Raw genomic sequence first — 144,179 nt, 5'->3', positions numbered from 1 at the left:
TGTGACACAGCACTGAAATCACTTATTTCCATCATGTCATCTTCAGATTGATGACCACAAAGCCCTGAGCAGTACGCAGCTAGTAAATCTTAAGATGACGAGGCTTTAAGCTACACACTCATCCATCCGTACAATCATCAATCTGCAGATGATCTTACTAAGCAGCCAACTCGCTGAAGCATAACCTGACAAGCAGCAGCATGCAGTTCCGAGTCAGCTCAGGTGACAGCCTGTACACTCATCTGGTTGTTTATGTGCAGGAGGAAAAACAAAATCTGAGCTGGCTGCATATACAGTGCACATGAATTCATAATTTATCTACATCTTCTATAGCCTTGGCAAAGCATCTCTACCTTCAGTAGCATTAATTATATGACAAACATTGTTTTACTTTTTGTTTTGCTGGCAGCTACATCTCTCTCTCTCAAGATATATATATATATATATATATATATATATATATATATATATATATATATATATATATATATATATATATATATACACACACAGTTACATTAGTTTAAGCTCCTATTTAACATGTTTAAATGATGTGGTCAGTGTGTGCACAAATAATTGCTGTGAGACATGTTCGCCTGTACCACCTACGACAACTGAGGAAGTTCAGGGTCTCTCCAGTGATCCTCAGGACTTTCTATGCAGGTGCTGTGGAGAGCATCCTCACATAGAACATCACATCCTGGTTTGGGAACAGCTGTGCACTATGTGCAGCAAGTGGCATTGTAAGTGCTGAAGAGGCTGTGCTGAAGCACTTGTAAAAAGTAATCGAATTACAGTGACATATTACTTAGAACACGTTACTGCCCATCTCTGGTAGCAATATCATAAAAAAAATCACTGAGACTGAGTGAGTCAGGTTGAGAAACTCTAATTCTACATCATGTATACAAGTATTTTTTTTTTACATGCGTTTATACAATCCAGTCCACAGAACTCAGAGATGGAGAGGTGTAGTCTACGAGATCAGAGGTGACAAGTAAAAGGCGAAAGCTGAAAACTGCACATTAGGAGGAACAGTCAGCTTCTCAGCCACTACAGAAAAATACCTTTTGTGTTTGAGTTGAAGCCCACGCATCAAAAATCACTCTCTGCTGGTCTGAAGTGATAAAAGGGCTCTTAATGCAGGTTATAGACCATGAATAGAAGAAAGGACACAAATGGCAGAGGGTTTAGACAGGAAAATAAAACTACACCTATAAGGAGGCTTATTGAATCAGCGATGGAATTACTGAATCTAATCTAATCTAATACTATAGTTCTGGCCCCCAAAAATGAGCCATTTAAGTCTGTCTTTGTAAGGTGGCTGTTTATGTTTAAACCTGGGTTTATTTATTTTCCGTAAAAAGACAGTAACCACAAACCAAAATCACACCTTTCCTCTGAGTCATCCTTTCTGGGTTTTTTTTTTTTTTAATTTTGCTTTTGAAATTGATTCAGTGTTACTGAAAAATTAAGTTGCCTCTTAAATATCTCTGGGGAAATAGATCAGGGCTTTGCTTTTCCCCTACAAGGATTCATTGCCCAGGATGCAGCTAATTTCACAAACATCACATACTTTTACTGTATGTACATATACTCTTACCAGACACATGCACCTGTCGTGATGACACGGTAACTGGGGTTGTTTCTGCTTTTATGTCAGTGACAAACAGACCTTAGGGGAGCAATAGATGGAAAAATGGATGGTCGGACAGGGTGCATCAAAATAATGATATAAGGCATAGTATAAATCCTGAGGGAAAAATATACCTGGATGACAGATGTATTCCTCCAAAAGGGCTTTAATGGGTGGATAGATGGGAAAAAAATGATAAAAAATGACAGAGCTGAAGGACAAATGATAGAAGTGAGAAAATGAGCAACGATAGGAAAGTACAGGAAAAAAAATGTCAATAAGGAGGAAGTGTGGTGAGGCTCAGAGGGAAGAAAAGGTGCAAGACCTCACTAGAAGTCAAACCAGGAGGAGGATGGCGTAACAATTTTCAGGTGACATACTGGAGACACTTCAAAGACAAGCTACCATGGATAGGAGGAGATGAAACTTTAATGCTCCCGCTGGGAAATCAGCTAAATTTCACACATTCACCCCGGATGTCTTTATTATGAGTTAGCCGTTCACTGGTTCAGAGAAGGATGAAAAACCCTAATTAAGGGAATTTGTTTGTTTCCCCCATGTTCCTTAGACATGCCTAATCCACTTCTGTTTAATTGAGCAATTTACTTAATTTCCCAGAATGCCGCTTTAAAACATTTAGAGTACAAATTAAAGTACTCTGCTTGTTTTGTTGTCTTCCAATTGTGTTACTATTAAAATGCTGAAGAAAAGCTGTTTGAGTTCAATTAGTTTTTCAGACATCATTACTTGTCTGTTTCATATGAATGGTGCACAGAATCATCTCTGACGACATAAACAGCCTGGGAAAAATGATGGAATCACCACATTTGGAGGATGCTCATTCAGCTGGTATGTTTAATAGCTGAACTCTGGCTTCATTGACCTTATCTTAAAATAAATTATTTTCATTTATAGCATATATATAAAAAAACACCCAGCACGCCCCTGTGGGCGGTTTATCCTTCAAGCTCGGGTCCTCTACCAGAGGCCTGGGAGCTTGAGGGGCCTGCGCAGTATCTTAGCTGTTCCCAGGACTGCGCTCTTCTGGACAGAGATCTCCGATGTTGTTCCCGGGATCTGCTGGAGCCACTCGCCTAGCTTGGGAGTCACCGCACCTAGTGCTCCGATTACCACGGGGACCACCGTTACCTTCACCCTCCGCATCCTCTCGAGCTCTTCTCTGAGCCCTTGGTATTTCTCCAGCTTCTCATGTTCCTTCTTCCTGATATTGCTGTCATTCGGAACTGCTACATCGATCACTACGGCCGTCTTCTTCTGTTTGTCTACCACCACTATGTCCGGTTGGTTAGCCACCACCATTTTGTCCGTCTGTATCTGGAAGTCCCACAGGATCTTAGCTTGGTCATTCTCCACCACCCTTGGGGGCATCTCCCATTTTGACCTCGGGACTTCCAGATTATACTCGGCACAGATGTTCCTGTAAGGCAAGGCAAGGCAAGGCAAGGCAAATTTATTTGTATAGCACAATTCAACAACAAGGTGATTCAAAGTGCTTTACAGAGACATTAGAAACAAAAACAAATAAAAAGCATGATTTAAAATTGATTAAGACAAGCAAACAAACTAACTAACTAAACACACACATTTCACACCTGTTCGCGCGATCTGAACCCTTATCGTAAGGGGAGCTACCAGTCCTTCTGTGGACGAGCTACTTTCTATTTTAAATTCCCTGAATTTAAAATACTCTCTAGACCCAGTCTAGACCCAGTTGGGGAGCTACCCAGAGCTCTAATCCCACACCTGTTCGCGCGATCTGAACCCTTATCGCAAGGGGAGCTACCAGTCCTTCTGTGGACGAGCAACTTTCTATTTTAAATTCCCTGAATTTAAAATACTCTCTAGACCCAGTCTAGACCCAGCTGGGGAGCTACCCTGTACACTATGCCGGCCACTTGGTTATGGCGTTCCATGTATGCCTTGCCTGCTAGCATCTTGCACCCTGCTGTTATGTGCTGGATTGTCTCTGGGGCATCTTTACACAGCCTGCACCTGGGGTCTTACCTGGTGTGATAGACCCCAGCCTCTATGGATCTTGTGCTCAGAGCTTGTTCTTGTGCTGCCATGATTAGTGCCTCTGTGCTGTCTTTCAGTCCAGCTTTGTCCAGCCACTGGTAGGATTTCTGGATATCAGCCACCTTCTCTATCTGCCGGTGGTACATACCGTGCAGGGGCCTGTCCTTCCATGATGGTTCCTCGTCTCCCTCCTCTTTCTTGGGTTTCTGCTGCCTGAGGTATTCACTGAGCACTCGGTCAGTTGGGGCCATCTTCCCAATGTATTCTTGGATGTTCATTGTCTCATCCTGGACTGTGGTGCTGACACTCACCAGTCCCCGGCCCCCTTCCTTGCGCTTAGCGTACAGCCTCAGGGTGCTGGACTTGGGGTGAAACCCTCCATGCATGGTAAGGAGCTTTCTTGTCTTTATGTCAGTGGCTTCTATCTCCTCCTTTGGCCAGCCTATTACCCCAGCAGGGTACCTGATCACGGGCAGGGCGTACGTGTTGATGGCCCGGATCTTGTTCTTACCATTCAGCTGACTCCTCAGGACTTGCCTGACCCTCTGCAGGTACTTGGTGGTTGCAGCTTTTCTAGCGGCCTCTTCATGGTTCCCATTTGCCTGCGGGATCCCCAGGTACTTGTAACTGTCCTCCATGTCTGCAATGTTGCCTTCTGGTAGTTCAATCCCCTCAGTTCTGACTAACTTCCCTCTCTTTGTTACCATCCGACTACACTTCTCCAGTCCGAATGACATTCCAATGTCATTGCTGTATAGCCTGGTAGTGTGGATCAGTGAATCGATGTCTCGTTCACTCTTGGCATACAGCTTGATGTCATCCATGTACAGGAGGTGGCTGACAACTGCTCCGTTCCGTAGTCGGTATCCGTAGCCAGTCTTGTTAATGATCTCACTGAGGGGGTTCAGGCCTATGCAGAACAGCAGTGGGGACAGAGCATCTCCTTGGTAGATCCCGCACTTGATGGTGACTTGTGCTATGGGCTTGGAGTTGGCCTCTAGTGTTGTACGCCACAACCCCATTGAGTTCCTGATGAAGGCTCTTAGGGTCCCATTGATCTTGTACAATTCTAAGCATTCCAGTATCCAGCTGTGGGGCATTGAGTCATAGGCTTTCTTGTAATCAATCCAGGCAGTGCACAGGTTGGTCAGTCTGGTCTTGCAGTCTCGGCTGATTGTTCTGTCTACCAGTTGCTGGTGTTTTGCGCCTCTGGTATTCTTGCCAATCCCTTTCTGTGTCCCGCTCATGTATTGACCCATGTGCCTGTTCATCTTAGCTGATATGATGCCTGACAGGAGCTTCCATGTAGTACTGAGGCAGGTTATTGGTCGGTAATTGGAGGGGACCGGTCCCTTCTTGGGGTCCTTGGGGATCAGGACCGTCCGACCTTCGGTTAGCCATTCCGGGTGTCTCTCGTTAACTAGCAGCTGGTTCATTTGTGCTGCCAGACGCTCGTGGAGTGCAGTCAGCTTCTTTAGCCAGTAGGCGTGAACCATGTCGGGCCCTGGTGCTGTCCAACTCTTCATACTGGAGACCCTTTCTTGGATATCTGCCACTGTGATGGTTACTGGACCCTGTTCAGGGAGGTCGCTGTGGTCTGCCCTCAGATCCACTAGCCACTGAGCATTGCCGTTATGGGTTGCGTCCTTCTCCCATATGCTCTTCCAGTATTGCTCCGTCTCCAGCCTTGGTGGTGCTGTTCTCTTATTATTATTGTTCCCTTGCCACTGAGAGTACACCTTTGCTGGTTCTGTGGAGAACAGCTGGTTTATTCTCCTGCCTTCTATCTCTCTGGTGTACCTCCTCAAGCAGCTGGCCAAGGCTATGAGTCTTTGCTTGGCAGTTTCCAAGGCCTCAGGTATAGACAGCTCGCTGTATTTCTTATGCACCTTCTTTGTCGCACCTTTCTGCAACTCCGTTAGTGGGCTAACCTCCCTCCGTGCTACTTTGATCTTGCCCTCTAGTCTCCTTCTGCATGGAGGGTACTGCCCCTTGTGGCTGTTCAACTTGTAGCCAAGCATCTCACTGATCACTGCTGCCGTATTGTAGGTCAGCTTGTTAGTGTCGGTAATCGTGGTTGTAGGTATCGTCCGTAGTGCTGCATTAACATCATCTAGCAGACCTTCTGAGGGTACTTCACGTAATCTTGGTAACCGACTACGGGGGAACCAGGTTTCAAGCTTGGCCATGATCAGGTCAGTTCCTCTCGCACTCAACGATCCTTCTCCTATCGCACTTGGGGCTATGTACCCAATCTCGGGTGGGGGTGATGATATCTCCCCCTGACCTGGCGTCCTGACTCCTTCTTGCCGTAGCATTTGTGTTGTACCTCGTCAATCTCTAGCTGTGAGAGCAGTCCCGTCTTTCGAATGTTGGAACACTGAGCACTGAGTTGTTTCGCCGTCATTGTGGATGTTGGATATCGAAGAATCCATAGGTCCCGCATCCTATTCATGTAGCCCCTTCCGCCGGGGTTACTTGCGTAGTAGCATTCCAACAACGCCCTGTTTTCGTCTCTTGCCCACCCAGGGGGTCTAGCCTTAGGACCCTTACTGGATATATATATATATATATATATATAGTCTCTTGCCCACCGATGCCTTCTTGTTCCAGTAGCCCACTTTTCGTCAGGGTGCCCTGGTTCCTCAACACCTGACGCGGACCTTGTTGATCCGGGCGACGTCCGAGCCGGCATGCCTTCATATTTATCTGTCTCGCTCATGTCTGCGGTAGGCTCGCTTAGCATAGGGGGTCTAGCCTTAGGACCCTTACTGGATACAGACGCCCAAGGCAGGAATGTAACTTGCGATCCTGGGTTCCAAAGGCGTGTAGTCTAACTACTACGCTATCCAACAACAACAGGGCGTTGTTGGAATGCTACTACACAAGTAACCCCGGCGGCAGGGGCTACATGAATAGGAGGCTCGGAGCACTAGGTGCGGTGACTCCCAAGCTAGGCGAGTGGCTCCAGCAGATCCCGGGAACAACATCGGAGATCTCTGTCCAGAAGAGCGCAGTCCTGGGAACAGCTAAGATACTGCGCAGGACCCTCAAGCTCCCAGGCCTCTGGTAGAGGACCCGAGCTTGAAGGATAAACCGCCCGCAGGGGCGTGCTGGGTGTGGGTGTTTGTTAGGAATCACCTTGTGCTCTGATCTAAAACAAATACCTACACAAGAATGCCAAATAGTCTGCAGTTAAGGGGAGAGTTTTGGGGCCTGCTTGAAAGGAAACAATCAAGGCAGCTTTCGGATAGAGGGACAAAGAGAAGGATTAAACAACTCCTTCAAAAAGCCAATCCAACACAGGGTATGGCAAAGGGTGCTGGTTGATCCCAGAGAGCAAGTACAAACAAAGTGGAAGGTTAAAAAAAAAAAAATCCCCCAAAACATATGGGTTGACAGAATCAACGCTTGAAAATAGAAAAATGACAACAAAACAAATGGGCAGAAACAGTTGTGTTGTTAACAGAATGGTTAGGGATAGTCTGGTTAGTGTAATGGGTCGTCAGGTTCGCCCAGTTGCCTGAGATCAGCAGCTGTTAGTTATTTTCTTTTTATTGCAATCACATTAAAAAACCTTTAAAAGTGTTATACTCACATCTTGACCATTCTCAAAACAAAAAAATTGTTTTGTGTCAAAAATGAACTGAACCTTGACTAACGTCACATAACTGCCTGATCTTTTTGTAGAGGTCAGGCTACATTATACCAGAGCACCCAGGGAGGAGAGTTGGGTCGATTGATGGGTCAACAAAACATCACAAGTACTTGGTTTTACTCAAACATTGACCTTTCTCAAAACCTACCCACATGGAAAAGAAATAGGAAAAACTTATAAAAGACTTCATCAGCTTTAGCTTGCTTCATATAGTGAATCATATAAGGCTTATATGAGTTACTCATGAAAGTGGCCACTTTCTCATTACTTTCATATATTGTTTTAGGAAGTATCCAAAACATACAAGTTTCATTTATATAATTTTTCAAGAGATCTTATATCTGTTTTCACTCTTGTATGCTTTTCATATAAGTTTCACACAAGACAGATACAAACTTTATAAGATTTATATATATCTTTTCCATATGGGTAAACAAGTTGACCTTGTGCCTAAAATCAGACAAACCTTGAACACAATCACATGTAATGGTTAGTTACTGTTTTATTCAACATGTTATCAATAAAAAATTAATTCATGCAAGTGTCAGTGCTTCTACTGAGATTGTTTTATTATTATTATTATTATTTTTTTTTTTTTTTAAATCCCTACATGGTGATGGTCTGTTAGTCTCTGCTCTTTGTGAACAGGAAGACAAGTTAAACGGAGAGCATCATTCAGCTTTGATGTAGTTTGTGGAGTTGTACCAATTTTAAAAGTAAACTGACTTCCAACTTTTTAACGTGTACTAATTTTTCAATTTTGTTGTGGTGCTTTTACTCATTTTATTGAAATGATGGCAGTTACGTCGGGGCAATGAGTTCTTGTCACAAACAGATGCCGTGACAATCTGACTTGTAAACAAGTCAGATTTTGTTTTCTCAACCCTCCTGCTGTCTTAGAACATAACAAACCTCTTAGGAAAGTCAGTGGAGATTTTCGTAATGCATGTAAATCTATTTAAACCACAGTCAACCATACGAATGTTTAATTTGCGTGGCGCTTTTGTGGACGTGATGTGTTTTTCTTCCAGTCACCAAGCGGCTCAACATGAGTATGCTCCATTATCACTGTCAGATTCAGACACTGATTAAATATAAACACTTGTTGGATAATTAATAGCCGCAGTGGTAACAAAAAGTGTTCGTAGTGTTATTTTTTTGGTGGGGGTGAGTGGGTGGGTCAATAATTAGAAAGAAATCTCGATTTTTAAGGCACTTGACAGCACTATTGAACCACTTTGCAAATTAATTGGTGATTTCAGCGTGCACTCATTAAAAGTTTGGTGTATTTGTTTGCAAATTAAGTTTCTGTGGAAGTTTTGTTCTGCAGCCGAACATTTGGAGTTTGTCATCTTCATTTACTGTTTCCTAATGTGGCCATTACCCAGCTGTTTAATATCGCTGCTGTGATGAATAACATTGCAAATAAAATTTGACACCCGGAAATGTAACGGGGGAAAAAAAAAAACAAACAACAACCACAAGGACGGGACAGAAACACTGAGCTCTAATGTCTTTTTTTTTTTTTCCCACACAAACAAACTGTGGCATGCTCTAACTGCTGGGTCATTAGTACTCTGCTGCAGTCTGGACAGATTTGTGAGTTTAGCTTAACTGTCCTTGAAGTGTGTATTTGGTCTACTAAGTATTATGATGCAAAATGACTGCAAATAGTTGGGCTATTGATCTTGTTTGACGTTTACAGCAGGAGTCCTCGTAAAGGCAGCAATACGTTTCTTCTTTTATTCCTCCTAAGAGCTTTTCTTGAAGCTGCTGAAAGAACATTTATAAAGGAACTCAGAGAAATCTTGAAAAAATACTTTGTATCAGTTTTGCTTTCTGCTGTTTGTGCCTCTTTTGAAATGTTTTCCTGCTTTTGATGACAGTTGATTAGCATAACACCAGGATAGAAACACAAATTGTTCATCTCTATATGTTGTTCATTTATATTTTTTGAATGATTTTTTTTTCACTCATTTTATTTTCTTTTTTAAAATATATTATACTTTTTATTATTATTATTTTTACCCATTTACCTCTTTTAGATTTAATTAATTGCTTTTTTCATTGTTATTTTTATTAAATTATTCATTTTAGTTTTTTAAATTTGTATTTATTTTTATATAGTTTTGTATTTGTTTGTTCTTCTTCTTCACTATGTGTTAATAGGCCTCTCTGCTTTGAATCACACTTGCTATTAATCTCAGTCTCTCTTCCACAGCATGTCTTTCATCCTTTCTTCTCTCACCCCAACCGGTCGCAGCAGATGGCCGCCCCTTCCTGAGCCTGGTTCTGCTGGAGGTTTCTTCCAGTTAAAAGGGAGTTTTTCCTTCACACTGTTGCCAAAGTGTTTGTTCATAGGGGGTCATATGATTGTTGGATTTTTCTCTGTATGTATCATTGTATGGTCTACCTTACAATATAAAACGCCTTGAGGCGACTGTTGTTGTGATTTGGTGCTGTATAAATAAAATTGCATTGAACTGAATTCTTATTTTTTTTCTTTTTCTTCTTTTAATTCCTGATGAGGTCAGAACAGGTAGCTGATCAGTGTAAGGCTGATGTATTTGGTCCAGGTGAACCCTATATTGATGTTATTGGACCATATAATATAAGATAGCTGATGAAATTCAGGTGTGCTCGAAAGGCCAGTTTCTGTGGTGCAATAACGAGGTAAAGCTAGAGTCCTGTGGTATGTAAACTACTAAAAAACATTCTAAAAAAAGAAGACTTAATCTGAACCTGACCAGTGAGTGCAAAACACAAAGGTTTTCAAAAGGCACATCAACCATGGTGACCACTTCTAGCCCTCCAGCAACCTGATGTAGACTATAACGCTCTTTTAAATGAGGACTGTAATCTCCCCCCAAATATGCCGAACGTTTAAAAGACAGAAGTTTATTGTATAACCTCTTACCCTTTGTTGTGTTGTGCTTTCGATTTTTCTCTCCTAGGTCTCCTAATGTGAGGTACAAGGCTGTTAGATACAGAACTACTCCTTACAACACAAACACAAACCCTAAATGTCAACCACAATATGGTTTCCATTTTGAAGAACTGTTGGCTCTGCTGATACACTCCTACTCATTTTTGTTTCTCAGCAGGTTGGCAGAGCTGACATTTTACAGATGAACTTGACTCCCTGCTGCTTCTGCCAACCAAGGTTAGGTTTGTTTGGCAATCGTGGCTCAAGAGTTGGCAGTTTGTCTTGTAATCAAAAGGTTGCCGGTTCGAGCCGCTGCTCAGACAGTCTCGGTTGCTGTGTCCTTGTGCAATACACTTCACCCGTTGCCTACCGGTGGTGGTCAGAGCGCCAGTGTCCGGCAGCCTCGCTTTGGGGTCCTAAGGGACTAAGTAAAGCGCTATACAAATATAGGCCATTTGTTTTGGTATTCGTTTTCCACAGACCTCCGGGGATCTGATGAAAACTCATCAGTGACACTTCTAAAATAATACTCGTGTCCAAGATGGCTTGTTTCACAACTTCACAGTTTTCAGTTACCAAAAGGCGAAGGTATTACAGAGAAGAAAAAAAAAACCAGTGAGAACAAAAGAATAGCTTCCCACAAAGCTTTGTTGGTTGAAACACACCAGAAAAACAGCCATATGTCACATTTATAGGCAGGTCTCCTTTATTTTCTCATTTTGTTTTATTTCCTAATCTACACAAAAACGTTTGTTCTGCCTCTTGTAAGACGATGTGAAAAGTTGAGAAGGTTGAATTTTAACTGAATGGTCAAAATTCTTCTTTTAAGCAAACAGTTTTATGGACTTAACCAGTGAGTGAAAGTACGTTCAAAAACACACAAACAGAAAATGTACACTAATTAGAAGTTTCTACAATCCTTTCAATATGGACTTCATCATGTTTTGTAGCCCCGTAACATTCTCTTGGTCACTGGAGAGCTATCCAGGATTAGCTTGGGGTTTGGGCTTGGTCAACACCCACCGCTTTTCTATAGAAATTTAACCCATTAAACTCATTTTAATATCTGAACCTATGTACTTATTATTACCTAAACCTAACTGGTCAGTTTTTCTTCCTACAACATAACCAAGTAGCTATAAATGCCTCAAACATACTGGAGCAGGATCATTACTTAATGTTTCTGAAATCAGTCTCCTGGAGAGGATACCACCTACTGGGACTATTAGACGCTCACATAGGCAACAACAGTGAGATGTGACAGGGAGGATCATCCTGTCTGATATGAACCCGAGTGTCATTCTGTTATTGCACTTCTGTGCCAACCACAGTTTGTCTATTACGAACACCATGTTCAGTCATACAGAGTATTTGTAACTGCATTATCATCTTATGTTTAGATTTGTCCAAGAAAATATGTTTCTTGGACATTCAGGTGAAGAAAGGAGTTGAAGTCTCAACTGATTGTCACCTGGCAGGAGTTGGATCAGGTGGTAGGGAAGGATGCTGGACAGGCCTGGTGCACCAATATGTAAAGTGAGGGTGCACTGGGAGTGTCTGGTGAATGCCTCGGTCTGTGAAATCCTTTCAATTTATTACTTGATCTCCAGACTGTTTTCTTTTCGTCATCCAGTGTAATTTACCTTTACACGTATCACACCATATTCCTTCACAGCTCCATTACAAACCAAGTCACATCTCCTCACTGCCGTCTTCTGTTGTTATTATCAGCTCTGGTCATGCACAACCTTCAGCATTCACTTGTCTGGATGCGTCAGACATGACGCACACTCATTCATTGCATTCCTCCACCTTCTCTCTGTGCATTTATCCTGACTGCTCTTCTGTCGGATTCAAAACGTGAAAACATATTAGTCACGTCAGTGACATAGTTTCTCTTTGAATATATTGTGTAATGAGAAAAACACCAAAAAGTATTTTCTGCTGTAGCAAACAGTGTCGGTACTCTGCATTTATATTGGTTCTCTGTATTTACATTAGCTTCTCTTTCCTTTTGCATCATAACCAGTATCAGTCTGTTGTCAGTTCTGAAAATTGGAAAACACATGATGGATGGATCCGTGTGAAAATTGTAATTGAAATTCCTTATTATGAATGTGGTCATGGATCATATTGAGCATGGCGTTAATGTGTTTACATGCTCTGAGATTTTGGTAATCCCGTCATTCTATTAGAAGTGCAACATGTGTCTAATAAACCTGGCAAGGACATCAAGTCACACAGAGTCATGGTTGCTATTATTTCCCTTTCTTTACATGCTTAACCATCCTCAATGCAATTACCATAACAGCTGAAGGATGCATCATTTAAACAAGCTATCCTAGCTGTCACAGGGCAAGAGGGAGGTTATGGCCTGAGCAGGCCACCAGTCTGTTGTATATATAAGTTGTATATATAGGCATAGAATGGGTTAACATTATCTTCATGAGCAAGAAGGATAAAACTAAAGCAACTTACCTTAAACAGAATACTGCCTTGAAGTTTATCTGCTTTTCAAATGTGGTTAGAAATGGGTCATGCTGTTCTTGAATCCAATCACTTTGTGAATAAGATTCAGAATTTCAAAAGGCCAAAGGGCCCAAAATTTGGAATCTTCTGCTGTAAAGCAATCAATAAATGTAAAAATATGATCACTATTCATGTGGAGGCCTGAGGCCAAGAACACTGAGCTGATCCCTCCTGGCTGAGGAAACATTAACCCTCACTTAGCGGTACTGCTGGAGGAAGGCAGTAATGTTACTGGCAGCTGGCTGTTGCACTTGCATATATAAAAAACATATATTGGTCCCAAAAGGTTTGCTGAAATAAATTACACAGCCAAAGCAGCTCTATTAAGGTATTTATCTTGATTTAACTAACTTTTAATCACAGAAGCGACATTTACAAAGCCACAAGATTCACTTATTTTAAAAGGTAGGTCTGTGGTTTGGGGGTTGTGGTCCACAAAGGACTGCCCACTCACTCAAGTGAGGCAGGTAATCCATGTAGCTGGCCTTGCCACACCTTCCTCTGGTTTGGGAAGGACATACAGTATTTTGGTAAAGTATCAAGAAGGTATGTACCAGACTATGGTGGACTCCGGTTGCACGCATACCCTTGTCCTCTTGAACCAGGCCTGTGGGGCCTTTTGAGGAGACACAATGCTTTTCCAAGCAAAAAAAAAAAAAAAGAAGATGGTCAAATGGTGTGCCCAGACACTGCACAGTGATACCCCCATTTTGTGATGAATAGGCACAGATTGTATAAAGCTGTGACAATCACACTAAAACACCCAGTTGTTGATGCCAAAAAGCTGTTGGGAATTAATCTTCCAGATGGCTCATTATAACCCAATGGTTCTGCACATGGGATATGATAAAACTGTATCAAATTATGACCAAGAGGTTACGATCAGGTTTGTGTCACTGAGGCCCAGTGTTGGTCAAGTTACTTGAAAAAAAGTAATCACTAACTAATTACTGATTACTTCCTCCAAAAAGAAATCACATTACTTTACTGATTACTTATTTTCAAACGTAATTAATTACTTAGTTACTTTTTTTAAAAACGATTTACAGCCTGAATAGGTGATAAAGCGATAGATCTTTCAGCCCAATTCTACTTTTTCTGCATAATCCATCATAGAAAATGTAATCAAATGAAAAAGTTTCTTTTTAAAACTTGTTTTATTAGTTTTAATCTTTTAACTTTATGCATCAAGCAAAAATTTAATTATATGCAACATTCTCTGACTTGAATAAATTAGTTTAACATTTAAACCTATTTTCTGCACATTCCAGCACATAAAATAAAATTTTTTTGTGTTTACACTCACTCTTTCAAATAGATGCAAGTAAAACACAGCAGAAAATAAATAAAGTCAAAGACTCAGCGGTCCTGTTGCTCTATTTTCACCTGTGAAGCAGGAGTGGGGTAGCTTAACACTGCTGTGTTAAGTTCGTTTTTGAATGGTGGGAGTCACCACTTGGACCCATATTTCTATCCTTCATGCTAAGCTAATCTGAATTCACTCTAACTACTGTTTAACACACATAGATTAACTGTATGTCAGTTTTTATGTCAAAAGGAATAATTAAATGGCACCTTCATGCTTAAAACTCAAAGTTAGACAAACCTTGTGAGGACTTTGTCCTCAGAATGCACCATGTGATCAGAGGCCTGCTTGTAAAATTCTTTCGGACTTGAAATTTTATTAGGCTTGCCATATTTAGTAAAATGTGCCAAATCAGTTTGGGAAGTCTTGATTGACAAAGCTGCTAGGAAGGCAACTCTGTTTGCAGTGACTGTCATCAGGACAATGATTTACTGTCAGTACACATGACACGCAGTGTGAAACACACCCCAAAGAGCTTTGTCATGGGAGAAGGCTTCACCAACATCAAGCTAATCTTTGGCGTTTGGTGTCAACAGATGAAGAGCGCCATTCTAGCTGCGATGGAAACACTTCACTATGAATTTAGCTTGCAGATATCAGTTTCAGAGCATATTGATTGTAGATGGGTAGGTTTGACTGATGCACAGCTATCTGCACCTACACAATGTAAAGCAATATGAACAAAAATCCTTATTTTAATGTAATAGAAGAGGAATGCATGTGAAGACATGTCTGCCTCTGAAATCAATGCAAGCAAGCGGAAGAGCTGCCTGTCTTGAAATGATGTTCAATCACGTCTCATAAAAGAGTTAAATCTTATTTCCCAAAAGGAAAGATTCTCCTCGAAGGCTCGGGGCTACGGTAGAGCTTTTAAGGTAAATGATAGCAGGGGGCATTTGTTAGTTTACAAGGACCACCACACAGTTATAATATTATTTAAAGTCCTACTTTGAAATGAAAGTTCTCTGATGAGTTTTTGACAGCACTGCTTTATTACAGAAGTTCTTCAAATGAAAAAAACAAAAAAACAAGCTGGTGTCCTTTAAAATAGCTCATGCATTAGATGCTTGACTCATTTATTACGTCACTTATGTTTCTTGGGTCAAATCACAAATTCAGTCACATTTATTTCTCATTAAATGTACTGTTATCACTACGTGTTGGATACACTGTGTATGTTAACGCAGGTCAACAGCAAGCCAAGCTCAATTTTCATCAGCCAGAAAACTAAACTGATGGTGTATATAAAGATTCAGGACTCAGGAGGGGAAGTTTAAACACGGATAGGCAGGTTTTCTGTACAATGTTTTTTCCCAACTGACTGCGGCTTCTGCTTCCCACAATCCATTGCGAACACAGATTACTCCTTCAATATAAGATACAACAAAAAAAAACTAATGCTGACTGTATAGAAAATATTTTTAACTAAATGATTCTTTTTTTAACATAAATTACCACAGATGAAATATGACATTTTTATCACTAAATTATTATGAACCATTTTTAATCTTTTACTTGCGACAGAACATTAAATCATTTTTATTAAAAACTGTTTTGTGTAATCTAGTGGGGATAACAAAACTGTCAAAGTCTTCTGAAATCTACAAAAACTAATAGTTCCAATATTTCAGTCCGAACTGCAGTATCAGATTGGCTAACCAACACTGTCAGTGCTAGTGTTTGAAATATTTCTCCTATAAAGATATATTATATGAAAAGTCAAGGAAATTTCCAAGGAGCTGAATGGTTCCTTCGCTGCTTCTGCACCATGGTCTAAAGTTCTGGAAAATAAAGGCAAAGTTCTAAATTTCTCATTTCTATAAAAAGTAACAAGACCAAAACATATATGTTTACAATTGTAGATTTGTCACGGACGAGAATGCGGTGGACTCAAGAGCAGACTCAATTTGCTTAGAACTGTGTATAATTTATTGAAAAGAACAAAACGTGAACGGAACTGGGTTTAACAAAAACCATACGCAGAAAACTAAAGGAAATCCGTGGGCGGAGAAACCGGCGTAGAGCACGGGGAGACTTCTAACGGGAACTTCTGTAAACACAGGGGAGAAATGTTACTGAATGGGAAACAAACGAGTAAGGGACAAAGGTACGGAGTGCCAGTGAATAGTCTTGGGCTTACTTGGCGACCCTAGTCATTTAACGGGGAAAAGGCTGCCAGGGGTATATTCCAAAGAGGGTCAAGAGTGGAGAGTCCGGTCCAGATTTCGAAGAGATGGAGAATACAGACTGAAGGGCAGGCTGAGGAGAAGTGGAGTATATAATCCTCGGGCTCCGAGCAGATGGGAGGACAGGATGGAGACCAAAAACAGCACTACTGGTGAGTGCGATGGGTGGAGAATCTGAAGAATACAGGAAACAAAAACATATTAACCCAAGGTCCAGATATACAGAGTCAGAGCTCAGAGGAGGCCGAGTTTACCACAGATGGTAGCAGGACAAACTGGCGAGGAGTGGCAGGCCGTGCTGGCTTAAAAACCCTCTAGGTGGAGCCCCGGAGATTGACAACAGGTGATGAGCTGGCCAACTCCACTCCCAGGGACAAATGACAGGAACCTGGACCACACCCAACCAGACACTCCCACAGCATATGACAAGATTGTTTGTGAAATGCTAGAGCACTCAACAAATTATAGCCAAACATACTTAAAAAGTTCCTATAATTCCATAAAGAACTACAAAGTGTTTAGGTACATTTAACCCTAGAACACTATCGCTAAAAATAGTAACACCATCACTAACGCCGGGTGATTTTTACCCAATATAACAAAAAGTACTTGTCATCAAAATATATAAAATATATAACAACACATGACAAATTAGAGTGGTTTTCTTTTATTTTCAGCTGTGCCATATCTAACAAAATGGGGAAAAAAAAGTTTCATGGGGGGACCTTAAAAAATGCTCCAAAATTTCTGGAAAATTAGCAGTTGGAGAACAAAACAAACCCTAAAGAATCAGAATCAGAATACTTTATTGATCCCTGGGGGAAATTATTTATTGTTACAGTGCTCCATTTTAAACCAACATTAAGACAAGACAGACAATACACTAACTAAGAATAGTATAATATATACATATATATACATACATACATACATAAGTCACTCATAAATAAATAGTTGGAAAAGAAACATGTGTAGCTGTAGTAGCAAACAGTGTGTTAAGTGGATGCGTTGTACAGGGAGATGGCCACAGGCAGGAACGATTTCTGTGTCGTTCAGTGGTGCTTTTCGGTAATCTCAGTCTCTCACTGAACGAGCTCCTGTGACTGACCAGCATGTCATGGAGTGGGTGGGAGGTGTTATCCAACATTGTCTTTATCTTGGACAGCATCTGCCTCTCCGACACCACCTTGAGGGAGTCCAGCTCCATCCCCACAACATTGCTGGCCTTATGGATTAGTTTATTAAGTCTGTTGGCATCTGCGACTCTCAGCCTGCTCCCCCAGCATGCAACAGCATAGAGGATCGCCACAACAGACTCATAGAAAATCCTGAGCATTTTCTGGCAGATGTTGAAGGACCTCAGTCGCCTCAAAAAATAGAGACGACTCTGGCCCTTCCTGTAAAGTGCTGTGGTGTTTTTAGCCCAGTCCAGTTTATTGTCAATGTGTACTCCAAGGTATTTATAGTCCTCTACAATGTCAACACTGACCCCCTGAATTGAAACAGGGGTCAAGTGTTTCCTGGTCTTCCTGAAGTCCACGATCAGTTCCTTGGTCTTTGCCACGTTGAGCTGCAGATGATTCTGCTCACACCACGTGATAAAGGAGTCGACCACAGCCCGGTACTCTGTCTCATCATCCCTGCTGATGCATCCAACCACCGCAGAGTCATCAGAAAACTTCTGAAGATGGCAGGTCTCTGTGCAGTGGCTGAAGTCTGTGGTGTAGAGGGTGAAGAGGAAGGGGGAGAGGACAGTCCCCTGTGGTGCCCCTGTGTTGCTGATCACCTTGTCAGACACACACTGTGGGAGACGTACATATTGTGGTCTTCCTGTCAGGTAATCAACAATCCAGGACACCAGAGAAGCATCCACCTGCATCGCTGCTAACTTATCACCCAGGAGGGTCGGCCTGATGGTGTTGAAAGCACTGGAAAAGTCAAAAAACATGACCCTCACAGTGCTCGCCGGCTGGTCCAGATGGGTGTAGACACGATTGAGCAGGTAGATGATGGCGTCCTCAGTTCCGAGACGAGGCTGATAAGTGAACTGAAGGGGATCCAGGTGTGGTCTTACTATGGGTCGCAGCTGGTCCAGGATGAGCCTTTCCAGGGTCTTCATGATGTGGGAGGTCAGTGCCACGGGCCTGTAATCCTGGGGGCCACTGGGACGTGGCGTCTTTGGTACAGGGACGAGGCATGATGTCTTCCACATCACCGGGACCCTCTGCAGACTCAGACTCAGCATAAACAGTTTATGAAAGACTCCACACAGCTGGGGGGCACAGGTCTTGAGGACGAGGGGACTCACTCCGTCTGGTCCAGCAGACTTGCCTGAGTGAAGTCTCCTCATTTGCATCTCAACCTGGTATTGAGTGAAGGTGATGGGTGGGGGAGGGATTCCAGGCTGACTACAGGTGAGGTTGTGGGGGTGTGAGCAGACACTGTGGTGTCGAATCTATTGAAAAACAGATTCAACTCGTTGGCTCTATTCTCACCTCCCTCAGTTCCCCTGCTGTTGGTTGGCCTGAATCCAGTGATGGTCTTCATGCCCCTCCACACCTCTCTCATGCTGTTCTGCTGGAGTTTCCACTCCAGCTTCCTCCTGTAATTGTCCTTAGCCTCTCTGATCTTGTCCTTTAGTAACACCTGGATCTTCCTCACCTCCTCTTTGTTGCCCCCTCTGAAAGCCCTCTTCTTGTTGTTGAGGAGGGCTTTTGATGTCCTTAGTCACCCACGGCTTGTTATTTGGGTAACAATGAACAGTCTGAGCTGGAACAATGGAGTCGGTGCAGAAAGTTATGTAGTCTGTGATACACTCAGTAAGCCCCATTGATGTCCTCGGCGTGAGGCTCACAGAGTGTTTCCCAGTCGGTCACCTCGAAACAGCCCTGTAGTTCTGCTAAGGCCTCCTCTGACCACCTCCTGACAGTCCTGGTGGTCACAGGTTCCCTCCTCACAATTGGCACATAGCAGGGGTGAGGTGAATCAGGTTATGATCTGACCTACCAAGTGGGGGGAGGAGGAGGAGCTGTATGCATCCTTGACGTTAGCATACAGTAAGTCTAAAGTTTTCTCTCCCCTGGTGGGACAGTCCACATATTGTTTGAATGTTGGTAGTGTATTGTCCAGTGATACATGGTTGAAGTCACCCGAGATCACAATAAAGGCACTCGGGTGTTGAGTCTGTAACCGAGCTATGGCAGAGTGGATAGTGTCACATGCAGCTGTGGGGTTAGCAGAGGGGGGAACATAAACAGCCACCAAGATGACGTGAATATAATGATGCTGGAAACTTGGTCTTTGGTCCACCCATTCCTGGGATATTTGAGTCTTCCCTGGTGAAGGCACAGTCTCCTTGACACGCGAACAGCTGCAGGAGAGAGAAACAAAAAAATGGCATTTTTTGAGTGGGTAAAAATGACCAGTTGACTAAAATATTTTTTTTAACCATATGAATTCACTTGGAAATCACCACTTGTTGATATTTATTCATAACCACTGCACTAAATAAGGATAACATGCAAATTCCAGGACCACTCTTACTTACCTATTCCTTACATGCAGTCAGTACACACAGGGTAGTAATGGCGTGGACACACCGGTCGACGGCAGACATGGCACCTGTATCCCGTCTTCCTGTCCAAGCCTGTGGGGCAGTCAGCACACCTCACTAAGGGACCACTGCTTTCTGCTGCCACTGGTCCTGCCTCGCCTTCAAGAGTGCCAGGGGTAGGGATGTCGAGCACGCTACAGATCAGGACTCTGAGTTGACGTGACAGATTTGAAGAGGGGAGCCTCTGCTCTGCCCATGGTTTGATGAGTGCCAATGCCAAAGCCTGCATATAAGGCCTCTTCTGCATTTGGTTTTCATCTCTCTTCATTGCATTCTCATTGTGAATGATCCATGAGTTTATCACACCAGCATTGATCATGCCATAGAACACGCAAAGGGGCCATCTCTTGGTTTTTCTTCCACAACCATAGTGAGCGCACATTTGGCCAAAAGTATCGACACCTCCCTTTGTTTTGTTGTAAAATTCAATCACTTCGGGCTTACGAGTGGGTCCTATGCTTGGTTGTGTATGCATGGATGACAGGAGCAGTACAACCTTCTTTTTTGAAGCTTTGTCAGGGAGGAAGGACACCAAGGTTAGTTCTTTCGTAAAGAGAAATGCACTGGAGCCTGGCGCGTGATTTTCTTTAACTTTCATCCCTTGTGGGATCTCCCTTTTGTTTGCTTTTATTGTTCCCACTAAGGTCATGCCACAGCTAGCTACATAACATAGCTTTTAGATAAAAAAAAGAAAAGAAAAAGAAATCTAATCAGCTAACAATTGCCAAGTTAAACAAACCTTACCTATGTGTTACTCACTAGCTGGGATGCCAAAGACACTAAACCTGCAACAGGGTGACGGCTGTAGTTGAAGACAGGTTGGGTGTCAGGCGCCACCTCTCTGGGGACATCTCAGGCCCTCCAAGGTTTGGAGGCCTATCTCCCCGTACCACCACTTCCCCTGCCAGTGGCGGACCCCCTCAGACATCGGTGCGTTGGTGGTTCTTTGTGTCCGGGGATGGGCGTCCAGGTACACACCGGCTCACTCCTTGGCGGCCGCTTATCGGGGCCTGGAGCCTGGGGCTCGCTCGGGCCACTTCGGAGGTGGGGTGCCCCCGGCCTCTCGGCCTGGGGCTCGGTCACTCAGGCGCAGCTGGCTACCGGCGGAGCTCAAGGGGGGACCCACGGCAACTCCCCCTGGCTTCTGCTCCGCGGCTGCTGAGTGAGCCCTCATCTGGGACTCTCCTCAGCTCTTTCTGGGACAGTGGCGCAGCTGCCCCTCTGTTGGTCTTCCTTGGTCTCTTGTGTTCTGGGGGCCTCTGGATGTCTGGAGTTTTGATCTCCTCCATACCTGCTTCACGCCCTGGAGGACGGGGCTGTGGCCCCCCCCCACACCCTCTAGCAGATTATTACATGAAGGAACCTTTAAAAAAAAAAAAAAAAACAAGCGCGTCCATGCTCACAGGTGTACACACGGGTGATCACACCCACAAACTACACCCTTTTTGGCTCCTACCTCAAAGCACACTGTGTTCTGTTGATCTTATGTGCTGCACAATAATGTTTAACATTTAGTATTTACTGTCATATTCCCATATATCATTGTGATGTTGTTTATTCTATTACTCTTGTTCTCTTCTGCTTGTTTTCTTTTTTCTTTCTCAGCAGGTGATCCAGGTGATTGATATATGCATTTTTTTTTCTCTGCCCGTTCTGTTGGTTTTTGTCTTTTGCCCTTCTCCCCCGTCCCTCTTCTCAGCTGTTTCTCTTTCCCTCTTTCTTTCTCCCCTTCTTTCCCCCAGTCAAGTCTGTCCCGTATTCAGTAAGTGAAAATAAAATAAACAATAAAAGGTGAATCAAATGGACCATTACGGCAAGGCTGGGATGGTCAGTTTGGTAAAGTAAATCCGTTGGGCATCTTTCTTTGCCTTTAGACAACAATTCTGATGGCAAAAGAGCCAAACGGGACAGGCAAAAAAAAAAAAAAAAAAAAAAAAAAAAAGAAGAGGTACAGTAAATATGGTGAGCCTGAATGTTGTCACCCTTGAAATGCGGCAAGATCGCCTGATTTTATACACTAACACTATCACCAGGTGAAATCCACCCAAAACCTACTTTACCCTCTATCACTATTGCCGGGTGAAATTCACCCGAACACATGCCTGTAGGAAAAAGCGGGATTTGGGGTAGGGAAACACCCACGCCTTCAAAGACGTCAAAGACAATGCTGAAGCTACCCAGGGATCCACCACACTCAGACAAACGCAACATATTGAAAATTATGTAAATACATTTGCTCGGGTGAAAATCACCCGGCGATAGTGTTCTAGGGTTAAAAGAATATCACAATCTCAAATGTTGTCTTTGGGGGGCAACATTAACTATAATAACCTCTTGTAGTTGAGATTAAATATTCATAGTAACTAGAATTATGACTTTCTTTAATGCAATTGAAATGAGAAATTAGCCATTATTTGTGTTGTACTCATGGTTCTTTCTCCCTGTCACCCAAATTGAGCAAAAGTGGTTAAAATTCTTCAACAGAGATTTTTTTTGTATTGGAAAGTCTAACAAGGACATCCAAGTTCACCGAGTAGACGACACAACTTTCATTCTGAACAACAACCTTTTATGATATCTACCTGCTTTCACATGAAAAAAAAACTGTTAGGAAGCCTCGCTGATGTAAGCAACCAGGGTAATCTTCTTATGCATCTCACAAATATAAACCTCTTAACTTATGTTCAGTTTTGTCATATTAAACTCTAAGCTAAACACATTTAAATTGTTTGTCTGCTGCTGACAAACACAAGCAGATTGTTGGATATCACTCAGCTCTCTCACATGCTGATTCTCATTGAAAAAAGGGAAACTGCACATGTTCATTCATTGGTTGGATGAATAAAAGTCAGACCGCAATGCACAGGTTTCATTTGCGAAATAACATCCATCTGTCTCAAATAGCAAGTAGGTGCTGCAATTGAACTGACTGCAACTTATTATTTTCTGTATAAAAAATACAATTTCTGATGAGACACCTCATGGGGAAATAGATTCACAACAATGAACACCATGGGAACAGTGTTATATGACAACAGCAATAAACAGTGAAAGCAAGAAATAGCACACATCTGTACCACAGAAAGTAATGGGAATGCCCATGTGCATGTTTCAGCACATTCCCTGTAAATTGCTGGTTGGTTCAGAGTGCTGTCATCCACACTCTGAATCGGTTTAAATTGGTGCCTTTCAAGCTGTCCATAATTATGAACATAATAATTATCCATAATTTCTCGCTACACCTGCATTCATATCTGTACCTCTAACATCATCGGTTCAGGGCATTTACAGGATCCAGTTTGAACACAAATGTCACCACTCCAGCAACATTTAACCTGCCTTCTTTTGGAAATAATTTATTCATTAATTATTTTATCTATTTATCTGTTTTTCCTTACCCACTAGAGACAAAATTTCAGGAGTGGGACCACACCTCCATACACGCCCCTTCCTGTTCTTTGTTCTTGTTTCCATGCCCCACCCTCCCACTTTTTTGAATTCATTCACTTCTCACAATTCATTCACACTGGGATCTGCCCGGCCTGGGAGCCACTGCCAGTCCGATCTGACACCTTTCCCACACCACACCGTCAATTTGTGCTCAAGCTATTTGCCATTATCTGCTGAAATTGACCTAAATGAGAATATGAATTACCCGTTATTGTTACTTTTGCTCGTTTTTCTAATGTGTGTATGGAAGTTTGTATGGTGTAATAAATGGATGATTGTATGTTAGTATCTGTTTACATTTGTATAACAAGTGTTCTACAAATAAAATATTATTATATTTATATTTTGTAACAGGCATTGACATCCCAGCAGTATCGCTACAATTGGTTTAAATCTGGTGCTTTTAGTTTCTCTCTGAAAGGATGTTTGTTTCTAAGTGTTTTTTTTTTTTTTTAACTTATGGCCACATGTTACCATTGGCAAACTTCTCCAAACAAGTGATGGCAGCTCCCAATTTTCTAGCTGGATGCTGAATATAAACACTGGGGCAACACTTATATCTGCATGCATGAATAAATGACAGGAATGAAAATGGGACCAGCTATGAGGAACGCCTGGATGCGAGTCATTAAAATAACTTATTTACCATTATTATGCATAAAACTAGCTTATAGAGTAACTTCACCATAATGCCATAACAGGTCTGTCTTAGTTCATTTTGTCTTACGTCTCAGCTCCCCTGATTCTAACTTGGACTTGGCCTGCATGAGAATCTTTGTTCCCTTACTGATTTATACTGAAGCTTAGTTTGCTCAAGTGTCCTGTTTTTACTTCCTGCCTTTCTTTTTGTTGCCTTATTTCTGCTCCACCATCATTGGTCCCACCAATTTAATTTAGTTCTAGTTTTACTGATAAACTCTGCCTTTATCCCCCATCATGCAGACCCTGGAAACCTCCAGCGGGAGGGAAAATAGATAAATAGATGAAAAAACAGATATTGCCTATCTCCAGAGTGAGTGGTTCCTGGAAGTTGCAAGGTGAAATTAGTCACAAGTCATATACAGTGTTGTACCAAAAACCTCTGTGCAATTGCTCTGGTTGCTAGCAAATTGCTGCAGCTGATTGTAGTTTGCATGAACGGTGCTGCTAATGCTCACTGAGTCGTGTGAAACTGTGTGAAAAGTGAGACACAAAATGTGTTGGTTGCCACAAGAAGCCATACATTTGAAGCTAATAGGTCTCCTGTTCCTGGTGTGTCACATCTTTCATAGTGCACATAGTGTTTCTTCCAAAGTATGATCAATTTTGGCAATCCACAAGCAATCATAATGATCACAAGAGGGATTTTACATTAATCCTCCAGTTTTTCCATGTGTAGTTCAAGCATGTGTTCCTTGAGATCTTCATTTTTTTCCATGTTTTCTCAGTTTAGGTACAGTTTTTGTGCTTCTGGTTTTTAGTTTTTATCTACCTCTGACCTGCATGTGATCTGCAGTACATGTTGTTCAATTTCATTGTCAGAATTCTTAACTTCCCCCTACAATCTAGATTAATCACACTTTAGAATAGTTTTCATCTGTAGCATTTTTCAATCTACTTTTAATCAAGCTGTACTTTAGACTGCAGTGTAAACATTTAATAGGAACTGGAATATGTGTGCATTTTGAAAGACTTGGTTCTTTTGTCAGTTTTTCCATCTCAGTCTTTGCGATGGCAAACATTTCACGACAGCTCTGATTTTGCTTTCTTTTTGCTTTCATCTTTTAACAGTGGGTTGTCACTGAAGGCTTTTAGGTCTTGTTCTTGTTAAAGAAACAAACACTAGTTCTACTTAACATGCAGTTATTTGATTAAGGCATGACGGAGTAAAGCTGAGCCCAGAAAGCTGAATCTCAGAAGAAAATGAACATATTAAAGTATCGTGGCAAAACTGTCAAAAGAGATATTTTATTTTGGATCTCTGGATTGTGTCTGACGAAATGCATCCAGTCTATACAGCAGAACAGGGGAAGGACTCTGCTTACAAAACACCTCCTTTCCTGCAGGCGGAAAGTTGCATATTGTGGCACTTGAAAAGAAAGTGTCTTCTCTTTTCTCTTGGTCTCTCTCGCTCTTCCTTTTCACCGTCTCCAGCTGTCATCATCGTCATCTGTGGAGCTTTTCTGTGTTTTAATCCCAGACACTGTGACTGGCACGCTCATTACAGCGAGGCTTCAAACGCTGACGAGGAAAAGAATCGACTGTGCTGGAGTGGTGACAAATATAGCTCTCTGCAGCCAGACGCATTACAAAGTTTTCAACAGAGGTACTAGGAGAGGTTTTCTATGTGTTCCCATTAAAAATGTGTCAGAGAGTTATTCTCAGCATTTGTGACAACCGTGGGAAATGAAATTCCCTTGGACTGAGTGGTGAATATTAGAGCGTCCAAAAGACTGTCTGATGGAAAGTAAGACTGTGTGCGACCTGTGTTATATAACTGTGTATGAGTGAGTGTGCTGGGTAGATGAAACCTTAAGTCTGATATTCACACTCGGCTGGTGGTCCTGACAAGAGTAATCTGTCTTCTGACAGGACACGAAGCACCACAACGTATTCAGGCCACTGGAAAGTCCTGCAAATTTCTGAGAAAAACAAGGAATGGCAGACCAAATATTAAAGTTCACTTCAGTTCAGTTTCATATTTGTGCAATTTTTTTTAACTTGATGTTGATCTTCTAATGAAATTTTGCAGTATTTTAAAATCTGTGCCATCTAGGACTTGTTAGAGCTAAAGAAAAAAACTATTGCTTACTATGTAAATCACCTTTTATCTTAAGACACTTAACATCTGATGTTTCATGTGTAGTGATGATGCTCATGATGATAGCAAAATAACCAAACTCGTCTTTTCTGCAACTTTACAAAACAAGGTAAATACAATGTATTTTACTAAAGCAGCTATTACATTACTAGAGCTAACATTTGAGAATGTAAATAATAGTTTGACTTGTAACATTGTGTTAATGGGGCCTTGGCTTTATGGTTTTTTCCTTGATATTACCTGATGTGAGTTGAAAAAAAAATAGAGGATGTCACAAAGTGTCAAACTTACAAGGAATCAATTCATTGCAATAGTCATTGCGTGTAGGATCAACATTAATTCTAGTAAAAGCTTCTTTGACATGGCTTCATTAATGGTTCAGTCTATCGCCTCTGCTCATCCCATCAGAGTCCTGAAAAACCACATAACCCATAAAGAGTACAGTTTCCTACATCTTTATTTTGCTTTCTAGTGGAATTATGCCTTTTCCATTTCGACTTTTTAACCAGTATATCCTACCACAACAATTAACATCTGTCCTTTATTTTTTATTAAAATGTTAAAGTAGGTATAGCTAGGTATAGTTTTTTTTTCCTTTAAGCAGATTAAGACTTTTATTCATTACTTTGATAATGCTTCTGTTATTCTTCTGATGAGAAAAAGAAATAGAAATATTTCAAATGGGATTACAAAAATAAAAAATGCTGGACGTTTGTAAAGTCATGCTGCTATTTTGAAGAGCTAATAGCTAGTAACATACGCGCGCGCGCACACACACACACACACACACACACACACACACACAACAAGGCACTGTAACTGGAAATGTACCATAGACTGTATAAATGGACTGTATATGGATGTAGCCACCATCAAGCCATACAAAGGTCCTATTACAAAGCCTAGACTGAGTATTTTATCTGTTTATCTGATTCACTGGTAACAAGCCAATAAATATATCCACAGTAATCCTCTTTTCTGACTCTCAGGATGACTATTTAGAGAATGGACTTCATGGTTTATGGAATATGATCTGAAATGAGTAACTGAGAGCATGCAATCATCTGAAATTATTTAGACAGCTCAGGGTTGAGGGCCATTTCCCATAGATTTCTAAATGACGTCAACTTTTGCATACAGGCTTGTTTTGAGCTTCTAGAACAATAATTGTTTTGTCTAGATTTTATGTTGTACAAGTGTATGGCTTTGGTGAACTGGATAAAGAAATATATAATAAGTTGACTTAATTTAAAAAGAAAATGCAGGCTTTGTGTGCCCACGTAAAAAATGAAAATGGGAAATGAAATGGAAATTTCAAATGAAAGAGAACCGTACTCATGTGTGCGTGTATGTGCAAGACTGTTGTAATTAATTAAATACAGCTCGTTTGACTAAAAGCAGAGGGGCCAATGTACCTAATAAGCCTTTTAATGAGGTTAACCCACAAGCTCTTAAATAATCAATTACACTGCAATGACTACAACAAAGGGCCTGTACCACCATATTGGATGGAGACAGAGCGAGTACAATTATAAACCCAGTGGAGATCCGCTGATGAGTTGGCTGTTCACTGTAGATGTGTAAGCTGTGGTAAGAGAGTCAATATTGGTGTTTTAAGTAGCTGTCTTTACTTCAAATACCTTAAAACTGGTGAGAATCAAATGATTCCACTTTCCATTTCCCATTGGTCTCAAATGATTTAACCTTGATCAGCACTGGGGCAGCAGCTCAGAACAGCTGCAGAATTTTCTTTAAATAAAGCAAAAGAGAATCAATCAGTCAGAAAATGGTTCACAATGTCAGGAAAGTTTTGAATTTTTAACCTACTGTTGGTTTTTGAATTTGATGTGTTGACTTTATGAACAAAACACATGACCTTAAAAAAAAGTTGAATTAAAGTCTGTATTCTAATCTATCAAGATACACATGGCCACTGATTTTGAGAAGAGTAACCAATGCTTAACTGCCTTAGACTTCATTCCTTGTTCTGGCCAATAGGGGGCAACTTGTCTGGTTGCAAATGGCAAGACAGACTGAGAACATTATCCTTGTAACCTTTAGACAGTGTTGGGAAGGTTACTTTTAAAATGTATTCCACTACAGATTACAGAATACATGCCCCAAAATGTATTTTGTAACGTATTCCGTTACATTACTCAATGAGAGTGACGTATTCTGAATACTTTGGATTACATATTATCATGCTTTTTTTTTTTTTTTTTTTTTTTACAACTACATGAATGTACTATTGCTGTGATTTATTACTATTACTGAAGGTCTTGCTTCTTATTTTGTGTTTCAAGACAACAACAGAAAAAATTACAAGCTTAAGGCTTCAGAACCTGACTACACTAACCAATGGAAACATCACAGTAGCTATTAGCTTACAGTCTAAAGTGTTTTCCACAGTATAGATTTAATTTGTGTTAGTCACAGTAGCACGCACCTAAGCTTTCTTAAATACATAAATGAAATATACAACTGAAGGCCATAATTGGTCTTCACTGACTTATTCGTCATGTAGATTCTTGGACTACAAATAGCAGTAGACGAAGTGCCAGGCACTGCACGCTCTGCTTGGAGTGGCCCTCCAGCTCACAGAGCATGTGTCTGGATAAACAAAAAGTCTGAAATACATAGTCCATAAAATGTAACATTGGAGTGCATGAAGGTAAACAGATGCTAAAACAAAGACTGGGGTGAAGGACAGGACTATTTATACACAAGGTGATCAGGGAACTCAAAAGAGGACGATAATGGGACATAGCTGAAACAAATCTAGACAGCGACGGAGAACTGAACGGAAAAAGGAAAAACTAACTGCACAAAACATGATAATTATCAAAATAAAACAGGAAATTAATGAGAACCACATTTGAAATTAGGAAACCCAGAAACACAAAGGAATTTAATGGTGGGAAAACACAAGAGGATGACAGAAAAAGAAAAAAAAAAAAATCAGCAGACTAACTAAACTTCCAAAAAATGGACAGCAACTAGAATGAGTTAATAGCTGACTAACCTCCCAGCATACATTTTGCCTTCCAAAAACAGTTGACTGATCATATTTTCTTAAAACAGATATTTCTATCACAACTTCAGCTAATTCCAAGGTGAATGCGCCAATGAAGTGCATTGGTCAAGTAATAAAGCTGTTCTTTATAGCACAATAGATCATATTTTCTCCATTTTGTTAAAAAATGAAAGTTTTTTAAAATTACTCAGAGATCGTTGTTTCACTTTCTAACCAAGTAAATGTAGGCTCAAGAATTGATTCTCTTATACGTTTATCAATTAGAAACATTTTCACAACACATTCTCTTAAAGCAACAAATGTGAAACTCCTGACCTGCTGTTGTGAGGACCACTTCTTATCCTGCTGAGTTATTGGGTAGTTAAGCAGTCACATGACAGGATTTATGGGTTCAGAATTTACATATAGATGAACATAAATGACTTACAAGCGCTGTTAAACAATCACGCTCTGTTTATAAAACTCATCTGTCTACATGGAGAAGATCTAGTGTGACTATCTCTTAACAATTTAGTGACCAAATTAGCGGTGAATCAAATCTCATTGAATAAAAAAGAAAAACACAAGCAAATAACTTCTGTTATACAAGTTAACAACATCAACACCCGCATACAGACAAGCTTTGATCCAGAACACAATGCTGCTGATCTACTATGGGTTTCTTTTTTTTTTTGTGTGGGACTAGCAGTGAGGAGATTAAGGTGTTCTTGTCCAGCTGATGAGCTAAGAGTGAATTTTCAAAATGACAGTGATAGTGCACCAACACACCCATAAAACTGTTTTTGCAGGTGAGTTAAAAATTCAAATATATAAATCACAAACTGAAGACCAAGTGAGCTCTGTGTGCAGTCTGTCATCTCCTCCTGTGGCATGATGGGGATCTGAAGTCCATAAATGCTGGTCTGTGATAATTTTGCACGTTCAGCTGACTCCATTTTCAAATTTGCTTCTTCAAACTGATAGTGTCACACACACACACACACACGCTGACATGCTGGCACCAAACTTCACACTTCATTTTGCTTTAGATTTGCACTCTGCCAACACACATCAGAGCCTCACAACACACACACACACACACACACACACACACACGCTTCTTCAGCATCAATGAATAGCACACTAAAAGCCAACACGTGATATCCTCCTCACAACACATTTGCAGCACAAGCTCTGACACACACACACACACACACACACACACACACACACACTTTGCTACACACACCTACACACACACACACACACACACACACACGACAGCAGCAGATATGAAGCGGGCTTTGTTGCAACACTCACACATGGCTGGTTGATGTAAACTGTCGCCCTCAGCAGCTGGTGGACACCAGATTCCCCAAATTTGTGTCGCTTTGACTTGAATCAGCAGGCTGTTGTGACAGTGAGCGAGCTGCACTGAGAACCTCAATCTGACTCATTAATTTACATGAGTGTCCTGTACAGAGGCTTTTCCTCCTTTTATGGATTATGTATTTAGGCATGTATTATGCATTTGAAGAGTGTTGCTGCATGTTACATTCCACAGGAGGTCCAGGGGAAAAGAAAGACGGTGAAGAAATACATTTCACCCATTTTCCTGTAAGTAAAACTGTACTTTCATTCTCGTTTACGTTCCCCACCCTCCCTCCTCTTTTCAATTCTTTAACTTCTTCACTTCTATTTAGTACAAGGGGATCTGCCAGGCCTGGGAGCTGCCGCCAGTCTCCTTTGAGGCCTTCTCCAAACTGCAGCTCAATTCATGTCCAAGCCTTTTACCTTTATCAACTAAAATGCTGCCAAACCTCAAATGAGGACGTGGGCCCAGTGAGTGATCTAGAATATAACTAGAGTAAAGACTGAGTCTTTGATATCAGATGAAAAACAGTCAAATTAAAAACTCTTTGTCTCCCAGTCCCAAACTTTTGTTCTCATACGTCAGTGAAAAATCCATAAGTGGTTCCACCACATATGTGAAGGTTTCTCATTTATACCATAAAAAATAAGTAATTTTGCCCAGTGGCAGGTTTCATAGCATGTTGCTTTGTGTAATGCTTGATATTTTTCTTTTCCTCTATAACAGTTCTATAGCTCTAGTTTCATTTAGTAGCCTCTTTCCCGTGGAAGACTTTCCTTCTCCCCAACTGATTATCTTTTCTTTACTCCAGAGTTCCTTTCACTTCATTACAATTCATTCAAACATCTGGAAGATCTGAGCATTTTTTAGTTTTTTCTGGTGTTACATACTGTCAACGGCCACTTTATTAGGTACATCTGTTCAACTGGCTTTGAATGCAATGATCTAAACAGCCAATCACATGGCACCAACTCAGTGCATTCAAGACTGTGTGTGTGCTCCTGGTGACTTTTTGAGCTTTTTAATGTAACTATTTAAGGAAAATGTGGCTTGCTGTGTGGTTAATTGTCTGATTAGAGTATCCAAGAAGTCTGCACTTCAGTTTTGCTGATTGAAACTCTAGGAATTTGTTTTTATTTAGCACTAATTAATAGGAATCTGTAACTATGCTATGCAGGTATATACTTTATGAATGACATCATAGAGCCCACAATTATTTGCCATAAAGTGTATCTGTGTAGCTGAAATGTTAATTAAGGTCTACTTTAAAACATATGCAGACTATACATGGATATTAGACACACACAAGTAACATAAACATACACTTACTACTGCCTTGGACAGATGCTAATTTATGGGTATTTATAGATTTGGACTGGAGCTGCAGACATATAATGCAGATAAAAACAGCTGCAGAGTTATATAACCTGAACAATAATCAGTTTTTGGTGGACACTGATTATTTTTACCTATTTAAGTTATTATGCTCTGGACCTGGGCCCAGGCTTCTGGATTAAATCTCGTAGAAACCCTGAGATGACAGCCATGATGCCTCTCTCATTCTGTATAAAACAAATTGTTTAACCTCCACTTGGACTCCGTGTCGTTTGTCTTCGACAGATACAGATTCTGAATATAAGATCAATTTGAAATAAGGTCTGGGTTGCAAACAGCACAAGTGGCCTGCAGTCTTTTAGAATAACATGTGGAGAAAAACATTTCCAGCACGATTATTAAACATGACTGACAGCTTGTTCATGAGGTCGATTCAGTCTGTCTGTTTGTAAAACGACTTTGTCAGCGAGATGGCTTCATCCATTGTTTTCTGTGGGATTAATTAAGATGTATTACCTCACTGGATGGTCAGCAGTTATTTTACCACTCAGAGGAACCAGTCAGGCTGAAAAATCATTTGTTTCAGTGAGCTGAATTAACCGGGTTGCACTGTAATATGATTCTACTGCTGAAGTACACACAGGTACAAGGATTAATGAGGACATCAAGGTTTGTGTGTGTTGTGTGTATGTTGTGTGCGCAAATATGCAGCTCCATATTCGTATTCTTGGACTCTGCTAGAATAGCTTTGTATGATTCCCAGTTATCAACTGAAACAAGTTCCTCACCTTTTTAGCAGCGGCATCCTGTCAGGGCAAGTAAGGCAAGCAGTGTTTGCCAAGCAAAATCTAAAATCAGACATCATTAAAATCTACCAAAGTGGAAGCGATCTCTCTCTTTTCATCTTAACTAGCTTTCTGTCATAACATTTTTAAATTCATCCTTAAGTTACTGTAATTTTGGAAGCAAGGTTAAAGAAACAATAATATTGTTAACTTCTTTATGATCCAAACAACCTAAAAGTAGAAATACTTTCTCTTTTCACATACTGTAATTTACCGGCAGTGCTGGGATCCGGACAGCAGGAATTTTAGTGCATTTTAATGATAAAAGTGGATTAATTACATATTCAACAACCTTGCAGCCTTTGACTCACAGGGATTACTTCTACAAATACTGACCTCATAATTGTAAACTTTGGCATGTTAAATGTGAACATCTGTCATTGAAATGAGATATATCTATCTATCTATCTATCTATATATATATATATTTTTTGCAAGAAACAAGGTTCCTCATTGTTTTGTATTATATTAAACACAACCCACAATTTGTTAGTGGCAACTATGAGTTTGAGCAGCTCAGCTGTGTTAATGTTAGAGCTATCACCTCACAACTCACTAAAAGGTCCCTGGTTGAGTCTCTTCATCACATGTGGTCTTCTTGTGTGGCCTTTGCATGTTCTCAGGGACTGGTCGAGTCTAAGCTAAAAAAATCAAACCATACATTTAAGGGTAAAAGCAGAAATCTGGCCTCAAAAAGATAGAAACCTTCCCACCGTGACGCCACAAACACACACATATAGTTTTCATCTTTCAACACGTTCGTCACTCACCGATATAATAAATGAGGAGTGAAGAGCAGCCTGAATGCTGATGGTTTAAAATCTGAAATTGGTTCTGGCTCCTGTTTCTGTACTCTCCTCCCTCCTCCTCCTTGTCTTCTACCCACTTTTCCTCCTCTGCAGCCTTTATCAAAACACATTTCTCCTCCTCTTCCTCTTCTCATTCTCTAATTTTCCTTCCCTGGTGTCCCTCCTTTCTTCTTTCCCCTATCTCCTCCGTCTACCCCTCTTGCCTTTGTCTTCCTTATCCTTTAAATTCCCTTTAAATCTCATTCCCTCCTCTCATCATTCTTAATCCCGTTTCTTTGGTCTTCTTTTGTTTCTGCCTCTCTCACCCCTCTGTCTTCATCAGAGAAACACAATTAAATCGAAAATAAAAAATAAGATCATTACAACAAATTATAAAGTAAAATAAAAGAATATGAAAAATAAAGATAAGAAAATGAATTAATGAAGAAGTCTATTAACCTAACCCTTTTAAATGATTAACTAAAATGCGAATAATTAAAAAAAATACAGAATTCCATTATTTAGTTTAAATGATTTAAAATTGCTATAAAAAATTGGCAAAATAGAATTTGTAAAGTATTTCTTCTTAAATCTGGCAGCAGTCTGAACCCTTTGTGGTCTGATTGTGGAACTGAAACTGAAATGTTATCTCTCTAGTGGGGAGGGAGCGTGAGCTCGTGTGTGAGGTCAACAGTTATGTGGTGGAGATATCACTCAAAAAAACGCTAATTGTATTACACATTACTCTTACTTTTCTTTATAGTAATGCAGATGAAGTTGATCTACATTCCTACACTCACCTGTCATCACAGTTGTGATGATACAAGTGGCAGACATGTGCTTGCCCTGAAGGGGGCTCAGCCTTTGCAGTTACAGTAAGGAGCTCAGTTATTCTCAGTCATAAGAGCCTCAGAGTGACCACAGCTCCTCATTAGTAAAAGAAGATAAGGCAGTTCAGAATGCCACCTGGATACGTTTTTTGCATATGCCGCAGTGAGAAAACCCTTGAGCCCAGGCCACAGTGGAGCAGCTATGATCTGGGATCACCTTTTTCTGTGCCCACGTTTGAAGAACTGGAAGTGGAGGGTGAGGAAAGGGAGATCTAAGCATCTAAGCCGCAGAAATTCAATGGATGGATGAATAAAATGAAAATTAACTCCCTCACATAGCTTCCAGCACCTCCATAGCCCCCCCCCCCCACACACGCCCCGTTGTCTCTTCCCCCCCTCCCCCAGTCTTCACCACCTTGTCTATCCTCCCTCCCCACGTTCTTCTCTCGCCCCCCCTCTTAAAAACGAGAAGCCCTCCTCCTATGACCCTCCACTCCTTTTTACGCGCCGTGCGTAAAGCTTTTCAGTCCGTGTCCAGAGCGCACAGTCCAGCAGAAGAGAGAGCAGGAGAAGAACATATGTGCATGTTTTAAACACCGATGTAGAGTGTGTACGTTTACATTTGGCTCTCCGTGCAGGAGGTGACTCCGTCTTTAAAAGTGTCCTCGGCTCCTTGGAGGCTCGTTTGGGGGCCGAACTTACCGGCGGGTTCCGCTGATCCAAAGTGACAGAGGCGCGGATGTCAGCGCTGCCTCAGACAGCAGCCGAGCGATTGTTTCCTAAAATAGGGCAAAGGACAACCGAGACCTCGCTTCCCGCTCCAGGTTGGGTAAATTCAAAAAGACATTGGAGAGAGAAAGAGGCGGGCAGAGGAGAGAGACTTGTAAGCGGGACTTACACACGAGGATCCAGAGGATGGGGATTTAAACTCTCAACCAACGTCAGACACCCGCCCCTTTCTTCCTTTCTTTTTGTTAATTTTTTCCCCTTTTAAATTAGATTTCAAGTTTTTGTTTTATTTATTTATGTTGATGGCAGCCGGGAGCCGCGTGACTCTTCCCGGGGTTTTCCGCTCGGGCTGCCAGGGAAAGAGAGAGGAGAGATCCGAGATACGAGAGCGGTGCCGGGACCCGAGCTAAGCGCTGAGCGCCTGAGAGGAGAGACTCGGAGCAGGTCAGTGTGTCAGGAACGCACGCACACCACGCGCTCACACATGCACCTGCTGTGTCAGTACAGGAAGCATGCTTGTACTGTAAGCGAGCACACGTGTACTTATGGACGCACGCGCACGCTGATTTACAATGAATACAAAATGCGCGCGAGAAAAAAGAGCGAGCCTTCAGATGTGGGGCTAATTTACTTTTCGCACTTTTATTTTTTATTAATAGGACGGCCTTATTTTCTTTTCACGGTTCATTTCCGTTAATCCAATTTCACATTGTTATTTAATTTATTTGATTTTCACGTAAAAAAAAATACAAGTAATTTAATACTTATTTTTAATATTTTAGTTCATCCTATTTCATTTCATGAATTAAATTTTTATATTTTCTAATATTTTCCTTTTTTTGATTTTTATAAATTTATTTTATAAATTTACATTTTATGTACTTTTTCACTTCATTACACACACACACACACACACACACACACACACACACACACACACACACACACACACACACACACACACACAAAATATATATTAATTTCATTTAAAATTATTTTGGAGTTGTTATGTATGCAGTATTGTGTGTGCCTCACTGGTCTCACTTAGACTCTGGTGATTATAAAGAAGACACCCAAGAGTATGTCTTCTTTATATTGTGACTGTGAATGTACACACCAGAAGTAGGTACTGTGTTCAGAAAGTTTTGGCTCTAAAAGTTCTAGTTCAAGCTTTAGTTTTAGTGTTATTTTGGTTTCAATGGTCTCCACGTTGAAAATGTGTCCTTTAAAAGCAAATGTTGGTTTCGCACGCAGCGCTGATATGCTGTTAAATGAGAGAGAAACAACAGCGCCGTGATTGCACATGTTCACTGCTTGTCTTATCCTCCCTGCGATAAGGAGCGCAGCTGTTTAAATATTAAACCATCATTTCCAGCAGAAATCTGTCCTGCACACTTCTCCTCCAACGATTCGCCCACAAACACTCACTTTAATGTGTGCGTCTGAGTGTCAGTGTGGCTTCTGAGACGACAGAAAGGTGCAGGCTTAAGAAAAGTCCTAATGTTGGTTGTTTCTGTCGGAGGTCTTAAAAAGAATCAGAGGCTTAGTGAGGTTTCCTCTCTGAGCTGATAGCTGGTGACTTGGGATGGGTACCGCACCGGTTCTGACATAAATGGTAGTAACCAGATCGAAAAGCAGCGCACATTTCGGTGTTTTATTTCCTGAGATGTCATACACTTTGGATTCTAGCCAATCATTTTACCTTTGCAAGCATAGTAGGCGGGCCCAGGTACGTACATTCTTTTAGAGCAGAGCTACAGATTAAAAATGTCCAAGGCGAAGTGGTCAAAAGTCTGGCTGTACTTCATAGCAAAAGATGTAAACTCAGCAGCCTGCAACAAGTGCTTTAAGCTGATACTGTGCAAAGGAGGTAACTCCTCAAATCTGATGAAACACCTGGCAATGTATAGCATTTTTTAAAAGCTGAGAAATGCACCGTATTTGATAGCTTGCTGCGAGACCTCACATCGAGCACATCTACTGCGGGTGTGGTGCCTGTTATCGGATCCGGAGTTAGCAACATCCCCCAAGAACCCGAAGACGAGAGTCCTGGCCCCTAGCCCTGCCAGTGTAGCAGAAATGATGAGGATGATGATGGCAGCAGCAGCCGTTCTTCTCTGCGTGAGTAGCTTAATGTTGTTCGTTTGTAACTTACGCTGAGCACAAGTGTAATTTACGTTGAGTAGGCTAACCACGTTATTAAATTAATGCATGTAAGGTGAACTAGCAAACACCGTCGTAGTTACATGCGGCTGTCTTCTTGTTTGATGGCAGATACTCCCTTCACCCTGGCCAAAAAGGCTAAAATGACCAAAGAAAAAGTGGAAAACAGTTAAACATGAGAGGTTTAGGACAAAGTTTGTGTTTTTTTCCATTGTTTAAGCACTGCTTCCAGCTAAGAGTGATACCATAAATCCCCTATAGCTGCAGAAAAGGCTAATATTGTTATCTTTTTACAAAAAAAACCAGCTAAACATAAGAGGTTTTTGGAGTTTTGAAGTTTTGTTCTTCATTCTTTAAGCACCGGTTCGAGAACTGTTTAAGCACCGGCACCGTTTCAAAAGTACCGGTTTGGTACTGGTATCGGATAAAACCTAAACGATCCCATCCCTACTGGTGACCTGCTTCCAATAATTCATCCGTCTGACCACATTTTAATGTGGCCACCTTTTAAATGGTACACACTGTTCCTGGATGTTGAAGTTCTAACATAGATGTTGTTCATTAGATGAACGGATAGTAAATCCAGCTTGAGGAAAACAAGCTTTTCATTTCTGTGTACCATCTGATTCAGAAGTCAGCAAATTACTTAATGGACCTTTGAAGTCCTATGTGACAACATTTAGTCCCATTGACATAAAACCTGAGACCAGCTCACAATATCAGCTATGGGAAATTAATTATTAGCTATCGATGACCAAATTGGTGCTCTGCTCGGCATGTGTGTCCAGCGGCCTTAATCAAACACGCCTACGCTGCCGCCTGGTCCAGAGATGCACATTGGATCCTGAATCATGTGCAGCTCCTTCCTGTTTGCCATTTGTGAGTCTGTAGAGCAGCAACAGCTCTCTGAAAGCTCTCAGTGGAATGGAAGCTGAGTGATCAGGGAGAGTTTGTGCTGCACAGGTGAGTTCACGAGCACCTTCCTGCTCCTGGAGGAGCTCCCGTTTAGCTTTACAGTATTCATGCTACAGGTGCTTGTTGACTCCAATATATCTGGTTAATGTTTACTGTGAGAACGCCTGGGTGTCAAGTATATTCAGGTGCGTATTAATGTTTGGAATGACCGCTGAGTCAATTTTACTTTTGTGTTTGGTCAGTTTTGTCCTGTTTTCTGATACTAGGAAGGCAACAGTATGACAGTTTGAATTGAGGCATTAGTGCTTTGAGCGCATTGTTTGGAAGCATTGCCAGCAGAGACGCAGCTCTTCTGTTCTGTTCATAGAGTTCTTTAGATAAGTGTACTTTTTCAACCCAGTCTCGTGCCAAACAGGAAGGTATCATTTCCCAAACTTAACCAAGTAGCTTTTTGTGCATAGTGCGACAGTCACGTTAGGGAAAACAGTGGCTGGAACAGCAAAGGTTATGGTGAATATATGTAATGAACTTGCAATCTAGATGCATTTAGAATGGCTTTGATGATGGAGATCTGGTCTATAATTGATCTATATGAGTTGCTGTTTCAGAGCAACTTTGCTGCATCAAGTTGGCAATAAAACAGCAATAGGATAATAATTTTGCAATTGAATGAGGTCAAGTTGCCAATTACATTCAATCTCTATCCATTTTTTTCTCTTGCTTTTCAGGGTTACAGAGCTGGAGTCTATCTCAGCTCATGCAGGGTGAGATGCAGGGTAAACCCCTGGACAAGTAGCCTATTTATTGCAGAAAGAGTTATAACTATTCCTAGTCAATTTAAAATCACCAATTAACCTAGCATACATGCTTTTAGGATGTGGGAGGAGTCCGGTGTACCTGAGAGAACACACATAGACATGGGGGGGAAATTAGCAAAGTCCACCTAGAAGGGTGCTAGCCGAACAGTAGATTCAAACTGAGGACTTTCTTCCTGTGAGGGGATGGCGCTAACCACCACATTACCATGCCACTCCTACATGATTATCTGTTTGTGATAATACAGCAATTAAGTTAGACGTCTAAGTTAGACTGCATAACAGTGATAGCAGCCAGTCCAAGTTGGGTTTGGAGACAAACTGCCGCCCACAAGAAGACCTATGCAATGACCTTGTGAAGTTGAATGTGCAACACCTTCAACATCTGGGGGACTATTTGGTCTCCACAAATTTGCAAAAAACAAAAAAAAAAAAAACCCTAACCTAAAATCAAAATTATATTAGTACAGGTTTAGTCTAGTTTTTACTCTCGACTGAGCAATGGACATAAATCAGTAGCTTTCACTACCTTAAGGTTCTTTTCAAGAAGAAAATTCACAAAAAGCTTTGCAATACAGAATAAGATGCATCAATTGAAACAGTATAAAGATATAAAACCGAATACAGGGAAGTCTGTACAAGTGAGTCTTGAGTTAGTTTTTAAAAGTATCAATAGTATTCACAGTCCTTAGGTCCAGTGGAAAGGAGTTTCTATCCAGTCTTAAAGACTAGTTTTCAGTGGCTAAACCTAACCAAGTAGCTTTTGAGAAAATGTCCAGAATCACAAATTAATAGATTAAATGATGCAAGTGTTTTAGTGTTTGATGAACTGACAAGAAAATGTGTTCCTTTTGCAACCAGAGTCGCCCCCTGCTGGTCATTTGAGAGAATGCAGGTATAAAGCACATCTGTATCAGCTTCAACTTTTAGACCCATGTTCTTCATACATATATGGTCTATAGTTGCAGTTCTACACTTTCATGGATATTTTCATGTGCACTGAATTTTATGTTTGGCAGCTTTACAGTGAACTTTGAGCTTTCTGAGTCCAACACAGAGTCATAACGGGTGCATTCAGAATTTGTTTTGAATGTGTTTTTTTTTTTTTTTTTTTTTTTTTTTTTTTAAACTGTGCAGGTATATTAACAAGGAGAGGAAGACTTACTTCACATACACTCACTCCATCTTGACTGCAGTAGCAGATTGTGACTGACAGAGCTGGTTTACAGTCACTCGATGTTCCAGGCTCTTTAATCTCCTCCTCTGTTGGATATGCCACTTTTGATTGATTACAGTGGATCAGACTTTGATGTGTCAGTCTGACCGGTCAATCGATCAGTCACTGTCACTCACCGAGCTTGTTCTGACAGTGGCATCACTCATACTGCTAGTTTCCTCCAGCTGCTTGCACTTTCTCAGGCTCATTTAATCTCATTGAGTCTTGTCAAGAAGTAACGGCGTCTGCTTGGATTGACCGTTATAAACTGAGACTGATATGTGTTTTGAAAGAGTGCTAATGGACATATCAGAAAAATCAAAACATGAATACTGAATAGAAATTGATTCACGCATGAATGATATAGCGCTTTAAATCTGTCAAACTGCAGCTCTGAGTTGAAGTTTTGTCTGCTTTTGCTTGCAGGGTCTAAATCGCTTTCTGTGAAATACAGTTGTTGGGCTTTCAGATCTCTTGTTCAGGTTATTTAGCTTCGGTGTTCTTGTTTTCAAGGGAGATGAATGTTGAGATGTCCTTTGAATGGGAGAATATATTGTTCTAAAACCTGCATATATGTTTAAGCATTGACGAGCAAGCTGCTGATTCCATATAAGACATTGAAGCACTTCCATACCATCAGTGATGCAGGTCTTTGAACTGAACACTGATAAAAAGCCTGGGTGGTCCCTCGCCTCTTTACTCCAGGGACACAGCATCTGTGGTTTCCATTTTAGTTCATTCCACTTTAAATGAGCTCTGGTTTAGAGGCGACAGCAGTGTTTCTGGATCATGGCCATTCAGGTTGTGTCTTTTTTGCATGATAGAGCTTTGACTTGCATTCGTGAATGGCATATTCCTGAGCCAGCGCTGTAAATTCCATATCAGAGTCATTCCTGTTTTTAATGTAGAGCCACCTGAGTGCCTGAAGACCACCAGATGAGCATCCAGTACTGATTTTTGTCCTTGTCCCATGTGCTGAGATATTTCTCTTTCTTGATTTTATTATGTGCAGGAGATGATATTAAAAGTCTGTAGAATTTGACCCTGAGGAACATTATTTTGAATATGCTTCACTTTTTTTTTGTGAACCACTGCCTGTCTTTACTTCTGAGAAACTGCCTCTGTAAGATCCCCTTTTTGTACCCAGTCCAGCTGTTTCTTTTTAGCACCAGTTATTTTTCTAGCTTTTTGTTTTGTTGTGTTTCCTCACAACATTTCTGAGATGCATTCATTCCATCAAACTCAAACTAATAATAGTTTTCTCATGTATTTAATATCTGATATGTTTTCTATTTGCTGTTGTGAATAAAAAAGGTGTTTATGATATTTTCAGTTACTGCATTCTATTTTTATTTGCATTTTGCACAACATCCGAACTTTTTTTGTCATTGTTGTTGTACTTAATAATAATAATAATAAAAAAAAAAAGCAGTAGCTAATTCACCTTCGACACAGTTTCCATCGTGTCAGCACCATCATTTGAGCTGCATATGTGCCACCACAATGCTTAACCTGAATGAAAGGGCATAATATTGTGGTATCTCTCTTTTCTGCAGGGGACTGCATCCATACCATTCAACCAAATATTGGTCCTAATTGACTCTCCTTTATCAGTGTTACCATGGCACTGGCATCTAATAGGAACCCACAATGTGCCACCACAGTGCACTCACAAATGTGACCAACAGAAAATGGGAATGATCCCGGCATGTACAACCAGCGCTTCTCTCAGTGTGTCTGTTCACATGGTTACATAATCACAAAAAGCCCCACACTCGCGCACTCAGGCCTCACCGCCAATCACCCCGCTGCTCGTGTGTGTTGTCTGATTTCAGGGCACACACATAACACACACCAGGACTGAGGATGTCGAGGTGTGATTCCCTCAGTGTGTTTTCCCCATTGTTTCACTGTTTCTCCTGTCTAATGAGCACACCATGGCTACAGATGTTGGGCAATTAAAGTTACAGGAAGCCGTGTGAGAGATTATCAACAGCCACACACACACACACACACACACACACACACACACACGGAGGGTGATCTAATGGCTGCTGGCAGCTGAGCTTCAACACGCAGCTTTGCAGCTTTTCCCCCTGAGGCAGCAAATGTTCTGTTTTAGCCCCGCCCTCCATCTCGCTATATCACCTTTCAATCATTCTGATGGTCAGCCTCCTATCCTGAAGGTTGTAACCCGCCATCATCTCCTGAAATATATTTTCTCTCTTGTCTACCAGAGATGGAAGTGACTTCTGTCTTACAAATCAAGGTCAAACATCCAAAAAGTTGATTGATGGAAAACTGTAACAGAGACCAGTAAGTCTCAAGCTGTGGTTCCTAGTGTGAGTGGTATAATAATTTACTCCACCACCAACCCCTCCAGCCTCTAGCTTTGGACTTTGAAGAGGAAAAGTCATGATGTTGTGATTTAAAAACAAGAAAATAATGGTGGGAAATTCAACAGCCACTTTATTTGGTATGTCTTGCTAGTACCAGGTCAAGACACCCATTGACCTTCACTACTGCTTTAATTCTTCATGGCATCGATTCAACAACGTGCTGGAAACATTTCTTTGAGATTTTTGTCCTTATCTACACAAACAAATCTGCAGCAAATTTGTCAGCTGCATATCCATGATGAGAATCTGCTGTTCCACCACATCCCAGAGGTGCTCTACTGGATTGAGACCTGCTGACTACTGAGGCCATTGGGATACAGTGAACTCTTTTTCATATTCAACAAACAAGTTTGTGATGAAGTTTTGTGAAATGGTGCGTTATTCTGCTGGAAGCAGCCATCAGAAGATGAATACAGATTGGTCACAAAGGGATGCACGTAGTCAGCAACAACACTCAGGTACACCGAGGGCTGTAAATTTGAAAGTGCTCCATCCAAGCAGGATGAATCTGTGCGTTCATGCCACGTTCTGACGCTACCATCCAAATGTAGCAGCAGAGATTGAGACTCATCAGACCGGCCAACCTTTATCTAAGCGTCTGTTGTGCAGTTTTGGTGAGGCAGTGTGAATTGTAGTTTTGGTTTTCTGTTTTTCCTTGCACCTGGTGTGATCTTCTGCTGGTTTTACTTTAGCCCATCTGCTTTAAGGTTTGACGTGTCATGCCTTCAGAGATGCTCTTCTGTATTCCTTGGTTGAGTTGTTATTCGAGTTACTGTTGCCTTTCTATAAGCATGAATCAGTCTGGCCGTTCTCCTGTGTCCTCTAGGATCAACAAGGCATTTTCACTGGATGTTTTCTCTTTATTTGAAACATTCTCAGTAAACCCAAGAGATGGCTGTGTGGGAAGATCCCAGTAAATACTTAGATCACCCTGTCTGGCATCAACAACCATGCTGTGTTCAAAGTCAGTTAAATCACCTTTCTCCCCATTCTGATTCTTAGTTTTAAAATGCAGCATGATGTTGACCACATCTACATGGATGCATGTACAGTGTTAATGCCATGCAATGTGACCATATATACCAGGTGTACCTAATAAAGTGTCTGGTGAGTGTCTATAAGTGATCCATTTGTTTTTAAACGGTTAGCAATTGTTGAATTTGCTGCTGTAACATGAACTTTTGGGTTGAATCAAATCCATCTTTTTAATCTGAAAGATAGCTGTGACATGAATTTAAGCCTCTTTTCTAATTTTGCCTTTTGCAAAGTGTTAACCATGAATCTTATCATATCTGTGCACGTAAATCTGTTGTGGGATGAGTTTTTCATCATTCCGTGTCTTAAATATGATGCTTGATGTGCAGCTCTGATCATTTGCATCTCATTTGCATTATTACAGAACGTTCAATATGATTTGTGCTCTCAGACATTATTTGCTGATGATGTGCTCGTGCCCGTCGGAGCATCTTGTTAGTCTGAATGAGCAGAGAAAACAAAATGAGCTAGGCGGGTTAATTAAGAGGTCTCATTTAAAACTGTACATGTCAGCAATCAGATAATCGAAGAGCATGGTTGCACATGGCTTCATTTGTTCATTTCTCTAATATTCTTTCTTCCTCATCACTTCCTGTCTGTTTTTTTTCTCCATTCTTCTGTATGCAACACATAACTCAAAGTATGTGAACGATATAAGATAAGATAACTCTTTATTGTCATTGCACAGTCATACATAGTACAGTAGTACAATGAAATATCTAAAAAGAATAAAAAGAGCAGCAAGCCATTTACATTGGAGAATTTCCAACTCGATGTTGGAAGTTGGAGTTGATTAAATTATTGTTTTTATCACACCAGATTGCTTCATTCATTGTTCAGAGTTGTAAAAATGTTTGTGTAGCTGAACAACTTCTCCGAACCACCAGCTTGTTTGCCTGCAGTGGCCACCCTTAACTTGTCCCGTTTCTGATTGATGTTAATCCTCTACCGTGTGCCCGTCTTCATCTTTCTCAGATGAGTTAATTAAACCTGACATTATTACTGAGCTTACAGCTGACTTTGTTTCAGCATTCAACCATAAAACCACGTGTTTATCTCCTTATCAACAGACGATTACCACCCACACTCGCAGGGGCTGTTAGTGTTCCATTAGTCGTGCAACCACCAACTTCACTCTTTTAAGAAGTCCACATATATTGATTCGGTTTATGTGTGTTTGTTTTGTGTGCTTATATCTTTATGGCTTGAAAACATGTTGTAAACATGGCTTTGAACTTTACATCTCATTTTTACTACCTTTAAAATCACTCACTGATGCCATAAGGTTTATGACTTCGGCTGACCCATTTCTTTCAGTCTGTCCTTGCATGTTTTCTTTTTCCTGACTGTCTTTTTATGTAAATTGGATTTTGTGCATTTTTATTGCATCTGTGTAGTTCTTGTTTACTGCTTAGCTCCTACCTTAGCAATACAAGCAAAAGGTCAAATGCAAATTATATTATACGAATCATAACAACAAATTTTTGTAGCTTTTTTTTTTATTTTTATTTTTTTTTACACATTCCAAAACTATCTTACGAAGTGGTTTTTAAAGAATACACAGAAGGAAAACAAATACAAAATAAAAGTATAATAGAAATGAGAGAAAACACCCCAAATTTGAATGTGTTACTTAAATAAGAAAGAAAACCCTCACAAATGGCTGCTATAGTAGGGTCTACCTTACAATATAAAAAGGGCCTTCAGGCAGCTGTTGTTGTGATTTAGTGCTTTACAAATAAAACTGAAATGAATTGAAAGGTTAATGCTAAAATGACCAAAATGGTGAAAAGAAGACTGAAAATACTAACCAATATCAAAATATCAATCATAAAATGTGTGCAATACTGCATGATATTAGTCAAATATAACACAAATTAGAAAAGATACAAACCCCCACATTTTACAAATTACAAAACCGAGGCATACAAAATAGCCAAAATAACATAAAACAATGTTACTGTGAATATTATGCAAAAAAAAAAAAAAAAAAAAAAGAAAAAAAAAAAATCACAAAATATTGCTGTAAACTTAGCAAAATGCGTAAAGTCATACAATATGGCAAAATTAGAGAATTAAAGAAAATTATAAATGGGCAAAATGACAACAAAATCAGACATAAACTTAACAAATTATGAATAACAGGTACATAATTTGTACCTGTGCTTTCTACATAGCACTTTAATTCTTATTGTTTGCACTGAAGCACCGCAGCAAATTCCTAATGTTGTAAACCTCAACATCTGGCAATAAACCCATTCTGATTCTGATTCTGATTCAGAAGGACATAATTTCCATGAAATAAGAAGAAAATGAGACAAAATTAGATGTTAAGGAAGCACAAATCACCAAAATTAGACATGAAACCACCTAAACATAATTTGAAATCCCATATGGCCATAAAGACAAGAAAAAAAAAAGAGATATCAAACAAGCAGAAAGATGGAAAACAAGACAAAGAAAATTAGATGAGAAATGATATATAAAATGATATTTTAGCTATCTAGAACTTTGGAGGACTTACTTTGACCAAATGCCAGCAAAATGTGCATGTTTTAACTGAGAATCCAGAAGGAATTATCATAGAAGGCAATATATAGAGAAAGACAGGGAACCAAAGGTAGAGCCTTGAGGAACACCATGAATAAATCTAATATGGGTCGGAGATGTCACCATTCTGGTCTATGCATCAACTTTGTTTTGCATTTCCATTTTCACTAAATAGGAGAAGAGTCTATTGAAAGAGGTGGATGTTAACCTAACTAAAACCCTAACATAGGGTGATTGATGGTGACCTGGATCATGTTAATAGATGAACCATTATTTGAGTTTGTGTCCACTTCCTAAGTTGTCATTGTTTCTAAAATTGAAAGATCTGTATTTATATCCACTTTATACCTCAATAAACTTTTTGAATTAAACTGTAAGTTTTTAAAATGCAATTTACCTAATGTAATAATTCCTCATACCTTCAATAGGAAAAAATCACCCCCACAGTACTGTTTGAGGGTTGTGAATCACTTTTTATTAGACCAACAGATAAGGTCCCACTGGGTACAGAGGAGGATTAAGAACTCCCCAGCAGAAATTGACTTTTCTGTGTAAACAGCAGCTGCGCAGATGTTATAAAATCATAAATCTTAAACACTTTAATTTAGCAGAAAAATACACAAAGCACCAAAATGGTTTTTAAGTGTAAAAGTAAATAGACGTCTTTTCCTTTTTATCTCCTGTCTCAGCTGAGTTCGAAAGATTTTTCCCGGTGGATAGAGTTGACATTTACATCCTGCAGCTAGACTTTTCCCTCCCCTCCCTCCTTCCGTCGTTTAATTTCACTTCAGTCCATCTCGGCTTTATTGCTTTGATAAATCCTAGACTGTCAGACAGGTGGCCTGCAGGTGAGGAGCATGTGAGCAGCTGCACAAATCCAGCAGTGTAGCTTCAAATCTGCTCATACACGCCATCTCCAGTCACTTTGTATTATTCACACTTCAGTCCTTTTTTTTTGTTTCTCATACTCCTCTCTCGTGTTTTGTCTTTACCTTCTTTGTTTGTCTCTTTGTTCTTTGATTCCCTCCCATCATTCCTCCTCTCTTTCTTGTCATCTTCTGTTAATGTTTGTCTCATTCTTTTCCTTCATTTCTTTCTCCCTGACTTCGTCTGCTTCTCTTCCCACATGTATCTCCTGTTTCAAAACCTCTTACCTGATAAGAGGTTTGTGTGGGTGTATGCAGACCTTCTGACTGCTACATCTGATATGTCGCAGTTCTGAACCCTCTCCAGATAAATAAATTAAAATTAAAACCAGAAGTAGAAGTAGAATAAGTAGAATGCATTTGTCCTATACACCTGTGTAGGTGACATTCACAGCAGAATAACAACACAGAGGCACCTGTTAGAACTAGTATTAATAAAATACATAAAAAATTTTTTTATAAACAAATAAATCAATACAGTTAAATTGAGACTGGTATTGTCTTGAATTCCTCAAAATTCATAAATCAGGAAAAAAATATGGGACTGACACATTAAATTAAAATCCCAACAATCAGATAACCCCATATGTTGCTATGCTGCTTTCTTTGAGCCAGAAGTGACCATATTTGTAGAATAACGTGACCACACCACTAAGTTTAAGCCTCAATATGATCCAAATGGTTGAATTATACCCACATTTTAAACTTGCTTTCCTTTGGTCTTTCATTGGTAAATATGCGTTTTGGGACGTGTAGCTGGAGTCAGGATAATCTTTAACCTCACCAATTAGCCCGTCCTCATCTATTGTTCCCCACCCATGAGCAGCAGGATAGCAAATAAGGAACAGGAGTTGAACAAGAAGCAGAGGCAGCCAGACTGGAAACAGGGCAGTGTCCCGAAGTGCTGGTGTGCCTAACTATTGCCTGTATGGCCTGAAAATAATAGGGACAGCATTTTTTGTTCCTCAGACCTTCAGTTTGACTCCAATTATTTTTGTCTGCTGTTTATCTGAAGTGTCAAAGAGTCTCCGAGAAAGGCTGTGAAAGTTATACTATACTGTACATAACTACAACTTTGTCCCAGAGGGTTCGGTCTCTCACTCTGTTTGGATAACAATATACAGTAAATACTGAACAGATAACTGATTCAGACTGAGGAGATGGTTGCACTTTAAAAGGTTGAGTATTTGTGCTGCTTACATTTAGCCAACCCCCCCCCCCAAAAAAAAAACCCAAAAAACCTAAGAGTTGTTCTGTCAGTTCTGCTCAGTGTTGACAAAATCCCCCAAATGTTAAACATGCTTTTGTATTTTCTGGTCTCCACTCGTACATAGATACTCATCCTCTCAGTCTGACGCTCTCTCTGATGCTTTCTCTCTCTCTGTCTCCATTTAGCTGCACATCACCAGTCCGCTGATTTATTCATCTCTCATTTTTTTAAATTCTCTGTCACATGCAGCACCTCTATTTTTGTCCTTGTCCCAGAGAGCATGAGCAGAAAAAGCATCAAGTATAAATGTGCATCACTGTACTGAGTGTTTGGCAGTAACAAGCCTTCACATATGTTCAGATGCTTCACCTAATTCACAATTGATCACTGGAAGTCTTTAGTTTCCTGATGAAATTAAGTGTTTTCCCTCAAATTATACATGATTATCATATTCAGCTACAGTTTGAATTAGACTTAATCAATTTCAGAGAAAATCAATGCTGAACTTTAACAGTCCATCTGTCTCCAACACTGCACTGGCGTGGCCTGGAGTCAACTTGGTGACCACCCGTCACTAGGTACATACATGCATATTCCCAGACTGGTTGGTGAGTGGTTGTTGAATGTTGCCAACTGTGGGTAGATGTATTTGCAGGAGTCCACTCTGCAGGTGGGGGAGAGTCATAGGAGAGGTAGAGAATAAACTTCTGTCTTGTGAAGTCTGGGAGATGATTGAATGTTAGGGTGGGTACAGTTTCCTCTGGGGTGGGGTCGGGTGGGCTGCCCCGGGTCCTGTATGGCTGGGCGGTCCTGCTGCCGTAGGCCCTGATCTGGATGGGCCTGGGCTCCCTTGCCTTGGTGGATGCCGAAGGACGGGGGTGCCTACTGGGGTCAGTGGGGGAGCTGGCCCCAGGGAGGAGCATCTTGCTCCTCCCTTCTTTTCCTCCCCATCCCCGGCTGCCTCCCTCTTCCCGCTCCAACACACCCACCCACACAAGTAGGGCCTTGGGGTGCGGGTGTGTCACCAGGGTGCAGGGGAGTTTGTTTGGGGAGTGTGTTTGTGTGTACAGTGTCCATGTATGTCTATCCCTACGTTGGGTGAGTGCTGAGTATTTGTATATGTGTGCATGAGGGTGGGAATGCATGTTTGTGTCTGTGTGTACCTGTTTGTGACTATATGTCAGGTCGGGTCTTACACTCCACCTCTCTGGGAACTCCCAGGCCCATCTCCCCTCACCACACTCCCTGCCAGTAACTGATGCCCTCTGGGGTCGGTGCGTTGGTGGTTCTTGGTGTCCGGGGCTGGGCGCTCAGGTATGTACCAGCTCACTCACGATGACTACTTGGCGGGGCCTGGTGCCCGGTGAGGCCTCTTCTGGGGCAAAAGGGGCCCTCGGGCCTGCGGCTCAGTTCACTCTGGCACAGCTGGCTGCCGGCAGAGCCGGCGGGCATGTGACTGCAGCCCCCTCTGGCTTCTGCTCCGTGGCTACTGGGTGACCCCTCATCTGGGGCTCTCCTCAGCTCTTCCCAGGAGGGTGGCACGGATGCACCTCTGGTGGTCCTCCTTGGGCTCTCACACTCTGGGGCCTCTGGATGTCTGGAGCCTGGATCTCCTCCATACCTGCTTCATGCCCTGGGAGACAAGGCTATGGCTCTCTACATCCTCTAGCAGACCATTACATGGGGAAACCTTTTGAATACAAGTGCGCTGATCCACACAGGTGTGCACACAGGTGTTCACTGTTCATTGGCATAAACTACACCTTTATTGGTGCTATTTCCAAGCACATTGTGCGCTGTCGGTCCTGTTTGCTACACAACAACATATGCAACAACACACAGATGGTGTGTTGGTGTTGTGTTTAGTATGTTGCTCTGTTTTTTTTTTTTTGCTTGTTTTCTCTTTTTCTCTCAACAGGTGATCCAGGAGATTTCTTTTTTCCTTCTTTCTCTTCCCTTCTGTTTTTCTTTTCCTTCATCTTTCTTTCTCCCTTTCCTATCGCTCAGTCATGTCTGTCCCGTCTGTAACAACTGAAAATAAAATAAAATAAATAATAACGAAAGGTCGATCAAAAAAAAAAAAAAGTATTTAGTTTCAAACAGCTATGCAGTGCTGCACTTAAAACCTCCCTGTTACTGCTTTGATCCCAGTAACCCACATTTTTCATGGAAGATGTCACTAGTCAGCAAATGCTCAGCAAAACTTAAAAAGTGTGATACAAACTACAAATGTTAGTGTTTTGCACCATTTGAAATGTGTTGGAATAGCAGGGCATAACTTTTAGTCTGAAGGCAAAAGTTATTTTCTTCTGGAGCAATTACAAAGAGGGTTTTGGTGCATTACCCTCTCCAAATCCTCCAGAATCCTGGACAAAATCAAATCAAACCAAGACCCCATTTGTGCAATATGCAGTCTTTGTATTTTCATTGTAAATTCTTTCAGAGGAAACATTTGAAACACTTGATGTGTTATATGTGATGGGTATAATTTTGTAGTTTTTGGGTTGTTCTTGGACATATATTTTGGAAAAACACTGTGGGAGTCTGATACCATTTTCCTACTAGCATTAATCAGGAGAAATAGGCTTGAAAAGATTTTGGCTTCAACTTCACATAACAACAGAAGCAGGAGGTGCTAATGATAAACAGCTGCTTGAATCTCACTAACCACACAGGGAAGGTATATTTTTAACAGTCAGGCTCATTTTCAACAGTTGATTTTTGCTGAAATGGGTTTTCGTGCTTGGGTGAGAAAGATAGAAGAGGCTTGTGTGTGCCAGAGAGCAGCTTGTCAGCTTGTCTCTCCATCTGTAATCAACAGTGTGACACTAATCCTCAGACTGTGTGTCGAGTAGGGAATCTCAGTCCCAAAAACTGAAGAGTACGAGCCACAGGCTCTCATTCGGCCCATCCAATCAGGCAGTGATTTATACCTGAATAGGATGGGACAACGGCTGAACTGAAGATGTTGTTCAGGCAGTGACTTCTCAGGGTATTAAGCAACATATTGCTTATTTCATTTCCATTTTGTGTTTTTGTAGCTCAGCTCTCATTTTTGGATTGTCAGTCACATATCTTATTTATACATTATTCATTGTTTTGTTTCTGTCATATAAGCTGTCACCAATAACAAACAAATTATGGTACAAAACAGGAAGAAAAATACCCAACTAAAAGTTTCACTATTGATTTTCATGACTTGATAAATTGTTGGTTTGTTTCCCCTCGCAGCTTGTGATTTACCATCCTTGCTACTCTAGAATTACTAGTGGATTTGTTTGGGTGTTTGTATGTTTGACACTTGTGCAAACTACCTTTGTGTAAATGTGTAGCTGTCTGTAAAGGAACAGCAACAGAACACTGATGCTTTGACTGTCACAATCAGTAGGGCTGACTGTGTGTAGAGTGAAGGGTGGACCCAAATGCAGACGGAAACAAAATGTGAAACATGACTTAAATAACAAAAAACGAGCCGTTTGAGGCTGGCAAAATAACTGTAAACAAAAGGCAAAATGCAAGGCTAACAATGAACTAAACTGGGTGAGCTAAATTAACTAAAAACCTACAACAGGAACATGGACCTGACATAAGGAAACTTGACACAACTTCTTGGCTTGCAAACAAAGCAGACAATCTGACAATGACACACTGAAAACAGAGGACTTAAATGCACAGGAGGTGATTAGGGGAAGTGCGAACACATGGAGGAACAGCTGACTGACATGAACCTAATGACAGGACAGGGGAAGTGAAACTAAATACAATGAACAAAGAACACACGACTCCTTCAAAATAAAACAGGAAACACTGAAACTAGACATGACAACACGAGCTTAACAGACCTAACACGTGATGAACGATACAAGAACTCAAACATAGAAACCAAGGAAACAATAAATAATAACTGCCTTTCCTTAGCTAAAGCTAAATAGGAATGACACAAACTAATCACAAATCTAAAATGAGACAAATACAAAATGAACTCAGAGCGCTGGGTCAGAGACCCAGCCTGTGACACTGACTTCATCTAATGCCATCAGCAGGTTGTATTTTTTTTTAGTTCAGTCTTTTGTGGGAAAATACTAAAAAAAAATATAACAAGAAGATTAAAATTGGATTTCACATCTGCAAATATTTCTTCTCTCTGTAGACACCAAAACCATTCACAAATGCTCAGATGTCATCATCTTGCTAAGCCAAGACAATTTGTATGTTTTTTTGCCTTTAAAAAAAGTAAATCAATAAAGGCCATGGGCTGGGTTAAAATGACTTGGTTTTGTCAGATTTAAGTTGCAGTTATAGTTTGGGTGAAGAAAGATAGTAGATGAAGCGTGAATGGTGGAGACTAAATCAGATCTTCAAAAATTAGGAAAAAAGAAAAAGAAAAAAAATGTATGCAATGATACACTGAATACCCTCACTTGAATTAAAACCTTTACAATTAAAAAATAAATTAAAATAAATATATAAGGTCTTATTAAAATTAATCATGACCTCTTCAAATACAAATGTATAATTTTTCACTTCCTAATTCCTTTTGTTCTGGAAGACTGCATGCCAAAAACTCTATAATTAAAAACAGGATAAGTTTTACAACATTTGCTAAAATATATCATGCTTATAGTTTTTCTTCTGTGATCTAACATTTAATACATGTTCATAAATGCAAAACGTTGGACACAAGGAAGCTATTTTTAACCATAACCATTCAGGTTTACTAAGAGTCTGTTTTCTGTTAACCCACCAAACAACTGGTCTAATAGTTTAAACAGCATATCATAATCTCTAATAATACAAACAGAAAAGTAAATTATGAATAACTTAATAAAAAATCAATAAAATTCCAACTATAACTACGGCGACTCCTTTAGTCCTTGATATATAATTCATACCTCCCATGTTTTATTGCAGTTTCCTTTCCTTAATTCATTCCAAACAAATGACTGTTAAAAAAATAAAAATAAAAATAAAAGCTGACATTCAGTGAACATTACAAATACCAAAAGGGAAAACTGTAAGATCTGTGAAAGAAGGCTATTTATTCATTGACATGTAAATGTCACGGATAATTTCTTTAATTTCACCTGCAGCTTTATTCTGGCATTTAGACAATGGTGGCATTTGGAATCACTGATACTGAGTGGGTGACTGAAATGTTAATTATATTCAAGCTAAGCTGCTTTTCAGTTTGTGAGGAAAACATTTCAGTTACAAATCAAAATTAGAAGAAACAGTAATTGGTTATTAGCTGCGTAGTCTTTTCCACATCCAAACATTATGTTACTGAGAGACTTTTACCGCTTCTTACTCCACTTCTTAATGTTAGACATCAAAGTTTAATGAAGTGTTGGGATTTTGTGCAAAAGCTGCCAGCTGCTGTTTCACTTCTCACCAGTTTGGGAATATATTTCTTTGTCTTGTTGGTTTAATTCCCCTACTTGGCTTTTTATTTTTGTGTTGCCCATTTCCCCCTATTTTAAATCATTTTTTCAGGTTTCAGGGTCTTTTTAACATAGAAATGACTCAGCAGTTTTAGTAATTATACTCACTTCAGGAATTTTTGATTAGCACACACACATCACATTACAGTCATGACTTTCTTTGCCCAACTTCAGTTTCTATCAACCATTGAAAGCCTTTCTCTAAAATTCTACTCCATGTTACATGATCAGTCACAACATTGCTGCAGTTAGCAGCACATTCATCCTGCCCGTCTCCAAATCTGCCACACCACAGAGATGCTCTGATGAATTCAGGTGCTAACTGGGTGAAGGCCCCTGAAGTACACTAAATGAACGGCCATATTCAGTTTGGCTTCGTGCCATAGTCTATTTTCTTGCTGGAAAAAGCCAAGAAATCTGAGGCCATATATGGATGTACATCTGAGCAGCAGGAGCAAGACCCAGCTAGATTGTGGCATTCAAAGTGATTACTGATTGCAATTACAAAGTGGCCCACAAAACCATCCCCCACACCATTACAGCAGAGGCGGCAAGTCTGCATTATTGATACCAATCAGGTTGGGACCAGATATTGGTTGCTGATTCTGGCTAATAATCTACACCCTCCAAAGATGTGCAGGATTATCAGACCTGGCATATTTTTCTTTTAATCTTTAACTTTTTTGGGTGTTTCTCTTTTATGGACTTTGCAACCTACATCTCTGTTCTCAGCTGACATCAGAGGAACTAAAGTATTTGTGTTGTTGTTAGCCAATCAACTCAACGCACTTGTGGTGTGTTGTGAAGAGTGAAAAATGAGGTGCCACATTGCATTGCTGATTGATTGGATGATGCTTATCAGGTGAATGTCTGTGTCAGGACTCTCCTTCCTCACATTTGACCTCCTGGAATCATATTTAATTGAGACCACCATATTTTCCTTAACCTAACAAACGAAAATAAATTTCTGAGTACATTTTCTGAGCAAAACCCAAGTAAATCAAAGTGCAAAACACAGAGATTTCAACTGGATTCCAACCACAGTTTCCTAACAAATATCTAACACTGCCATTCCTGGAGCCTTCTGATGAACACTTAGCAGCTCTTTGAAATGGGAGCATTACCTCACAGCTCAGTAAGTGTAAAGATGAACGCTTGAAAAAGCTGCCAATTGCTAAATTCCCAAGGATTTCCAAGCCATATTCCAAAGGAAAAATATGCATTTGCATTTGATTTCAAAAGACTTAACAGTCAAATCTAATGAAGAAAGTGGACAATTGTTAAATCTGATGTGGGTAAACAGTCGATTATCACATTCTGTTTTTTGCTCTTGTTTTTTAAGGTCTATTCTTTATGTGTTAAGGCAAAGAACATTTGTGATTGTTTCTGTTATTTCTGTGCACCTATGTCACTTTTTAAGCAGTGCCAGTTGGAATATTATATCATAAGGACATATAATTCCTAGCATTTTGACTGACAGCTGGTTGATTTGATTAGGTGGCTTCATCGTGGCTCATCAGCTCATCAGAGAATGAAGTCTGAGCAGTGTTTTAAATATTTTATCTCGTGCATTGTCTTTATTCTCTGATTTGTTTTAATAATTTAAATGCTGAAGGTGTGGGAGCAGCTTTGGAAAGGCTCCCCAGTGGAATGTTTTTAGGTTATGTTCTCCAGTTTTGTTGTTGTGTACCAGTAACATAAAAAAAAAATCACATTAATTTCTCACAGTTTAGTTCATAAGTTTGTTCACAGTTTGGGTTTTTTCTTTTGTTTTTGGTTTGATTCCCCGTCATCAGCACTTCCTGCTCCTGTTATTACAGCTTAAATGTAATTCATGGTTCTCCTGGCATGCTGTCTTCTGGGTCTCCTTTCTGATTAAATTTATAGGACCTTGTGCTGCTCAGCTCTTTCCCTGATGCACTTCTTATGTAGGTCAGGAAAGATCAATGCGAATTAGAATTTACTAACTTTTAGTACAGAGCGTACGTCATGTTTAATATTCTACTTTTTGATTTTTGCCATTCTTGAGGGTCAAAGAGATCACCTTCTTCCTCAGGATGACAGTGATGTGATCACATTTTCCTACATGTCACTGCTGATTTGCACAGGATTTACCATTTGTCAGTGCACACTGTAAAACATTTTTATCATCTATAGGGAGTGCAGAATTATTAGGCAAGTTGTATTTTTGAGGAATAATTTTATTATTGAACAACAACCATGTTCTCAGTGAACCCAAAAAACTCATTAATATCAAAGCTGAATGTTTTTGGAAGTAGTTTTTAGTTTGTTTTTAGTTTTAGCTATTTTAGGGGGATATCTGTGTGTGCAGGTGACTATTACTGTGCAGAATTATTAGGCAACTCAACAAAAAACAAACATATACCCATTTCAATTATTTATTTTTACCAGTGAAACCAATATAACATCTCCACATTCACAAATATACATTTCTGACATTCAAAAACAAAACAAAAATAAATCAGCGACCAATATAGCCACCTTTCTTTGCAAGGACACTCAAAAGCCTGCCATCCATGGATTCTGTCAGTGTTTTGATCTGTTCACCATCAACATTGCGTGCAGCAGCAACCACAGCCTCCCAGACACTGTTCAGAGAGGTGTACTGTTTTCCCTCCTTGTAAATCTCACATTTGATGATGGACCACAGGTTCTCAATGGGGTTCAGATCAGGTGAACAAGGAGGCCATGTCATTAGTTTTTCTTCTTTTATAGCCTTTCTTGCCAGCCACGCTGTGGAGTACTTGGACGCATGTGATGGAGCATTGTCCTGCATGAAAATCATGTTTTTCTTGAAGGATGCAGACTTCTTCCTGTACCACTGCTTGAAGAAGGTGTCTTCCAGAAACTGGCAGTAGGACTGGGAGTTCAGCTTGACTCCATCCTCAACCCGAAAAGGCCCCACAAGCTCATCTTTGATGATACCAGCCCAAACCAGTACTCCACCTCCACCTTGCTGGCGTCTGAGTCGGACTGGAGCTCTCTGCCCTTTACCAATCCAGCCACGGGCCCATCCATCTGGCCCATCAAGACTCACTCTCATTTCATCAGTCCATAAAACCTTAGAAAAACCAGTCTTGAGATATTTCTTGGCCCAGTCTTGACGTTTCAGCTTGTGTGTCTTGTTCAGTGGTGGTCGTCTTTCAGCCTTTCTTACCTTGGCCATGTCTCTGAGTATTGCACACCTTGTGCTTTTGGGCACTCCAGTGATGTTGCAGCTCTGAAATATGGCCAAACTGGTGGCAAGTGGCATCTTGGCAGCTGCACGCTTGACTTTTCTCAGTTCATGGGCAGTTATTTTGCGCCTTGGTTTTTCCACACGCTTCTTGCGACCCTGTTGACTATTTTGAATGAAACGCTTGATTGTTCGATGATCACGCTTCAGAAGCTTTGCAATTTTGAGACTGCTGCATCCCTCTGCAAGATATCTCACTATTTTTGACTTTTCTGAGCTTGTCAAGTCCTTCTTTTGACCCATTTTGCCAAAGGAAAGTACGTTGCCTAATAATTATGCACACCTGATATAGGGTGTTGATGTCATTAGACCACACCCCTTCTCATTACAGAGATGCACATCACCTAATATGCTTAATTGGTAGTAGGCTTTCGAGCCTATACAGCTTGGAGTAAGACAACATGCATGAAGAGGATGATGTGGACAAAATACTCATTTGCCTAATAATTCTGCACTCCCTGTATAGAAATCTACAGATTTTAGCCAGATATTTGTCTTTAAAACATTTAAATTTACAGATTCGTCAAAAGGTACGACAATGATGATTTTTGCTTTTTGCTCAGGCATAACTACTAAAAGATTGGGGTTTCTGAAAGTTTTTCTGGTAATAGGAATATTTCATTTACATTAATATGTTGATAAAACAGCATTTAGCTGAAATGTGTTCCTGATAACTGATTGTTCTCTGAGGATTGATCGTGTTTTTTAGAGGGGTTCACGGTTTCTTAAAGATTCCTGCTTTGATCAAATAGTAGGACCACATTTTTGAACTGTTGACTTGGTCGACTGACACATACATACACACATAATAATGGATTGTATTTATACAGCGCTTTTAAAGGCACCCAAAGCGCTTTACAATTGCACTATTCATTCACTCTCACATTCACACACTGGTGGAGGCAAACTACAGTTGTAGCCACAGCTGCCCTGGGGCAGACTGACAGAAGCGAGGCTGCTATATCTCGCCATCGGCCCCTCTGGCCAACACCAGTAGGCGGTAGGTGAAGTGTCTTGCCCAAAGACACAACGACCGTGACTGGCCAAGCTGGGGCTCGAACCGGCAACCTTCCGGTTACAAGACGAACTGCCAACTCTTAAGCCACGATCGCCCCAGCATTCATGGTTTTGCAGAAGAAGCACACTAATGACTGTGGTGCTCCAATATGTTTGCATGTATGAAGTAACGGTAAAACAACTGTTGGACTTCCTGTGATGAAATTTGGTTTTGATATTGTTTCCAGAGGATTAAAACCTTAGTGCTGGTAATGATAGTTGTCATGATAAATTTTACTGAATTTCGTGCTTTGGTTCCATTCCTCAATGGTTTGGCTCACAGGTGAGTCCAGATATATAATTTCAGGAAGATTGACCATTCTCCATTAGGTTTCCTGTTGTGGCCATCATTTTTGTTTTTTATTGAAAGAAAACTTCTACTGAATGGGATCAGACAGTCATTGTACCCAGAGGTATCACAAGTTTTGTAATTCTTTGACTGCTACAGCTAGATCAAAATTCTGACTGGTCACTCAAAACCACTGGAACAAGTTCATGGTGTCCAGAGAACGCATCCTAATGATATGGGTACTCTGTATGTTTCACCACTCTGAGGCTGGCATGTTGTGCTTAGCCTTACAGTTAAATTTTGTTTCAGTACTCTTTGTCTCCCGTGGTTCTTTTTAACCGACTTCTCAACTGAAACAATACAAATGTAAAGTACAGATTCTTGTTTTTTTTTTTTCTGAAACATCTACTAGATGGGTGGTAAAATAATGTTTAGATCAGAAATTCATTGCTACCATGAATTCTGATAACCTCTATAACTCTTAGAGTCTCTCTATAGTGCTGCCGTGTGGTCAAAGTTTTGACTCATGTACTTGGGCTCAAAATGTAATCCTCATTCCCCAATGCAGTAAGCAGTGTTTATTTTGGGGTCCTACTTTGGGTTTGCTTTTGGTGAGACTCAAACACTGATGTTAGTGGACGCATTTATGGAAGGCATTCCTCAAATCATTACAAAAGAGATACAAAAGGTGTACTGGTAACCTGTCCACATATCTTTGGTGATTTTTGTATCCGAGTGGTTAACATTTTGTTTAAATAGGATTTCTTACTTAAAAGTACTTCACACTTTTTTATGTTTTAGTCCAACATTAAAGAAAAGAGTCTGTGTTTCTAGGCTTAGATCTTTAATCTCTTTCATCTCTGTCGTCAGACTGCTTTGCTGGACTGATGTGGATTGAAGTGGACATCTGGCCTTATGTCCAGCGGCACGATTGTGATTTCACAGTGATGCGATCCCATCAAATCCTCCCTAATGAGCAGCACTCTAAAGGCTCAGTGATTGATTCTCATTTGAAACTGGGGTCGGGGGAAAAAGGGAATTAGAAACACTCCCTTGTGCTCTGTTTCTGCTTTCTGACCACATAACCAGGACGCTCCTTGCTGTCTTTTTCTCTGACCTTAGCTGTGACTCAGACCGTGTCATTTCCTGCTCGGCAGCAAAAAGAAATGGTGTGACTTCCTGTGTTAAAGTGTCACAGCCCGCCGGGTGACTGTTGTTTCCTTTGTCTAAATCTTTTCTCTTTGCATTTGATGGGAGTTGTGAGCTTGTTGTGACTCTTGTAACTTTAGTTTTTATTGCATTTTGAAAGCTATGTCACGTTAGAAAGGGATCCTTTTGAAGAAAAAAATGAAAAGCAGAAACACCCACAAGCAACATTCTTGACTTTTAACGAGTGTTTGAACTTAGTATGTTAGTCCCAAAAAACCTGGCACTTATTGGAGTTCTTGAAAGGTGGTGACGACTTCTGCCTCTGTATGGACTATTTTGCATTTAAAACCTTTTTTGGTGGAGGAGTATCTATGCTGGCCCCTGAGGACAAATCACACAAGCATTTTTCAACTTCAACAAATTGTTTTCAAATATGTACAAGTTTGCTAAGTAATGCTCCCCATGAATTTTCAAATTTTGGAAGATGCACATATTTTACATCAGAAAGGTCAGAGGGCCCGGTGGCGCCAGTGTCTGGCAGCCTCATCTCTGTCAGTGCGCCCCAGGGCAGCTGTGGCTACAATGTAGCTTGCCATCAGCAGTGTGAGTAATGCGTGTGTGGATGACTGAATGTAGTGTAAAGCACTTTGGGGTCCTTAGGGACTAAGTAAAATGCTATACAAATACAGGCCATTTACCGTCATATAAGCACTTAACCCTTTAACTTATTTACAGTCCTTTTTTTGCAGGTAGACTTGATTAGACAGTGGTCTAGGCTATGAACTGGATTCAGGAGAGTCCAACATTTAGCCATATTTTCAACATGTTTTGCCCTGTCTGCTGTTGAGGCTACTTGCAATACCCTCAAGGTGTTTTTTACGGTAAGGAAAGGAGGATATAATATCAAGTTAGACGAAAGTAGGGGTGCTGAGAGTACCGCAGCACCCCATCACAACAAATAGATAACACAGCACTTCCTGCCAAATGGAAAACATAGATAAAGGTGTTAAAACATTTTATATGCTATTCACGTTATCAGTTATCACAGAAGTGTGTAAAGTTTAAATTTTTCTTCAAATCAAGCCTAGCGTCATGGTCAAATGACACAGGCTATCATAATAGTAAGGAAATTAAATATAGTTCAAACATCTGGTTAAGTCTCTTTCCTCTGCAATGAGAAATTAATGAAGCCACTGAATCAGAAGCGCTTCCATTTCATATGAACAGGATTTTAATATTTTTGTTGCTCTGCTGGTGTGCAGTGGTGCATGTTTTATTTCTTAATAACTAGTCCTTATGAGGTATCTGGCAAGTCTCCTGCCCACTGTTATAAATTGGCTTATTATTAACTCCCCTGGTTGAACAGTGCTTAAACGACTGAGTCATAACCAGCTCAAATGCAGTAAATTAAAACGATCTTGCTCTAGATATCAATAGAAACTTTTTTTTTCTTTTGCTTTAACACATTTAGTCATCAGCATTTAAATCACTGATGTGATCTGTGCTTGTTTGATCTGAATATGTTGAGGCCTAAAGCTTAGTCATTTGGCTTTATACCTCATTTTTTACCACTGACACGAGGGCTGTGTGTAGGCTTAATGAGCCAGTCATTTAGGGGATTGATTAATGACTGAATGTGAAGTTCAGTCACCCAACTAATTTGTCATTACACCAAAGAGTTGTCAAGTTTATCTGGAACTGTCCTGCTATTTAGGCCCAGCGGTTTACTAATGGTGAAATATATTTCCCTGGAGGGAACTGTAGGCTAGTTAAACAGAGAGGCATCAGGTAAAAGTGACAGAAAGTTAGTTACTAAAGTTTGGCTTATTGATTTGTCCCCATTACCAAAAGGCCAGAAGTTCAGACAACAGCAGCAAAGACAAGGTTAAAAAAAAGTATTTTGCATTAAAAAAGAAAAAGAAAACAAAATAAAACGTCAGTTCTCAAATTTACAGCTTATTCACAGGTAACAATACAGATAAATGTTATTTTATATTCACTGTTACCTCTGGGAGATATCACATCGCAGAAAACCCTCCCCAAATTTGGAGCGATATTCCACCCTTTTCTGACTGACAACCATGGCCTCATATGTGGCAGTGGTAGTTCCCATACTAGTTATAACCATGTATAACTGTCGGACAATCTGAAGCCTGCAAATAATAACAGAGCACACAGTCTGATGCCAAAAACAGAGCTAACGCCACACACCTTTGAGATTGTGAGACCAAATCTTGGTCTTACTTGTCCAGATATAAATCCAGGAACACATTTTTTCAAAAGCTCAATTTTCTGTGACCTAAAATGCCATTTGCATGTAGACGATAGAGATGGACTGATCCGATATTATGTATCGGTATCGGTCCGATACTGACCCAAATTACTGGATCGGATATCGGCGAGAAATAAAAAATGTAATCCGATCCATTAAATATCAAAAAAGCACCTTACAAAACTTGCTACACGGCGTAACTCGGCTCATAACCGTAGCACGGTGCAGCAGTGTGCATCACGTGATAGAGCGGCTGTGTGTATTTGTAGCCTTGCTAGCAATCCGGCATTTCATCTCCGAGGAAGTTTTCCCAGAGAGAAGTAAAGCAAGTGTGTAAGTTCATTTCTGAATGTTTGTAAAGCATTCCCACGTTAAGCTTAACAACCGATATATGGAGCGACTGCCCCTCTCTCTCTCCTCTCCTGCTGCTACTTCAATCGCGAAACTGCTTAATGATCTTCTTTGTTTTTGGCCCACTTTGTGCCAGAAAGAGGAAACCAGCGGCTGAACAACAGCAGCACTATTAAGCTTGATAAGCTGTTGTTAGAATTTATTTAATATTACTTTCTACACCAGGATCTTTTTCTACGTAGCTGACAGCTGGTAACTGTGCAGGGGCGGATCTAGCAAAGTTTAGCCAGGGGGGCTGATAGGGCATGAACAGGGAAAAGGGGGCACAAAGACATACTTTTCTTTCTTATTCTCATTTAAAACGTCTAGCTTCTAATAAATAATTATCCGAATCTTACACCCAAAGTTCTTATCTGATGTAAAGTGTATAGAAGTCCATTACTGTATATAGTAACAGTTAAGACTAATATATCCTAATAAGATATAGTACTTTTTCCTTTGGGAAAGTACCATCTGTGAATTCTGCAATTCTGTTGAAGAAAGATGTTGAATCTATTTAATTATTCTTGAAAAATAATTTATTTCTGTGCATTTCCCCACACTGCATCAAATTAAATTTCATTACATCGATTAAGCATCATGAGGTGGAGGGTGGTTCCCTATTTTTTTTTTTTTGCTGGGAGTTTGCAACCCTATTAGTTAGCTTGCTTTTTTTTTTTTTTTTTTTTTTTTTTTGCCTGTCCCGTTTGGCTCTTTTGCCATCAGAATTGTTGTCTAAAGGCAAAGAAAGATGCCCAACGGATTTACTTTACCAAATTGACCATCCCAGCCTTGCCGTAATGGTCCATTTGATTCACCTTTTATTGTTTATTTTATTTTCACTTACTGAATACGGGACAGACTTGACTGGGGAAAAGAAGGGGAGAAAGAAAGAGGGAAAGAGAAACAGCTGAGAAGAGGGACGGGGGAGAAGGGCAAAAGACAAAAACCAACAGAACGGGCAGAAAAAAAAAAGAAAAGGAAAAAAAAGCATATATCAATCACCTGGATCACCTGCTGAGAAAGAAAAAAGAAAACAAGCAGAAGAGAACAAGAGTAATAGAATAAACAACATCACATTAGTTAGGTTGCTTAATATTTCCACTAAGTACTTTTTAAAATACCAGAATAGGGAGGATGGAGTAGGTTTAAGTTTATTAGATTGATCAGTGTTGCTGAACTATGAAATATTTTGGGCGCAGTGTATTTTTTACATACAGGTATAACAGAATAGCTTTAGTGTTGTTGTTTATTTAAACTTGAGTATGAACTTATACAAAATGCAGCAAGATATTTAAAAAAACGTTTTATTGATTAAAAAACACTATATCGGATTCATATCGGTATCGGCAGATATCCAAATTTATGATATTGGTATCGGACATAAAAATATGGTATCGTGCCATCTCTAATAGACGAGAGGGCAAAATGCACAAAAACCCCCGGAGAATAGAGGCATCCTAATCCCATGACATGATAAAGACTTACAACACCAAGCCTCAAGCTCCAAAATATAGTTATATCCTTCATCTATCCAGAGGTCTGTATTAGGCCAGGTTGCATCCTTTGGCCAGCTGGGTCTGGCTCCTGAACTTTAAATTTGACATCTCTGATATGTAAGAACTTTAGAAGGTACTTGCAGGGATGAATGGATAATCATGCAGTTTTTAAATAATGCCAACGTTACTCAGAGTACAAAAGGATTTACTCTTATCACCTTCTCGCTCAGGTCCACTCGGCTGTTTTGCCCTGTAAAACCTTCAACCAACAGTACTGCCTGATCTTAGGAAGCCAGTTTGTGTGTAGGTGCTCAGACAGACAGAAAAGTCAGCAGAGCTTTATTAACCCTCGTTTCTCTTTGGGTCACTGAGTTTTATGTAGACTCCCCCAAGAACCCCTGTATGATTAAACTGGTTGGTTTACAGCACTGTGTTGGCTTCTGGAACAGATGCATCCTCTTGATGTTTTCCTTCTCTTTGATTTGACCCAGCTTGTACAAATAAATGAGGGGCAGTCATCCGCAGAGAGATGCACCAAGATCTGAGGCATCTGTTGAATGTCAATGAAGCAGTTTGACAAAAATGAAATAAAATCAAAGTGTTTGACTCCGTGCAGCCAATATGTAATGATAGAGACAGACAGCGTGTTAAATTGAGAGTTTAGTCAGGAGTGATAGATTTACAATGTAAACAGTTGTTTAAGGTGTAATGAGAAGATTAGCAGGAGAAACACATGAAGGGGATTTGCTCTGTTTCTGTCAGAGCTGGCAAGAAAACAAAGGACAAATAACAGCGAGAAGAGGCGTGCAGCCGTCACACTATTTAGATTATATTAAAGGCACCTGCTTAGTGAAAACATGGACACTGGCAATCAAGTGTTTGAAGGAGTGCATTTTCAGCCCATCATTTAAAATAAAAGGAGCCTGTTCTTAAGCCATAAACACTCTTTGAGACATTTCTTTCCAAGATGCTGTGTTTTCAACTCAAATGGCAACAGAAGCTCAGACACCATTGTTTTGTTCGGGATTTGAAATACAGTTCATTTCGTTTTACAAACCAGTTTTTCCTGTTGGCCTACATTCTAACAGAGTTAAGCTTAATTGCAATTTGTAGCCAGAGTGGGTGTTAATAGTTCTAAAGTTAGACATTTTGTTTTTATTGGAAATGTATTTGCTAAATATATTTAGAACAAAAACTTTAGTTTTTGAAAATGTGGCAGTGTCAAGAGGTTGGATACTTTTTATGAAAGTTAATACATTATGAAATGCAATTATTTTAATCAAGCTTATGAGAAAATCGTAATGGCAGCATTATCGTAGGGCTATTTCACACAGGCCTTAGAGATCAGTCAGCTTCAGGTCATAAGGGAAATGTGTATATACGGATGTGGCTGGCTCACTTAGTGAAATCAGTTGCAAAGAGGCTGCTACACCAAAAAAAAACAAAACCCTGCTTTTAATTGCTTTAGTTGTGAGCACATTGCCTCCACTGCCCATAGTTTGCCCTGACTTAAATAGTGGATGAACGTCAGTGAAACTCATTAACTATGAGTCAGACCAACAATGGAGAAAGTTGGCCTGGTAAAAGTTGTGCCTTACTGCTGCACCCATTACTCTTCAAAAGGTGTTGAATTCTCATGATTTAAAACCATATTAGCATTAAAACATCCCGCTTTTACAGGAGTAGAGGATGAGGAGTAAATGTATCCACACCACCTCCTCTTGTACTGATTCACTGAGGCCCTTCACATTCTTATAGCCTTACAGGAAAGTTGAGGTCTGGTTGTATGAAGCAGTGCCTCTGGAGCATGGAGCTCTTTTGAAATAGCTTGTGGTGAACTTTGAATGACCAAAAAGATTTTTTTTTATATATCAGTCGAGAATAGGGGCAACTTCTTCTGCATATTATGCCAGCTGCTTATCTGTCTGTGGTCTTGTTTGAAATTCTTTGCACATTATTGGTTCTGCAATGTTTTAGCTGTCTAATGTAACATCAGCATTGTTGTTGCAGCATGCTGGAACTGTTCTGGAAATCCCAGGCTGCTAATTTGAGCTTGTTCTTCACTTTAATATGTGCAGCAGGGGTGGTTTAAAAGAGTTTGAGTCCAGCCTACTCCACATTAATTTCTGTAACACCATTCTGATAAAAGAGAAATGGATAAGTAAAACATCGGCCAAAATTGTTCGCCTTTGCTGTCATGCATTCATCCATGCACGGTCTCTGTTAGTTACTAGCCTATTTAATGACCAGCCTTAGAGCACTGATCATTGATCTTAGATGATTGAAAATGATTATTCATAACTAATTAATGTGATTTTTAGGTGTGTGATATACAAAAATAGTACAAGGAAAGTTAGTATTTGTAACATCACTATCAAGTCTGTGATGTCCCCAAAGCATACAAACAATGTCATTAGAAAATGAAAAATAAAGATACTTCCCAAATCTGGGAAATTATTTTGTTATAGCAGCTGAAATGATTATAAAATAATAACAATGATGGTAATAATATCTGCCAGATGCTTCTCTGCCAGACAGATGTATTACAGAGCATGTGGGTAGCTTAGCTGATTCAGACTGTTAGAGACAGTGCATCAGAAATGGATGACCCCATTTGTAGCCAACCACAAAGCACCTACCTGATCAGTTCACTCAGTGTCACCTACTCCAATGCTGCTCCCACAGCAGACGGCAGCAGAGTGATAAAAATCTCTATCATGTTGTTGCTTAGATTGCAGTTTTAAAAAATAATTTATTATTATTATTATTATTATTCAGTTCAGTTTTATTTGTAGACTGCCAAATAACAATAACAGAAGCCTCAAGAAGTAGTCTTGCCCATCACTAGTTCTCCAACCATAACCACTGCAGAACTGTTAGAAGTATTTCTGTAGGTCCTATGAACTGTATGATCTGTCTGAGAAACAGCCTTTGTGAAATCGTGTCCTATGATGATTGTACTGAAAGTCTGCACTGTGCGACATCAGCTGGTATATTCATAACATTTCTCTTACTCTTAAGCTTTCAGTGCAGCTTTTATATATAAAAGCTAATTGTAAATCAACATTAGTGGGTCCCTCAAGAATTGAAAATTATGTGGCAAAAAAGGTGATTATTAGAACCCGGATATCCGAAAACACACAAAGACATTTATTGTTTCTTTATTTTTGATGTGATATACTTAAAGTGCACAATGAAAGCCATTATTTCTTAATTTCTGCTCTTCAGGTTTCAAGTCAGCCTCAGTTCCCTGTGACTCAAGATCAGGCTCCTCGATCATGATCCTGTAGAACTAGCTAACATTATTACTTTGCTTTGGCATCCCCAAAGAATGCAAAGAGTAATTTCTAAGAAAAAAACGTCCCTCTGCTTCTTAGAAATACTATTTAAAATCACCAATATTCAAAAATATGCCACACTTTACTATTCCACTCTTGGAAAGCCTTCAAACAACCTTAAAAGACGTTTAAGGATTCTGTGAATTGGGAAAACATGGCTGGTTTATCACAACAGTAAAGAACTTTAAAGTTGACACTGAGATCCAAACGTATCATTTGTGAAATCATCCCCTGGTGCAGATGCAAGATTTATGTCTGCAGTCACAGAGAAAAGACAGAAACAGATACTGTAACGTGGCTCCAGAGGTTAAGAGTCTTAACTGAAACAATTTAGTTTCTTGCTTCTGGAGGCAAATCTCAGCAAGCATGCGATGCATAGAGAAGGCATCTCTTCTGTCTGTGTTCAGTAACAAACAAAGTATTTTAGGACTATATGTGGCTTTGAGAGAGGGATTAATTGAAGAAGTCATTTAAACTTTGGTCACCAGGCATGAGACTTTAAATATATTTTTGGAAGTGAATGCATCACATTTACAGAGAGAAGCCAGAGGTCTGGCATCAGTTTGAAGCTATACTTCACTTATTAGTTCTTCTAAGCCTGTGCTTTGATCCATTTTTTTCTACATCAGCTCTTTTTAATTTTGAACCTTACACAGGAGGTTTGGCACCAGAAAGCTTTAATTTACATTTTAAAGGCTGACCTTTATGTTGTACTGTTGAAGTTCTGTGTTACAACCGAAATTAGCTGTGATGTGACAAAATTAGAACAAAGCTATTAAATGACTAACTAACGGGTTTGGCCTCTGCTCTTCTTCTTTTACTTAGTGGACGTGATATTATTTAATCGGTGGTTGACGTCAGATATGAGTTTATTAAATTCAGTTTCATTTTAGGATATCTTTCCAACAGTTGTTCAGGGTTCATGGATAGTTTCCTTAAAGGCTTTCAGTGCTTCTTCTTGAAATTTTGACACAACACAAAAGCTGGCCAAAGAATCCCAGCTATTCCAAAATTACAAGCCAAGCAATGGTTCAGTCAAGAACAACAATTTGTATAACAGTCTAATATTATTATCTAGTGGTGGACCTCGATTTTTTTTCTACTATTCTATTATTATTCTTCTACTATATCTAGATGATATCCTGGTGGCTCTTTTGACTGGCTCCCGGAAAGCATCCGGGCATTTTCCGATGCTATGCTCTGCATTAGCTTGTGCTGCCGTACTGGCCCACCTATCGCCGTCTGCTGGAGTGCACGCCAGCAGTGCCATTTGGTGGCTATTTCTGAGTTTACGATGGACATTCAGCACGTGGTTGGTAAGTCCAACCATGTGGCTGACTGTTTGTCCCACGCACTAGTTTCTCCTATTTATGTTGGCATAGACTATTACGCCATGACTGCTGACCAGAGTGGTAACTTGGACATCCTTGCCCTTAAGCCTGCTCAGACAGGCCTCATCCTGGAGGACAGACCAGTGCAGGATGGTGGTCCTCCCCTGGTCTGTGATATTTCCACCAGTCGCCCACGCCCGGTGCTTCCCGTTTCATGGTGTCGTCGCATTTTTGACTCATGCATGCTCTGTCACATCCAGGGGTCCGGGCTTCTGTTAAACTGGTCAGCTCCAAGTTTTTTGGCCAGGCCTTCACAAAACTGTGAAGGAATGGGCCCTAGCCCTGATACCTTTGTCCCAAAGACTTTAGAAACTTATAAGTTTGTTTTGTCAGGCAATGCTCATAGTACACCACTGCGTCTGCTGTATGACAGCCCGTTTAGAGTCCTCGAATCGGGCCGGACTTTGGAGGTTGTAGGGAGACTGTGTGTGTTGATAGACTTAAACCTGCAGATGTTCTTGGGGACAATCAAGTAGGGTCGGCCCAGCCCCCCCCCCCCACCACGGCCGCCTGTCTTCCAAGGGGTTAACTAACTCTGGTTTTCCCCCTAGGAGCCCTCAACCGATGGAGTTTCAGTTTTCTTCAGTCTTTACTTTTTCTGCCCACACCCCCTAATTCTCAGGATAGAGCTTTCTCTACCAGTTTTCTCCCTCCCAAGTTCAGCCTTTCCGCCCGTTTACTTAAGCCCAGGGTCCTGGACTAAAAGGAGACACTACTACGCGTTCGAGGAAGGCGGGACCACCAGGAGGCTCCAGTCACACTGGATGCAAATGGGTTCGCTTTTGGTGCTTTGAATGCTCAGTTCTGTGAAGCGGAGATTAAAGTTGGAGTAAAATATTATATTATTATAATATTAGGATCTCTTGTGTTGTCTTTACATACTTCCACAATCTGTTAGTTATCTTATCCTCGCCGCTTGCGAAAGCTGTAAATACTAGAGTCCTTATATACCATCCAATGTAAGGTTAATACCACAGCAGCCCAAAGTAACAATATTGGCAATTACCAGAATCATTTTTGATGTTTCTGTAATGGTTAATCCACCAGTAGTCAATTTAGTTCAGTTCAATTCTTTTCAGTTTTATTTATATAGCACCAATCCCAACAGTCACCTCAATGCATTTCATATTGTAAGGTAAAGAGAAAGCCATGATTGTTGGCTAGCTGTTGTTAGCATAATAACTTTGAACTCCTCCCTCTCATCCAAGAATGGTCCCTTCTGGCTAAAAAAAACCCCCAAACCACTAACCTTGAGGCTTTGAAATGCCAAAGTTCATGGCTGACATCTACATCTACTTTTTAAAACTAGATTTGGTTATATGTACTCATTAATTATTTCCTTTATTTCAAAAAAAGTAACCATTCAGTATTTTTTTAAGCTATGAATCAAACAGGCATACCCTCAGATTCAGTGCATGACAATGACTTGGACTGCAGTCTGGATGTTTTGCTCCTAGTACAAGGAGCAGGGGGGCTTTCACATGTCTGTGCCCAGAGGCCAGTTAATACATAACAGATGAATATTAACCTTTTCAGCTAACTCTGGCAGTTCTTTGCAATTCTTTCAGTCCTCTGATGACCAATGAATGTGACTGACTAAACCAACACAAACACACAGCCCTCACCTGTCTCTTTTTTGTATACATATAAACATGAAAAAGATGCTTTGTTGAGTCCTTTTGTGAGTTTAGTTTGCTGAGCACTGTCTCGCAGTGTTGTGTTTCTTGTGGTGAGTATGATTCGGCACAGTCACTGATCTTGTCAGCCGAGAGAAAGAGCAGGAGGGAGCTGAATTCCCTCTAGCAACTTGCTCAGTGAATTAGCTCGCTGGGGTGTGTGTGTTTGTGTGTGAATGTGTTTCTTTGTATGTGCTTATTCCCACATGGATTTGTGTGAGTACATGTGCAAGTGCATTTAGATTCACATTGGTGTGTGTTTGTGTTACCATTCTTGTGTTGTTGTTGTTGTTGTGTGTGTGTCTGTCTGTCTGTCTGTTTGATGAAATGTCCTTTGAGGCTTATTTAACTGACCTACATATCAGAGCTGTGAAATGGAGAGGTCACAGTTGCATGTGCATGGTAGTGTTCAGACACTATGACACAGCTGGTGTGACATCTTCCCACCTGTGAACCACACAGTCTGACTTTGTGCACCATTATACAGAAACTAGAAACTTTCTTCCAAGATGGCACCTATCCATTTCAATTTAGGTTCTTGCAGTAGGTGGACATCTGGAACTAAAAATACAACAAAATAACAATAAAAAAAAAGGACTATATTTTATAGTGCAGAATTGTGAAGCGCTATACAAATACAGGCCATTTAATATTTACCATTCTGGTTTTTACACATTGTCAAGATTGTAACTGAACTAAGAGAAGCTGTTGCTGATTTTGCTTTCACTGTCTAACACACTAGGTCCCATCAAAACTAGACAGTATAATCAGATTAAGATGTACCAATTTTTCCACTATTACGTACTTCGTTCGACTTGACTTAAGTCAGATTTTAGGATTTTCCATTACGTGATAGTATCTGCTCGGTTGGGGTTGAAAATGTGACATCAAGGAGACTACATCCCACAAAACGGCTAATGAGAGCGACTCCTTCACAAAAATCCATCCAAGCACATTGAGGTGGTATTCAATTATAATACCACCTCAATGTGCTTGGGGTGATTAGAGCATGGAAAATGAATAAAACTGAGTAGAGTAGAATAGAGTTGAGTCGAGCCAATCCAAGTAGGTACTATAGGAAAAGAGGCTATAGTGTCTACTCAGCTTGTTCAGCTCCAGCCTTTGTTAATGGGACATAAGCATGCATGCTGATATAAACTACTGATGCTATCAATAGCATCTAGGGGCGATCGTGGTTCAAGAGTTGGGAGGTCGCCTTGTAATCGGAAAGGTTGCCGGTTCGAGCCCCGGCTTGGACAGTCTTGGTCGTTGTGTGATTTTTATGTTTAGGTTTCATTGGGCAAGCACTGCTTGGCTTGCATGCCCAGTTTTTGAATATCTACATAATAAAGATATAAAAAGTGAGACATCTGACATTGTGGAATTTCAGATGTAACTGTTTTTGATAACTTAAAATATAAGTTATCAAAAACAGCATCCTCACAGTCAATAAAATCATTACTTTGCATTTGTATGTTTAAAGTAACTGCTAAAGTTTTTGCAGTTACCTTCCTAGAGATTATGGATATTGCATTTTATACAGCATCTGAAACTTAACTACTACTTAACCTAAGTTCCTTTTTTCCTGGTCTTATCAAATCCTGGTGATAAGAAATACAAAATCCAGTACTAGTTTTTAAATGCCCAAACTTTGTAGGCTCTCAGACTTTTACTTTGTCCACATGGGCTAAATGAGCAGCGATATTAACAGCCTGAAGGTGTAACTTCACTGAGAGCTGCCCAGTATTGCGCCCATCTGCTGCTCTACCAACCAGGCCAGACGTTTCTGCCTGCTGCAGGGCACCTCGACACTTAGGATTCAGTCTTTTGATTAAATTTTTGAGGCAAAAATTTTGATACTCAAAATGAGACAAAGTAACAATATTTTTTTTTAAATCAAAACCAGATATTTAAAAGTGCACACTTTTTAAACTGCTGCTGTTTTAACTGGATATTATTGTTGGTAATGCAAGCAGCATGAGGTCAGTTACTGTTTCACTAGTTTGATTCAGTATTGTTAGTTTTATTTATCTCAAATTAAAAATAAATATTTTATCAGAGTATCACAGGAATGTTTAACACTTTTCAACTTTGTTTATTTATCGTTATTATTAACATTGTTGTTGTTGTTGGTGGAATTATTCATGAATTGTCATATATGTATGTATATGTGTGTTTGACTGTTCTGCAGATTATCTGAGGCTCTACTTTTGGGAGTAATCTGATCTCATTTATATTCTATGCTGCTTTCCAGGAACAGGGATTAAGGATAACATTGTGACACAGGTTGATTTGACAGTGACCTGATTACTTTTAGGTGTGTGTGAAAATGGGTAACGTGATTTTCATAGAAATGAAGGCATTGTAGTTGTTGAGTAAAAAAGTATTTTTCACAAACTTCAGCTTCACATTTTCAGAACAACAATGTTTAGGGTTCAGTTAAATGTAATTTTACTTATATGGCACCAAATAAAATAAAGAAACATTCCCCTCAAGGTGCTTTATGATATAAGGTAAAGACCCTACAATAACATTTCATATTGTTGCAGGATGAAGTGTTCCTGATTTAATCCTGTGTTTAGTGGGGCATTCTAGTAATCTGTCTGTGTTTACAGCAGATTGGATAGTTATTATGGGCAAACACCAATGGTTGACTTAAACTGGGGTTTTAGAGTAATCAGCGTCAAATAACATGGTTTTCCTACTTTAACCTGATTGCTTGCTGTAATCTGTTGAGTATGACGTGAATTAAAAACAAAGTTTATTGATATGGCTTGAAGATTTAATTATCTCATTACTTGCCATTGTAGTGTCAAATACAGTATATACTAAATTTTCTCTATCAAACGTTCTTTCACTTGTCAGAAGAGCTCCCCCTTCAAAAATCCTTTCATCATGTGTGAAAAATGTTGAACTTATTTTAGTCTTTTGATTCGTTTTTAAACTATTGTAACATCACTTATATTGTTAAAAAAGTTACAGTTGGAGGTGGTTGGATTCAGGACACAGAGGTTTCAGTTATGTAACTGCAGCTATACCATAGCCTTTTTTTTTAAACATTCATTCTTGAATAATCAGGCCCCATCTTATCTTACAGACATTAAATTCAAATATAAATTTTTGCTAAATTTTCATTTCTGTTTGTTAGCTACTTGTACTGTTACTTGGGTTAACTTTTAAATCATAACTTTTAGTTAAATATTCACTATGTTTTTAGCTGACCTTGTTTTTAATTAGCCAATGTTAAGGTTCACATAATTGAGGTAGGAGAGTACAAACAACCAGGTCCAGAAGATCTTGGTCAAACAATTGATTTTAATGAATACACACGTGGGAAGACCAGTCTGTACGCAGACAGCACTTGATCTTCGACTTAATCAAAGCATACACAGATTTTTATAGCATCAGGGTTTGAATTAACGACGCCCCTTCATACGTCACAGACAGAATATATACATACGTCAAATCAAAACCATAATGACTTTTAACACAGTTTAAAGGAACGTTGTCTTCTATCTTCATGGCCGGTACTTCCTGTCACTGCCGGATGCTCTCTTGTCATCTTGACACCTCAGCAGCAGTTCTGCGACAAACTGCTCTTTTGCAACCCCAAGCAAAACATGATTAAACTTCCACCTATAAATGATTCTCTCTAACTGAGTGTGTGTGTGTGTCGTCCTCAAATGCTCTCTCAATTCACCCGTTGCACTTCTGACCTTTTACCAGACCAGAGGCTCATCCTTATGTGTAATAACCTAACTGAAACTACATGTACTATGTTGAATAAATGTTTTAATCAAGAACCTCTACTAAAAGTTTAGTAAAAGAATATAAAAGTATAACAGACAATTTGGATAACCTAGTAATTCAAATAGCCTCGTCTAACCTGCTCAGAATGACTTTCGGTTTCAGTTATGCAAAGCCTTCTGCAACTTCCTGTCAACTGCAACTTAGTCTTTCTGAAAGACACACACACTGTTTAAACCTCTGAATACAATATCAATGCTGCAGATTATATTATTAATGCAATGGTAATGATGATGATTATTTAACAATAGCAGTAAAATAATTTCCCTGCTCCACACCACATATTTAGCCTTCTATGCTTTGTTCCTCCATGAAATCTGTTTGCGAATCATTAAAGGTCACAGTTACTGACTAGCTAGTTAAAGGAATAAAAGAGTCAGATCTTTATCTGAGCATTTGAGTGAAGATATAAAATAAGATTAAATATTCGATTCAGGTAGTAGAATGGTCATGCTGCTCCATAATATGACATAGCTTTATCAATCAGTCAGTGTATCTTATGTAAGATGTACTTCAGTCCAAAAAAAACCTCCATATACTCTACTCTTTCTTTAAGCATGTTAATTTAACATTTGTCCATTGGTATATTTCTTTGTTTTCCCACAGGTCCTGTGAGTATAACTGTGTGACTGTAAAATGGCGCTGCCAGCTAAGCACATATGATCTGACATGGAGGCCATCATTGCAGTCAACTCCACACAGGACGAGCTCCCACCCGACGATGACCCCCTTAACAATGCTTTCCTCGAATACGACCCTAACACTGGTGTCGCTCCCTCAGCTCTTCCTACACTGGCATTTGAAGGAGTGAATTTCTTAGAGGACCCCATCAGCCTACCAAGTGTACAGGTATTGGTCTCACTTCCATTAATTTTTCCATTATGAGGAAAAACATGAATAATTTATCCACTTCTAGTGCCTCAAATCTGCCTGGCAGGCCAACAGTGTAATAACTCACTGGAAATGATGGGCTATCACAATAAAAAAAATATAGCATGTATTCTCATATACTTTATGAATTTGCCTAAATGATTTTTCCACCTTGCTATACATAAAGCTATAGAATAGAATAGAATTCAACTTTATTGTCAGTACACATGTCACAAGTACAGGCAACGAAATGCAGTTTGCATCCATCCAGAAAGTGCTTTAGCCATGATATTACAAAATATATATTAGCAATTATATAGATATATTACAGAAATGGGTCTGTATATATATATATATATATATATATGTATGTCTACATATATATATATATATATATATATATATATATATATATATATATATATATATATATATATATATATATATAACACCCAGCACGCCCCTGCGGTCGGTTTATCCTTCAAGCTCAGGTCCTCTACCAGAGGTCTGGGAGCTTGAGGGTCCTGCGCAGTATCTTAGCTGTTCCCAGGACTGCGCTCTTCTGGACAGAGATCTCCGATGTTATTCCCGGGATCTGCTGGAGCCACTCGCCTAGCTTGGGAGTCACCGCACCTAGTGCTCCGATTACCACGGGGACCACTGTTACCTTCACCCTCCACATCCTCTCGAGCTCTTCTCTGAGCCCTTGGTATTTCTCCAGCTTCTCGTGTTCCTTCTTCCTGATATTGCTGTCATTCGGAACCGCTACATCGATCACTACGGCCGTCTTCTTCTGTTTGTCTACCACCACTATGTCCGGTTGGTTAGCCACCACCATTTTGTCCGTCTGTATCTGGAAGTCCCACAGGATCTTAGCTCGGTCATTCTCCACCACCCTTGGGGGCATCTCCCATTTTGACCTCGGGACTTCCAGGTTATACTCGGCACAGATGTTCCTGTACACTATGCCGGCCACTTGGTTATGGCGTTCCATGTATGCCTTGCCTGCTAGCATCTTGCACCCTGCTGTTATGTGCTGGATTGTCTCTGGGGCATCTTTACACAGCCTGCACCTGGGGTCTTGCCTGGTGTGATAGACCCCAGCCTCTATGGATCTTGTACTCAGAGCTTGTTCTTGTGCTGCCATGATTAGTGCCTCTGTGCTGTCTTTCAGTCCAACTTTGTCCAGCCACTGGTAGGATTTCTGGATATCAGCCACCTCCTCTATCTGCCGGTGGTACATACCGTGCAGGGGCCTGTCCTTCCATGATGGTTCCTCGTCTCCCTCCTCTTTCTTGGGTTTCTGCTGCCTGAGGTATTCACTGAGCACTCGGTCAGTTGGGGCCATCTTCCCAATGTATTCTTGGATGTTCGTTGTCTCATCCTGGACTGTGGTGCTGACACTCACCAGTCCCCGGCCCCCTTCCTTGCACTTAGCGTACAGCCTCAGGGTGCTGGACTTGGGGTGAAACCCTCCATGCATGGTAAGGAGCTTTCTTGTCTTTATGTCAGTGGCTTCTATCTCCTCCTTTGGCCAGCCTATTACCCCAGCAGGGTACCTGATCACGGGCAGGGCGTACGTGTTGATGGCCCGGATCTTGTTCTTACCATTCAGCTGACTCCTCAGGACTTGCCTGACCCTCTGCAGGTACTTGGTGGTTGCAGCTTTTCTAGCAGCCTCTTCATGGTTCCCATTCGCCTGCAGGATCCCCAGGTACTTGTAACTGTCCTCTATGTCTGCAATGTTGCCTTCTGGTAGTTCAATCCCCTCAGTTCTGACTACCTTCCCTCTCTTTGTTACCATTCAACTACACTTCTCCAGTCCGAACGACATTCCAATGTCATTGCTGTATCGCCTGGTAGTGTGGATCAGTGAATCGATGTCTCGTTCACTCTTGGCATACAGTTTGATATCATCCATGTACAGGAGGTGGCTGACAACTGCTCCGTTCCGTAGTCGGTATCCGTAGCCAGTCTTGTTAATGATCTCACTGAGGGGGATCAGGCCTATGCAGAACAGCAGTGGGGACAGAGCATCTCCTTGGTAGATCCCGCACTTGATGGTGACTTGTGCTATGGGCTTGGAGTTGGCCTCTAGTCTTGTACGCCACATCCCCATTGAGTTCCTGATGAAGGCTCTTAGGGTCCCATTGATCTTGTACAATTCTAGGCATTTCAGTATCCAGCTGTGGGGCATTGAGTCATAGGCCTTCCTGTAATCAATCCAGGCAGTGCACAGGTTGGTCAGTCTGGTCTTGCAGTCTCGGCTGACTGTTCTGTCTACCAGTAGCTGGTGTTTTGCGCCTCTGGTATTCTTGCCAATTCCTTTCTGTGTCCTGCTCATGTATTGACCCATGTGCCTGTTCATCTTAGCTGATATGATGCCTGACAGGAGCTTCCATGTGGTACTGAGGCAGGTTATTGGTCGGTAGTTGGAGGGGACCGGTCCCTTCTTGGGGTCCTTGGGGATCAGGACCGTCCGACCTTCGGTTAGCCATTCCGGGTGTCTCTCGTTAACTAGCAGCTGGTTCATTTGTGCTGCCAGACGCTCGTGGAGTGCAGTCAGCTTCTTTAGCCAGTAGGCGTGAACCATGTCGGGCTCTGGTGCTGTCCAACTCTTCATACTGGAGACCCTTTCTTGGATATCTGCCACTGTGATGGTTACTGGACCCTGTTCAGGGAGGTCGCTATGGTCTGCCCTCAGATCCACTAGCCACTGAGCATTGCCGTTATGGGTTGCGTCCTTCTCCCATATGCTCTTTCAGTATTGCTCCGTCTCCAGCCTTGGTGGTGCTGTTCTCTTATTATTATTGTTCCCTTGCCACTGAGAGTACACCTTTGATATATATGTATATATATATATATATATATATATATATATCAGAATCAGAATACTTTATTGATCCCTGGGGGAAATTATTTTTTGTTACAGTGCTCCATTTTAAACCAACATTAAGACAAGACAGACAATACGCTAACTAAGAATAGTACAATATATACATATATATACATACATACATACATAAGTCACTTATAAATAAATAGTTGGAAAAGAAACATGTGTAGCTGTAGCAGCAAACAGTGTGTTAAGTGGATGCGTTGTACAGGGAGATGGCCACAGGCAGGAATGATTTCCTGTGTCGTTCAGTGGTGCTTTTCGGTAATCTCAGTCTCTCACTGAACGAGCCCCTGTGACTGACCAACATGTCATGGAGTGGGTGGGAGGTGTTATCCAATATTGTCTTTATCTTGGACAGTATCCGCCTCTCCGACACCAACTTGAGGGAGTCCAGCTCCATCCCCACAACATTGCTGGCCTTACGGATCAGTTTATTAAGTCTGTTGGCATCTGCGACCCTCAGCCTGCTCCCCCCAGCATGCAACAGCATAGAGGATCGCACTGGCCACAACAGACTCATAGAAAATCCTCAGCATTTTCTGGCAGATGTTGAAGGACCTCAGTCGCCTCAAAAAAAAAAAATAAAAAAAAATAAATAATATATATATATATATATATATATATATATATATATATATATATATATATATATATATATGAAAACTATACAGAAATATGAACTATGCAAGTCATAAACAGTTGTAGAATTAAAATTATCGTATTGTACAGAATGTTAGTTTTTACAGAATTATACAGTAGCGCAGTTAAGTGAAATATGTGGATAATTTCTATAGAGGCTATATAAAGTGCTAGTGGTTGTGAGTGGTGGTTCAGCCATGTTATTATTGTGTGTATGAGGGTCTTGTCCATTATGTGTGTGTAGGTGGTTGTGGATGTGTGTATGTTCAGTCCATGAGTTTAATGTTGGACAGCTGTAGGGAAGAAGCTGTTCCGGTACCTGGTGGTCTTAGTCCGGAGGCTCCTGTAGCGCCTCCCAGAGGGCAGGAGGGTGAAGAGTCCATGTGATGGGTGACTGGGGTCTTTGATGATTTTCCCAGCCCTTTTCAGACACCGCTTCCTGTAGATGTCATTTATGGCAGGAAGTGGTGCTCTGGCGATGCATTGGGCAGTTTTCACGACCCTCTACAACGCCTTCCGGTCCGAGGCAGAGCAGTTCCTGTACCAGACTGTTATACAGTATTGTGGCGAGCTCAGAGATGGAGGAGACGGAGGTATCGTTCGGTCTTGCTTCCCATGAGCTAGCCAGGGAGCACAGCCATTTATTAACATTTGGAGAAACACACACTGCTGCTAGCTGGCTGCTCAGCGCGGCAACAACAACAACAACAACACACAGGGCGCCCTCTGACCCCGGAAGGACACACCGTTGCAGCGAGAGGGCGTCACCCGTCACCATGGCAACATACACAAAACATAACTGTACAAACAGAACCCCGAACAGCCCTGACCCGCTACAGTATGTTTGTCAGTATGCTCTTAATGGTGCAGCGATAGAAGTTCACCAGGATGTCTGAGGACAGGTGGTTCTTCCTCAGAGTCCTCAAGAAGAAGAGGGGCTGGTGAGCCTTCTTGACCAGCTTGGAGCAGTTGGTCGTCCAGATGACTATAGTACTTCATCAACCAGTAGCGATTTTTGATACGGGTGACACGGGCGGTTGCCCAAGGCGGCATCTTGGTGGGGGCATCACGGGCATCGGCAAAAAAAAAAAAATTTTAAAAAAAAATTGCTCGTACTCATGCTGCCCTGACATCAGCCAGCGCATATTGGGAATGGCATAGGCACCGATCGGTTTTCTGTCGCCCATTTGTTGGGAGTAAGGGTGCCTTCCGTTTGCGAGGTGCGCCTGCTGCTTGTGGTACAGGGAGGAGAGGGCGGGGCGGCGGGGGATTCACTGGCTGGCTGGAGCGGCATCTAATACCCAACTCGCAAAATAAAACCAACTAAAAACAAAACAACAAACACGAAAACACCATGATTATAATTTGCACCGATGTTTTTTTGAAATTCTATACGCGAAAAGTGAGCGTGAGAGCCCTCGGTGCGCCTGCTCGCTGCTGAAGTCAAAGTAAACTTTATTGTTATCTCTGATACATACAGTCCAGTACATAGAGAGACGAGACGACAAGCCTCCAGTTACAGCAGTGCAAGTAACCCGCTGAAAGGGGAGGGGGACATGCTGCTTCCAAATAGAGCAGATTTCATTCATAATGATGTAAATCCAACACCATTATGTATTCATGATTTGAACCCTGGGTTGTGTGAAATCCCAGAAATAAACCTTAGCCAAAGTGAATCTGTGAACTAAAGTGTAGGTCTATTAGGTCAAGTTGTGGTGATCCTCGAGTTGGGGGATTTGTGTTCACACTATAGTGCAAAATTAAAGATTTTTCTTTTTTTCTGACAGTACTTTTCTGTGTTCATAATTCCATCTACCTCAGGCCTCCAACATGTTTTACCGATGGCTGCAGACACTCACTGTTGTACCTCTTTGCTGACCACCGCCATACAACCTAACCATTCTTTTTTCTTAGTTTATTCATTAATATAAAATGATCAATTGTATCAAACGCCTTCTTTAAGTCTATAAAAACACCAACAGTATATTCCTTATTATCTATTGCATTAGATATCCCTTCTACAAGTTCCATCACTGCCATCGAAGTGGACCTTTTCGCTCTAAAGCCATATTGGTTATCACTTAGATTATGCTTCTCAATATATTTATCAAGTCTATTAACAAATAACCTTCCTAAAATTTTTGAGAACTGTGGGAGTAGTGATATTGGCCTGTAATTGGTAAACTGACATCTCTCTCCGTTTTTATGGATTGGAATAACTTTTGCTATTTTCACTTGTGAGGGAAACACACCAGTTCGAAAGGACAGATTACAAATGTATGCGAAAGGTTGCACTATATATTCTATAATACTTTTAACTAACATCATGTCAATACCAAAACAGTCAGTGGACTTTTTAGTTTTAAATGTCTTCACAATGTTAATTATTTCTCTATGAGTTACAGCACCAATAAACATGGAGGACACATTCTGAGTAATATGTTTATTTAGGTCGTTATTATTTCTTGACTCTGAAATTTCTTTTGCTAAATTAAAGCCAACATTTACAAAGAAATCATTAAATTCATTTGCAATGTCTTTAGTTTTATCAAGCACAATATCTTTATCTTTTTTGAAATAGTCTGGATAATTCTTATTTTTTGAGCCCTTTTTGATTATACTATTTAATATCCTCCATGTTTCTTGTGTGTTACTTCTACTTTGTGTGTTACTTCTACTACCTGAGTATGGAACGCCAGGACTGCCATAATGAATTAATTAAATACACCATTAAATAATTAATTAAATGTGGCAATAATTAATTAAAATTGGAATTAATTAATTAAATAAATAGTTATGATATATGTAATTAATTAATTGACACATTTAATTAATTATTTATGTATTTCACGTTTTAATTAATTATTGACACATTTAATTAATTAATTATTGACACATTTAATTAATTATTTATGTATTTCACATTTTAATTAATTATTGACACATTTAATTAATTATTGACACATTTAATTAATTATTTAATGATATATTTATTTATTTCATTTTGGCAGTCCTGACGCCTGGCTCTCGTCATGAAATAATTTTATCTGTCAGCCTCACCCATCAAACTCAGGGGGCGGGGTTAACGCTGCCCATGCAGCTTCTCTAACATTTGATTGGTTGCCGTGCAAAGTAAGTCAAAACAGGTCGATCCTAGATAATCGATTGCTTGTGTAGACTTGGGGCAGCCAGTTATCCCAGAATGCAGATCAAATCACAGGCAGCAATGGTGGTGGTGTAGTTTTAAAATACCCCGTTTTTCTGTCACCAGCTACACTTTTAACAGTGTTTTAGCCGCGAATGTCGCGCCGTATGTCTGGTCAGGTTGTCAACATAGAACATGCTTGCAAAAGTGCTCAGATATTTTCAGAGATTTCACTAGCTCTGCTAACAGTTAGCATGCAGAGCGCACCGAGGGCGTACATTAACCGGTTTGTTTACATATTCGCAGATTCTCATTTTCACCGAACGATCGTCTCTTTCCGCCTGGTCTTGTGTCTCTGTGCTTCTGTAACATAAAGAACGAGCTGACATTTTTCTCACGAAACCAGCGATCAGCTCAACAGACCCTCAGTTTACCTGCATGCATCCTCCTCCTCATCTGTCAGCTGTTTAACACCTGCTGCTAATTCAAGAAACACGCCTAGTTACCTGGTGATAGTCACAGTTTAACTGGGCAGCCGGTGCTCAATATAAAGCAATGTCAGCGCATTTTTCTGCACAAGATAAGTAAATATAGTGTTTTCCCCGAGCGCAGAGCTGCTGGAGCTTGTTTCCTTACAGAGCACTTTATAGGCGAGCCAGCTTTATCAGCGGCTGATGTCCAATCACCGGCACACAGCTTTCAAACCTCAGCTGAGTTTTAGCTCTCAGTGGTTAAACGCTGGACTTCATTCACTCAGGTTCTGTCAGTCGGGTCACGTTTACTTCGCTGTTTTATTTACAACTGAGCAAATCGGTTTGGCTGAGGTTAAAGTTACGTTTCATAACTGCATAGTTTCACAGACGTTTAATGGTTCACTGGCACATGTGTTAGACTGAACTATCATCTAAATATCATCTGTTTTTTAATAGTTATTCAACTGTATTCTAAGCACCAGCTGTCTGTTAGAATGTGATTTTTTCTCTCTCTGTTGGCAGAGGTATAAAAATGCGCAGGAAAATCTGACGGGCAAACTTCACCGACGATATTTAGGGAGGAATAAACACACATCAAACATAAATGAACCATTTGCCTGTCTCCATAATTGAGAGAATTTTCTCTTCTTATGTCAACACTCTCTCTCTTTTTTTTTTCTTTTTTTTTTTTCTTTTTCGGTCATGTTATGTTTACCTGTCAAAGGCTTGTTACAAACTATGAAACACATTGTGCAGACTTCTGGATGTTAGAAGAAAACTAATACTGCTCATGAATGAGACTAAAGGCAGGAAGGTGTCCTTTAAAACTAAACATGTTAATAGGACCTCCCTATTTATATCATAGTTTATGATATAGCACGTGTATTTCAGTAATAGCCTGCTGAGGCCACTATACGTGCTGGCCTCATATCAAATGTGAAGGCAGACTGAGTCTATGTTTGACGTTTTTTATATCTAATCTTCCTTTTCAAACATTTAAACAGCAGCGAGTCTGCAGCTGAGGGAATACAAATTCAAATTGTCGGAACAGGTTTGCTCGTTTCTTGGATTCATTTGGTGATTTATTAAATGTATAACTGTTATTCTAATCTGCTGCTGGGTCTCTTACACTTTTCTTTATGCTGTATATTTTCACGTCTCTGGAATAGTTGGCAGTTAGATAGTCAGCTGGGAAACTTTGTGTTAACTCATGGAGCTGAGGATATCGTGGATATGCTGACCTCGCTGCGTGGTGTACAGAGCGAGGTCAGCATGATTAATATTCACAATAAAAATATTAGCCGAACATCATGAAGTCTGTATGTGTTTCATAGTGTCGAACAACCTTTGTACAGTTAAAGCCAGCAGTTACTACATGACAGAAACACCAACGTTATCTCTTTTATGCGTTTATACACAGGTCACGCTGATTACTGAACAAAAACCCAAAGATCAGATGTTAAACAGATTTATTTGCTCTCTCGCCTCCTTAAACATGTTTTTAATGTTAGTTATAATTCAGAATTGGCGACTGAAACACGTAGGACACATAAGAACATCAGGAAATAAAACACCGATAAATATAACCTCAGTAAAAGAAGTCAGCGGGGGTTACTACAGCTGTGTACCGGGGCCTGCGCTTTGTCGGTGGGATTGCTTGCGAGGCGAGCGGGTCTATCCCACGCTTTGCCGTGAGACTGGAACGACATCTCCGAAATCATCGAAACACTTTTGCAAAGAGGCTGTATCTTGACAAACCGACCAGACACATGAAGATTAAACCACTACATTCTCGGCTAAAAAAATATTAAAACGGTATTTGGTAACACACAAACAGGGTTTTTCAAAGCTCAGTTCTGTTAGCTTCCACATGCCGGTTGTTGTGTGCTAGAAACAATGGCCACCAGGCCAAAGCAATGGTTTTGACTCGATCAGCGTTAACCCCGCCCCCTGAGTTTGATGGGTGAGGCTGACAGATAAAATTATTTCATGATGAGAGCCAGGCGCCAAGACTGCCAAAATGAAATAAATAAATATATCATTAAATAATTAATTAAATGTGTCAATAATTAATTAAATGTGTCAATAATTAATTAAATGTGTCAATAATTAATTAAAATGTGAAATACATAAATAATTAATTAAATATGTCAATAATTAATTAATTAAATGTGTCAATAATTAATTAAAACGTGAAATACATAAATAATTAATTAAATGTGTCAATAATTAATTAATTACATATATCATAACTATTTATTTAATTAATTAATTCCAATTTTAATTAATTATTGCCACATTTAATTAATTATTTAATGGTGTATTTAATTAATTCATTATGGCAGTCCTGGCGTTCCATACATTTCAGCATCTTTTGTCCTCTGTTTTATGAATCTCCTATATAGATTTTTTTTTTTTTTTTTTTACATGCATCTTCTATCCCCTTTGTGATCCATGGCTTATTTGATCTGTGATGCTTTCTAGTGATTTTCATTAAAGGACAATGTTTTTCATATAGTGAAACTACAGTTGATAGGAATGCATCATATGCACTATTTAATCTTCATTTGCAAAAACCTCATTCCAATTGCGTTCTTTTAAGTCCACCTGGAGGGCAGCAATGGCTCTTGTTGTTCTATGTCGTATCATATCAAATGTTTGATTGTTTTGTTTGTAGTTTTAATCCCAAAATAATTTTGAAAAATTGCAAAAACAGGAAGATGATCGCTTATATCAGTTATAAGAAGTCCACCTACTATTTCATAGTCAATTTTATTTGTGAATATATTATCTATCAATGTAGCTGTATCAATTGCTATTCTACTTGGTTTTATAATTACAGGGAAAAGGGAATTACTCTACATTGTATTAATGAAATCTGTTGTTTTCTGATGTCCATTTGGGTTTAGCAAATCTATATTAAAATCACCACAAATTATTTGCACTTTATCATTTAGGTTGCTAAACATGGCAGCAAGTTTTTCATTGAATGTCTCGAGGCATGATCCTGGTGTCCTATAGATGCAACTTATAATTATATTGTTAGCTTTTTCAACATGGATTTCAATAGTAACACATTCCAATACGTCATCTATGGTGCTTGACATACATTCAATCAGACTACATTTCAAAACTTTATCTACATATAAAGCAACACCGCCTCCTTTTTTATTCACTCTGTTCATTGTAAATAATTCATATCCTCCCAGTCCCATTTCACTAACTTTCTCATTATCGAGCCATGTTTCTGATATTGCAATTATATTAAAATTTTTTAACTTACTTAAACATTCTGTAATTTTAGAAAATATTTTATACAGGCTTCTACTATTGAAATGTATGACCAACAATGCATTTGCCATTTTAATATTCCTATTGAATTGGTCGTCTGTATAGTACTCACAAGTATTATTGGTGTTATTGTAGAAGTGGTTATCTGGGTCAATGTTACTTTCAGGGTCATGCATGTTGTGCTCTGCATAGTTGAAACGTTTTGAAGTTTTTTTTCTCAGTGTGTGTCACAAAATAACCTCCTTGACAGTCCTTTTTATAATCAAAGTCTTCCTCTTCAATATCTTTGAATGGAAACCTATAATCTGTGTCCAAACTTGACATTTATGTGTTTTTTGTTTTTGTTGTTGTTTTTTCTATTGTTTTTTGAGCCGTAAGGCCAGAAACACTTTCCATTCCTGATTATGTATATTGCTCTAAGTCTTTGAGTTCTCTTATCATCACAACTTTCGCTTCTTTGGGATTGCCATTTAGTCTTATCATTACTTTGCAGTTCCTCGTCCATGTCGCTTATATCTTATTTTGTTTTTTCAGGCTGCATGCCTGTCTTGCAATTTCAGCAGTCTTTTTCGTTAAATGTGCATTTAAATACACACCGGTCCGTTTCAGCTTCTTTCCCTGTTTCAGTAACTCAATCTTTGTTTTGCGACTCGCAAACCGAAGAATAATTGCTGGCTTTGTTTTACTGTCTTTTCTGGGGAGTGTGTGGCATGCTGCGATATGATGGCTCTGAATACTTACATTCTTCGTTTGAAGGAATTTTATCACTTGCTTTTCAAGTATTTGCAGCTCCTCTACCGGGGCATCTTCACCGTCTTTACCTCCGCCAGCTGTTACTCTGCTGTTCGGTGTTGCGTCTCCAGTCCACTTATGACTAAATCATCCATTCTTGTGTATTGTTCAAGGTCCTCGATTCGCCATTCCAAGTCGTCTATTTTCTTGTCCTTCTCCTTTATCATGTTTTTTAGTTGTTTTATTTCATCCATTAGGTCATGTAGCATACCTTGTTGTTTAGCCACTTTGCTCAGTTCATCAGACATGAAATTAAGTGATTTCTTAATCTCCTCCAACTCCTCTTCAACTCCTGGGTTTGCTTTTTTAGGCGGCATTCTGAAAATGGTGAGATTGGTATTACCTTGTGATGGCCCGTTGAAGTCACTGTCGATTTACTTGTTGGTGCCTTGCTAGAGGAGCCTGGGCCCAGTGGCTTCTGGAGGATCCTGGGCCTGGTGGCTGCTGGAAGAGCCTGGGCCTAGTGGCTGCTGCAGGATCCTGGGACTACTGGCTGCTGGAAGAGCCTGGGCCTAGTGGTTGTTGGAGGATCCTGGGCCTAGTGGCTGTTGGAGGATCTTGGGCCTGGTGGCAGCAGGAGGGTCCCGGGCCTGGTGGCTGCTGGAGGATCCTGGGCCTAGTGGCTGCTGGAGGATCCTGGGCCTAGTGGCTGCTGGAGGATCTCTGTCAATCTCACCTGGGCCCACAACACCAACGTGCTGGTAAAGAAGGCCTAGCAGCAACTGCATTTCCTCCTTGTCCTTTTAGGAGACATTTTAGAGCTTCTAGTGGTCCTCAAGTATCGCGTGTCTTTCCAGGAATCATTGACAGCACAGTTTTTGAGTGGAGGCAGGTTGTCGCGGTACAAACGATGGTCCTATTTGCTGCTATGCTCCTTCCTGGTTGAACTGAATGTTCTTAGCAGCGTTTTCCTTCGTTTTTGGCTTTTACGTGTGGACGGGATTTTTAAAAAAAATGAAAACAGAAAATCTCAGTTTTCAAAAATACCCGTGTACGTGTGGACGTAGCCTAAAGTGATTGCAATTTTTCCCATTATTCCCATTTACCCTTACATCAGTCTGCAATACAGCCAGTTGACAAGTGACTGTAGGTTCAGACGCCCCAAATGTGTCTTATGTTTCAGTTTGTTTTTTATATTATAACACACTGTTTTGCTCTCTGTGTAAACAAAACATATTATAATTAAATAAATTTGGTAAAAGTAGGAAATAAAACATAAAACTATCTAAAAGAAGAGTATCATATAATCTCGATTCATTCTTCAGTTGAGGGATACAGAAGTTCCACTTCACATCACCTCTGTTTTTTCTAAATTAGTTTATTCTGCTGCAACAATTTACCTCTGAGAGATGTTTACAGCTGTTTGTTTGTTTTGTTTTACAGGTGGTGTTGATCCTGGCCTACAGCACCATTATTGTGCTGGGAGTTCTGGGTAATTCTCTTGTCATCTATGTCATCTATCGCTTCAAGACGCTCCGCACTGTCACCAACTTCTTCATTGCTAATTTGGCTGTTGGTAAGTTTATACATACAGACGCACGCCAGCAGCTTTTTGTTGCTTCTAATATAATACTGTCACTGTGCTCAGAGCAATAAAACACTTTCTGACATGTGTAGGTGGTGGTGTTTGTGTGTTTTTGTCTCCAAGTGCATGTCTTCTTAATATTGCTGGGAACTTAATCTGTTTGGGAACATGAGCCCATGACAGAAATCATTCAAATTTAAGATTTAAAGATAAGAGTAAGGTTAAAAGTTTGGATTTGGTTGAGTTTATGGTAAAGTTAGGTTTGTGCTATTGTTAAAACAAGGACAGTGTGCCGTTATGGGTGCATGTCTGATGCAGGGGCGTTAACACCTTTCTTATATCACCACTCTGAAGACCGATGAGCGTTGTCAACAGGTTTACTGACATTCAAAAGGGTAAAGGCAAGGCAAGGCAAGGCAAATTTATTTGTATAGCACAATTCAACAACAAGGTGATTCAAAGTGCTTTACAGAGACATTAGAAACAAAGACAAATAAAAAGCATGATTTAAAATTGATTAGAACAAGCAAACAAACTAACTAACAACAAACAAAACAGTATATAGAATCAAAACAGATAAAATCAGAACAGTAGATAAAATCAGTAGTTAAATGTAAGTTTTGAAATTTAAGCTTAAAAGTGTGGATTTGGTGCTTTATTCAAATGCAGCTGAGAACAGGTGAGTCTTCATCCTGGATTTAAATAAACTGAGTGTTTCAGCTGATCTGAGGCTTTCTGGGAGTTTGTTCCAGATATAAGGAGCATAAAAGCTGAATGCAGCTTCTCTGTGTCTGGTTCTGACTCTGGGAACTGATAAAAGACCGGATCCAGATGACCTGAGGGATCTGGATGGTTCATACTGGGTCAGGAGGTCATTGATGTATTTTGGTCCTAAACCATTCAGAGCTTTATAGACCAGCATCAGAACTTTAAAGTCTATCCTCTGACGGACAGGCAGCCAGTGTAAAGACCTCAGAGCTGGACTGATGTGGTCCACTTTTTTGGTCTTAGTGAGGACTCGAGCAGCAGAGTTCTGAATGAGCTGTAGTTGTCTGACTGATTTTTTAGGTAGACCTGTAAAGATGCTGTTACAGTAATCAAGCCTACTAAAGATGAATGCATGGACTAGTGTTTCCAGGTCCTGTTGAGACATCAGATCTTTGATCCTTGAAATATTCTTGAGGTGACAGTAAGCTGATTTTGTTATTGTCTTAATGTGTTTTTCTAAGTTTAGGTCTGCATCCATCACTACACCCAAATTTCTCGCCTGGTTTGTGGTTTTTAGGTGTATAGATTGAAGTTCTCTGGTGACCTGTAATTGTTTTTCTTTGGCGCCAAAGACTATTACCTCAGTTTTGTTTTTGTTTAGCTGGAGAAAACTGTGGCACAACCAGTCATTAATTTCCTCAATGCATTTACCAAGAGCCTGTACAGGGCCTCGGTCTTCTGGTGACATTGTGATATAAAACTAAAAGCAAGACAAAAAATACAGTCATGACATACATATGTGCAGCATAATATGCATTTATATACCACCCTGCTACTACATAGCATATGTCTAATTATGTAAACTTTTTAAACTACTACTGATGCTATCCCAGACGAACTCCAAAATCACAGGTAACTAGCTTAACAAAAGGACTAGCTTTACAGCCAAATACTGCATTAGCGGGCAACATATTGTACAAAAAACAAAGTTGCAACTTATACTTTAAGTACATACCGGCGATACAACCATAAACAGAAGATGTGGACAGTATTTCTTCCAACAGGACACCATAAACTGTGTGCCGATATGTTTCCCTTCTTCTTTCTCACTTGCTTTGCTTGACTGAGCAGATTACTTGGAGCAGCCACAGAGGGCGCTGTAAACACATAATAAATAACAACTGACTGAGAATGATATTTTAGTGATACAACATTTTACAACTTTTAGTGATACAGAACAGACAGCTTCATGTTAAGGATTCCTCAGGATGACAAGTCTTCAAGAATTGTGCATTTATACAATTTATGCAATTGCAATTTATATAAGCACAGAGATAAGTCCATTTTTAGAGCCCTAAGAAGATGATTACCCTTTCCTAACCTTCATTAGTGCTGTTTTGGTGCTTATTTACAATATTATTAGGAAGCACTGAAATCATTTTCATTGCTATGCAGATAATACCCAGTTTGATTTATTAATGAATGTAGATGATACAAATTATGTTCTTAAAATATAGGCATGTCTTCAAGACATCAAGACCTGGATGACCTCAAAGTTCCTACTTCTAAATTTAGACAAAACTGAGGTTATGGCACTCAGTTCTAAAAGTGTGAGAAACATGGTGTCTAAGCAGATAGTTACTTACTGGGTAATATCAACTTGGAGTCATTTTTAACAGGATTTGTCCTTCAGTGTTCACATTAAGCAAATATGTAGGACTGCGTTCATTCATTTGCTTAATATTGCTAAAGTCTCAGAACAGCCTTCAGCTGATCCAGAATATTTCAGCAAGAGAGCAAAATGAGATTGCAAAAGGAGACTTTTCTCTAAAATTGGCTTCTCTTCATTGGTTATTGTGTTAAATTCAGAATTGAATTTAAAATCCTTCTCCTCACATATAAGGTATTGAATAATCAGGCTCTGCCATATCTTAAAGACCTTATATCAGCCCATTATACTAACAGAGCACTTTACTCTCAGACTGCATGTTGTGGTTTTGAATAGTGGAGAACTGGAGATCAAGCATTCAGCCATTTCTAATAAATAACCTCCCAGTTTGAATTTGAGAGACTGTCACTCTCTCTACTCTTGACACTAGGTTTAAAACTTTCTTTTTCTTGAAGGTTGCAGTTGGCAAACTTTATCCTTGCTAAATCATTAGCAGTTATTATACTCTGGTTCTTGCTCCCATAGTGACTCTTTTGTCCTGTGTCTCTCTGCTTTCTTCTCTTTCCAGTCAGTACCAAGGAGTTGAGGCAGATGGCTGCCCCTCCCTGAGCCTGGTCCTGCTGGAGGTTTGAAAGTAAATTTAGAGAGTATAATAGAACCAGGTTTGGCCCCTTGTAGAAAAAATAGAAAGCCAATACATATCCTGAAGTGGAGATGTGTGGTATCAAGGCTTTCCAATCTTAATGCTTCCCACAGGAGGGATTTATTTGATTTGGATTTTTGAAACTATTTCCGAATGTTTTCTGCCATTTTCATTGCTTGTTCTGTTCTTTCTCCATTGTAAGTTTTACACATCCAGATGCTCGTTCCAGTGTTAAAAGGTTGTGCCACAGACATTATGAGCCATTTTGCCTGAAAACCCCTCTTTGGATTGTTTCATCACGTTAATAATGTTAGCGTTACCCATCTGGTGATCTGAATGATAAAAGTTAACTTAATGGAGACTGCCCTTGGTAATATTCCTTTTAATCCCTGGTGGTTTTGTGGATTTTCATCTTTAGATAGTGATCAATGTTTACATGCCACAAGCTCACATATTTGAAGCCTGCTAGCAAGAGAAATGGCAGATTGAGAGTGTGGTAGAAAGAGGAAAAGTTCCCAAGATGTTTCCCTGGAGAGGTTTATTCACTTCTGTTGCACTATCTAGTCATTCTACACTAGTGCCAACACTGAGTTCATCATTATTAGATCAATGAAATTGCATTATGAGGGCTAGATTCATGGGAATTGGTTAAATGAGTCCCAAAATGAAATTCAACCACTGAGAATGGTATGTCAACTTGATGTCAAGCGTAACAGGTAAACAGAGGTGGTCTTCTAATGTCAAAGTTGTAATCTTGCAATGAGTTTGATAGACTTCTTTGCATGTAAATGGAAAATGCAACTTAACCTTTTAAAGCCAAGTGTATCATATTTGATATGTGAGTTATGGTGGGTTTTTGAGACTTCTACATGATCAGTAAAGACTACCGCCCTCTTGTTTGTTTGTTTTTTTAATTTCATTGTGAGGTTCACTATACACTCCAACTTTTCCAAATGTTTGAATTTTCTGGTAATTATTTCAGGCTTCATGCTTTAAAGGCATAAAGAGCCAAAGCATCTGTTGCAAATCAGTACAAATAAGATAATTTTCCCCCAGAAAGCTCCAGAGAGACTAGACTTTTTAAATCTCCAAATAATAAGAATCACCAATTACAGGGGTTAACCAAAAAAAAAAAATCCAAAACATCACGACAGTCAACACAACTTGTACAACAAATACCAGAAAGGTACCGAAAATCTAATTCCTGGCTTGTTCTATGCACATATCTTTTTATAAAAAGTACCCCAGCCTAGATGTGATTCATATCATCATAGTCACTCATGCCCTGTTGATGGTGGTAGCGTCATCCTGGTAGAGACCACTCCCATTACCATAGAAATCTTTCATCATAAGATTAAGGTGTTCTCCCTGAACAGATTTCTGGGGCGAGTGAACCCAAACAACAGCAGCAAAATGCTGCCTGCAGCATAACACAGTCACCGTTTCTTCAACGTAGGGGTCAAAAGTTCAGCTTATTCCTTTAATTTCTAACCCGTCTGTATATGTGTATGTGTAAGCTGTCAGTAAGGATGACTCAAACATCTGCCGCTGTGTGCTAGATCTTAGTGATGTCTCAAATTTGTTGGGTGGTTCGAGTGGGAGAGGCCAGCGGATGCAGAGATGAACTCAGACATTTGTTGTTTTTGTGACACGCAGACATTTTAAATGGAGGAATCAGAGTTTTCTTAACCAATATGTGAAGAGTGTCTGTGTGAGCACATAAATAAGGATTTTATACAGAGGACAGAAAAGTGACATCTAAAGAGTTCAAAAGAATTTCAAGAGATGCACAAATCCTATTTTGCCATTTTCCTTTTTATTTCATGTATGATGACCCAATTCATAATAATAATTCTTTATTTAAAAGGGACAGTACAGATTAACATCGTCCAAGTAAATAACATAAAATTGATGTACTGCACATAAGTTTATAGGTATTGCTAGTTTCCAACCATTGTCCCTTGTTGGGCTTACATTCACAATACACGGAGTTAAAACATACATTTTCATGAACCCAAAATAAACCATGAATACAGCTACAATTTTAGACAATGTAAAAAGAAAAAAAAGATTACTTAAAATGACTACAGCTCTGATTTCCCTTTAACCAACCTTTAACCTTCAATATAAATGATCTAATACCTGTAAGGCGAAAGCGCATCAAATCCGATTTTTTTGACCCTATGCGACTCATATCCGATCCTGGTATGACAGTGTGAACGGCACAAATCCGATATTTTCAAATCCGATCTGGGTCACTTTCGTATGTGGTACTGAATCCGATACATATCCGATGTTTCAGAAAGCGACTGCTGTGTGTACGGTCAAGTCGCATTAAATCCGTCTTTTACGTCACTGACACAAAACAGATGCCAATTATCAGCACTGGAGAAGCGCCCGATAAGACATCGCGAACACCTCCTGGCCATCCGGTGAAACTGTTGGGAAGACAACGTTGGAGAAACGTTAACATTTTATTTGTACTGCATAACCTGCAGATTCTGACAGAAATCTGCAACTATCCTTTGAAGCACCGCTCCTCTAAAACAGCAATAAGGATCATTATTAGGTTATCTACATTATTATGCAAATAACAAAATAACTTAAAGCAAAAATTGGGAAACGTGAAGTCCGAAGTCTTTATATTAAGGGCCATCAGTCAAACAATATTGTTTGCTCTGGGTCTAAACAGAGCGCGTTGTGTGACATCTTCTTTTGCGCATGCGGGACACTTTGAGCATTCACACTAGAGTGCGTTTGTTGTCGCATTTTATTTGTAGTGTGAACGAGCAGACAAAAAAATCGGATTTGATCAAAAAATCGGAATTGAGCATTAAGACCTGCAGTGTGAACGTAGCCTAAACAGCAATGGGCCAAGGACAGTTCCTTGGGGGATACCCGTTCTATTTTCCAACATGGATGACTTTTTTTGGTCAACCCTCACACACTGCTCTCTTGTGTAAAGATAAGACTAAACTGATTGTTTTGAAAAATCTAAATTAAAATGATCTATGATCTATTTTTTATGAGCACAATATATTTTTAATGTTAGAGAAGGAGACTTTGGGTATACAAAAGGCAAAGCTCAAAAGGAAGTTAAACGTGATGTGCTTTAGAATGACAATAATCAGACGTTTCTAAAAAATAAAGTCGAAACTTTAATGTTTCATTACAAGATCCCTTTTTTTATTGGTCATAATGACTGTATTATCATGCATTATCATTTTGGTTTTCTTAATTGTTAATTGTATTTAGATGTATTATGTGATTCAGAGGTGAATGTAGGCAGTTTGGCTAGGATCACTCAAATCTGATTATAAAGATTATAAAGAATAATTAGTTGACCCCACTAAGCACAGTGGGAATAAACATTTACCACTGAGATATTTCTTATTAAAAAGATATTCAAATATTTGCATTACAGTGGTCCCTCGCTATAACACGGTTCACCTTTCGTATTTTTTTTGTGCAATTTGCCTCTTCTTCTTTCTTCTTTTTTTTTTGTACAGCGCATCGTGTTCTGCTTCCTGATCAGCTGTAGACCATTATCAATCAATCTCGTGCCGCATCTCCTGTACAGTACAGAATGTGTTCAGCTTGTCAAATTTATATAAATCTTCACTAGCAGTGTGAATCAGAAGTGCTGTACTGTAAGTTTTCTCCCCTACAATACCGGAAAAAAGTTTGGTACCATCAAAGGCACCTGCGTTTTTTTTAAAACTATAAAAAATGGACAGGTGACCAACTTTGGGGAAATTTCTCGGCCCACCTAATTTTTAAAAAAGACAGGAAAGGAGTACATTGATATTTATTTCAAAAATAAGCATCTTAGATTACACTGTGCACAAAACAGGAGATGCATTTTTTAATGGAAATAATAATGAATCCATCACACAGTGGGGCATTCAGTGTCACCGGTTATTAGTTCCATTTCAAATGTGCAGATGTTTCCATATTAAAATTACCTGCAAAAGCTCAAGAATGTATTCCCCAATATCTAACTTGCACAGACCCAAATTCTCCATAGTCCTTCAGCACCAAACTACTGTTAACAAAATCACTAACATGGGCTTAGTTATTACGACAGTAACTTATGTATGTTTTTCTTTCCCAAATTGTATGACTTAACTGTAAAACTATGTCAGTAGAATTCAGCTGAGAAAGCGCACTTCGAGGGTCTGTCCATAATTACGATGCTACATTACATGTATAAATATTCCTAAGTAAGTCTTTAACGCCATCTCTGTACCTGAATATTTGAAAAAGAGCCAAAGCAGAAGTAAAATTATTGCACAGTTTCAGCACTAATAATAGGTCAAAAATGACTAATTCAGGAATGATTCTGCAGATAAAGCATGAGGAATTCTGGCTTTTGATCTATTAAATTAATGAAATTAAAATATTTTAATTGACCACCCTCCAGGTAGTGATTTCTCGCGCAGTTCTTCTTAAGTGAGAATTCAAGATTTTTCCCATTGTTGTCAGTAAAATAATTTGATGTGCACAAAATAAATATTTTAAATTACTTCCCCAGAAAAATGTATACAATAATTTAGACATTAGGGAAGAATATTTCATCTATGAACGTCTAAAGGAAATGTTGTCAGTCATCTGCATTTGTTAATGAGATGTAAATCTAGAATATTTATTTAAATTTTAGAAATATGAAGATGCATTTTCTTAGAACATTTGATGGTGCTGATTGCACATGATGAATCAAATGCAGTCTTTCAGTATTCATAGAGTGAGAGTCAAAAGAAAGACTGAGCAGTAATGAGTGTAGCAACAGAAGACTGGTATCACGTGACTGAAATTTTGTTTTCTGGCTGTAAAGGACTAAACTGCCTTTGTGCCAGTTTTACCTTTTTAATGAGTTGGAGACTATGTTGGTGTCAACATGAAGCATGAAACAGGACTGAACAGCAAGAGAAGCCAAGACCAATTCTTAATCACCTGCTTTGATACGTGGTAGGCAGTTTCACCTCAGTTTTATTTCTGTCTAATGAGACAAGTGTAAACAGTTTCACATGTCCCTCGGCTGTGATGCTTAGTTGTGAAACTTCACTCGGCTGCATGATTCACCGTACTTTGTTTTAGCGCAACTATTCATGTTCAAACTGAAAGATGGGTTGAAAATCTGTGTTTTTAGGTTATTCTCAGAAATGCCAACACAACTGAGAGAGTTTTGCCATAAATTAGTGTGAACAAGACATAAATGATAGCAATTAATTAAAACATACAAAACATCCTGATAAATCTTAGAGAATTTAGTCTTCTAAATGCATGACTTAACATGAAACGACTAACTAAACAGGTGAATTTATAAGCACCACATCAGCACACATGCTAATGAATTTTAACAAACTGTGAGAGGTAATGGAGTGTGACGTGGGAGGGAAATTGCCTTAGCTGTCAGAGCTCGTCAGGCCTGAAGAAGCACAATAATATATTTTATTCAGAGCATACACTTCAGGGAGCATTGATGTAGCAGTAAACAAGACAACAAACATTGATGGACAGGTAAAATGTTTCTGCATAGAGAGAGAAGTATCAGTACTACAAGGCGTGTTAAGATGAGAGTGCACAGACAAAGAATCTCTGCAAAGAGACTGTTTGTTATTGTCAATAAATCTAATAAAGACACACAAATGCCTCCTCCTATTTTTGCTGTTGCTTAAAAAGCTGAACTATCATAGATCTCTGTTTTACAGACTTCTACTATTGTCTAAAAAATTCCACGCTGTGTGAGTCGATCCTCCTTTAGTAGTACATTGTGTTTGGGAAAGGTTAAGATTTAACTTCGAGGGTATAATAATGTGTACTTCATTAATACCCATGGAGAAGTTCTCTGCAAAAACAACCAAAATCAATAATCATCACACAAAGAGTAACCCCTCGAAACTCACCACAATAATCAACAGTAAACACAAAGACTGCAATCCAAAAACTAAAAAAGAGCAAAATCCACAACAGAAACTTTTACCAACCAAAAACACAACAGAGAGCCCAGCAACCAACAACGTAGAAAAAAACACATTATCTCCTAACAAAAACCAATAATTGAATAATATTTAAATTAACAACCAAAACTAACACCAGAATCTACCAAAACAAAAATGATCACAACACATAATAAACAACCAGCAGAATTCAAAAACGAAAAACCCAACCACAACAGCAGCTATTCACAATCAACAACAGCAAAAGGTCCCAAGGACTGACAATCCACAAAAATAGCATTTATCATCCAACATAAACCAAAAACAAAACCAAACAAAACAGAAAAACCTTACCACCGCTACTGGACGTATTTAAAAAAATTACCAATCAAGAATAGAAACCCAACCATCACTATAACAGCCAATAAAAAAGCCCCACAAGCCAACAAAATAAGTCAAAAAAAAGTACTAGAAATGACAAACATCGCAATACCAACAATCACACATAGAAAGGCTGAACTCCATCCTGACTTGATTTTAATGTTTGAAGTAAACACAAATTATATAGCAGAAAGAAAAGTAGCTTACTTCTAAAAGATAATGTGATGTGATTAATTTTACGGTTAATATTGCGATGCATCTTTAAAATATCCATTCATATCAGGATGATTCACAACAATTTTATGCCCATAACTCTCTCACATGTTGTCTTTGGAGCAATCATTTGCAAATCTGTTCAGTTGTGTCGAGGCATGTAATAGAAAGGGATGCGATTGTGACAAGTGATGCTAAGTCAAAAGCAGTTTAATCTATTTTAGGACTATACCGGATTTTCCTTGGTCCCAAAAACCTGAGAACCCCTTGGCCTAGTTCAGTAACATCTCGCTATCGTGCAGTTATGAGTGTGGAACTTCCTTACACCCGTCTAATGCTGACAAAATAAGGTGGTAAATAGTTAATTGCAGTTTTATTATTTATAATAAATGATAAACAACTTTACATGCAGTCACAGCTCATTGTAGAACTGCTGTACATTTAAGCTAAAATCCTTTAAATTCACAACCACTTCACTGTTTTTAAATGAAGCATATGACTATTTTATAAAGCAGCAAGATGAAGACAGAAACAACCGCGTGTTGTATTGTTAAAATCTCTTTAACCGTGACTCGATGACCTACATGCCTTCTGGTTTAAGCTTTTTGAGGCGCTGCAATCAGCTTTGTGAGGTCCCTGGCATCCCCTCTCCATCTGTCACAAAGTACAAAATGAGCTAATGAAGAAAAAGAAAAAAATAATTAGATCAAACGCCATTTGCTTACTCGTGTGTGTGTGTGCCTAACTCTACGTGTGTTCGTGTGCAGAAGCATCTTTATATAGCCCCGAGACTCGCTTGTTCTGAGAGGAGTAGAGAAAATTGGATGCAAAATAAAATCCACCATTGGCCATCATTAATAAATGCTCACACATACTTACTGTTCATGTCCTGGAAAAACACTATTAACTTATTGTTGCCTTTTGCAAGTTTTGCAAATTAAATCCTCAGTTAAATCTCAGTGTAAAGTTTTTCAGTACTACTTCCTTGCACTCCTTCTCCTTCACTCCTTCACAATGCACTGTGGTCACTGCACATCTAGCTAGGCTTACATATAATATCAGTGGCATTATATATATGTTGGCTCAGTTTTATTAATTTAGATCCAGTTCACAATAAGGTGTTTTATATTGTAGGATAAATGCCATACAGTACTAGACTGAACATCACAGTAGTCAGATAATCCCTTATGATTAGCACTGGGTAAAAGCTGAAAGGCTACCTCAAAGCTTACCTGGTTCGATGTAACATGGATATATGTGTAGGATATTGGCAGTGATTTGATAAACGCGGGTTGTAGCGGATATTCTATCAATATTATATATGTGCATGCTCTAGTTTGCTGAGGCTGTCCCAAGCCAGCTAAGAGACATTTTCCCAGACCCTGGGGTCTGGCCAGGCTCTCCTTTTGGTAAGAGATGCATAAAACACCTCTCCAAGGAAGGGTCCCGAGGTTGTATCCTGATCTAATGCCCAAACTACCTCCGCTTGCTCCTTTCAGTGTAGAGGAGTAGCAGCTCTACTCTGAGCTAGTCACTGTAGTCACTAGGGATGGGTATCATTTAGGTTTTATCCTATACCAGTACCAAACCGGTACTTTTGAAACGGTGCCGGTGCTTAAAGAATCAAGAACACAAACTTTGTCCAAAAACCTCTCATGTTTAGCTGTTTCCCACTTTTTCTTTGGTCATTTTAGCCTTTTTGGCCAGGGTGAAGGGAGTATCTGCCATCAAACAAGAAGACAGCTGCATGTAACTACGATGGTGTTTGCTAGTTCACCTTACATTTGTTAATGTAATAACATGGTTAGCCTACTCAACGGAAATTACACACGAACAACATTAAGCTACTCATGCAGAGAAGAACGGCTGCTGCTGCCATCATCATCCGTCCCCATTTCTGCTACACTGGCAGGGCTAGGGGCCAGGACTCTCCTCTTCGGGTTTTTGGGGGATGTTGCTAACTCCGGGTCCGATAAGAGGCACCACACCTGCAGTAGATGTGCACGGTGTGAGGTTTCGCAGCAAGCTATCAAATACGGTGCATTTCTCGGCTTTTAAAAAAAACGCCATGCGTCGCCAGGTGTTTCATCGGATTTGAGGTGTTACCTCCTTTGACAGTATCACCTTAAAGCACTTGTTGCAGGCTGCTGAATTTGCATCTTTTGCTGTGAAGTACAGCCAGACTTTGACCGCTTTGCTTTGGGCATTTTTAATCTGTAGCTCTGCTTTAAAAGGACGTACGTACCTGGGCCCGCCTACTACGGTTGCAAAGGTAAAATGATTGGCTGGAATCCAAAGTGTGTGACATCTCAGGAAAAAAAAGCACTGAAATAAAACACCGAAATGTGCGCTGCCTTTCAGTCTGGTTACTACCGTTTATGTCAGAACCAGTGCCATAATGGCACCGGATACCGGTACCCATCCCTAGTAGTTACTACAGAGGCAGCTCATTTCTACTACATGTATCTGAGCTCTTAGCCATAGGTGAGGGGGTACTGCAGATAGACTAGTAACATGACAGCATTTCCTGTACTCTTAGCTCTCTCTCACCACAATAGACCCGTATTGCATGCTACAGATGGTTCACCAGTCTCCCTTGAGCTGATGTAATAACTTTAGAGATAAATTGCTCATATAGTGTAAAATGCATATGGTGAGCTTTTGTTTTCTTTTGTGGCATGCTGAGACTGAGAGCAGTATATTCTGCTCTGATCCAGGCAAATAGTCCAGAGTTTCAGGGATGCGTGTACTACAGTGAACGCATAAAGACGTTACATAAAACTGAGACATGACACAAGCAGATATGACAGTCTGCATAAACAGTCATGCTCAGTTTATCTCTCAGTACCCCATCCGTCTGGCAGGACACAAGCACAGCTTTCATGCCTTTGAAATCTTTTCTGGCATCTTCACCGTTTGCTTATAACATCTGAAGAAGTTAGATGCTTGTGTTTTCCAGCTGAACACACCTTCACTGATGGAGAGGAGAAGTGATAGATGTCAGTTTCTTTCTTTTTCAGCACATTATATCATAATGAATGAAATTGAGTATGAGAAATGATAATCCGAATGAAAGTGCTGCTGAGAGTCTTTCATGGTGCCAGAGGCTGCTTTTTGTAAAAACGCTCTAAAACTGTGCACCCAAACTGAGCAACCTTGGACTCAGTAGATAAAATTTTTAAAATATAGTATAGCATGTTAAAATATAGCATGTTGCTGTCTCCGGCAGGTCAGGGTGAGATTTGAAAACAAAAAAGTAATGAAACAGTCACAGTAGTCCTAAACAGCCTTTCCATTTTAGCCTTTTCACTGGGTAACATTTTAAAAACTGAGCTGTTAATTAGAATTGGGCCTGCTCATGAGGAGAGGTTTAAAGGTTACAAACACTGCTGCAGTGTCTTAGAAAAGACCTGAGGCTGAAAATGAAAAGCATTTGAGACCAAGCATTTACTTGGATGATCTGATATCGTCGTGTTGGTGTTGTTCCCACATCATCATGAAAATGTTGTTCCAGGTTCAACATTGCAAGTGACCAATCACATTCTTGTGACGTTATTCTTTTGCGCGCCAAGCCATCCGTGCATTTATGAAATTCCAATGTTGCAAGGACAATATCAGTTCTGCTTAGCGTTTATTAAAGGGTTAGGGTTAGGGTCAGGGTCCGTTGATCGGCGGACAGAGTACAGGTTTTTGTTTTACGGCGGTTTTTCCCAAAGTCGCAAAAGTATGACGTCACACATTCTGATTGGTCACTTGCAATGTTGAACCTGGAAGAACATTTTCATGATGATGTGGGAACAACACCAACATGACGATATCAGATCGTTCCATTTACTTTCATTTAGTCATGAGAGAAGTATTTTACCGAGAGAGAATATGGAAGAGGAAAAAATTATGAGGCTGCCAGAGGGCCAACATTTAAAAGAAAGTTGAAACAAAGCACAGAAAAGAGAAGCTGAACTAAAAGTGACTGATGGTAAAATGTACTGACTTTAAATAAAACATAAACTGTTGCACTGCTTTATTATAAAATAGAATTTTAATAAGTAAGGTTACTATTATACAGGACATCGAAATACATTAAAAATGTTTTTCCATAGTGTATAACAATGGAGAGTAAATATATTATGGGATAGGAACTACTTTTTCCACCTATCATAGTGATAGACGTAATAAATGCGTTACAGCTCACTCAGTTGATGACAGTAAGCGGAGTCTCATGTGGTTTTAGTTCAGCTCCAGAAACAGACGGTTTGTGACACATGGGGCAAGGCCACAAACCTTGTCAAACATAAACAAAAGCAAATGATATAAATTATTAAATCATAGTAATTTAAATGATAAATTATGTATCTCTGCTGTGGCATAACCAACCATTACTTAAATCTATGGTACTTCCCCAGTAAAATCTACAAATTCACTGGTTGGCTATAGTTGGTTATTATCTCTGGGACCTACTTTGACCATGAGCCAATGGAATCTAAATTCCTGTCATTTTCATGGTCATCTCTTGTTGACGGGGGCTAGAACTGGAACAAAGAACCAATCTTGGATGTAAAACTACAACTGTTAGAGACACCACTATATAAACCATCCATCCATTCACTTCCGCTTATCCTTTTCAGGGTCGCGGGGGGCGCTGGAGCCAGCTGTCATAGGGCGATAGGCGGGGTACACCCTGGACAGGTTGCCAGTCTGTCGCAGGGCCAACACACAGGGACAGACAACCATTCGCACTCACATTCATTCACACATTGTGGCAATTTGGATTATCCAATTAACCTATCCCCACAAGCTGCATGTCTTTGGGCAGTGGGAGGAAGCCGGAGTACCCGGAGGGAATCCACGCAAACACGGGGAGAACATGCAAACTCCACACAGAAAGACCCCGGCCTGATGGTGGAATTGAACTCAGGACCTTCTTGCTGTGCGGCAACAGTGCTAATCACCGTGCCACCGTGCTGCCTCACTATATAAACCATTAAACTTTTTTTTTTTTTTTTTTTAGCATTTTACTTATTTTGAAACTGCAGTTCTTATCAAAACATGGACAACCATAATGGCCAGTGCTCTTATAGAATATGGCTTTAGATTAAGAGCAACTTTAGATTAATGCACCGACTTGAATTCTTGAATCCATGAACCTTTACTGAAAGGATCTGAGGCTTTAAGAGGATTGTAGGGTAAAAACCATGGTATTAGAGTAATGGAAGAAAGGGTTCCTAAATTCTGACCTATGATGCTTGCTGGTTTCCTATAATAATGGTTGAATTTGTGGCATCATTTTAAACCTTCTTTGGTATTGGTCAATGTTTTAGTCAGATAACTTATAATCTACTTTTTATCAGTTCTTTTTTTGTTAGATTGTTTTCTAATCTTCACTAATGCTTATTGAACCCCCTGACATTTGGTTCTGTTGAGGATTAATGTTATTCCTCCTCCAAGCTGAAGATCAGGTGGTGTTATGTAATAAACAAATATATGCATATGAATCTGCAGGCAGGGGACAAGTTTGTTGGTACTGAACGCTTGCTGTTTTATGTTTGTTTCTTGAGGTTAAATGATCAATCACATTTGACCAGTTTGGTTCCATGGAAATAGATGGTCCATGTAGAGGCAAAAGGGGGAAGATATCCTTAAATTCACTGGTTATTAAAATCTTGGTCCAGATATTGGCTGCATCACAAGACACTAAGTCAACAGACAGTCCAGTGGTTTCGCAAAGTGGGAGATTTGTCTTTCAAGAAATTTACACAAAAATTAGCCCACCAAATTTTATTAGCTTGCCAGAGAGGTGGAACCTCTGCAAAGAACAGACCGACTAAAATGTGGATGAGGGTTCAGTCCACTCTTTAAACTGCAAAACAGAACATTACCACTGATGGAAGATGTGGTCTTTAAGTGCTTCTCTGTTACAGTGCACTCAGAAGCATGTTTTCACATCAGGATTTGTCATGATTTATAGTCGCTTAGAGATCTATTCTATGATGTTCAGCTTCATATTTTTCTACTTGGACTCTACATTTCCTTTGCCCAATTCACAGTTCAAAATAGTCCTTATTCACTTATACACTGCAGTGGTGCAGCCCCTAAATTTGTCCTTTGACTGTAACAAGATGCTGTCTGTCTGTCTAGGAATGTATGGAGAAATTAATAGTTATGTCGTCCTGTTGCAATTTAATTAGATTTAAAGGTTTTGCTTATACAGAGAAGTTTGCTTATACAAATGTAGGGTGCGCTGGAACATTTAATGGGCACATTCCTTTCATATTTGAGCCTCTTTCAGTTTGTCGACATCTGAAAAAGCCCCCTTTGAATTAAAAGACAGGGCTGCTGTGAAAGAAAAATCAAACGCAGAAGGAAACAGAGAGCGAGCGATGTGACCGATGTACTGTGAAATGTGCAGGAAGGTAGAAAGATAGCAGCTAGAAAGTTGTCGGTTCAATTCCCCTGCATGAAAACAGGAGCAGTCAGGCAGTGTGTGATAAACAAAGCAAGCACTGCACTTCCTCGCCCACAGGCTCATCTGCTGCCTCTCGTTCATTAATTCTCTCAGGCTCTCTGCTGAGAGTTTTGTCTGGTTGTCTTGATGGGAGCAGTGGCTGTTGTCTCATTATTGGACATTGGATGACTTTGAGCGGACTAACTAGCTTCTGAAGTGCGATTGTTACCCCGACACATCAGAACAGAAAAGTACAAACTGTGTCTGATTTTGGTGCAGCTACGCCTCCAGCATTAACACAATGAGGAAAACATTTACTGACCCTTCCAGCTAATATGAATGACATTTGAATTTTCATCTACTATTACTTTAGTTCTTTAGCTGTGATGGAGCAGACAAGTTTTGTGGCTGGCACAAAGAGATGATCTAGTGTGGCTGCCTCATTCATATACTTTAATATGCTTAATCACCAGGCCGCTCTCATTCCAGGGCATTGAAAAAGTAGTTTTGACATCCCAACTCGATCAGTTTGTCCATTTTCTAATCCACTTATGCAATTCAGGGTCACAAGGGTTTGGCACATATCGAAAGATGTCACTGGGTGGCAAGCATTTGACACCCTAAAAGGATGCTAGTCTAAATATATGCTGGTTGTACTTAATTGGCCATACGTGTAAAACCTACCTGAGTATTCCTTCATACTGAAAACTAACCAAGTAATTCTTAGTACGTAAAACTGGGCTGTCTTTAGTACCTGAACCCAACCAAGTAGCTCTTATTGCCTAAAAATAACTATTTATTGAGTAGTTCTTACTGCCTAAACCAAATGAACAAGTTAAAGTAAAAGCAAATGCAAATTAAACAAATCAGTTACTGCAATAAAAAATAAAACAAAGCACAAAACAGGACATAAACTAAGGTCTTATCACCCTTTCATCTTTGTAACGTGCCGATTGTAGGTACACAAATAAACAATTTCATTCTATTTTCCAAGGTTATTATGAATATTGATGGTATTCTGTCTTCCTTGTATGACTGCTCCTTTTCATTCAAAATTCTCTTAAAATTATTTGAAGTCTTACTTATTTCATGTAGCTGATTCATGTTTCACTGTGTGTCTGGCTGTCTTTTTTCTTTCTGTCTCCCTTCATTCCTTTCTGTCTTTGCCCTGAAGCATCACAGGAAGCAGCAGGCCAAAATTTACAAAACCGAAGGAAAGCATTGGGCAAACATCAGAATCAGCTCAACCCCAAATGGCTTTTTTGTCCTAACATAATCTGGCACAATGCCCTTATCACAAATTTAATCATCAAAAACTGACATGGTTCAGAGATTTGCAGAATAGCCTTGGCCTCCTTCCGGGGACAGTCCCTGTGGGGGCTTCATGTACCAGAAAAAACAGTCACATCTAATTAGATGTCGAATACAGGGTTCGATTGAAACAGCTGCAGCTGTTGTTTATGCTATCTCTAACACCGGTAGAGAATCAGTCAGGAGAGCAGGTGGTCCAGTCGGAACAAGAATAACAGTGCAGAGTCGATTATCTGTTAGTCCTTCAGGTGAGGAATTAAAAAACATACAGACTTTTGCAGAATTTAGCCTTTAGTCAGATGGAAGCATTCAGTCAGGATTTGATTGTTTGGATTGCAGCAGGATTTATTGAATTCAAAGAAACCTTATTTCTGGAGGGGATCACAAACCTTTTGGAGTCTGATTTACTCTAGTGTAATGCACATTGGCAGCAGTACTGCAGTATCAAACACAAGCACCAACCCATGGCTGTAACATAAAAGCCAATGTGGATGTGCTGAAAGCTGCACTTTCTCAAATGTTAACTTGAGACAGGCTGAAAAAATGAGTTAATCCCCATAGGCTCCCATTTTTAAATGTCCAGTTTTATTGCAGAAATAAGCAAATTTACAGCTAGTAAAAGTAATTACTGTAGCTAATTTCCTCCTTCATAAAAACTCTCTATATTTTTTCTGGATACTGGAGTTATGGGGAAATCTGATTTGATTGAGCAATATCCTGATGCAGGTGTCTGTATCTGCTAGCTGTCTATTAGGCTTCACCTTTGGGTGGCTGTAGCTCAGGTTGTAGAGCAGGTCAACTACAAATCGGAAGGTTGGTGGTTCTGCTGGAGTCTGCATGCCAAATATCCTTGGGCAAGATACTATCTCCAAGTTGCTCTCTAGTGTATCCATTGGAGTATGAATGTGTGTGGATGTTAGATGGAGTACTTACATAGGAGTGTAGAAAATAGTGCTTGTGTTAATGGGTGCATGAGGCAAGTTGTGAAAAGTGCCTTGAGTGCTCAGAGTAGAAAAGCGCTATATAAGAACCAATCCATTTACAATTTACCTAAACTGGACCTGTGGACCATATTTGTGTTGTTTTCTCTATGTGTCTTTCCATTGCACACATATAGTTTTTGCATGTAATTTGCCAGCATCACCATCTGGTCAAAGTGTGGTAAGTAATATGTAGACGTGTAGTCAAGACCACCTAAACCAAGACCAAGACAATACCAAGACCAGAGGGTATCGAGACCAAGACAAAGTCGAGACAAGACAAAAACGTCTTTAAACTGCTGCCAAATGCCGCTTCGTTTACGGGTGTCAGGCATATGTATGTGTTTTGGTTTTGCACAGCCCTCCTCACCGCTGTCTACTGTCTACCTCACTTACTGAGAGGACAGAAGCACGCTCCACTCTAGCTGAGCCACTGTGTGAGAGCTGAGCAGTGAAAGGAAATTAAGTGAGAAGGGGTTATTTTACACATGGATTAGTAAAGTAATCTTTCAGTTTTTTGCTTTTTTTAAATTCTTTGCATGGTTTCATTTGTATTGCCATTAAAATTGAGGCATGTGCAGAACATCAGTGTCTGATAGACATGAATCTACAGATGTTGACTGCCCCTCGGCACCAGCTGCTGCCCCCGCTGATGCTCACACATAGAGAACTGAATCTGATTGTACTGATCATGTGTACAATCTGTCCGTCTGCAGCTCTCCGGGCAGATGGCGTCTCTCCGTGTCTGATGTTTCAGGGACAGCGGCTCAGATGCTCACAAGTCGCTTTGTCTCTGCGTGTATCCTCACATGACTCAACGAATCCTGAGAAGCTCAGTGCTCCCACGGCCTTCTCTGCTCTCATTGATGACATGTAAAAATTCAATTATAAAGGAACATTGAGGATAAAGGAGGAAAAAGACGATTATATGGTTATATAACAACAGTAGGCAAGAAAAACACAAGATCGGACAGGAATTAGCAGCAGAGTTTTTACTGCGGTTGCCATTTTTCCTTTAATTAGTCTGAAAAAACTTGAACGTTGTTTAATAGATATGACCTGCTTTTGGTGCCATCAGTGCAGTAAAAATGTGGTAGATTCGAACCGTAAAGAGAGACCCAGAGGGAGAAATAAGAGGCAAAGATACATCAGGTAAAACACATGAAAATGTTTTTAAAAATAACCTTTAGCATCAAATTAAAACACACAGGCATCATACATATATCATACTTCTACAGTTTAATTAGCTGCAGAATAAATATTCACAAACCTGTTTAGAAACCAAAGGAAATAATCAAACCAGTTTTTGGAGACTTTATTGTTGACAAAATCGGGAGAGATGTCAGGGTATGTTTGGAGCATAGGACCTCTACACATGGGGTTTGGACAAGCAGAGTAAATATAGGGACCGATTTTCCATATTTGCAGGTGAATTTACCAGGAGAAACTCTTTTCAAAGATTTTCATTTTGACATTTGAATCCACACACCAGCACTGATATGGAGTCACAGGCAGGGAGCAGGTGTCAGAAAGTTGCTGAGCTGAAAAGAGACTACAGCTACAGCACAATATGATTTTTTTGAGTCAAAACTCAAAGTGATGGAGGTGTAAAGTAAACTACACAATCAAAGTTCCTTACTTTTTTCTTTTTCTTTCTTTCTTTCTTGACACTTTGGACCCAGTTATGTAGTTGTTCCACCTGCTAGTCATTTTTAAGCTTGTGGAGCCATTTGTCTGAGTTGGTTATAGTCTGAAGTCAATATTTTGGCTAAATGTTACATCAAGAGGGCTTTATGTGTAACAAACTGGATGTTATGAGAGTCATACATTTACAATTAAAACAAAGCATCTTAAGCAACAGTTGGGCTCACATCAACCGTAACACTGAAAAATTGTGGCATCTTTAATGGAATGAGCCGATTGTGTTTGAGTGAAAAAAGAAAAAGAAAAGAAAGCTGATCTCAGTGTTACAAAAGTATTGTGTATAGTCAGGATCACAAATAAAACCACTGCATTAAACAACAACCCTTCCATTTTTTTTCTGTATTTGGGATAATGACTACATTTTGAGAACTTGGACAATAACAGGACAGATGAAACACTTGGAAAAAGCTGAAGCCATAAACCAACGTGAAAGCCAACATATCCCAGGTGTTCATGTGGGGTTTATGATGATGATGTTGTTGTTGTTGTTGTTGTTGTTGTTGTTGTTTTGTAAAACAGTAAATTTAAAAAATCTTTTGAAAACAATAATGATTAATATGCATTTTTTGTTTCCTAGTAAATTGCTAATGAGAAGAAAGCAGGCATGAAATGCAAAACCTTGGCCTGAACCTTTTTCGAAGTGTGGTAGGTCAAAGACTGCACACTTTCGGAGCGGGAGTCGCAATTCGATTCGATTACTGCCTGGGGCATCTGTCTCCAGTAAGGGTCCTAAAGGCTAGATCCCCCATGCTAAGCAAGCCTACCGCAGACATGAGCGAGAGAGATAAATATGAAGCCTTGATCAACAAGGTCCGGGCCAGGTGTTGAGGAACCAGGTCAACCCGATGAGAAATGGATTACTGGAACAAGAAGGCATCAGTGCATGGGCAAGAGACGAAAACAGGGCGTTGTTGGAATACTACTACGCAAATAACGGAAGGTGTTACATGAATAGGATGAGGGACCTATGGAATCTTCAAGAGCCAACATCCACATTGATGGTGAATCAATTATTAGCTCATTGTTCAAACATTCAGAAGAAGGGACTGCTCTCACAGCTAAAGATTGACAAGGTACAACACACATGCTATGGCAAGGGCGAGTCAGGACAACAACTCATAGAAGAAAACACCTGTAGTGATCGATGTAGCGGTTCCAAATGACAGCAACATCAGGAAGAAGGAACATGAAAAGTTTGAGAAATACCAAGGGCTCAGAAAAGAGCTTGAGAAGATGTAGAGGTTGATGGTAACAGTGGTCCCAGTGTTAGTCAGAGCACTAGGTGCGGTGACTCCCAAGCTAGGTGAGTTGCTCCAGCAGATCCCAGGAACAACATTGGAGATCTCTGTCCAGAAGAGCGCAGTCCTAGGAACAGCTAAGATACTGCGCAGGACCCTCAAGCTCCCAGGCCTCTGGTAGAGGACCCGAGCTTGAAGGATAGACCATCCGCAGGGGCGAGAGGGGAATTTTCTTTTATATATCATCATGGGTGCATGCTCTAGCTCATGTATTTTTTCCCTTTTCTTTTCATCTATCCTTTGCCCTCTTGTTGCAGGGGAAGTGTGTCTTTTTTAAACAACACAAAAAAACTCAAAAAAAACCAAACAGCTGAGACAGTTAAGGCTGGATGCCCGGTTAATTATCTATGATGGTGGAGACGATACAAAAGGAGAGAGTTTAGTGGGTGGTGTAGAATTTCTGCAGCAATTTCAGAGAAAATTAACCTCAGAAATAGAACGAGTTTAATGTGTTTGTGATGAGAAGCAGACAAAAGAAGAAAGCAATGTTCTTCTTCATATACATAAAAACACAAAAATAAAATGGGAAAGATAGTAAGGGACGTAATCATACTATATTTGTGCCTTTATGAGTTAAATGGTAACACTGCATTAAATTTTTAGGGTGAGTAATCGGTGAACAGAAACATTTTTACCTGTATAGCAATGCCCTGCGATAGCGATAATGAAAAAAAAGACTCCATATGCCCAACAGACAATGCTTAATGAAATTCCACAACTTAAGACATTGAATGCTGCTGGATCCGAAAATAGCATTTGGTGCCTTAAGTTGGGAAAAAGCTAAACTATCCAACTTTATCAAGAGTAAATCCAAGGCAGGCAAAATGCACACACTTGCTTAACTTTTGCCTCCAGTGCCTCCTGGCACACAGACAGCAACATAAGTTGCATTTGTATAACTTAGTTTAGTGGAAGTTTTCTGTTATGTATTCATGAGAACTTTTACAGCCAAACATGTTTCTTCTTGTCTATCTCCAGCCGACCTGTTGGTCAACACTCTGTGCCTCCCCTTCACCCTCGTCTACACCCTGCAGGGTGAGTGGAAATTTGGTAGCACACTTTGCTTCCTGCTGCCCTACGCCCAGGGGCTCACCGTGCATGTCTCCACTGTGACGCTCAACGTCATCGCACTGGACCGCCACAGGTGGGTGACACTTCAAGAAAATGTAATCTGTATTCACGATCTTCCTGGTGAGCTACCTGTTTCACCTGCTTCATAACCAGAGACGGGCACATTGGATTCTAATTGTGTTTCTATCACTATTATCTGTGGTTTGGGTATCTGTGGACAATTGATGACAGTGCATAATGTTGGAAACAGGCAAGTCCATCAAACAAAAAGAAGAAGTCAAAGAGAGTTTTTTTTTTCTACTTTGTATGGTCTGACGTGACAGTAAACAGATTTTCAATCTATACTTATATGCTTCGTTTGACTTTATGGATACCTACTGTACTGTAGGTATCCATAAAGTCCATAGGTATTCATGGTACTGGTACTGGTTAGTCAGTAGATTCACATCCACACAAGTAGGTTTGATGGCTCATTTAAGCCATTTCTTTTTTTTTTTCATGTGTTAGAATGGCACCGTGTTCCTGTTTTCCCCATTGTCCAGATTACTTACTTATCTTGGAGATCCAGTTTTCTTCAGCTGCTTCACACGTTCAGATGAACTCCAACTCCACCGTCCTGGACTGCAGCTGCGAAGGCGGTCTTTGTTCTCTTGCAGAGTTCATCTTATGTGAACTGGAGGGCCACGCCAACGAGACCCTGAACAATGAGAACTGGTTCATGTAATCCTACGCAGAACTCACCAAGGCTGCAGCACAGAACAAAGAGTTGGAGTTCATCCACAGCTCGGCAAAAGCAGCTCTTCTGTTGCTTAGTTATGTTTGTCAAAAGGTTCTTTTCAATACTTGCAGAGGAGAAATTTGGAAACTTTTGCAAACAAATGTTTTCAAGCACAAAAAGAATTTAAATCCTTATAAAATACTGCAAACAGAAATAAAACCTGTCAAACTTAACAAAGAAGATCAATGTACTTTATGACTAAGTAATAACATTCTTTGCACTTTGCACTTTGGGTTTACTGCCAATTAGAAAATCTTGGGCTGTTGTTTTTAATCACTCTGAACTACATTTCAAATGGTTGAAACAGAGTGCAGTATCATCCCAGTGAATGAAAAGTTATATAACATCCACAGCGAGGTACACCTCATTTGGAGGTAACGTTCAGAAGGGAATGGGGTGGAAATGAGATAACCCCACCAATACTCTATATATACAGATGTATGTAGCTGGAGATTATTATTGCACGTTGACTGTCCCTTATTCTCAGGGAAAGGATACAGCTAGATTACCGTGCTCTGATGGCCATCGTAATCAATTAACTTCACATTTTCACATCTATCCTGTTTTCTACATGACGTTTCTCAGATCTTTTGTGAAAATGCAATCAGTTTGTGCTCCCCTGCAGATTTTCACCTCCTCGCTGTGAGCTGACGTCATATTAATGACAAATCTAAAATCCATTTCCACCTTAATACACCTGGCCCAGAGAAAAGAGGATTACAGTGAAGATTCTCTGACTCTGTCATACCGCCACTGCACCGCTAACGGCACAATTAGACTTTGGCTGCCTGCTGTTTTGGCAGTTGGAGTGTAGGTGTTAAGTGCAGTGATGCAGTGACTTTAGAATGAACAACAGATTATTCATTTTAACCTCTATAAGCATGCAGACTGGCTTTTAACTCTTTAAAGCCTGAACCATGAAATCATTGTCTGTAAAGGGTTAAGCACTGAAATGTTGCTTGCATGAACTGGTGGATAAACCATTACAGACATCTAAAAACTATAATATAGATTTATTTATTTTTGGTAATGGCCAACACTTGTTAATTAAGAGCAACTGTGGCACCAATCTTGCTATACGTGGTGGTGTATATGTATACACATGTTAGGATGTTCCTGTGGCTGTCATCAGTATCTACAGGCAACAGGCCATTATGCTTATTTTCTCTCCACCACCTGTCCAAAGATTGCAAACAGACGAACGAATCTCTCCTCTGCATGTAAAGCAGATTTTCATTTGCTTATTTGTTTTTTGGGCAGATGGTTCCTGACAAACAAATTTACAAAAGATCACTTTTCAAGATCCAAGCATCTGTGCTCTTTGTTTTTTTTTTCTTTTGTTTGTTTTTTTGAGAAAACATCAAGAGAGTCAAATCAACCTCATTTAGTCAGTCTACAGACTTGTTTGATGCACTTTAGTGTCCACTCTTCTGATTTGAATATGATATTGCTTTAAAACTTTGCTCTCCTTCTACAGCCCTACGGTTCTGTTAGCAAAGATTCAAGCTGCAAGAGTAGCTCTCCATGATTTATCAAACACTTGGCCTGGCAGCTCTTAGCAGCTCCTCAGTTCATCTTCTGTATGAAACAAGACTAGTTTGCGTAAAGCCAGGTTACCTGTGATTGGCTGCCCCCTTGTGCGCTTAAGATGACCATATAAGGGAGTACTTGTACATACTCTGACCTCATTATTTCAAACTTTGACTATGAGCCTCCACCCCAGTAACAATATATATACATATGACAGAAAATAGCTACCTTAACCCTTTAAAACCGGTCGGAGCGGGTACGCTCAGTTTTGTGTAACTATTTTTAAATCCCTGTAGATCCGGAACCAGTTAAGATAGCACAATAATTCTTTTGTATATGAAACTGGAGGAGTTGTACTTACATTTTATGTCATCAGCTTGTCCTAAGTCACAGTTTCCTTCCACATATAGCTTTGCAAAAACAGCATAAAAAGCATTTGCAGCAACAAAAACATAATATTCCAGAAACACGCTTTGCCGATTCGATCAGCTGTTCGTAACACTTCCTACTTTGGAATAGACGTCAGCGCGAACTATAGTGTGTCCACCATGACCTGGCCAAAACCGGAAGTGATGTCATTTTTGTGGAAAATGTAGTTGTTGTTTTTTTGTTTTTTTTACCTTCGGGACCTTATAAGCCTGCACTGGTGTTGCTTGACTTCATGCTTGTCTGAATAGTTTCTAGGATGCTTAGAACTCAAATTGCCGGAAATAGTTTATTTTGATGCAAATGCTGTTTTTTTTTCCCCGCAAATTTGCATTATAATATTTATTTTTGTTTTTCCAGCAGTATATAAAAATTGGTGTATCTCAAAAACAAAACTATGAAGACACTAAAAATACATTTCCTGTTGTTAGAAACTATTTTGTGCAACTTTTTTGTATTTACAGTTTTGCGGGACAAACCTCTTTAATTTCTTTACCTACAAATATATGTAAAAAAAAACAAAAACAAAAACGATTTTTAATTTTTTGTAGTTTATTGCAGTTTGTTGCAATTAATGTAGTTATTATAGACTTAACGCATACATATTATTAAAGTTTGGGCTATAATGGTTGTATTCATGTATACTTGGGAGCAACTTGAAATGCTCCCAAAAATGTCACTGCAGCATGTAAAAATATAAAGATAACTCTGGCGGACTTGGTTCTATGGTAGGTCTTAAAGGGTTAAAGAAAACGTTTCCTCTACATGGTGAATGATGACCAACTAGACCAACTTTATTTAAAGGCTGTATGAATAAGGGTGTTAAATTTGCTGAAAGTACAAATGTGTCTGGCGTCCTTCTTTAGTTAAAACTAACTCACCATGTAAATTAATGTAGTATTGTTCAAAGAGAAATTTCTGAGTTCATGCTCTGTGCTTCAGCAGTATTTAATTAAACTTAATTAAATGTGATGTGCCCACAGAGTTCTTTCTTCTACCCACGCTACATTAAAGCTGTAACTTTAATGTAACTTTCATTATGTTTCATGCTGGATGTGCCAAAGCACAAAGCCCAAACAAAACCTCAGTGTCAGGATGCCTCAGCTGTAAACTTCATCCATAATGATTTCATGTTACACCCTGTTTTTGTTTTCTCTATCAGCAGGGATTGTAAAAGCTAAAATACGTTTTACCAGAAGTTTTTTATAATTTAATCTGGGCAGCAATAAACAGATGGCTGCCAAAATCACCACAGAGACCCACTAGACTTGTGCTGAGTATGTGAAACCACTGTACTCACTGGAGGCTTGATCAAGAAACTTGAGAGTCAGAGTAATGAGTTTCATTCTTTTATCCTTAAGTTTTTTCTTAAGTGTTAAGAGTTTCTTATTGACTTCCATATTCAGTAGATTAGAAAAGAGCCTCAGTTGTAACCAGCAAAACAAACACATTTGGAAATATGAGTTTTTTGCAATGCGGCTTACATTAATTGGTGAGTGGCCTTCACTACTGGCTTGTTGGGTGTTTTTTATGTTCATGAGTGTTGCTGATTTGACCACAAACGGAAAGATTTGCAGCATTGATTCTGGCTGTAAAGAAGGACTTGATCTTGGCCTACAAAAAAACTGCACAAACAATGCACCCAGTTTAGGGTTGGTGTTGCATGTTTTAGCTACTTGCTAGATGAGCCTGCTGAGAATTTTTCTTTGTCATCTTTGTTTACGCAGATTGTACATTACAGTCAGCATGACTTCCAAACTCACATATATGCTTACTTTTGTGGGGTTTCATTTTAAGTTTCCTCTAATATCAGCGGTCCCCAACCTCTGTTGTGCCACGGACCGGTTTATGTCCGACAATTTTCACGGACCGGTCTTTAAGGTGTCGCGGATAAATACAACAAAATAGAACCGGTACCAAAAAATATATATATCTTTTTAACACATGGGAAAAGACCAAGGGAAACCGAGTTAACGATAAAAACGATCAAAAACATAACGATAAAAACCCTGAAAACTATAAATTTTACACCCGAGCCTCAACTCTCGTGGCCTGGTACCAAACGACTCAAGGACCTGTACCGGTCCATGTCCCGGGGGTTGGGGACCGCTACTCTAAGGTAGTGTCAACCACACAAAAAGTGTTTATTGCTATACGATGATCGTTGTTCTATCTGAGCAGTGTCGCTGCATAATTTTCTATCTTGGGTCTTGCACTTTGGCCAGCTTCAAAATGAGACTTTACTGACTAATGGGTGACATTATGGTGAGATTAAATCCATCTTTTATATTTCTAATCAATTTATTGTGGCCTCTTTTCATGGTCATTCAATCCATGAAAGGTTTGTGTAAATGCACTGATTAATTCAGAAATAGGGAAAATCCTGACAAAAGGCCTGAGAGATCCATTTGGCCTTTCAGCTGATCCATCTACTGTTCGTTTATTGTAAGGAAGGGAAAAAGGGAAAGAACAAAGCTGAGGTATGCCAAATTACATTAAAAAAATGACTGAAAATTACTGGCAACAGGTCTCATGGAGTGATGATTCTGAATTTGAAGCTTTTGGTTCAAATCATCATCTTTATAAAACAGAGGAGGTCAGGAGCAGCAGTCAGTGTCTACAGCCATCTGTAAAACACAGTGGAGACTGTCGTTTGGGGCTGCTGTGTTGGGGATATGGTGAGAATTGATCAACTTTTGAATGCAGAAGGTTACTGTCAGATTTTGAAAACTTGTAAAAATAGCTACAAATGTTCCCCCTGAAAAGTAAGATTTTCTGAATAAAGTGTGACAAAACTTCCTGGTAATAACTAATGCAATCTAAAAATCAGGAAACTGATATAATATCAGTGGTTTTCTGTGTCCTGACCTGTTGAAAAAGAAACTATAAAGTGCGCCTCGTGAACATTTCAAGTTTATATAAATATTTGGTATGCACCAATTTGCATTTCAGGTGTATCGTGTACCACCTGGAGACCAGGATGCGTAAGGACGTGTGTTTTACAGTGATAGCATTGACATGGGTGCTGAGTGCCATCCTGGCTAGCCCTCTTGCCATCTTCAGAGAGTACGGCTCTTTCACACTGGAGCCTGGACATACCATACAGGTATATGCAGTCACACACCTACAACACCATGTTTCTGAATCAAATATTTGTACAGATCGGCCCCCTCACTTCCCTCCTCATTCTTTCCCTTTGATCTTCCTGGTGCTGCTCACATCCCTCACGTTGCCTCCTCTTTTATCTCATCCTTCTTTCCTTCTTTTCTTTCCTTACATCCATTCTTCTCCAAACTCTTGTTTCCCACCTTATTCCTATTGTTCATAATCCCAGCCTCTCCAGTCACTGCAATCAAATGTAAACTATGTCAAAATTCTGATCTAGTCGCCAAAAGAATCCAATTTTTTAGTAACTTTTCTAAAGCTTTTGATCATATATCACATAATCTTGATTACCTTTGGATTGGAGCAAACATTGACTTGCCATTTTGTATGGACTTCTCATCTATTGGGAATACCCAAAGGGAAAAGAAAAAAAAAACATTGCGCAGAAAAACTGTAATGGCAAAATGTGACTTCATTTTTAATGTTACATCTTCTAGTTTCTGGAGATTTGCCTTTTTAACCATGTTGCTAAAATTAAATCCAGTGACCTGTGGGATATTAAGAGGCTAACCTAACCATGGTATTTAAAGTGTACCTTCATGTAACACAGACTAAACTCAACCAAACATCCCATTCTGTCCTCTGTCATAGGCGTGTATGGAGAAATGGCCCGGGACAAACACAGATGGCACCATCTACAGCATCTCCATGCTTATCCTGCAGTATTTCCTCCCCCTGTCCATCATTTCCTTTGCCTACGCCCGCATCTGGTCCAAATTGCGTGGTCATGTCAGTCCAGCAGAGAGTGGTGTCAACAGCAGCGTCGCCTCCGAACGCCACCGCCGACGCCGCAAAACCACCAAGATGCTGGTGACCATGGTGGTGGTGTTTGCCGTGAGCTGGCTTCCCTTCCACGCCTTCCAGCTGGCCACCGATATTGACAGCGCGGTGCTGGACATGCGGGACTTCCGCCTGCTCTACACCGTCTTCCACGTGATTGCCATGTGCTCCACCTTTGCAAACCCACTACTTTACGGCTGGATGAACCGCAACTACCGCGCTGCCTTTCTCGCTGTCTTTAAATGTCGCAGTGGCGGCGAGAGGGAAAGGGGTGGCCGACTGGACAGCATTCATCCCGCTGGGGGAGGGGCAGGAGGGGGAGGCAGAAGGGCAAAGAAGATAGTCCTTGAAACGCAGGATGTGGTGTCTACATGCCTCAACGCCACTGATGTGTGAGATGCCGAAGAGGGATGGAGGAGAGGAAGACATGGAAGAGAAAGGAAGGAAAAGAATATTCTTTTGTCTCCCAGAGGACAAAAGATTACACATGGAGACAGAAGAAAAGAAGACCTAAAGATGTGTGAGAAAATAGAAACGGCACGAGTGAGAGGGAGCCAATGGGGGGGATTAAAGAGCCCAAATATAGAGGAGAAGGCGGGGATGATTGGGGATTAGAAGAGGAAGAATGACAGGAGAAACGATGAGGAGCTGCTGAATGACTCAAAGTCTTCTTAAACAACTGAAACTGCATCTTTCTGAGGACATGACCTTGCTGTGATGGAAAATTCCCACACTGTAAAGACATGCTTTGAGGGTGAAATTGTGTTTGAAGGATCTGTGACACTTAAAAAAAGCGGGCAGGCCTGTATGGAGAACAGATTAAGTAGGCACATTTTTATGGACAAAAAAAAAATTACCAAAAGAAATGGAGTTTAAAATCTAGTCAGCACAGGGCTTTTTCTCCATCTTCAATCCACAGATGAAACATGTAACTCAAAAATATAATTCACAGTGGTTTACAAATGTGCTCTCTTACAGAAAGCGTATGAATTTTTAGGCCACTGTTAAATCGATTAAAAGAAAAGCTGGGGGGGATACAATTTGGATGCATGATGCAAGCTTGAGAAATTTCAAACACTGTTATGAAAATGTGCATTTGCTGTGGATTATCTGAAAATAAGCCAGATTGGAGGAATGCAAAACAGAAAACACAGAGGTGGGCAAGAAGTAGATGTGGTCAAATTATTCATATTAGAAGGTAGATGCTTTGTTGCTATTTTTAATTTTTTTTAATTGGCGGAGAATAGAGAGCAAGGGAATCTGAGACAAGGGCCGAAGCTGTAACTGTGATAAAAGGATCAGTAGGAGAAAAAGACAAGAGTTAAATGTGGGATAATGAGGCAACATAAAAAACAAGGTATTTCAAATGAACTGTATCCAATTTAGAAAGAAACATCAGAGAAAGGATCCCTACTTTCAAGCTAACACACGAATGTTTGAATAAAATGAAAACTTGAGTGATTTACTTCCTTTTCTTTGATCACTTTATCACCTTACTGAAGCCATAAATTTATCACATTGCAATTTTTCCAGTTATACAGACACAAAGACCAGGTCGTTATTTTACGCTTCTAATATTAATCTTATTTTATTCATCTTTGCTCAGTATACCAAGTCTTTTTTATTGAAACTCAATTACAGATGGAAGAAATATCATTAAAATATGATTGGCTACATTAAAGCAAAACTCATTAGGTAGATATGCCATTTTTCAATAACTTTAATGGATGCTTTGAATTCCAAATAACTTCCACAAGTGAATAGTTTATTCATAGACTTTTACATGGATTTAGGGCACTACGTTTGCCCTCCACCATGAATTTCTTTTTTAAAAGAAATTGTCACTTATACTGTTAAAATATGATCTTGATTCCTGAGTTCATAGCGCCACTGAATGTTTTGTGAGAAATCTTGTCAACCCTTCCAAACACAGTCTTACGGCAGTTTGTGAACTAGTCATGACTAGTAGTCTATTAATTCATATTTCTGTGCACAAATCAGCTAACTGAACCCTCCCTGTCTTTCTGTTCTCACAAAGTCCTCATTTGCAGACTGTAGCTATACCTTGCCTATGAAGTCATGCCATCTGGGATGAGTTCCAGTCCACAGACATTAAAAAAGATGGAAGCTTCTGGAAATGAAAATTGAAATCATTTACCAAATTTACCCTGTATCTACTTAGATTTTGTAGCTTTGGATTCCAACCAAACAAAACTACCAAACTTCAACCAAATGGTGGCTTAGGCTAAATGTAATGCTGTGTTCACCATAAAGTCACATGAAACCTCACCAAGAGGTACCACATCTGTACATTTAAAAAAGTTTTCAAATTAAATTCAAATTACAAATTTGAAAGCCTTACAGCTGAGATTGCCTCATAGACTCTGGATTAGCCTGATGAAGTACAAACCAGAGCTAAATGATTCAACTTCTCTTTTATATGAAGACAAAACATAAAATGGGCTTTAAGTGAGCAAAGTCATAGACCCTCCTGATATCTTACTTACTGATGTTACAGTAACTTCTTTCTAGCACTCCATTACACTCTAGCTTTTGTTTGTCAGGCCACAATTCACCTTGAGTTTGGTGTTACCACACCACTGGGAATAGGGCTACATCATTCCAAGAGGCAGAGGCTGGCCTACGCAATCCTGCATCAACTCCCTAGATAGACATTATGCCTCTACACTATCAACAAGCACCTGACCTGTCCTTGCGATTCATCATAGAGCCAAAATATCCAGAGCTGTCAGCAGACTGAGTTCACTTTAATTCTAAAGGCTCCAACAACATTAACCTTTGTTCAGGCCTTCCTAAATAGGGTTAAACCCAAGAATTCCCAAATCCTAGGAACAACTAATCCACATCTTTTTACATTGAACATTTCAAGCATTGGTTTTCAGTCTGACTGGAAGTAAACACTGATCTCAGCCATCTGGAAATTGTGGGAAAACGGCGACCCACTGCTTGGTCTGCTGGAGGTGGTCTTTAATATTCCATGCTTAAAATGAGCATCTTGAGAAGACTGTGGTTCCACTGGTGGAATATAAATAAAATTTCACTTAAGTGAACCTAGTAAAGCTGCAATAGATTATTTGAACAGATGTTTAGAAAAAGCAAACACATGGAAAATCATAACACAATTGTCATTGCTGGAGTCAAAATGAGCTAAAAAGAATCGCAGCTGATTAAAACCAAGGGCAGAAGCATACACAATAAAGTCAGAAAATGAATGTACTGCAATGATAATGCCCTTTCATCCAAATGCCAGTGAACTGCTTGCAATGCTTTGTCCCACTCGACTTCCTTTGACCCACCAAACTGCCAATCAAATTGTTTACTGCAGTCGGCCCTGTTTCCTCTCTCTGCTCCTTATGTACTGGGATTCATTCAGGTCACACAGCTAAGTTCCCTAAAACTCAACTGTTGTTGTTCAAAAGTTCCACAGAATCTGGTAACCATCCATCCATTTCTAACATATTCGTCTTCTATCCAGGTAGAAAGTAGCAGGGTGTTTATAATTAAACATGATTAAAATAATATACTTTAACGGTTAAAAATCTTCTCTTCATTCAATCAACGGCTTCAGTGCCTTCCTTCGAAGACCTATGCCATAGGAATAGACAGGAAGTTCCTCCAGCAAGATGAAACAGTTGGGAAGAGCAGGTAGTTAAAAATATCGGGCCTCAATCAGACAGTCCTTTGGATCAGCCCCCCCCCCTTGGGGTCACCAGGAAAAAAATTGTGTTCCCTGATGGGTTGGTGAGTGGATGCTGCCTATCGCTACATGAAACTGGTTGCAAATATCTATTTAGTGTTCCATCAAAAAAACTCATTTGGCATTGGTTCCTAGCAAATTACGATGGTTATCTGTGGTTTGCACTGAAGATGCTAGCTTGTCTGTGTACACTCAGCACTTCCCAAGTAGTAAGGAAATTATGAAAGGCAGGACTTGAAGCACAGTTTCTATGGGAATGTAGACCGCACACATTTTCCATAAAGGTTGCACCTTTTGAAACAAGTTAAAACCTTTAAACTTCTTGGTAAGGTTTAGTAATAAACAATCTTCGCAATTAACTTATGGAGTTAAAAACTTTAACTTAGTACGGTTTCAAAAGAACTCCTTAGCGGTTCGTTTATGGTGTGAACGTGATGTGACCCCAATCCAAACCAACTACCAAGTTTAAGTTAAAAAAACATCCCGTAACCATGCATGCTTTGTATTCTCAATGGGAAATCAACTACTGGCAATATATATGACAACTTATAATGGCCACCTGTTATATTGACAACATTCAAATCAGGTGGTCTGCTTCTGTTGACCTAATATGGTGGGCTTAGTGTTAGTAAGATATGTCTAAATAATGAATAAGCATAAATAAGCATAATGAGCACATCCCTCATGCTGATCCAGTCTTGCACTATCCCTTTTCTCTTGCCCTTAAGTATCCCACTATGTGCCTTGACAGCTTGTTGTAGAAAAGAATCAATGTGTTTCTGGTCTGGGTTAAGTAACATAAATAAAAGGCTAAACTTACTATTTTTGGAAGGTAGGAATATTTCCCACAAGTAATATCAACATTTCGTATGTGTTTCCACACATAATGTTTGCTCTTAATTTTCTGTTAATTATGAACTAATTAGTTCCTTTGTTCAAATTGTTATTACCAAAGGTTGTTTCTTTAAGTCTAAAATTTAATTGCCTAATTGTAATTCCAACTCTCAGGTTTCCCCTGGCAGGAGTTTCATCAACATACCAATTTGGTGCAGCTGGCTGATTGAAAAACGACCTGCACAAGGTGAATACATATCAGAGATAGAGATGTGAAAGAAAACGAATCAAAAGTAGACACAATTTCATTCTGTTTCAAAAACTGCAGATAAGCTCCTTTTTTTGGAGGGGGGGCTGAGCCTTGGTGTTCCTGACATCTATGCCTCTTTAAATCCTTCGATTAGAGGATCCTTTCTCTCTGAGCTGCATCACTGCTTCACCCGACCAGCAATCCCACAATCCCTCTGTTCCCTCCCACTGAACTGGTTTCTCTCTGTCCTCGTTTCAGCTCCTCATCTGTCTCTTTTCCTCCTATGAATGCATGCATTAAGCAGCTAGAAATGTACAAAAAGTATATGAAATATGTCAGTGTTCTTTTGATAAGTCTAAGTGCTTAGACACAAAAACAAAAAAATTATGCCTGCAAATTTATGTGTCAAAACTAACAGTTTAGAAATGACAGATTTAATTTTTAAAAAATGACCTAAATTATTTAATTATATTTGTAAACAGTAGCAATTTTTAACCATAATGTGCTTTATTTAAATGACAGACTTCTGACTTAAAGTCGTTGGGATGAATTTTCATTGCTATTATACTTACGTGGACATATAAAGCGGTTCAGAAGGGTAGGTTGAAGATACATGGTTTGCTCAGACTCCCCAGATCCCCAAATGAGCTATGTGTAAACATCAACATCCACTCTTGTCCACAGAGTGCTACCCCGAAACATCTTTGTCTTGGTGAACTGCTCCCTCATCTCAAAGTCATTGGATGTTTTTCAACGAGGTATTTGGTTGGATGCCTGAAATAAGTTTCAGTTATGTCCATTTAGTTTTGTTTTGTTTTTCAACAACATATGTAAGAACATTGGCCATGCCCTAAAAAAGTGCTAACAATTGGCTAAGTGCAACTACATTTCGTCATAAGATCCAAAGTAATGCTCAATTACAGTTTTCCCAACAAAAGAAATTATCCTCAGAGCAATCCACTGGGAAACTTTATTGGGTAAGCCGGGGTTATGAACAGAGAATTAGCATTTATTATTATCAGAATACTTTTAGGGTTGCACTGATATGTAAGGCAGAGGAAACGCAAAAAGAAGAAAAGCAACCATAAATCACTTTTTACAACTCACTGATTGTATTCCTTTTTGTAATTTTGGTAATTGTAACTTTCAAGTTAACACATTATTCAAATTTTTTAACCAACCTTTACCCCTCCTTTGGAGGCATTTTAAAAGGTTGGGTTTAAACAACACCCTCACAATGTTAAATATATTGAAAAGCTAACTTTTGCCCTTTCTGAGTCTGAGGAACTCCCACTGATTCCAATATATTACTCAGCATGTTGAAAATTTTAAACAAATGGCTAACCACTATATTCCATTATGAAATACGCATCATTTCCTGAAGATTTTACGTGGACTTATGCATCCTCCCAATATAAATCTTCCAATTATAGCTAGACATTTTTTAAATTCCACAAATGTAGCTATATCTCATCCATCTAGCCATCTATCTGTCTTTTGCTTATTCAGTTCAGACCTTAGAATCTTGAAAAATGAAGGCAATTGGACTTCTTTAAGTTGCATTCTTTATTTAAGCTCATAAGATTAGCATTACTTGGATGATCGAGAACCTAAACACACATTTCCAGGTCAGTGTCATGGTCTAGCTTGGGCCTATTCTGATACCATCTGTCTTTATTTCCCAGTGAACAACATTAAAAGATGAACTGAAGAATAATAAAACTTGCCCCTACTTTATTACCCAATGAAATCAGCTGTTTCATTCAGTCCCATTGCTCACATATGTATAAAAGCAAGCACCTAGCCATGCAGTCTGCCTTTAAAAACATTCGTCAGTTGTTCTGAAGGGTTCACTGAACTTGAGCGTGGTAATTTAGCAGGATATCACTGTTGCAACAACTTCATGAAATTTCTTAAAACTCTTAGTTATTCCACAACAGCGTCTGGACCAATAAAGTTACATGTCCACTAAGCCTCTTCTGCTACAGTATTGGACTCCTGATTTATCTTCCTCAAATGACCAACTAAGACCAAACAGAGTATCTTAATAAAGGTAAGCCTGGATGTTATTAACATTGCTAGAAAGATACAAAAGGAGATGGGCCAATTGTTTCCAATTGTTTCCATTTTCTCCAGAGTTCTCAATTCATGAGATGTAAGTCTTTTGACTCATATGAATTCTAAACACTGTCTATTAGTTTTTCAAATGGTCCAAAGTCTCCACAACTGTTTCTATGAAAAAATACAATAAAACCATCAGTGGAAAAAACTGTAGATGTGGCAAATACCATGGTACCATAGCTTAAAAATTCCTTTGAAATTAATCCAAAAATAAGATATGAATAGATTTAACCTGCCAATAGGGAGTTTTCTGTTAGAACATAATGTCTTCAAACAAAATTCACTACGGGAGTCATGGTTTACTTCTTCAATGTGTTTTCGGGTTTTTTGCCAACATTATTGTTCCATTAACTGTTATCTTGGGCAAAAATATTTTTCTTTTGTACTGCTTAAAAAAAATATATATATGACTTTTCCCTTTCACTGAGTTTCAAAGGCCAAATTTAAACAAATTAAAAATGAAATACTTTCATAAACCTCTGCTTTAAATGCTTCTGGTGATTAAATGGGCTGTCTTTTCTGTTTGTTTGTTTGCTTGTCTTATAAGAAAAGAGTTGAACAGATATTTAGCTCCTTACAGGTTATATTGTGCCAGTTTGTGACAGAAGGCCACAGATGCTACTCGACCTTTATCAAATATGAATGTAAACTGCTTTGTAACATGGCTGTAATGTTGTATATTCTATAACTCTGTGTAAATATTGACTGTGTGAACGACTGTAACCAAGCACAAACTGTTGGCCTTTAACAGTGTCCAACAACAGATGTACTATTCTCAAGCACAAACGTGCCTCTGGACTCCTTCTGTGTGTCTGTGTCCTTTTATAACTAAAAACTGGAACTTACATACATCAAAAGTAGAATTTTTTATATCTCCAAGGTTATCTTGCAACCTCCAACAAACGAGCACCAAAAATTGTTCATAAACTGCATTTATTTTCTGAGATAATCCAAGCCCCTTCTTCTTTACATTTCATAAAGGCTCACCAAAGTTAGACAATAGAAGACAATGGAGGAAGAAAAAGAAACATGCCTGGACTAATTAGTTTCAATATCAGCTGCAACAGTCATGGCAGCGTCAAAATTTGGCACTAACAATATGAAAGCATGGATCCATCCAGATTTGTATCAACGTGAGTGGTGGTGTAATGGTGTGTGGAATATTTTCTTAGCACACTTTTACTAGTAATTTTGCATTTATCACAGTATATCTGAGTATTGTCCATCCTTTTATGACCACAATGTGCCCGTTTCCTTATGGCTGTTTCTAGCAGGATAAGCTCAACATGTCATAATGCTCAGATCATCTCAAATGGGTTGCTTGAGCATGACAATGAATTTACTGGTACTCAAATGGCCCCAACAGTCGCCAGATCTCAATTTAGTGTAGCACCTTTAGGAATTTGTTGGAACAGGAGATTCACATCATTGATGTGCAGGTACAGTGTGATGCTATTGTGAAAAAAATTGAGGAATGTTTCCAGCCCTTTGTAAAAATCTGTTTAATTCAATTCAGTTTTGTTCCAGAGAACCAGGAGAGCATCCATCTGCCATGACCGGTAATCTGTGCCACAAAGAAAAGGGAATACAACCTGGTACTAGCAAGGGGTACCCAATAAAAGCCATCCAAAATTGTTACTACTACTAATCATACTTGTTCAAGGTTCAGCACCATTTTTGTAACTCCAATATAGAGGAAAGTCCAGCACTTACAAAAAGCTCTGCATTACTATTTTAGGACTTCCTTAACAATAAGGCGAAATTGTGTGTATCTATTTTTGGGTGACTGAAGCTGAAATGGAGTAAACCCATTTGCCAATAATTGATGGATGGGATCTTGATACATCTATGAATAGATCTGATAGTATCAATGCCAGGGATGCTGATTATAATTTCCATTTTCTGTCACAGAACGCTGATGGTTTCCCAAAGCTTTCAGGGTTGTTTTGTCTTTCTTTTTATTATTATTATTATTATTATTATTATTTTAGCCTTTTAGACCCTTCAGCAACCTCAAGTGTAATTCCTCATGGAAATACACTCATCACAGATTGGAAGGGTAGAAGGAGCAGATTGAAATTGGGCCCTCAAGCTTCCCAAATGATGAATTCCAAGTAATGGCATTTGCCTATCAGACTGGCACAAACGTTTTCCTCCATTTACATACAAAAGCTAAATTTTGTCTTTAATTTTTAAATGAAACCATAATGATAAATGTTCTGAACTGGATTAAAATAACTGCACTATTAAAAGCAATAAATCCCATCCAAATATAGTGGTTCAAATTAAGTTTTTTTTTTAAATCCCAAAAAACACCTTTATAGATATTCTCTGACGGTGTATTACTATTACAGCTTCAGTAATAAAATATGAAACAATATTTTGTTAATTTCCTTTTAGGTGCACAAATACAGGGTTATCAGTGATTTTTATATACATTATGTTGACAAATGACTGATATTTAACTGCGGTTATTGAAACCAACAAAAAGCTGAAATTTAAATTTTAATACAGACAAATATCCTTGACTGAATAAAAAAACACATGTCACATTCGACATGTTTTAGCAATTCAAAAGAAAAAAAACATATTAAAAAAATTTCCCTTCTTGCGGGCTGTCTATTACCACTGGGACCACTGTTACCTTCACCCTCTACATCTTCTAGAGTTCTTGTCTCAGCCCTTTCTCCACCTTGTCATGTTCCTCCTTCTGATGCTGATATCATTCAGTATAGCTACATCTACAAGTAACCTGGCCTAAAACATACTCTCTCGCCACCTTTATCGTACTTTTTGATTAATGAGACCATCATTTACAAAATTAGCATCATTCTGTATTCATAAAAACTGAAAACTAACAGTTAAAATAATTAACTCCTCAGCAAAATGTTTACTGAGCTCATAGATCAAGTGAGCAGCAAGGTTGTTTTACCACCGACACCTAAAAGATTTGACTTATTTTTGCAACCACATAGGCTGTGCTCTGCTGGATACTGAAAATAATGCTGCTTTCAGGCACTTCCACTTTTCAGGTCTGTATGCAGTCTACCTTTCAAACATTTTTTAAAAAGACAATAAAAGCTCAGCATCCATCACCACATCATCACCATTTAATAGCAGCAGAAGACATTATTAATGGCTTGAACATTTGTAGTAGCACTCTAAAACCCGCCAGCCTCATTTTTTTTTTCTGCTAGAGATCTTACAGGAAATTGTAACAAGGGTCCTCCAACACGATTCTCACAGTAAGGTTGCTTTGCACTGTGACAAACTGTGCATCGTAACCACCTCTCCCATTGTCAGCACACTGAGCTTAAATTTTCAGATCTGAGTGGCCTTCACTTTTTCTCTTCAATCCCTCTCCATTAACTCAAGCTGAGATGGAGTATCTGAACTCCTCTCTCAATCTCTGTTATACTCACTCACCCACTTCGCCTGGATATGAGTGCACAACAAAAGCTCTCCCACAGAGCACATTATACTATTCACTCTGCGGCATTTTGTTGTTGTTGTTGTTTTTTACACAACTTATCGAATATTTAATGTAACAATATTCAGTCTTGCTGTTTGATAGTTGCTGATGTTAAGAAAGTATTAGTTTCTACTGCAAAGTTTATAGAGAGGTGCTTTGGAGGGTGTCCATGGCTAATGGGCCCCATTGGAGCCAAAGTTTAAAAATCTAAGTCCACTGGGTAAAAGTTTTGACATGTTTTCAATGAAAGGGGGAGAGGCAGTAGATACGATTCCATTTTAAGATCTTCTCACCAATAGTTGTGGCCAACTTAAGGGAAGTTGGATTACTATAAAATGAACATACTCTCCATAGACTGGCTGTGGGCGCAATTAGTGATTACACCATATGCTCAACAATGGGCGTAGTTGGCGTAGTTGTCCTCGTGTTGGCAATGTATCATATACACCATGTTAATATTAATCTAAGATCGCCATGACATAGCTTTGCAAGTTTGTGGGGGTACAGAAGTGCAACTCTTCCTATAGTCGAGTAAGTGTGGCTAAAGATGAAACACAGGACTTTAACCCGTGAAAATGGGGTTTGTGTGCTGTGTGAAATCAAAATTAAAGACTTAACGGATTTATTTTTAATTAGCTGTTGACAAGAAGAAAAAAAATGTGGCTTTTGTTCAGATACAAATTTTTAAACACATTTACTTCATCTAAAATGTGACCTTCAATCTTTCTGAAGGTTTGTTTTGTTTGTTTATATTTTTGTAAATTATAATATTTTAGGCTTGGCAGTTATGGCAAGTTTACAGTTGTGTGTGACAAAGAGGGTTTTCTGAGTTGCAGTTCTATATCTACTCTGACCTATTTACACTAACCAGATGCTAATTAGTTCAAAGTGGAAATACATGGGTCTCTATGGTTCTAATTGTGAAGAACTTTCATTCGTCTTCCAGCTTTAACATGAGATAAATAAAGAGGCAGCAGCTTGTTTTAACATGAAGGAAATGTTTTCCCATTATAATATTAATCTAATTGCAAACTACAGCCAACAAAGCAAACAAAAACAAGGTTTAAGAACACTTATGTCAAAACATTTAAAACTGAAAAATTAAATACCTTCTCAGATAACTGAAAAGTAAAAGACAATCATGCTGCATTTGTCAAAGTATGTTTAACAGGCAGGTTTGAGGTTACAAGAGCATGTAGTGCAGTGAAGAAATGTGGTGGTAGAACAACGTGAGAAGTTGTACAAAATTAATGTTAAAAAGTTAGGTTCCCCAAGAAGAACACATTTGTTTGCATCTAATGTCTGAGATGGCAAGCTGATTCACACCCACACCCATTATGGGGAAGTAGTGGCAACATGTGGACATAATTATCCGGTTCTCAAGAGATCATGTTTAATTGCATTTATGTTCTAACTGGTGAAAGGATTGTTCAAGAAACAACAGTAAAATTGCAAAAGAAACTTTCCCTTGTTAGAAATTCCAAGAAGGACATCTGAAAGATGGAAACTTTAAAACTCCAACATTGCCCTAGCTTATTCTTAGTTGAAGTAGAATTTCTGGACACTATATGTATTTATTATTTAAATTAAATATCTCACATGCAAAACACTGCTCTGTATACCTTGGATTATTTTGGTTATGAGAAATCAGATGTTTCTGGAAGACATAAAATAGCTTTTTTACAATGGACAAAAGAAAATTGTAGATTTTGTAAAATTGTTCAAATGACATAGAAGAAGAACCGCTTTTGAGGACAAGAACCTTCCAACAACATTTAGTCTAGAAAACGTAGACCATGGGGACTCAGGATCAGGGGTAGATGTTGTAACAGCAGATACAATTCTGCAATGTGTTGCTAAAAATATCATCTAGATCTATTTTTTAATGGAAGCCAAGTGAAGCAACTCAGGGAAGATTTCGGGCAAACTGCCCTGTATTGCTTGTCTTGACTGGGACAAGAAGTCAAAAGAAAAAAAAAACATTTGGTCCTCGTTGTTGTTGTTTTTTTTTAATTTATTGTTTAATAACATATTGTGCAATTTATTCAGGTTTGTCCTCCCACTGATGCTGTAGAAGTCTAAAACTCACAAAAACGATGCATCACATATTAAAAGAAGGTGCCAGTACATTTAATCCCTAGAAGACAAAACTGTATCATGACCTCATCAAAACTAAAATTTACTTTGGTCATATCTTATTCTATAATAAACTTTAACTGATGTTTTTACAGAACGCTATTTCCCTTGTTTACACTTTAGAGTGTTTTTTCCCTTCTCTGGCTTCAATAATCACTTTAGATTCACACCAGCTGCTGACATCAAACTTAATATTCAACAAAACTCTGAATCCCATTTGACAACTCCAGCTGACCATCATAAATATGAGTGACACTGATGTTCAGTCACATTTATCTGAATGTTCCTCATAGGATATTTATACAAAAAGAAAAACAGCAGTTTCAAAAAGAAGTATGGAGCTCAAACACAGTCATAGATGCCAATTAGAAGAAATTTAAGCTAAATAGGTAATATGGAATGAAACTATGGAATATGTAAATCACAAGGGAGATGAGGTGAGACAGAGGAAGACATGGGCATAACTTTAAAAGACATACACAGAGGCCAAGATAGACCTACACAGAAAATAGGGAATGACACATAAACAGGGAACCATGGATGATGGGAAAAACTAAAACCTAACTAAGACATACTAAAAGTAAACACTAGAACTTAACATTTCTCTAATACAGCAAAAAAACAAATAAAAATAAGAAAAAACACTCAAAATGCTGGGCCACTGACACAGCACCCTGACAGGATCTGGTCAACAGTGCCTGGTGTATCCCTGAGGTTGAAGCATGTATCCCAATTCTAAGGCACCAGAGATCCGTGGACAGTCACTGTCCTTAAAAAAGATTACAAAGATGAGAACATTCATGACAAGCCAAAACAACATCAAAGCACACCAACAGTTGTAATGTCCTCTGTTCATTATAGCAAAGTTGCTTTGTAGCACATTTAGATAATAGCTCATTTCCATCTGCAGTTCCTGGGCAGATATAAACATCACATAAGCTACAGATACTCTCATGTAGCTTGGACACCACAGAACAGAAACATCGTAATATGTTTCTATATCATTGAATGTATGAAGAGACAAATGTAGTTTGTTAACCTTTGTCTTCTAGCCATGGTGTTTACTCTTAGGCATGTCAGCATCCAGTCTTTTTCTTTATTATTTGGCAGAACAACCTGGATATGTTTGCTCTTCTGTTTTGAGCTTTGTGTTACAATGTCCAACAATTAGAAAATCCTAAAGGAGTGAAATTTTACCTACAAGCTTGCTCCGTGTGGTTATTGGCAGAGAGAAGTGAGCAGAATAGGTAAGGAAAGTAAAGTGAGAGGAAAATACAGACAGAGGAAGAGGTATTGATTGAAAACTGTGGGGAGCAGAGAGAAGGAGGAGATGGAGAATGACTGACAAGAAAATATTGGAGAGTGGATGGAGAGAGATCGGTGTCTCTGCACAGGGGAGACGGAGAGTGATAGCTTATTTCAGCCCATATGTCCCCTATTGTCTTGAGTTGATGGGATAATTGTCGGCATTGGGGAAAGAGTCAGTGGCGTTGACCCTTAATGACTGAGGCTAGCGGATGGATGGAAGAGAATTATAGGCTGCTGACGTGGATTGATATGGCGTATTAAGGTCTACATTATGATAATGCAAATGATTTTCCATAAGTGCTTCTCTAACCGAACAGTGAAGGATGATAGAGAACAATGTGGCAATTCACAGAAATGGTCATTAGAGTGTGGAGAACAAAAATCTCATTAAATGCTTTATCTGTTCACAGAGCATGTCTGGTCTGATGTCAGCTACTGACAAGAAACAAAGAGCATCTCACTATGAATCTGTCTTCATCTCAAATTACAAATAAGCAAATTTATCTCATAAATGTTGAGTCCATTGAAAGTCACAAAAATCAGCCATGTGTCATGTTAAATTGAACTAATGAGGAAAAGAAAATCAAGCCTTCAGGCACCAATATAGAGCTAACCAGAACATTTCTGTTCCATGTGCACAGCACAGTTCAAACCCGGTCAGTTCATCAGTCATATCTAAATCATGATTGTAACTCCTGGGTTAAAGAGAAGCCAGCGCAAAAGTGCCCTAAATCTGCATTTTTTCCATTGGCCAGCAGGGGTTAACCTCTTTGGAAGCCAGAAAAAGGAACTTCATTCTCAATTGATCGATGTCTGCAGTAAACACTTACTTACAATCTCAGTTACTAGTGTCAGGTGATATTTAATACAACATGATGTTTGTTTTGCACATTATAGTTCAAAGTAAAATCAAAAAGCACAACAACCTAAGGTATGAACCATCCAGTGCTCTGGTTCCAAATGTCACAGTGGCTACATCCACGACCTATATATCAATTGTACTTTTCACTAGTTAAGTAATAACCTAACCATACTCTTTCTGTGTCCAAATGTTAGCTGGGTTCAGTTTTAACAAAGATATTGTTGAATGATAACTAAACTGTTAACCAAACTTTCAGGTTAAGGTAAGCAAGGTAAGCATTACAAAAAAACAAACAATCCTAACATTTAACATTGACAAGTTTAACAATTTAACATTGCACACACGGTGTGCAATGTTAAATTTGGATATAAAACCAAGAATTCCGTTTCTTATCTGCCTGATTAAAATGATGTAAAATTATAATTATCCATTTTAAATTTGTACTCAGGCTACAATCATAAATAAGCCAACAATGCATGCTGATGTATGAATTTTGTTATGTACTGAATTTAAAAAAACATCTTGTAATTAAACAGCTACCAGTATTTTAATGGCATATTTGTTTGTCTGCAATAACAGGATGCAGATTAGAAGCAATCCCCTTCAAAGGAGAGTAACAATAAAAGAATTAACAAGGGGTTTATGTAAAAATATGACAGGCTGGATGTGAGATATTTTTCCCTTGCTTGTCTTTGTTTAGTTCTCTCTGATCTTTCCCCATGAATAAAACACACCAGTTTGAATTTTCAAAAGTTTATTAGTCAAAAATACAGGCACAATTTTCATTAATGTTCCAATTAATTTAATAAACAAAAGCAAAACAAAAAATGACACATCAGCTCCATCACAATTCAGAAATAAAGTTTGTTTTTTGGGTTTTTTGGCCAGTGATTGGCTGTACCGCACAAACTTATAAGACATTAAATATATACCCTAGGAGAAGTAGTAATTATTGGGGACTGCGGAAGGATGAATCTCATCCATCAGTGACTGAAGTGACGGTTTTGAAGATTCCACTTGCTTTTGCCGTCAGTGTTTTGAAACCAGACACGACAGCCATGGTGAGCCTGACAGAAAAACCATTTGTTAATTAACCATAAACTGGATAATCCAGCTTTCTAACATTTGATCAACATTTTGAACAATACACAAGATACAAGTTAAAATAACCATCTATTTAGGTGAGTGATGGCTTGGGCATGCTCTTTGTGTGTTTCATAAACATTCTGGGTTTGTTCAGCCTTGTTCAGTCAGACCATAAAGCACAGATCAGCCGTCTGTGCCAGCCCACATAATTTGAGTTTGCTCCATTTAATCCTGTGAAGTTTAGGTCTTTATGACCTTCATATCGCCATGCGTGTCACACATAAGTACACCTCTGGTTTCTAATGATTCTAGTTTAAGTATTCAGACCACTTGAGAGCATCTGTCATATTAACAGCATTACTTTTTTGCCTGCTGGGAATAACTATGAAGAACCCATGTGAACTGTTCAAAGTAGCTCTCACTTGGTTCAAATGACTTGTCAGATATCCCTTTTCTGTGAGAACACTCAAAACCAGAAGCCAAAGGCACTGTTTAACAGATAAAGCTGAATACCATTGTGATACATGTTATCTGTGATTAGAATTCAAGGTTTTGTCACCGGTTTCACGGTATACCCCTCAGGTGACATCATAATTGTTGTTGTCCCTGTCAGTCCTTAAGACAGTTACTCTAGTGACCAAGAAAATGAATAAAATGTGAAGAAATTTTGCCATCAAGACATTTTAATGATGAACTACTTTATACTAATTTATAATTACAATGCAGAGTTTATTTTATTCTAATCTAGAATCATTTCCTAACCCTCCTAACCTTTAATACCCTTAGCATCTAAATCTAACAGTCGGTGAAGGAAAGAAAAAAAAAGTATTATCTAAAAAGTAAATCAACACAATCATGAGACAATGGTCTGACACAGGACTGTATGCAGACATACTTTGAGATTTTTCAATGACTGTGGTCATCTTAAAAAAAAATACTAACTTGGAGAAGAAATACAGAAGCAAGCAGCAGGCATTTTTTTGAAGTCCAAGAACATTATCTTGAGCCATCCACCCACCCCGTCACCCTCCCTTTGGAGGATCTTAAGACCTGTTGATGTGTCATAATTTTCTGCTATAATCATGTAAAACTTTCTCAGAGTTCAGAAATATAAATATGGTGCTGAAAATGTACAGAAATGTTTTGGAACAACCGATTCTCCTTGAGAGGACAGGCTCAGGAAATCAAACGCATTTATTGAGGCACTGAATTTCTTATTCATTAGTCTGTGAATGCAGCTTGTTAAGAATCCTTGCACTTAAATGCTGACCTTAGTTACAGAACAATTGACATGGAAATACATTATTTAAGGACACTTAAACCCTTACCCTGATTATAAAGACTGAATATTTTCATTTTCCTCAAGTCAGATAAAAAAATGTTCCAACGGCTTTGCAAAGGTAATTAACTGCGAACATTTCCAGCAAATTTCAATCATCGCTAGCAACGAGGTCTCTTTGACAGATCACCTTCAGTGTCTCTGTGTGCAGCTGCCACTCATCAACTCAAGTTTGTCTTTCAGCAAAAAAGAAAATACAGTCTGCCAAAAAAGCAATGTGTTGGCCCATCTGTAATTACAGTGATGGGATGTGGAATCATGCCTGCTGCCACTGATACACATACTCGTGCCAAATTTGTGAAAAATGTGTGTTTCTGCAGTTAGAAAGTGATAAAAATGCTAAATTGCATTAACAGTTTGCAGCAAGAACTAAATTGCTCAAATTTCCCAAAATGCCACAATTTCTGAAGGAAATGTTTTACTTTTCACAGTTGAAAACTACTGCCTTAACATATCATACTTTCCCTCATTTATTAAAAAATGGTTTAATATCCCAAAATGCTGAGAATTCATCAAAGACACTTTTCACAAATGCCCACTCTTACCAAGCTGTCACGATCTGGAGGTTTGACTGGAAAGTTCCATCAGGCACCTGAGTTCCTTGGTCTCCACCTCTGGCCTTCCTTCCTTCCTTCCTTCCTTGGTCTCCACCCCTGGGCGGAGCCATCATCCTTCCTGCAAACACTCTAAAACGTACGAGCCATCTCTGTTTTGGTTATCTGCGTTTGAGTCCAGTTTAGCTATCGGCCTGTGGCCATTGTGACACAAGCTGCTTTACTTTGCCCAAATTGTGTTAATTTTCCAATGCCCTAGCTTTACAGACATATTAGGAAATGTTCTTTCTTCCTTCAATTTATACATCTGTCCTTAGTTTACCATTGTCCATGTGTTTGTTCTTGAAGCTGTAATTTATCCATAATGTTCCCCTTTTTCATAATGTCCATGAGTAACTTTCCAAATGATTTTAACCCTGTAAGACCCAACCCATCAATTAATAGCCAAAGATTTCAGATTTTTTTGGGGAGCTGAGATGCTTATTAACCCTAAAACAAAATTCACAACTTTTTGAGATATATCATGCTGTATATGATATAGTTGATATATTGGGTGTTTTGGGCCATTTTTGTTAAAGTTCATTTTAGACCAAAAAAAGAGTTTTGTCCATAACATTTTGAAATTATGGCAAGTATTGATGTTGATGAGATTGAGGTCTCAGAAACTCATGTATCAAATATGATACAAAGGGCATCATAGGGTTAACTTTCCACATTTTCCCTTTTTTCTTTTAAATTGCCAAACGTCTATACCAAAATGTCAAAATTTTACAACTAAAGTTTTCATTTTTCTATAATATGATTCTTCCCAAATCTGTTCAGTCAGAGTTGTCCTTTCTAAAGATGTCTAATTTTTGTCCAACTCAAAAAATCACAATATTCCTTACAGAGATAGAGGAATACACATAAAACCCCAAATAATTGGTCTCACTTTGGCTGAACAGTTTGCATGACTGAACGATGACACTGTTAGCTGAGCGCAAACAGAGAAACGACATCTGTTGGCTGACTGACACATCGGCGAGTACAAACGCAGAGGGAGTAAAGTAAACAGAAAGAGTGGCAACAAAACAGCTGGAGACACTAAAATCAATAAGACAATGAATGGAAATAAGGGGGTGAAGCTCATTCCCTGTGAATGATACACCTGGTTAAGATGCTCAGCTTGCTGCCATTGCAAACAGAAAACATGTCACTGCGTCTGTTTATCTGCTCGCCTCAGCTCACCCAGGGGGACGTCTGATTGCTGATGCAATCTTTGCATCTCTTCTCTCAGTGGGAAACCTCTAATTACTCTGTTAAACTGTGAGGAAAGCCTCTCCTCACTGGTTGAGTCTTGCACTTACTGTAACGTGTGCATTTTTTAAAAATTGTGTTGAACATTGTAAGATCGTAGTTGTGACATTTAAATTTGAATGGAAAGCCACTCTGTTTATTGACTGCTGTAAAACATGTTAACAGCTATAACAGCTCCAGCTCTTCTGGGAAGGCTTTCCATAAGGTTTAGGAGTGTCTTTATGGGAATTTTTGACCATTTTTCCAGAAGGTATTTGTGAGCTTGGACTGGACGAGAAGGACTGGCTTGCAGTCTACGCTCTACTTCATGCCAAAAGTGGTCTATCTGGCTGAGGTCAGAACTCTGTGCAGCATTATTCATTCCTTCAGAGAACATATCTCCGCTGCTCTAGGGACACCACTGCATTCAAGACTTTAAATTGCACTGATTGGCCATGGGAACCCATTCCACTAAGCTCTCTGCACACTGTTCTAGGGCCCATCTGAAGGCCACATGAAGTTTCAAGATCTGTAGCTATTTACTCTGCAGAAAGCTGCTGATCTCTGCCTACCATGTGCCTCGTCTGCTGACCTTGGTCTCTGTAGACCATTAGGAACAGCTGTATGGGGCATGTGTTTTTAACAAATTTTGCATCAATTTGTTAATATCAGGGTTATTACTTAAAATGTTGTGGACAAAATGAAGGTTAATGACACTAAAAAACAGCTGTGCTTAAATAATTAATGTCACCTATTCTTATAGATCACATACGTCCATTATGCTGAAATGTCTCTCTGACTGGAAATATTTCAAAATTAAAGCCTGGATTGTGTTTATAGATTACAAATTTGAGAAGTGAACATTTACTGAATACATGTTAATTTCTACTGACATCTCCATTGCAATCTCTTTTTTAAAATTAATTTTATGAATGCAGTGTACCTCATTAGGACAGAAACTTGACTCATAATGTCACTACTTATATTTCATGTGTAAATATGGATCATTTTGCTAACAAGCTTCCATGTGACTAAGTATTCATAGCTTGTTTCTACAAAAGAAAAACAAGCATTTTCTGTTTGGAGCCTTTAGTAGTCCTCTGTTGACTCCCTCTGCTGGAATGAGTTATAAATACGCATAATTCATACTGGCTAAAGAGAAATTGACTTCTGTTAATGACACATCAACATGTAGATCAGCTTTTCGCTGCTCCTGACTTTTAGCTGTCCTTCCACCATGGCACAGATTCAGTAGAAATCCACAATAACCTGTCCCCTACAGCATTTCAGGACTTTGCATTATTTTTGCCATCAGCTGTCATCTGTCTGTTTCCTGCTATCCATCAGCACACTGGAACACGTGACTCTTGTCTCCCACGGCTACACACGCATCGATTCTGCTGCAGACAAATGTGTGATTTTTGCGCTCTGACCTTCACATCTCTGCAGCCTCATTTCACTTGCACCATAATGACCATGGAAAAAATATCACACCCAAAGACACATTTGACAAAGTACTACTAAAATGTTATGTCCTAAGATCTTGCTATATGAAAAGCCCAAAGTGATTAGACTCTGTTTGCTCTGTTGGGTGGGGGTGTTTGTTTTATATTTGTCAGTGTTTTCTTACACTTGCTGTACTTTCACTTTCACCCACGGATTAAAATCAAAGGTTTAGGAAAGATTTAAATCCACACATTTAAACGAGTAACTCTCTGAGTGACTCACTGTCTGAGGTGTCATAACCAAGCATGGTAGAGAATGAAATTTTAACACTTAAATACATCAATAGCTATTAGATTGATTACCATTAATTAAAAATTCCTGTGCATTTGAGAGGCTTCACTGGGCAACCGATGTAGATTCACAAAGTTTAGCTTTTTTGTATGCTTGTAACTTTGAAACAGTTAAAAAAAAAAGATATCACAAAGACTTATGTAAATTAAGTAATAAGTGGTAAAAACTCAATTACACTTCTGCTTAATTACCACAAGGACAGGCATTGGGACGACTTAATTAAAACTCTTAAATCAACAAAAGAAATTACTTTAGTGTCAGATGGAGATTAAGATGCAGATTAATGAGTCTCAGAGGACTTTCAGGAATGAGCCGACCTTGAGATTCAAACTCAATTTTTTTTTTACATTTTTTCTTCTTAGCTTTGAAAATGTTTGGTAGGTTTGTTTTTGTACTTTGATAGTTTTGCAATAGAAGTCAACACAAAGTGAGACAAATGACTCAGCATGGACAAAAACAATGGGAGCTACTCTCAGAGTAGCAGAAAATATTTCAATTGAATTTGGAGCTTATAATTAATATGCATGATATCTTTTCCCAGTAGGCACAAAACACACATTTGCTGAGCTACCACACTAGTAGTCAAAGGAGCTTGCAAAGAAAAGCGTCTGGACTTCTTTAAGTTGCTTGAAGACGTTTCACCTCTCATCCGAGAAGCTTCTTCAATTCTAAGGTCAAATGGTGGAGAGTCCCAGATATAAACCTAGTAGGAGGAACCCCCCCACGGAGGGACAAAAGGACCCCCTGATGATCCTCTAATCGCCTGAGCCAAGGTATGACACTGGGTGTGGGTCCCAATCAGCCAGAGTTTCGGGTGTGTTCATTGTGAAACCTGGCCCCACCTTGTCATGTGATTTCCTGAGGTCAGATGGCCCAGGATGTGAGTGGGCGTTAAGGCGTCTGGGAAGGGATCTCAAAACTGGATTATAGATGGCAGAGAGTTGGTGTCGTAAACCCCCGCCTCTGTTCAAAGATGGTCGCTCACAGTGGACATAGATGGCTTCTTTCACTCCTCTTTCAAACCATCTGTCCTCTCTGTCCAAAATGTGAACATTGGCATCCTCGAAAGAGTGTCCTTTATCCTTAAGATGCAGATGGACTGCTGAGTCTTGTCCTGTGGAGGTGGCTCTTCTGTGTTGTGCCATGCGCTTGTGAAGTGGCTGTTTGGTCTCTCCAATGTAGAGGTCTGAGCATTCCTCGCTGCACTGTACAGCATACACCACATTGAGATCCCTTCCCAGGCGCCTTAACGCCCACTCACATCCTGGGCCATCTGACCTCAGGAATTCGCATGATAAGGTGGGGCCAGGTTTCACAATGAGCTCACCCGAAACTCTGGCTGATTGGGACCCACGCCCAGTTTCATACCTTGGCTCAGGCGATTAGAGGATCATCAGGGGTCCTTTTGTCCCTCTGTGGGGGGTTACTCCCACTAGGTTTATATCTGGGACTCGCCACCATTTGACCTTAGAACTGAAGAAGCTTCTCGGATGAGAGGTGAAACGTCTTCAAGCAACTTAAAGAAGTCCAGATGCTTTTCTTTGCAAGCTCCTTTGACTACGATGACCTGGATGACTGAGAACCTTCACAGACATACCACACTAGTATTTAATGTTATGTGTATGTAACGTTTTTATTATGTGAGAGTTGCTTTTCTATCTTTCTATTTTATTTATTTATTTATTTTTACATATGATACATGGCTGTGTCTCAGTTTAGATGGCAGAGATGTTTAATTTCTCCTTTGTCGTCATCATCATCATCATCATCATCAGCAAGGATGGCAATCAGCAATGGCCATAACACTACAGCTGTTTTCTATTGCTTTATGTCTTCCATATATCTTCAGGAGGATACCAAATCTTATTTTTTAAACAGCAGCTTTCATATTTAATATATATTCAGATCAAAATGACTCTCAAGTGGCTCTCCTTAAAAGTTAACATAACATTCTCAAAGAAAGTTTCACACACTGCGTATCTTTTTCATCTTATTACTGTTATTCGTGATTAGTGCTTTTGAAGACAGAACTCGTCAGTTCTGACCCCAATCGTTCATTTATCCAAGAAGAAAGAATGCTGACAGCTGTACTCTCTATCTATTAATCCATTTAAACATTATATTCAAGTTCACCGAATCACATAGTCTTGTACAATAATTAACTTCTTTTGTGTAGCTTCAGTTTTCTCAGTAACTGTTTAACCTGCAGCAGGCCATTTTAAACCGTTTTTATCTCATTACACTGTTTTAATCATAAAAATGTGTGTTTTCCATTGGTATCTACTGACAATGAGTGAGTGCGCCTGATCTCGCCTGAAAGGAAGTAGGAGGTTGAGACGGGCATTTCATCGTAGCTGTCAACATTTTCAACCAATTTAACAAAGTGCAGAAAATTATGCAAATCACACAAGCAATGATCACACTGATCGGTCAAATGACTGGTTGTCGCCTGTAATTACGTTGATTCATTTCCTGAGAGAGAAACCAATTGAATGCAAATCCCTCCATCTTCTCACTCTGTATTTCTCAAAGTGTCGTTGGCAGCTATACACACTGTGAGTTGTTGCCGGAAGGTTGCTGGTTATAATCCTTGATCGAGCTGAAAATAGACATGACATCCAGCTTTTATTTTAAGGCAGACAGCAATCATTTTGGCTCATTTATTTCCATGAACAATCAGCACTTTGATTTCTAAGAAGTTGTTGACATTCGACACTTGAGTATCAACTTCCAAATGCAGAGTGATTGTGAGTACCAGACTGTGAAGGACCACGGCAGACCCGATGGCATGAACATGCTTTGCAGCATACTTTATTAGCACACACACGGTTGCTGTAACAGTACTCTCAATGGCTGCAGCTCTCCCGCTGCCAGCAATATATATCACCAACAACAACAACAAACACAGAACTCGGTACAATATTTAAGTCAGCGGGGCATGATTGCAGATGCCGAGCAGGTGCGTCCGCCTTCTCTGCACGGCATCTGCAGGCCACGCCCTGCCACACAGACATGCTGCTTTTCCTATTTGAGAAACTGCTCATGTAAAGGGATTTTCGCCAAACACCTCTTTCTATGTTTTACAGAAAATTATTACAAGAAGAAAGATTAAATTATGAATAAAATATAAACATCCAATGAGCAGCAGTTCTCCAGGTGAAAACGCCTGGTTGTTTTCAGAGGTCAGGGGAGACTGGTCATACTCCTTTGAGCTGAAAGGAAGGCAGAAGAAACTCAAATAATTACTAATTACAATTAAGATCCGAAGGAGAACATCTCTGAAATGAACACATGGACACATTGTGCTCTCTGGAAGCCTGTTTCCGCCACAAAAAAAACCAAAAAAACCCTCAAAATTTCGAGAAAAGTAACTCGAAATTTTGAGTTAGTGCTGCCAAACAGTGATCTACGTGAATGATGTCATTTCCTTGTTACCAGGAAGCTGATCCCTTAGCCACAAATGCTACAGCTAAGCTACCAGTATTACAGCTACCAACTACCAGTCATGAATGCGCAAATTGCTGAGTATTTTCAGCGTGGCTTCACAAATGATGACATCCTTGTGTTATTAGCTGAATCACATGGTGTTACTATCAGCAAAAGTACTCTTGAAAGCGCCAATTTGTGGCGATCTGGTTTTGAGTGCACATTTCTCTGCGCCATATCCTGCGCCATATAATGTTGTGGAGAATACTTTCTTTGAACACTTGGCCCACTTGGTACTAAGGTACTAAGCTTTCATCACTGACCATGTATACCCTTTCATCCCTTCATAACAAAACTTTACCCATCTTTTTATGGGTATTTGCTGAAAATATTGGACCAAAGTTTTTGAGGAATGTTTCCAGGACCATGGTGTATCTATCCCATGAAGGCAGTTCTGAATGCAAAGGGAGGTCCAACCTGCTACTAGCAAAGTGTACTAAATAAAGTGTGGCCGAGTATATTTCCCAAACCATGTCCAAGCCTTTCAGACACATCTTGGATAGTCTTCTACTAGCAATTTATTAAAGAGTTTAGGTACTGACAAATGAAGTTAGTTAACATCATTTTTCAGATGTCTGTACAAATGATTAATTTCAATGCAGGATACATTTGATTAAAAGTACCTTCTACTTTGCACGTCATGTGAGATACATTCATATCACAAACCACTGCTTCCCCTGAAACTATTTTTTGAAAATCCCTGGAGGTCATTTGACAATTGTTCCTTGCCACAAGTTTGTATTATGAAAAATAGTTGCAGCATGGGAAATAGTTTTAGTTATTTTATGATTAACTGAAAGGATTTTTTTTTTCCTTCATTTGATGGAAGAAGTTTCTGGGGACTGTAGAAATGCCATTAAAACAACCTTGTTAGTTTTTTAAAACCGCATTAAATTTAAACTTACATCAACTTTCTGACACCCATGAACAATAAAGGGCTCAAGTAGGGGGTAATTTTTGGATTAACTGGGGATTGAATTTGCATTTGAGAAAAATCTGTGAAATACTGTAGTCGTCTGTAGCCTCTTAGGATTGTTTCTGATTCAAGTATCTCAAGCGGGGGGGAAAATTGAGTTCCACTTATAGTGAAATGAAAGTCGCATCAACAGCCATAGATTTAAGGCAGAATGACATTCATTGATTTAAGCTACTTATGACTAATATAGCTTTGGTCCTAATAAAGCCCTGAGCTAGTCCAGAAAAACTTTAATATCACACCAGAAACCAGAAGATTATGATTGAGCTCCTATAATGAGGCTCCAATACAGCAATGTCACAATCACAAGTTTAACAATCCTGATTTTGGCAAATACACTGAATCTTTAAGTTTGCTTAATTGTCAGTTAGTCCACCAGTCATACTTAGATCAGGATGAACGTGATAGCATAATAGCTGATTAGCAAATTTCCACAACCCTGCGAGTCTAAATCATGCAACCCTAACACTAAGTTTTAGAAGAATCAAAACTTGCAAAAATTGCATATTCTGATGGTTGGGGTAATCACCAACCATCACTCCACCAGGCTGAAGTTAAGTAAACGATCATGTAGTTTACTAGACATTTCACTAGACAGTTCAGCCTTCTTTAAAGAAACTAGCCCCATGTGAATATGACAGAGCTCGGTCGTTCTGACCCAAAGAAACATGCCATGCTGTAACTACATTTCCCTTTTCATTTCCTATCTTTTCTGATGTGTTTTGTTCTTCATCACAGAAATTATCTCATGGAAAATGAAGAAACAGCGATAAAAATCTGAATCATCGGTCGGATTCCTGCGTTTTTTCAACAAATTACTCAGATTATGCAGCTAATTATTTTTATTACTATTTTTAAAATACTGAGGAACAATAAATTTCTGACTCACATTTTCACCTTTCTGTGTTATACCAGCTGAAAACAAAGCATGTACATTTTATTTTTGTTTTTATTTTGAGGCACAGAAGAGTATCTGTCTGCAACAGATGCTCTTTCTTGGAAAGCTGAGCATTGCACTGGGCCTTGCTTGTATGTTGTTGCCTCATGTGTTTGAGTCACAGAGGAAACAAAGTAGAAAAGTCCATCGTCCTCAGTTAAAACGACTGGAACTGGAGGTGTTTTGTTTGTCGCTCTAACAAAAGGAGACAGTGTCCCGGTGTTGTTGGTTTAAGGCTTCTTCTCTCTCTCTGAGCTCTGCCAAGTCCTGCACCATCCCGAGCCTCAGTCCCCTGCTGTTCCGCTGATTGCTTAATTAGAGGATTTTGTTGGCTGTCACTTCGTTTTGGGACGTTTCCCCAGCTAGGCACAGACAACATTTGGCACTGGCGCTGCTTGGATTCATTTTTAACCTCCTTCACTGTGAGTGCCGTCAACACAATGATCCATTCTCGTCTCTGAGGCTTTCACAGGTACATTTAGGCTTCACTTTTACCCCTTCACAGTTTTCTTTCTGTTAAATGAAGTTTAACAATTTAAATTGGACTTTTTAAACATATATCTTGTTTTAATAAATGTTTTCAGAAACTAGTCACTAGTTTAACTTTATGATAAAGGCCGGGTTGTGTAAGCTTTGTAAAACATTGAGAACAAATCAGCTATAGACAAATTTGATGAAGATCCAGCTGAAAACAGGATGCTGGCACGGGACTCATAGTGACAGTTCAGTGGTGGGTGTTTTGGATTAGAACAACAACAACAACAACAAAAAGGCTCACTGTTCACTGTGGAGCAGCCCACTGTGAAGGCTTTGTTCATCAGCTTGAGCTGCCAGGAACTCGGTTTTAAAAATAAACCACAAACGCAGGGATGTAACTTCAGCAAATGCTTCTACACATGCTACATTTATCACTTGTGTCACTTGCGGATTGTTAGAAAAATCATGTGAAATGAGGTCCAGAGGGATGTCGGTGATGGCAAATGGTGGGAGGGTCCATTTTTTTTGCACCCACATGAAAATAGCTGCCCATTGGATTAATTGCTTTGAATTGAGACACATTTATGTTTACCTTTGGGTGCAAATTCACAAAGTGGTGACGTCTCCAGTATCAACTTAAAGATATCATTCCTTATCAATGATCCTAGATGAACCAGTGAATTTTCAACTACTTCCCCTTACTATCTCACTGAATTTGTTCCAGCCACAGCAGTCTGGTTTTAGCTCAGGCTCATCTGTAAATGCAGTCAGGATATGCTATGCTTTTTTTTTTATAATTTGAGTGTTAAAACCCTGAACATAAGTAAACATGAGTCATATTGCACATATACCTGACAGTCATGCCTTACTATAAATCTAAAAGCAGATTTCTCACGTAGAAAAACTTAATGAAAAATAAGACGACATCAGTTTATGTGAAACACTGGTGAAAATTTCAGTTTGTCCTCATTAC

At 39.5% G+C, this 144,179-nt stretch overlaps 1 protein-coding gene across 3 annotated transcripts; it reads left to right on the top strand.

Annotated features, from left to right (window-relative positions):
- Positions 1–34,886: 34,886 nt before the first annotated feature.
- On the top strand, positions 34,887–124,287 carry npy2rl (neuropeptide Y receptor Y2, like). 3 transcript variants are annotated; one of them, XM_026163166.1, is made up of 6 exons: positions 34,887–35,557; positions 74,513–74,755; positions 87,399–87,531; positions 109,807–109,972; positions 115,586–115,739; positions 116,390–124,287. In XM_026163166.1, exons 2-6 carry the CDS (start codon positions 74,576–74,578, stop codon positions 116,972–116,974), a joined length of 1,218 nt encoding a protein of 405 aa, XP_026018951.1. In that variant the 5' UTR covers positions 34,887–35,557; positions 74,513–74,575; the 3' UTR covers positions 116,975–124,287. The 3 variants fall into 3 exon arrangements, with proteins under 3 accessions (XP_026018951.1, XP_026018952.1, XP_026018953.1); XM_026163167.1 differs by lacking the exon at positions 34,887–35,557 and adding an exon at positions 52,811–54,918; XM_026163168.1 differs by lacking the exon at positions 34,887–35,557 and adding an exon at positions 54,925–55,074.
- Positions 124,288–144,179: the final 19,892 nt, after the last annotated feature.

Source organism: Astatotilapia calliptera, chromosome 3, assembly GCF_900246225.1.
Source record: "Astatotilapia calliptera chromosome 3, fAstCal1.2, whole genome shotgun sequence".
Lineage (NCBI taxonomy): Eukaryota > Metazoa > Chordata > Actinopteri > Cichliformes > Cichlidae > Astatotilapia > Astatotilapia calliptera.
The sequence above is the reverse complement of the archived record's forward strand: the minus strand, read 5'-3'. Positions and strand labels throughout refer to the sequence as shown.

What these genes read in the sequence shown, in the direction of transcription:
- npy2rl (XM_026163166.1), top strand. Translation starts at nt 74,576, where the DNA reads ATGGAGGCCATCATTGCAGTCAACTCCACACAGGACGAGCTCCCACCC. An exon ending in ATCGCACTGGACCGCCACAG is followed by an intron (nt 109,973 to 115,585) that starts GTGGGTGACACT and finishes TTTGCATTTCAG; the next exon opens with GTGTATCGTGTACCACCTGG. An exon ending in AGCCTGGACATACCATACAG is followed by an intron (nt 115,740 to 116,389) that starts GTATATGCAGTC and finishes CCTCTGTCATAG; the next exon opens with GCGTGTATGGAGAAATGGCC.